The sequence below is a fragment of the Phycodurus eques genome, chromosome 2 (genome assembly GCF_024500275.1).
Source record: "Phycodurus eques isolate BA_2022a chromosome 2, UOR_Pequ_1.1, whole genome shotgun sequence".
Lineage (NCBI taxonomy): Eukaryota > Metazoa > Chordata > Actinopteri > Syngnathiformes > Syngnathidae > Phycodurus > Phycodurus eques.
This window is the reverse complement of record NC_084526.1, coordinates 35,735,756-35,846,171: the sequence shown is the minus strand read 5'-3', so window position 1 is coordinate 35,846,171 and position 110,416 is coordinate 35,735,756. Positions and strand designations below refer to the sequence as shown.

Below are 110,416 nucleotides of genomic sequence, written 5' to 3'. Positions count from 1 at the left end.
CTACATATCGTAAGGCTACTACTAACTTTGGAATGGGTTTGTCAACACTGTCAGTGGCTGAACTTCTCTATACGGTAAGTGCTGGTAGTGGTAAGGCATTCTGTTTGTGTGCACTGCACTATAGCACGTTGGATTTCCAAGCTGGCCATAGGTGAAGTTTTTGGAGGTCGTCTTTCTCTCCTTGGTAAGTCACATCTTTTTCATTTCCACCAGAATCTGAGTGTGGAGACATTGGAACCTCATGCTGTGTTTCTTCAAGTGGTTCATCATGACACTGATTTCCCTCTTCCAACAGCACATCCTCCTGCTGTAGCTGACCTTCATCTGTGTTTGAGCTGAGTCCGGGCCCGTCAGTGTTCAGAGCTCATCTCTCTTGGTTACTGTCCTCTCGTGTGTCATGTTCAGTAGGTTCTGTCTGCAATAGGCACTTGAAGCTCTACTCCTGGCCTGTTGTAGTACACACCATGCTCTTCGTCATTGTGTTCCTCTTGATCTATGTTTTCAGTAGGTGTCGTCGTCTTTTGTTTGGATTTTGTTTTTGGCTGGATCTCCAAAAGTGATCACATGGTTATAGCAAGTTTCAGTGCAAGATTCTTGAGCTTCCTCTGCCCTGTTCAGGTTTAATTTCATAAACTGAGTTGTTCTCTCAAACCTGTCGGATCACAATATGGATATCTTCTTCCCAGTGATTTCAGAGCTTTCCAGTGCGTCCTTGAGGTGTCAAATTTCGAACACGGACACGATCGCCAGGATACAAAACAGATGTCCTCACTTTGCTATCATAGTGTACTTACTTCTCTCTGTTTACTTTTTCACATTCTCTTGTACTGTCATTTGGTTCCTGCATTTCACTTTTCCATCTCTCCATGTATGTTCGGTGGTCTGTTTTTCCCACCACAGTCATGTAACCAAATAAGAGTTCGATAGGTAGTCTTGGGGATCTTCCAAATAACACGTAGAAAGGAGAGAAACGTGTGACCTCACAACATGTGCAGTGATATGCATAGATCAATTTATTGTCGGTGAGTGTTCTTAGCATTTGAAGCAATGTCCAGTTAAAGCGTTTTCCTTGTGGATGATATGGTGTTGTTCACGAACCAAGTACACCACAGTTTCTTTTTAACTGGGTAAAGAGCTGATTCTCAAATTTGCCACCTTGATCATGATGCATCTGTCCTGGTAGTCTGAACTTGAGGGCAAAATCATTAAATATCCAATCACCTACTTTTTTGGCAGACTTGGAGGTAGTTGCATAAGCCTGTGCAAAACGGGTGATCGATGATTACCAGTATATATTTGTATCGACCTTTACATTTGTCCAGGTGGGGAAAATCAATTGACACAAGTTCAAAGGGCTGTGATGATACTAGTAAGTGGTGCCCGTGATTCTTTGCATGGTGTCTTTTGTTTCAAGCAGGTACAAGTCCTCGCCACATAATGTTTAATTTCTTTTTGCATGTAAGGCCAAAAGAATCGATCTCTGATCAGTGATGTTGTCCGATCAATGCCTTGATGGCCAATCTCATCATGCAACTCTTTCAGTACTGTGGCGTTATGCTGCTCAGGTAATACAAGTTGGGTTTTGTTTGTTGTTCTTTTTCTGAGAATGCCATTTTCATCAATATGAAGTCTTCCCCACTCACGTAGCAAACATTTGCTGTGCAAACTTAGGGCTTTAAACTCTTGTCCTGATGGTTTCTTGTTTTCTAGTTTGAACTACAATACTGGAGCAATGTCTTTGTCATTGAGCTTGTTTGATCGCAGCCATTGAGAGAGGGGTTTGTGTTTCTTCATTAACTTCTGAGCGAAGTGAATACAGGACAAATCCAGGTTGAACTGGAGTCTTGAGTCTCAACAACTTGGGTTGACTTTGGGTTGACATTAACTTGGGTTGACTTTGGGTTGCCATTAACTTCTGAGCGAAGTGAATACAGGACAAATCCAGGTTGAACTGGAGTCTTGAGTCTCAACAACTTGGGTTGTCGCTGCCACGCAATCTGACGGAAGCTCTTCTATGCACTCTTCTATCAGCTCGTCAATATTGATAGGCATTCTTGACAGTGTGGGCATCCACATTTTCTTTACCTGGACAATACCGAATAGTAAAATGGAAATCGGCTAGTTCTGCTACCCATTTACATCCAGTTGCATTGAGTTTAGCACTTGACAGGGCATAAGTAAGTGGATTATTGTCAGTAAAGACAGTAAAGGTTGGACATAGGACAGATAGTCTCAGAATTTTTCTTTAATAGGCTCATTTTAATGCAAGAAATTCCAACTTTCCAGAGTGGAGATGATATTTTCGCTCAGCAGTAGCTAATGTGCGGGAACCATATGCAATCACGTTGAGTTTGCCACCTTGTCGCTTCGCTGGTATAAGACTACTCTGAGGCCTTGATCTGAGGCATCTGTGTTAAGGATAAATGGTTGTGAAAAGTCTGGGAATCCAAGGACTGGAGGCTCAACCAGAAGGTCTATCAATCGCTCCAAGATGCGCTGATGATCCTTAGTTCATTCAATCGGTTTCTGTGATTATACTCCTTTTCCTGTAAAATGTCTTGTTTGTGTCCTGTTTTGTGGCACATTGTTGTCCTCTGTCGTCCCTAATTATCCATTCTTTTATGAACTATCATATATGACAGTCATCTATCACACGTTCAGTCATTCGTATGGATTACGTGCACTATTGGCAACAGGTATACAGGTATGTAAAACTAAACAGCTGATATGAGACAATAGTTAATAGTTGAAACAGACAGTCAATTGACAGAATACTTTTGAGACATAAAGACATAAACACAGTCACTAAGCAATAAAAGGTTACCAGTAATGTGGTAATGCCGGTACAATTATTATTTTTTATTTTTGACAATTGTGCAAAAAGATGCAGAGTCCTCTAGCAATTAGAGCAGTTTGAAATGACTATGAGAACAATACTCCGGTGCAATGACCATTGTGCAAAGGGCGCAGAGACGTCAAGAAATTGATGCAGTTTAAAGTGACTAGTAGTGCGATGTGCAAATGTTGCAGATGCTACTCAAGCACATGAGTGGCCGGTATTGGTCAACAACAGTAAGCAAATAGTGGAGAGTACAGACTACTACAGTGGGTGCATCACTAATGTATAAATGACCCGACAGAGATGGTAGAAGGTATTCAAGTCGTTGGCTAGTGTGCTATTGTTCTCAGCTTGGGGGGATCGTCGCTTGTAATTGGTCAGAGATTGAAATGCATGCCAGACTGATTTAGAGTCGTTAGCGCTAAATTGTTTTTCCAAATTTGCTGCATAGTTCCTCTTTGCAATGTTAATTTCTTTAGTCAGCTGGTTTCTAGCTCGATTATACAGGGCCCTGTCCCCGCTTTGGCATGAGTCCTCCTTAGCTTGGCGAAGTTGCTTAAGTTTGGCAGTGAACCACGGCTTGTTGTTGTTGAATGTGCAAAATGACTTTGTTGGTATACACGCATCTTCACAGAAACTGATATAGGATGTGACAGTGTCCGTATATTCATCCCGGCTGCCAGCTGAATTTTCAAAGACACTCCAGTCTGTGCAGTCTAAACAGCTTTTAAGTTCCATCTTTGCTTCTTTGGTCCACTTTTTCACCGTAGACTTTGCGCATTTAAGTTTTTGTCTGTATGTTGGTATTCAGTGAATTTAGCAGTGATCAGACAAGCCCAGAGCTGCACGAGGTATAGCACGTTATTTAGCGTAGTATAACAGTGGTCTAAAATGTTATTTTCCCTGGTCGGACAGTCGATGTGTTGCTTTTATTTAGAGAGTTCGTGGTTGAGTTTAGCTTTGTTAAAAGTCCCCAAGAATAATGAGGGGTGAGTCTGGGTGGGTTTTTTTAAAATTGTGTTTACTTGTTCAGCGAGCATTAGCAGTGCGGCATTCGTGTTAGCTCGAGGACGAATGCAAACGGGAGGGAATGAAAAATGCAAACTCGCGTGGCGTGTAAAATGGCTTACAGTTCAAAAACAGCGACTCCAAATCCGGCTGCAGTGTTCCTTTTTGCACGGACAAAGCTTTAGTAAATCATTAATAAGTGTTTTATCAAGTATTCTGCTGCACTGGAACACATCAAGATCAATTGCTTGCTAACCATGTGATTTCAAATTCTAACATAGCGCTAAAGTAGCTAAAATTAGCTTTAAAAAAAGGAGCTAAAATTGCTTTCAACATTGGATAATGTTACTTAAACTGTGTTTTCCAGATGGTGGCCTCAGATGGCTCTTTGCATATGTCTGAGCATTTTTTCTAACTGGAGAAGCAAAACTTAACTCAAGTTAAATGAATAAACTGAGCTGTGGAAAACATTAGTGCTCTTTGCTATGTCATATGATAAGGTCAACAAATGAATGTTATGAAATAATACTCAAAATAATAGTGATTATGCGTAACGTCAATCTTTAGCATTACATGCTTGCTGATGAATTTTGACTAAATAATGTAAACACACTGGTCAAAAGAACGGATGTATTAATTTTTCACTTTCTCCATGATTATGCCAGCCATTTGATGCAAAATACCCTGAGAGTGTTTTTACATATTTGGCCAATATGACTAATGCCAGTGTCAGTTTTACGAAGACCAGAAATTGTTACTTAGAGCCCTTGAAAAACACGGTTTACCTTCAGTACCAGTGTTACACACTGGGAGTCAAAGCTGGACAATGAAGGTGATGATTTATGAAGATGAAATGAAGGGACATTGTGGCATACTGCCAAGAGAGGAAGGAGTGGTGCTACGGGCAGAGTAGTATAAAAGAGATGCCGGAGGAGTGTGCTGAAGCACACTGACGAGGAGGAGAGACGTGAGAAGAAGAGAGGAACAAGAAAAGGAGATATCAAGCATAGGCCCAAGGACCAGTCCGCAAACAGGTAATACATATATTCACGTCCCTGTTGTATTTCTCTTGGAGAGGTTTTATATAATACAAAGTCAGAAATTTCTTACGCGAATGAGAACTCATCCAAGGATTTAAAGTTTCCAATTGTTGTCTGTTTAATAACAATGTAAATTTGAGTCACCTTTGTTCAATTTTATTTGAATATAAAAACATTTATACACTGTATATCTGCAACTAATTTATTGTAATAGTAGACTTGATAACATCTGAATTGAGAGTATATGATAAATTGGACAAACTACCAGTGTTTCTGACAGTTAATTACACAAATGCAATCGTTTGTGTGCGAGTGCTTCGTAAGTAGATAGATGCAAAAAATGCCTGTGAGCCCCCCTGACAAATGGTGATGGCTAACACAGATGTGAAATCTGAGTGGGGGTTTCAGCAACGTCTTTCTTGTGGGTTGTTTTCTTTGCCCCAGCCCTCCCCATACGAAGATGTCCGAGATCATGTTTGAAGGCATGTTCCTGTTGTAAAAGTCAACGTGTTTGTATGATAACTCAAAGTGAACAAATGTCTTACAAATACGATAGCGATGATCAACTGTTTGAAAGGCATTTGCTTTCACTGTGGTTCAATAAGTGACTGATGATGGAGTAGTGGTTCACTTGCCTGACTTCCATGCAGGCAGTGCGGGTTGAGTTCACACTCAGTGACGGTGTGATTGTGAATGGTTGTCTGTTTGTTCCCTGTAGCAGAATGTTTTCTATTCTATTTGTATTTTTATTTTATTTTTTCAGAGGTGAATTTGTGCTGCTGATCTCTATCCTTTTCTGAGTTCCCTGGTATAAAACATGCACTACCAGAGGTGAAAGTTTGACGGTCATATACAAAGGCAGAAGGTGACAATGCTACTAAGGATACTCCTTTTCATTGTGGGAATCAGCCAAGCTACAGTTTTTTCAGCTCAAGGTGAGTCTCTCACAAAGTTCACTTGACATTAGCAAAAACTGTCTGTACTGTACGAATTTAAACGCCCTTCTTTATCGCTGAATAAAATATTTCAGGACACTTGCAATAAATACTATTCCCCATCAAATGGAATTCCAACTTTTTTTCACAATTTAAAAGTTTCCCTCGTGTCTTGATAAAAGGTCTTTATGGCTTTTCTGTCAAAATACACAAAGGATAAAGAATATCTGGCACCCTTAACATCCGCTGGTATATATATCATTCGGTTTTGACTGGGCATTTCTTTTTCATGCAAATGAGTCACTGCTAGGCATAGGCATTGCAACAAGGCGGCCAAGTACTTGTTCTAAAACAATCCCAGAGTCTGAGCGTGCCTCCATAAAGATTCATTTAAAGCATCATTTTCATTCATTTTGGCAGCACTTCATCACCGAGGAGCTAAATTGCACTTGTCGGTTAGTGTGCGTATACATGTCGCCAAACACAAATACCTCCGCGCCCCCAAATCAACAACTATGTCAAATATTCAAGGATGTGCCAGTTTTCAGAAGCTAACGCTAATAACACTGTTAGCTAATGCTAATCTGTGCTAACATTGTGGCTCTCCTCAACATTTGGCTTTGACATGACAGCGCTAACGTGTAGTTCAGTGGCCATACTCTGGCTCCTTCTTGAAAATGGCAGATCTTCTCCAACCCAAGCTTCCAAGTTATAGGCAGAGAAACTTTGGCTTGGGCGCGTTATTTTGTGAATTAAAATTGAGAATGGCTTGCTTGCAGTCACAGAAACAGGCAGCTATAGGCAGCCAACATTTACTTGGCTGTTCAATTTTACACTATGTAGGTGGGCAGGGCCTCCAAAAATCCTACTTTTTGTATACAAGCAACTAAAAGTGAATTTTCCATATATACCATTTAACATTGTAGAAGTCAAAGAAATTAACTATATTGGTTAATTGCATCACTTCTCCTACACACAAACAGGTGTGTGTCGCAGGCTGTTTTCGAAATCCCTTTCACATAATACAGTCTGCCCAGAGAGCTCTCACCAAATTTATGAAGCCTTTGGGAGCAGTCACTGGAAAGATTAAAAGTTCACGAGGCTAGTAATTATTTCTACTCGTCTCATATCATTCTCTAAATGTACTTGTATGCAAACATTGAATTTTGGAGGTGTAAAACTATTTTTGTTTGTTATTTGTTATTACAAGACATCAATTTAACAAACATCCATAGCTGATGTGAGGAGATGCAATGACCTAATCAAATCAAATCAACGGTCTCTTACAGGACTATGGAGAAGCGAAGATTCCAGCACTTCTGTAACCCACTCTCACGGTACAGTCTCTTCTCTGATTTTACACCCTATAAGTTTGTATAAGTTGAACTCGATCATTCTCCTAAATGTGATTTCCATGTTTGGTTCTGAACTACCTAGACAACTACGAATGGACCACATGGTTCAATGTGGACCATCCCGGAGGCCGTGGAGACTACGAGCAGCTGGATGCCATTCGCTATTACTATCGGGCCAAAGTGTGTGAGACTCCACGGGCGCTGGAGGCCAGAACCACTGATTGGGTCCCAGCCCGTGAAACTGGAGAGAAGGTGCATGCAGACCCAACTGTGGGCTTCTGGTGCCTCAATGAAGAGCAAGGTTCAGAACGGAACTGTTCCAACTATGCTGTCCGATTTCTTTGTCCTAAAGGTTTGTTCTCATTTTCAGGATGCTTTAAAATTCCAGATCTTGATGTTTAACCAATGCCTTTTCCAAGTCTGCATATCCCACTTGCTTTGTGCTAAACACGATTGCAGAATAGGCGATATGTTGATTTATATTTTTACTAGATCATTGCTATAATTGTCACTTTGTGGTTTATTATGACTAAAGCTCTATTTCTTATCAGGTAACAGCCTAAACTTTCAGAATACATGGAGTCCGTGGTCAGACTGGGGTCCATGTCCTGCCCTCTGTGGTCAAGTGGGCTTCCAAATACGCTCCAGAAGCTGTAGTTCTCGCTCAATGCTTTGCAATGGACCAAAGGTAGAAAGGAAAGAATGTCATGGACCAGAGTGTCTGACAGGTAAACTGACAATGGTTGGTTTAAACACTTACAGCTTGTTTTCTTAACCATACTAGCATGCAGGGCCAACTCACCTATGAGGCAAGATGGGCAGATGCTAAGGGCAACGAGGCCTCTAGGGGGTGCCAAATAATCGGGTAAAGAAAATTCTACTTCAATATAATTATATTAAATACACATTTTTACTTTTAACTTTACATTTCAAGTCAAAATATTTCAACTATAACAAAATGAAAAAGGAGTCCATTGAAATCAATATAAACAATCAAATAAGCAAATAGGATCAACGTGAACTACTTTGAAATCAACACTCCTGTCCGGAACATAAAAAGTGACATTCCCAGCCACAGCTGACAGCAAACTGGACGTAGAACTACACAGCTATCGCTGGCTGAGTTTGAGCAGGCAGCGCAGTGGCTTACGCACTAGGCTTCACCTGCGTTTAATCAACTCTTGAGTGCCCGGGTTAATTGCCGTATACTGTACTTCTAAATTTATGATGGTAGTTGCACTTTAAATGGTATATGAAAATCTAATTATCATGAGTAATACATTTAAAAGAATCTGACATTTAGTTAAAGATTTCATAATAAATAAATATATAATAATACAAGAAATAATAACAAATACAAAAATTATGTAATGTTAAACGAAAACGTTAAGTCCAGATGAAACCTGTGGATGAAAGAATCTCTTTCAAGTGGGGAAGCTTCCCATTAACAATAAATTGACAACAAACTCTCAACATTGAAAAGTTAATGTAGATTCTAATTTAAAACAATGCCAATTATTATTACAAATGACAAAACCAAATAAATACTACCTCCTCCGGCTGATTCGTACCCGCTCGCTCAGTGAGGGGACGGGGGAATTTATTGATGTGACTCCAGAGAACTTTGTAATGGACCTAAACTGTCCGGGTAAGAAAAAGAGACGAGGGAAAATGGGAGAAAGAGAGGTACAGTCGTTGCGACTTTTGGTTTGTCCCATTAGGTGTCACAACAGCAATGATCACTTGTATGATTTCTTTGGCAGTTACGATAAAGTAATTCAATGAAGAAAATCTTGTATTTCATATTTAAAATAGTGTGACATGTTATCTTTTCAATTAAAGACAATAGTAAAAACAATCCTATTCGACTGAGTTTGTAAGCATTATGTAAATCGCCATTGGAGGGGGCACCATATACAAAGGTAAACTCTCACCTAGGGTGCCCCTTAGCATCCACTGCAATATGGCAAATACTGCCTGTTGGGTGGTCCTCAACCTTGGTCTGGACTCTGGAGAGTATCAACTACTTATGATACATATCACTGATGTTTATACCCACAAGATGAATCCTGAAGTTTGCTTTGTTTCTATACCATCAGCAGCTTAAAAAAAAAAACCTTAGAATACCTTTATATTAATAACCGGGCACAACTTTATGTTCTGATTAATGCAGATGCCCATCTTGCACCATTGAAGGAGCACTGTCATTGTCAGTGAGATTTTTGTAATCCCGCCTGGTTCATCAGAATTTGAATATGGCGCCTAACGTCAGATTATATTATCAATGAATACTAGAGTTATTTTCTCCATCTTTTAGATTGCTCCCTACATTGTGTAATGGGGAAGGTAAATGCAGAGTGTGACACATGCATGTGTGACGAGCACATCCTGTTGGGCTCTGTTCGCGGTTCTGGCGGTCTCATTGCTGAGGGGGCTGCAATACTTGGCTCGAACAAACTCCTCACCCTCACAGACCACAATGGACACTTTCGTATTCCTGGGCTCTGCCCTGATGGCAACACTACATTGACAATCAGACTGCAAGGCCATGCCACCCTTAGTGTCATTGTTCCCAAGAGCTCTGACCGTACCACAGTCCTCAGTGTACAGCTCAAAAGAACCGGTACAGTAAAAATCCTTTTAAGTAATGAGTGAAATGGTTCAAAATTAATATATTTTTTATTTTTGACACTTTTCAGAGAAGCTTCATGTGCTGAGCAACCCTGATAGCAAGGCCAGGAGAGAGGGTCAAACTACTGCCTTCTGCTGTAATGTGGCTGGAACACCACAACCAGACAAGTACCAATGGTCGGACTTAATATTTTATTTATAATATAAAGTACATATACTATAACTATGTTTTCATTACATTATAATATTTTATTTATAATATAAAGTACATATACTATAACTATGTTTTCATTACATTATCATACTGTTTATAGCAGGTTGTTTGTTTTTCTAATCAGTGTCTGTGGTTTTCTCAACAAAGGTTCCATAACAACACCCTCTTAGAGACAAAATCTGAGAGTACCTTGGTTCTTAAAGATCTGCATCCTGAGCAAGCTGGAGAGTACTATTGCAAAGCAAGTGGTCAGTCTGGGGCCATTAAGACCAAAGCAGCCATGCTCAAAATCATTGGTTTGTTTTAGTTTGCTGGTAATAAAAATAATGATAATAATAAAATGCATACATACAAAAGCCATCAAAACTAATTTAAAATTGAAATGTCCTTTCTCCTTCAGACAAAAATAGCTATTCATGCAATCCCAAGCCTGAATCCCATTTCATACGACTTCCACATGACTGCTACCAAAACAGCACAAACTCAATCTACTACGATGTGGGCAAATGCCCTTCCAGCACATGCGTTGGGCAATTGGACAATGGTATCAGATGCAAAGACAAAGTGACTTACTGCTGCAGTGTGGCAAAGATGGAGGAAATGCACCTGACATGCCAGGGCTACCAACTACCCGCAAAGGTAGTTACTGAATGCGGCTGTCAGAAATGTGTCGACACCAAGGCTATTGTGCATGGTAGAGCTGTGGCTGCAGACAATGGTGAGCCAATGAGATTTGGCCACATCTTTATGAATGGTGTAAGAATTAGCCGAACAGGCTACAAAGGTACCTTCACCATCCACGTTCCTCCTGAAACAGAGAGGTTCGTCCTGACGTTTGTGGACAACATGAATAATTTCATCAACACAACAAAGGTACTTCCATTCAATGCCAAAGGAGGTGCTGTTTACCATGAAATTAAACTTCTAGCGAAAGAAAGTTCCTGTGACTATAAGTTCCTTAGAAACCAACACTCTTGAACTTGGGGAAGTAGAGGGCCAGGAGCCAGTGGCTCACATTCAGATTCCCCCCAATTCCTTCTATAAGGAGAATGGAGAAGTGTTTGTGGGTGACGTAAATGCTAGTGTAACATTTCTTGATCCCAGAGATGTTTCCACAGCAGCTGCAGCCCAAAGTGATCTCAACTTTGTAGGGAATGAAGGAGATACCTTGCCACTGAGAACCTATGGGATGTTCTCGGTTGACTTCAGAGGTGGAGAAACCAATGAGCCCTTGAATGCAGGTGAGGTGAAGGTGTTCCTAGATTCTGCCCAGGTGACTATGCCTGAACACCTTGGAACCATGAAGCTGTGGTCACTCAACCCCGATACAGGCCTGTGGGAGGAGGAGGGAAGTCTGAAGGTTGAAAAGAAATCAAGAGGAAAAAGGGAAGAGAGAACTTTTCTGATTGGGAACATGGATATCAGAGAGCGGCGACTTTTTAACCTGGACGTCCCAGAGAACCGTAGGTGTTATGTGAAAGTAAGGGCCTTCCGCGGTGAACGTTTCATGCCCAGTGAACAGGTTGAGGGTGTTGTAATGAGTCTCATAAACATGGAGCCCACAGCTGGCTATTCCTCTAACCCTCGTGCTTGGGGACGTTTTGACAGTGTCATCACTGGCCCTAATGGTGCATGTCTTCCTGCCTTCTGCGATGAGCAAAAGGCAGATGCCTACTCTGCATATGTCATGGCCAACCTTGGAGGCGAGGAACTCGAGGCTGTCCCTTCTACTCCCAAACTCAGTCCAAACCTCATTGGAGTGGCTCAGCCATACTTGGGCAGGCTGAACTACAAGCGCACTGACCATGAAAACCCCAGACTGAAGAAGACAGCATTTAGCATCAATTTGGCAAAACCAAGTCCGAACACAGCTGAAGAGGCCAACGGACCAGTGTACGCATTTGAAAAACTGAAAGAATGTGAAGAGGCACCATTCAGTGCTGCACATTTCCGCTTCTCACGAGTGGAAGGAGATCGTTACGATTACAACACGGTGCCATTCAATGAGGATGACCCCATGAGCTGGACAGAGGATTACCTCAGTTGGTGGCCGAAGCCGATGGAATACCGTGCCTGCTACATCAAAGTCAAAACCAACAGCCCACATGAGATTAATGTGCGGTCCCATAACATGGGGGGCACTCACCCAAAGACAGTGGGCCAGCTGTATGGTCTCCGAGATATCCGAAGTATACGTGACATGGAACAGACGGGAGTGTCAGCCGTGTGCCTGGAGTTCAAGTGCAGTGGGATGCTGTATGATCAGGAACGCGTTGATCGCACATTGGTGAAGGTGATCCCACAGGGTAGCTGTAAAAGGGATCATGTCAACCCATTACTCCAGGAGTACCTGGTGAACCACTTGCCACTAGCCGTCAACAATGACACAAATGAGTTCACTATGCTGGCACCTCTTGACCCTCTCGGCCATAACTACGGAATCTATACAGTAACAGATCAGGATCCACGCACAGCCAAAGAAATTGCTCTCGGACGCTGCTTTGATGGCACCTCAGACGGCACTTCTCGTGTCATGAAGAGCAAGGAGGGTGTCGCGCTGACATTTACTTGTGGAGCTCGCGAGGTTACACATCAAAGTGTCTTCCAGGCCCTGCAGAGCTCTCAAGGCCAGATAGCCACTAGTGTGGGGAGAAGTGAAGGGAGACAAAACCGGCGTCGGCAAAGGGCCAATACTTCGCGCAACAGTCAAAGACACAGCACCAGAGATCCTAAAGGAAGAGGCACAAAAACCAGAAGTTAAACATACCACTTAAGAGTCAAGTACTGCGCAAGACTCCAAGAGTGTCCAACATGAATCTTGATTTGGTGCAAATATTTTATGTTTTACAACTTCACTAAATATGTAACTACAAGAGCTAGCCTATTTCTTTTTGTCATTCAGATTGTTTTCAATGTCATTTATAAATGTTCTACTTGAAACTGTAAATAGGATATTTATTACAATGAAAATATTGCAAGATGATTCTTATAGTTATTTTATCAAATCAAACAAGATCTTTGTTTTGACCAGTGATTTATTAAATTGCGTTTATAAAACTGCAGCAATCTTAATGTCATCAACATAGCCAATTCCCCATGTAACATTGAAACTGGTCAAGTTCTAGAAAAAGGAGAAATAAATTGCTTTCAAATGACTGTAGCCCATAGGAAGACATGGTAGGGGGAGGCCAATAAATCCATTCCTCATCACACTTGATACAAGCTTGCGGAACATATGATTAGACCATTTAACAAGTGTTTCCCAATTTCTCGAACCCCTCGTTTTCAAGCACTAGTATAAATCAATTTGGGATAGCACATTTTATTTGTAATGTACCAACAAATTCAACTTAATACGCTTGTCTTCAATTGTTTGAAGAAATCCCAGACAATAGAATGGCGGTCGTGTTTTCAAGCCAAAATGAACATACTTATTTTTCCCTTTAATCTTTCAGCTAACATAGTGTGCTTTCTGTAAATAAACATCCTCCACTCACGTCAGTTTCAGTCACCCGAATAAAACCTCTGCAGTTAACATGAATAACGGGGTGAATTATTTGTATTTGGCAACCAGTTATAGATACTATATACTCATCTGTAAGAGAACCATCCTCAAGTGAGACCTGAACTATATACATGACATTCTGGTTCAAGAGTTTGCATAGAACCTTCTGTTTCTATGTCACTACATGTATAACTGCAATACAGTCTGCTATTGGGACAGTAGCAACATTTCATTGAAAATGAGCTCTGAAAACAGACAACGGCAGTAACAAGTATACTCTCTTTAAGCAGGGTTATCCAACAGATAAATAATTCAGGTACGTGAATGTGAGTCCAGGCTGCATGAAGAGAGAAAAGGCAATTCCATACGGATGAACATAAAGAGAAGGTGAGACTGGATGCTTCCAGTACAGTCCCTGAAGTCACTGAAGCAAGATGAAGGGGGCAACACACAGTTCTGATCTTCCAGGATGGAACTGGACAGCAAAAGGTAGAGCTGCAAAAATCAGGATTGGAAGAGGAACAGGACCATTGCCATGGAGCCTGTGTCACATGAAGTCCTCGTAGTCTTGAGCGTAGCCACCGTCAAAACCTGCATATTCCAGGTCATCTCGCATCTGTGCTTTTAAACCACCACCTGGTATGACACCTTTCTTCTTTTTTTTCCCTTTGTTTTGCTGGAAAGAAAATAAGTTGAGGTCAAATATTGTCTCCCGACATAAACCAGATCTGTAGACCTCATAAATCACTCAATCAAAGGCCTTTCTAATCATCTTCATGTTACAGTGGAACCTTCAAATTAGAATGTCATGGAAGTCAAGACATTTACCAACCAAACATTTAAAGAAAAACAAAAAAGGCAAAGAAAACACTTTGTACCACTATCATGCAAGACATCGGACGATACCTAGGTTGTTTTTTTCGTGCAATTTTATGATTAGGACAATTGGATGGTGGAACCGAATTTTCTCCTATGGGAAAAAAAACAGTTTATAAATAGCAGTTAGGGTCATTTTTTTTATTTTGGTCATTTTTTCCAGGAATATAAATAAACTTTTTCACTAATGGTCATAAATTACGTTCATTTATTTATTATCAAACAACTGTGTATTCTCTCTATAAATCATAATTACAAAAATGCTATCCAAACGATGCTGATCAAAAGTTTACATCGCAGGAAGGTTTTGGCCTGATAACCTACAAGTTGACGCAAACACGTTTAAATGGACACTAAGGATAAACATCCTCACCTGTGATCTGTTTGCCTGTAATTGGTGTGCATGTATAAAAAGTGAGTGAGTAACTATTGGGTCGTTTGATCAGGGTCATTTAGGTGGTTGCTGTTGTCATTATGATTGAAAATAGCAAACTATTTTATAATAAAGATTCACCCAACCACTAAACTTATAAGAACAAGTTAAATATCGCTGAATGTTCCAGTGGTTGAGGTTCTACTGTAATACACATATACGGCATTGATTTAGTTGGAACATCACCTACTTATGCCAATATTTGGAAAGATAAAATTAACACATGAGCTTGTTTAAGATGTGACACAAATTACATGTTCATGAGCGTGCTTAAAGTCACTGAACTGGGTAAATAGTGCACCCTAGCGATCACAAATAATCTGAGAAACAAGACGCAGTGTACAGTCAGTCTCTTCTTACCTTTTCTTGTTTCTGTTTTTCACTAAGTAGAACTGAAAGGGAATTACTGACTTTCTTCAAGTCATCAACTTCCACTAGGGGGAAAAAAGCAACTTGTTAAATAGTCAGACACACAGGATCATCAACATACTTGCACTTGAAACCAGCGCTTACATGAAACACAGAGTTCCCGAAACAATGAATCCAAGAAACTTGAATAATGCACAGATTTCTCAAACTGGGATATCTTTTCTTTCAGCAATTTTTCAAACTCTGTGAATTCTTCTTTGGAAGATGGACACATTGCATCAATTCCAGCTACTGAAGAGCCGCCAACTCCTAGAAACGGAACAAAACAATGTATTGCAAATATGCTTAGAGATACACTTATGTTCAAAAGGAATAATACAATGGCCAATTTTTTTTTTGATTTTTCTGCTGAATGAATGTTTAGCTTTTGGCAGGTAATGACAAATGCAAAAGTTGTGTCAGCGATATCTAGGAATTGGAGATTGGAATGAAGGTTTCACGTCCGTTTTGATAAAGAGTGTGGCTAATTTTATCCAAAAGAAAAAATGTCTTAACACAGTTCTCGAGAGAAGAGAGCCATGCAACAAGTACAATTCCCCCTCACACTTTGGCCAAGGTATTAGTAACTTGGGCTTAGCTATATTTTAGGGAACAGTGATGGTGGAGGCTCAACTAAAAATACTGAGGTCTGACCAAAGGCATCCTTTGCCAACTCCAAGTCTGCATCTTCCTGAAGCTTCTGCACTCTTAACTTTTGTGTAAGTTGTTCTTCGGGAGTAAACTCTTGCTAGAAAGACATGGCACAAAGTATAACATAACATAGCTCTTCATTGTTGTCTATAACAGTCAAACACAAAAGCAAACGATAAAAACGAAAGCACTCACTTCCAATTCTTTTTCTTTTAACTCCTGTTGTTTTTTCTTTAAGTGGTTTTCTCTCTCTTTAATCTTCTCACTCAACTTTTTCTTTTCAGAAACTTTTGCCCCTGAAAATAAAGTTGTTTTTTATTTTTTTTTTAAAGTGCAGAAAACCAGCTCGTGTCAAAACTGATATTTAAATACCCGTTTTGTTCACTTCTTTTTTCTCATCTTCCTCATCATCCCAGTTGTCCTGTGAAGAGAATAAAGCGGGTCAGTTTCCATCTTAAAAATTAGCAGGCGACAAACTATGATATCAGTTACATTTAAACCAACTTAGCAGTTTCAGTATCAAGCCCCAGCGAAGTTGCGAGGTCGTCAAAATATTTCTCAACTTGATTCTAAAATTATGACCCACTACATTAAGTACCCTTACACAATCTAATTATGTCTACTGAAAAGTATAATGGCAGCAACAGCTGGTGGTATACATTAATTTTATAATTTTTTTTTTTTACTAACACAACCAATGAATGTTATTACATATAATTCAAACATCTATAGACAAAAGTAAGAGTAGATAGAGCAAGCGCACAGATCTGGTCAAATACGTCAACTACATACAAATCTATCCTGCTGACAACATTAAGATCTCCTCAAACCTCAAATTACATGTAGATTCTGAGCTTTACGGTCTTCACAGTACAGTACACCACAAGACAATGTATAAATTACACTTTACACCAATCTGATCGGCTTCATCGGTATCGGTCGATAATTAGCATTTTATGCTGATCGGCTTTGTCATAATTTGCCGATCCGATCAATGATATCATCGTCACCATCGTGTACAGCATATTTGAATCCAAAAGCAAGTTTATTTTTAGTTTAGTCCCGTGTCTTTTGATGCAGTACTGTAAATATCTAACCGCCAATAATGTTATTTAAAAAAAAAAAAAAACTTAATGCCTGGATTAGACTACAAGACAAATTTGGTCTTTCACGATTGCACTGTCAGACTACTGCAATAAAATTTTGTATTCCGATACCACCGCATCCCGTCTTTTATGATCACTGGGCTTTATCTTCTCAACTCAAACGCGACCTGATACACGTTACCATGGCGACTACAACAACAAGCAAACGTGTGCTGGTGGTCACCGGTGCTCGGGAGAGGATTTTTAATTCAAGGATTGCTTGAGGTATGTTCACGTACTTCTAATATGATACCGCTCTCAAGCAGGCAACAAAACGTTATTTAGCCTCGCAAGCTAGTACTAGCACTGATGGTTGTACGTAAACATGCCGGCGTTGTGTCAAATTATGTTCTAATGTTTTGGTGCGTGTGGAGTAATTTAATTACAATAAAGTAATTTGTAGGCTTTACACAATCAGGATTTATGGGGCCGATCACCGATCAGCAAGTTTAAAAAAAAAAAAAAAAAAAAAAAAAAAAACGATAACCGATCACAAGATGGAGCAATGTGTCCATTTACATGAGTCTAGCATTTTAGACAAATTAAAACACCAATGACCTCTAGGGGGCATTCAAGGATTGGCCACTGACATAACTTTAGGTGAAACCAACATGACAGAAATAATGGGTGCTAACTTACTGTAATTAAATTACTTTAATAAACACTGTTAATGACATGCTTACTCTAACATTCTCACTGTCCCAGCTATATGGACGGGTGTTGTCCAGAGTTTGAGTCAGTTTGACACTTAATTTTTTTCCCCACCACGCTGCGTTGCTTGAACGCAGCATGCTCCTCGTGTACATTCTTCAGGTGCTCGATCAAATTTGTTGTGTTGAAGCATTTAGATGACGTTCCCCACGACGTACTTCAGTTGTGCACAGACTGCAAATAACTTGCGTGTTTGTCTGATACACCGCAAAATAGTGTTTTTTTTCACCGACAAGATTGAAAAAAACTTTATTGGCGTCAGATAGTTACAGTACTGCGCAACAAGACACGTGACAAGGCTAAAAATAAACTAGCTTTTGGATTCATACGCGACTAAGACGCAGTTTAATGAAGTCATTGATCGGATCGGCGACTTATGACATGAAAGCCGATCAGCATAAAATGCTAATTAGCGGCCGATACAGATAAGACCGATCAGATCGGCGTAAAGTCTAGTAATTTAAATACAGTAAATTAGCACCCATTATTTCTGTCATGTTGTAATGTTGGTTTGACCTGACTGATTAGAATACATGACCTGAATAGAGAATACCTTTGAAGATACTCAGTATACAGTACACAAGTATGTACAGTAAATGAACAAGTCATTTAAATAGACACATTGCTCCATTTTGTGATCGTTTTTTTAAACTCTCTGATCAGGCCCAAAAATCCTGCTCTTGTCAAGCCTAATATAAATGCATGACATAACAAGACAAGTCTTCATCACATTATCATCAACTTCTCCGAGGATATTACAAAAAGCCTGACAGTAACAAGTATCGGGCCCCAGCAATTTTACTCTACTTGGGGAACAAGTCCAGTGTTTGGAATTTAACGCGAAATCATCAGTTTCTCTCTTCAGGCAAACATATGCGACAGAAACAATAGGAGGCGGCCCCTCCAACTAGCAGGTTCTCTGACAACATTCAGGTAAAAACACTGTCGCAGCAACTGAAGCCCAACTCCCTAAAAATAAACGGAAAGTTCGAGAGCTAACGTAAGATGTTGGATGAGTCATCAGCCCAAATGATTTAATGGGACCGTGTGCCGCTCACATTTAGCGAACGAGCTCTGCTTCGAAATGAAGTGATACTGCTTTCGGCAGTCATACAAAAGCTAATTGCACACAGTCGTTAATGACAACCGATTTGGGGCATTTCTATGTTCTTCCTTAAAACGACACATTCCATTACACGCCAATAGCGTCGAAGTTATCGTATTAAGAAGCAAGGGGAAGCGAGGCTAGCCAGTGTGAGGCCCAGCAACAGATTGGCTTAGAGCTAAATTCATTTTAGCCCAAAAGACCCACGGCTTTATCGATAACTACGACCGACTGGAAACGCCCAGATATCACAATTCAAAACGCCTAGAGAGGTTGACATTGCTAAGTGTTACAATTAGTACGGGTAGCCGAATACAGAAGCACACATTTAGCTGCACTTGGGTTAGCAGCGCAGATACCACATGAGGTAGCAGTCAGCTAACTTTAGCTTAAGTCACCGAAGCCGCCGATATAGCATTGTACTCAGGCGCCACCACATTCACAAATCACCAAGCGCTCGTTACGCGTAAACTGGCATATGTCTCCAAACGTGTTCTTGTGTGTTGTGTTCACCCACTTTAACGTCGTCATCTTCGTCTTCGCCTTCCCACTTGTCCTGTGGCGCCTTTTGAGTCGGCTCCTCCGGCTCGAAGTTGTCAGCGTCTGTAAAAACGACAGCATAAAATGTGTAAGAGGCAGCCTCATACGAGCCGTGAGTTCAAGAACAAGCGAAGGACTCGTGTATCAAAGCCGGTGACGAATGTGAACCACAAAAAATGGAAGGTTGCCGCTATCCGCTCCAAGTTGCTTTCTTACCCCAGTCGGCCATGTTGGCTGTGATGCTAAATGTTTGACAGGCAGGCTGCTCACTGCTGCAGCCCGCTGGCTCCACGTTCACTCCGCTCCCACCTCCTCCACGTCACTGATATGAGCTCATGTATTGTCTCTCCTTTATTTTATTTCCGCCGCTCGTTTTCTGTCCTGTCCTCGCGACAACGATAGCAGGTGACAGTTTCGCATTAACCAAAAAAAAAAAAAAACACACCATACAAACTTGATGGCGTCAGAATGATATCATACATCGGTCGAGAACACTTTTACCCGTTTGAAGTTACCCGTTAATTTGTTACGAGAAGACGTCTTTTGTTTGTATCGTTTTTTTGTTTTTGTTTTTTTAAACGTGTTTATTGCTCTTAGCTTCCAGACCTGATACATAATATTAGTTTAGATATATTTTCTGCACAGACTTAACTGAATAAACTAAATAAACGCCCAAAGGTTCCTCGTAATGTTTTTTTTTTTTTTTTTTTAAATCAACTTCGCGTTTTTTTTTTGAGACTCACATTTCCTTTTATTCCTCCTCAATGCAATTTTTTTATTTGTTTTACTTTGTTGGTTGAGATATATATATATATATATATATATATATATATATATATATATATATATATATATATATATATATATATATATACACACACACACACACACACACACACACACACACACACACACACTGAACAAAAACATAAATGCAACACTTGTTTTTGCGCCCATTTTCCATGAGCTGGACTCAAAGGTCTAAAACTTTTTCTACATACACAAAAGTGTATGTAGAAAAAGGCTGGCCACAATAAAGCTTTAGGCTGGCCACAATAAAAGGCCACTCTGAAATGTGCGGTTTTATCCGACAGCACAATGCCACAGATGTCGCGAGCTCTGAGGGAGCGTGCAATTGGCAGGCTGACTTCTGGAATGTCCACCAGAGCTGTTGCCCAACAATTCAATTTTCATTTCTCTACCATAAGCCGTCTCCAAAGGCGTTTCAGACAATTTGGCAGTACATCCCAGCGGCCTCACAACCGCAGACTGGTGTGCTTACACTGGTAAGCCCCTCAGAACGTGCGACATCTGTGGCATTGTGCTGTGTGATAAAACCGCACATTTCAGAGTGGCCTTTCATTGTGACCAGCCTAAGGCACACCTGTGCAGTAATCATGCTGTCTAATCAGCATCTTGATATGCCGCACCTGTGAGGTGGGATGGATTATCTCGACAATGGAGAACTGCTCACTAACACAGATTTAGACAGATTTGTGAACAATATTTGAAAGAAATGGCCTTTTGTGTAGGCGGCATGGTGGACGACTGGTTAGAGCGTCAGCCTCACAGTTCTGAGGACCGGGGTTCAATCCCCGGCCCCGCCTGTGTGGAGTTTGCATGTTCTCCCTGTGCCTGCGTGGGTTTTCTCCGGGCACTCCGGTTTCCTCCCACATCCCAAAAACATGCATGCTAGGTTAATTGATGACTTTAAATTGCCCGTAGGTGTGAATGTGAGTGCAAATGGTTGTTTGTTTGTATGTGCCCTGCGATTGGCTGGCAAACAGTTCAGGGTGTACCCCGCCTCCTGCCCGATGTTAGCTGGGATAGGCTCCAGCACGCCCGCGACCCTAGTGAGGAGAAGCGGCTCAGAAAATGGATGGATGGATGGGCCTTTTGTGTATGTAGAAAAAGTTTTGATCGTTGAGTCAAGCTCACGAAAAATGGGAGCAAAAACTAAAGTGTTGCGTTTATATTTTTGTTCAGTATTACACACGCGCACACACACACGAGCATATATATCTGAATAATGATGCTGTGGCAATTATTTTTTCCCCATAGGATGAATTATTAATAATTACTATCTCTTACCCACCCACTCATCCATCCATCAATAAAAAAAAATCTACTGGCAAGATTTAGGCCAAAACTAAAGATAATTAAACCTACTCTGTAGGAACTCATTTCATTTCGATGATTTCACTATAGTGGCCATTTAATTGTGGGATTGTACAATGAAAAGGAGAATAATAAAAAAAAAAAAAAACCAAGAGGGAAATACTACAAAACAAATTTTGCGGAGTAAAGGAATGAGCTGAACAGTTTACTTCTGGTTCACTTTGGGACACTTTCTGTTCATTTTGGGGCACTTCCATCTCACTTCCTGTTCATTTTGGGGTACTTCTGGTGCACTTGTTAATTTTGGAGCACTTCCGTGTCACTTCCTGTTCATTTTGGGGTACTTCCTGTTCATTTTGGGGATCAGAATTGTTCACGGGATGGCTTGAATGAGCTGAACGCGAAGGTTGAATGCTTTGTATCGGTTGAGAAGTAAGGAAACTGGAGGTGATTACTGTATGTAAACATTTTGAACATTTTCATATTTTCAAAATCTAAGGAATTTTAGCTTCTTGGAATAGTTTATGGGATGACTTAAATTAGCTGAACATGAAGTTGGAATGGTTTGAATTGGTCAAGAAATAAGGAACCTGGAGGAAATAATGTAAAATATGTCTTAATGTGGGTATTTTAATGTGGAAACGTGTAGAATTTGGGTAATATGAGAATTTGGGGAATGTTGAAAATATTTTGTAGTTGGAATGGTTTTAATCGGTCAAGAAATGTGGAAGTAGGAGCGAATAATGTAGAATTTGTCTCAATGTGAGTATTTTTAATGTGGACAAGTGTTGAATTTGGAAGCAATAGGAATAATGTAGAATTTATGTTAAAGTGGAGGAAATGTGGCTATTTTAATGTGGAAAAGTGTAGATTTTAACAAATGTGGGAATTTGGGGAATATGGAAAATATTTTGTAGTTGGAATGGTTTTAATTATGTCAACATTTTTTGGAGGGGGGGGTGTAGAATTCATCTTAATGTGGGAAAAGTGTGGGTATTTTAACGTGGGAAAATGTGAAATTTGGGTAAGAAATGTGGAATGTGGGAATTTTGGGAGTGTAAGAATGTATTTTCAAGAAGTTCTGAATGAGCTAAAGAGCGGTTTTGAATGTGGAATGGGAATTATGTGGAACTGTTTTGTTGAGTGTTTCATTGGGAATGAATGGGGAATTGTTGGGTGTAAAATTGTGGGTAATTTTGGAATACAATGAAAAGACCCCCGAGAGGCATGAATTTTTGGAATATGTTGAAGTTGGAATGGTGTGAATGGGATGAAAAATATGGAAGTAGTAGAACGTCCAAAAAGTGAGGAGCACTTTTAGCATTCACAGAATTATAACAAAGAATAGACATACTGTAACATCAACTATCAGATGTGCAACTGTTTTGTTACATTATACAGTAGATTGTTTTATAAAATATAATTTTGTTTACGGTCACTGATGGTGCAGTGGTACATTCTCCTGACTTCGATGCGGGCAGCGTGGGTTCAGTTCCCACTCAGTGACGGTGTGAATTTCAATGTGAGTGCGAGTGGTTGTCCGCGTCTATATGTGCCCTGCGACTGATTGGCGACCAGTTCAGGGTGTAGTCCACCTTTCGCCCGAAGTTGGGTGGGATAGGCTCCAGCGCCCCGTGACCTTGAACAGGATAAGCGATATTGAGAATAGATTGATTGACTGATGGATGGAATTTTGCTTACCTTGCATTCTGACTCGTTTGCACCCTTCACTTTGTTCAGTTGCAATCAGGTGCAACAAGGTTGTCCTGAAATTGGGCATTGGTAGGTGTGAAGCCTATGTACTAACCTGTCGCCAAAAATAAAACACAATACATTGATTTCAAGAGCAAATTTTATTCAGCGTCACCACAACATTGTAGGAGTTGTGATATTGCTTTAATCTTTGATGTACTATAAACATTGCATTTCGTAAACTTCCAAAATTAAAGTAAAATTGTCTTTGAAAAAACAATTGTACATAATATTGTAATGCCCTGGTATGTGGTCAAGGCTGTCTCTGATGCACTTCAGTCGCTTTATCACCTCGAGCTCGGCTCCAACTCACGCCCAAGCACTCTACACACAGACTCCCTGACTTGAGCTAATGGTCAAGCTTAAAATGCCCCTTAAATGACTCTTTCATCTTTCCAGACGTCACAACAGCCAGGCCCACCCTTAATGCTCACACTCAAGAGTTAGCGGTAATACATTACCATGGAAGTCTTTGGTAATAAGACACCCAGGTAGACATCAACAAATAAAAGTGCCTGTAATTCATTTTATTAACAAATCCAATTAAATATGACCGATAAGAAACATGTCTCACACAATTTTTTATTTGGTAAACTACTACGGTACCAATGATTTGATCTTGAGTACACATACATGTACTGTATTTCCAAAATACTTCAATTGTATAACAAACCTAATCATTACTAATATTGATTATCTTAGAACATACTTGTGTTATGTCAGCAGGAGTATTTATAACTGTTACAACATTGGAAAGGTACAGATTGTGACATGATTGAGTTGCATCTTATGCAAAGTAGATGATTTCAAATGATCAGTATGACACAATGTTACATGAAGATATTGAAAGATATTTCTAATGCAATTCACTATAAGAGGAAACCCCACAAATAAACATTACACAAAGCAGCATCATTACATTTAAGTAACTAAAAAGCATATACAGCCGAGATGATTCTGTTTAAGTTTTTTCTTGATTAAACGGGTCTGGAGGTAATCAGGCTTAGGTGTGATCAGTGGAAATTAACCAGAAATTGCGATTAGCCAGAATTAATACATGACTTAACAAGGTGGGGGGTGGGGATAATTACGTTTTCACACAGGGCTAGGTAACTTTGAATAGTTTTTTTTTTTTTTCCTTAATAAATTAAATCACCATTTAAAAACAGCATTTTAAGGTCACTTGACCTAATATTTGTCTGATATTTACAATTGTTTGATGATCTTAAAGTGGGGAAAGTATAGATAAATATTGATATAGATATACAGTATATTTGTGTGTGTGCGCGTGTGTGTTATTTATTTGTCCATTTTTTTTGGGTGGAGTTTATTATTCATTTTAATACTTCAGCTCACCTGCGATCCTAATGATGACAGATGGTATAGAACAATGTAAGAATGGATGAGCATTAATTCAATACTGTATCCTAAAGTGATTGTTTGAAAGGGGTATGCTATTGCACAGATAAATGGGATATCTTTGATTGTGTGGGTGAGTTGATGCCTCTTGATCCAGCAAGGGCTAGTCGTGTCATGTAGCAGGGCATTTCAAGTCAGGCTGGACCATCAGCATCATCAGCAGGCCCAGGATCAGGTATAGAGAACTGGGGCTCAGCGTCAGTCCCTGTGACCTCCCTAAAGGAGAACATTCAAATCAATGCAAACATCCAACTTTCAAATATATTTCCATATTATTGCTGGAACACTGAACAGCCAGTTTAATAGAGTACTTAAACATGATCAACTTGTTCTGTTATTAGTCCAGTGATATGCCAGGATTTAAATTGAAGACGTGCCAGAAAGTGTTTTCGACATGGTTTGCCTAAACACCTAAAATAAATTTAAAACAAAGTTTAAATTTTTAAAAATGTTTAATTAAGTTCTTCTCATTATAATCCCTCAAGAGGAAATTCAATTCAGACACTGTTGTATATTTGTGTTGCACACCACACAACGAACCAGCTCTCACACCTGCAGGGATGCAAGGAAATACACTACATTGCCAAAGGTATTCGCTCACATGCCTTAACTCACATCTGATTTTAAGGGATATCCGTAAATCCATATGGTTTACTATGATGTTGGTCTACCCTTTGCAGCTGTGTCAAAGGTTTAGAAGTGAGTTCATGGGAATTTTTGCCCGTTCTTCCAGGAGCATATTTGTGAGGTCACGCACTGAAGTTGGACGAGAAGATCTGGCTCACTCTTCACTCGAAATCAACCCAAACGTGTTCTATTGGGTTGAAGGCTGGACTTCATGCAGGCCAGTCAAGTTCATCCATACCAAACTCTCTCATCCATGTCTTTATGGGCCTTGATTTATGTACTGGTGCACAGACATGTTGGAACAGGAAAGAGTAATCCCCAAATTGTTTGCCTGTCCAAAATCTCTTGCTATGCTGAAGCATTCAGAGTTCCTTTCAATGGAGCTCAGTGGCTAATATTCTGGACATTTCCAACTTTGTGAGAACAGTTTGGAGACGGCTTCTTCTGGTTCCAACATGACTGTGTATGAGTGCACAAATCAGGGTTCATAATGACACGGATGAGAGAGTTTGATGTGGATGAACTTGAGCCTATAGAACAGTTTTGGATGAATTAGAGCGGAAACTGTGAGCCAGGCCTTCTCATCCAACATCAGTGCGTAACCTCACAAAAGCGCTTCTGGAAAACTGGTTATAAATTCCCATAAACACATTCCTAAACCTCACAGAAAGCCTTGACAGAAGAAGACTTTAAAATGTTATAATTGCAGAGGGGGGACCAATGTCATATTAAACCCTATGAAGAACCCTAGAATGGTAGGTCACTTAAAGAGGCTCTAAGCAGATATCCATGTTTTGTTTCTAAATACATTAAATATGTTTCAAGATAAGTACTGAAAACATATGCAAAGACTTATAACAATATAGTCCTGAATTGTTGAGATATACAGTAGCTTCAGCATCTTTTACACCGTTTGAATTATTCCTGATTTTGTGGATGGAGCTAAAACACAGCCCCATGACATCATGGGGCTGGGGCGTATACTTTCTAGCGCGAGTTCCCTCCCCCACTATATAAGGACAAAGTGCCATCGTTTCGTTTGGCTGTGTCTTTGCTGGATGCCTCAATTTACAGAACCGGAAGTTTTTTAAGGTCCCAAAAAATGAAGAAATAAAAAGAGCGATTGATTGACTTTTTGAAGACACACGAAGAGTGAATTTTATTCAGCGTCACTGAACATCAACACTACAACCACTCGACTCTGCACTGCGCATTTTACCACGGATAGTTTTGTAAACTTTCATCAGCGACAACATGGCTTGATACGAGTGAACGAGGCAGTGCCGACTCTCTAAATACCAAGGCTTCCTCCTACTGTCCCGCTGTCGTCAGGTGCCGTGTTCGGCTGTGACATTATGTCACCAAAAACGAGGGTAAGTTGTTTTGTCAGAGAGAACGCAAACTGTTGAGCTGGGGGCTGGGGTCAGTGCCTTACTCAAAGGCACCTCAATAGTAGATATCATACCATTGCTTTTGACTTCCTTCACCAAGTTTTTATGAGAACCTGCAAAGTTTTGGGGGATGGATGTCAAGTAGTGGTGGGTGGATCAATCCAAATATCGATACATAGTCAATATCGGTATCGAATAGATATTAGCGTGATGAGATCGATACTGTGTTTCAGTGTTGCTTTTGTATGCACTGCTGCGGTTTTGTCCAACAGGCGACAGCCAGGACGCTGGAGCTCGTTTCTGTCTCGGTGCGGAGCAGGCACATTTTGCTCCTCCTCCCTCTTCTTGTGTTTCAGTGTTGTGCCGTCACATGACTTACCAGCAGTGCAAAACCAGCAGTGCCGTCACATGACTTACCAGCAGTGCAAAGCAAAACTCCCAGCTCGGGTTCGCCCGGCCACCAGCACAGAGATGCCAAGCAAAAGAATGGCAAAGAGGAAGAGGAGTGCAGATTGGCTATATTTTCAGGCTGAAAATGACAACGGCAAGCTGTACAATTTGTCGAAAGGCTGTAAGATACAGTGATGAATTTATATTACATACGTATTTAGATACAAATTTATATAAGCACATGAAAAATAAGGCAAAAGAAAACACCTGCAAATGAAAAATATTTTCTGTTAACCAATAAACTTTGTCTTAATTCTGTCCTGGGTTTTAAATATATAGTAATAAAAAAAGGAAACGTCACTAAACACTTAAAGGTCATGAACATTAACTGGGATTTAGTAAATTGGTGATGCATCTACCTTAATTATTTAAAACCAGAGGTGGGTAGAGTAGCCAAATATTGTACTCAAGTAAGAGTACTGTTACTTCACAATAATATGACTCAAGTAAAAGTAAAAAGTAGTCATTCAAGTATTTACTTGCGTAAGAGTAAGAAAGTACTCAGTGTAAAAACTACTCAAAGAGTAACTTTCACCCCCAAATCAGACCATGAACATCATTCATTCATTCATTTATCTTCCGATCCACTTATCCTCACTAGGGTCGCGGGCGTGCAGGAGCCTATCCCAGCAATCTCCGGGCGAGAGGCGGGGTACACCTTGAACTGGTCGCCAGCCAATCGCAGGGCACATAGATACAAACAACCATTCGCGCACACATTAACACCTAAGGGTAATTTAGAGTCTTCAATCAACCTACCACGCATGTTTTTGGGATGTAGGAGGAAACTGGAGTGCCAGGAGAAAACCCACGCAAGCACGGGGAGAACATGCTAACTCCACACCGGCGGGGCCGCGATTTGAACCCCGGTCCTCAGAACTGTGAGGCAGATGTGCTAACCAGTTGTCCACTGTACTGCCCCATGAACATCAAATAAAATAAAATATGGGAGTTGACACACACCTGCTACCATTTAAATTTTTACCGGCCCAAAAACCAACAACACATGCATTGGGCCCTACAGAAATATTTGCTTTATTCACATAAATGACTTCATGAAGAAATTGTTTGCTGAACAGACGTATTGATTGTGTGTGCGTGTACGACACCATAGGATAGGGGTAATTTATCCATATCGACTGCCAAAACAACAAGAGAAACATCTGCAATTTACCGCAAGGTGTTTTCTCAAGTTAGAGGTGGGCTGAAATATCCAAGTTTGGGCAGTCACAATTTAAGAGCTGCATCACAAAGCTGTTGTTTTTTGGAGTCTGTAAAGTAAACACAGTCCCGCCGGCTGTACTCCCCACACCCAATCAAAAATGAGTAATTTTGATTGTGTTGCAAAGGCTACGGTGCCTGGTCTTGTGACTGCCTTGTGTTGTCTGATTGGTGAATACGAGTCAAATGACATTAGTGATGACAAACGGGTGCCCTATGCAGAAGTCAAGCAAGAATAGATAGATAATAGTAGCAAACGGCATGTCGATCATTGTAATGGAGTAAAAGTATCGATCCTTCACATAAATACTCAAGTAAAAAGGATGGTGCTTTTCAAGTACTCTGACAAGTACAGTTTATTGAAAATGTTACTTGAGTGAATGTAACGGAGTAAATGTAGCATGTTACTACCCACCTCTGTTTAAAAGTATCGTTATAGGTATCAGCATCGGCCATACTAGCCCAGTATTTACTTAGTATCGAATCGATACCAAAATATGCAGTATCGGCAACAATAATGGTCAAGTCAAAATGAAGTTGAAGAGATAAACCTCACAAAGGACGACAAAAAATGGTGGATTAACTACAATAAAGAAAGGACAAATCACCACACAGCTGCTGCCTGAACTCTAAAAAGATGGCACGTCGCTGGAGGAACTAATTAAAATCAAGCATCAGACAGCGATGGGCAGAAAGATGATTCCCTCATTGTCTGAATACTGAAACCCGGTTTGCTTGTTACGCGTGGGTTGTTAATGTGTGCTAATTGTATGTTAATGTCCCTGATTTATTGAAATGTAGTGAAATTGTTATATGTAAAATATGTGGGGTTTTAATTTTGATCTTGTCTTTTGAGAAACTATGAAATGAACATTCATTGTGTAATCACAGGGTAAATTAAGCAATTCAGAATACAATGCAAACATTAAGAATTTTTCTCATGTTCGAACTTCATAATTTGTGTATACATTTCACTTTACTAAAATCTTGCCAATAAAAAGTTAACATTAAAAAGTAATTAATATTAAATAGTTAGTGGTAGAATACAGTTAAAAATTCAAGACAATTTATGTTGAAAGGCATTAAAAATGGACCAATAAGAAGGTGAGATTCATACATACTTGACAAACAGGCTGAAAGAATTGACAGCAGAGGGTCTTCAGAGTTGCACTTAATTTTCAATTTAATGGAACAGATCGGGTGTCATGGGTTTTCTCAGGTGTTTGTCTTGTATTTTGCATATAGCCATTGGAAATATGAATGACATTATGTACAGAATTCAAATACATTGTTGTATGTTTCTTTGATTTGAAGACTAATGGGTTGTTGAGATGTCCTAAAACCGAAAAAAATAAATAAATCACGTTACCCACTAGTTACTCAGTACTTGTAGTTTTTTTCACTGAGTACCTTCTTACTCTTACTCAAGTAATTATTTATAGGATGGCTTTTTACTTTTACTTGTGTCATATTATTCAAAAGTAACAGTACTCTTTACTTGAGCACAATATTTGGCTACGCTACCCACCTTTGTTGGGGCATGTTTATATTAAATAGAAAAACCTTAAAAAAAAAAAAAAAAACAGACAAATAAACATGTGAGAGTGTTATCACCTCTAAAGTCCACATGCTTGTCCTCCCAGGGCATCAGCACCATAAAGAGAGCAGTCCTCTGAACATCTGACAGAGCTGACATTTGCTCCGCTGTCACTGCAGCAGCCTGCTCGTGAGAGAACATGCTGATCTGTCGCTGATGGAACGCAACCTTTACATGGTGTGACACGAGGACAAGAAAGTACAGGTCTAAATTATTAGCTGAATGCAATCACATAGATGAAGTAAAGGAATACTTTTGCAAAAAACAGTTCAACTTACAGCAAATTTATCAGGAGGTATCATTGAGATAGCCGTAGGTGTTATTCCATCTATTTGCTCTTTTACCAGGGCTGACATGACTATATCTGGGAGACCAGCTGCAAGAAGTTAAGAAGAAGTTAAGGCTGCTGTCAGCCTTAAGAACACAGAGAAATATAATGATATATACAGTGGTTGAGACAATGCAGACCAATTGCAAGGGTGACAACAAATCCAAACGCCACAACACAACGACATGAACACACAATGGAAATGCAAATGCCACAACATAATGACATTAAGCCACGACATAGCGACATTAACACACAATGGAAATGCAAATGCAACAACATAACAACATTAAGCCACAACATAGCGACATTTAGGCACACCGGAAGTGGGCGCTAGGACTACCTCCGACTGTATAATTTGTCCGGGTTACCAGGGACGAAGGACCGACAGACCAGCAGGCTTCCCTTTATATAAGGAAACGGCTATTAAAATATTATCCTAATGGAAGTTGGGATTAGATCTAAATACCCCACTCTACCAATAATAACCAAAGGCTAAAGAAACAAATTTCAAAACCTTAAATGGCAAATTGTAATGACTTTGATTAATAAAGATCAGGGAAAAAATGTGACTGAGGCGGGAAGTCTTAATGAAGTTGGAAAAGTAAGTGCAATTAAGCCATGTCTGAGCTATTTTGGAAAGTAAGCACTTTTGGGCTGTTATAAATCATCAACATTCCAACTTTGTTCATTAAAACTTGTGCAATTTCCCAATTTAGTCAGTTTGTCAGTTGGCAATTTGAGTCCCCGATAACCTGGATGAATTATGCAGTCGGAGGGAACGAAACTCACACCTTACCCAACCAACAATCAGTAAAGAAATGTAATGATAATAATGTAACATTTTGAATTAAATATAATTCACGAATGACTGGCAACCAGTCCACGGTGTAACCCTCCTCTCGCCTATAGTGAGCTGAGATAGGATTTCCTTCACCCATGAACCAATGAGGACAAGCGCAATAGGAAATAGATATACGTACAGAAAAATATATCATACTTGTCATTATAACCATTATTATAAAACAGCATCATGATGATTCATTTGAAGTTAATAAAGTAGAGCAGCCAGATAGTGGTAAAAAAATGTGGGGTTCAAATTTGGAATTTTCCTGTTTTCTAATGGCGTAGCGTTCAAGAGCCAGAGACACCTGCAAAGGTGACTGCGTACCTGCAAGAACTCCAATCTCAACGAAGACCTCCATTCCCCATGAACTGATGGGTCCAAAAGCCAGACTGTGGGTAAGCAGGCCAACAAGCGCTGACAACTGTTCTTCTGAGCAGGAAAGCCTGAGCTGACCCAGCCAGAGCACTGCCTTGCTGTAACCACAAGGGGAAGACACAGTAAATCAGTAAGCTTAAATAATTAGGGTCAGCCACTTGGGTGATGAATTTGTGCTTTGTATTTAAAATCAAATATTAATTTGCTCACCTGAACTCAACAGCATTGAAAGAGCTCATTTCTGTAGCTTTGGCTCCACACACCATGTATCCGATTGCAACCAGTGTGCTGGAGTCAAGTTGGCTCGGGTTCAGCTTGGTGGAATTCAACATTGTTGTGAACAGTGCAACCAGCTAGGAAGAAAGCAAGACTCGTGACCTGCCTAACCCTTTAAAATACAAATGTGAAGGATTTGCATTGAGCAGACCACTGCAAACCAAAAACAAGAAAGTCCAAAAAACACACAAACAAAGTACCTGTAGGTACAGTGCAGTGAAATAGGGGCAGCTTGACATGAATAGTAAAATTGGATTTTAGGTTTGATCCAACCTCTGTTCTCATGACATTTCAGAAGTGGCAAAAGTACTCACATCCTCTACTTGTAGAAGTACAGATAGTGTATTTGTGAAATTCCTGTACTTAAGTAAAAAACATTTTTTTTTTTTTTACTGTTGATCTTGGTACAACAACAACAAAAGTTTCCCTCTTTTATGAACTTACATAGTACTTGCACTAAGAACAAAAAAAAAAAATCAATTGACATATTTCACAAGCCAGCATTGGCTCAAATTTCCAGATATCAAAATGTGTTCCAATTGCTTTGCTAAAGTGATGTGAGTAACTACAAATGTTAAACTGGATAAGGATAACAACTGAAAAAAATACACCTAACTTGTGTTTTTTTTCTTAGAGAATCAGGACAGGACAACACATCTATCCATTTTCAACACCACTTATTCTGTTCAGCGTCGCGGGAGCCTAACCAGGCAAACTTCGGGCGAAAGGCGGACTACACCCTGAACCAGGCACCAGTCAGTCGCAGGGCACATAAACACACGGACAACCATTCGCACTCACATTCACACCGTCACTGAGTGGAAACTGAATCCACGCTGCCCGCACCAAAGTCTGACGAGTGTATCAGTACACCATCAGTAACTCCAGGACAACGCATTAGCAGCAAATCATTCGTGGAGCCAACAAGATCAAATATAATGATGCCATGGATGGAGAATATCTTGCTTCTCCAAATCTGTTTCCATTGTTGTTGTTATCTTTATTGCTACTTGATTTGTGATCCTCCATGTCACTGCTCTCCCTGTTTTTTCCCCACCTTGCAAGACCCCAACATTTTAATCGACTGAAGATCTCATCCTCGGTTGACTTCACTTCTATCTTTTTTTTCCATCATCATCTTATCATCCATTGACAAAGGAGTAGAAAGTACAGATAGAGTGCCACGGAAAAGTATTTCCCACCACTTCTCAAAAGTCTTAATTGTTTTCCCCCACTTTATCTTTAAGATCATAAAATAAACCAAGATAAACCAAGTAAACAAAATGCAGTTTTTAAATTGCGATTTTATTTATTAAGTAAAAAATTATTTAAAGCTAACTGATACTGTGTGAAAAAGTAACGGCCCCGGAAACCTAATAACTGGTTGGGCCATCCTCAGCAGCAACAACTGAAATGAAGCGTTTTCTATAATTGACAATGAATCTTTCACATCTCTGCGAGATATTTTGGCCCACTCCTTCCTTACAGAATTGTTTTAATTCAGCAACACTGGAGGGTTTTCAAGCATTAACGACCTTTGTAAGGTCATGCCACAGCATTTCAATTGGATTCAAGTCCAGATTTTGACTAAGCCACTCCAAAACCAATTTCTTTTTTTTTTTTTTAGCCATTCAGAAGTTGACTTGCTGGTGTGTTTTGGATCATTGTCCTGCTGCAGAACACAAGTGCACTTCAGCTTAAGGTCACGAACTGATGGCCAAGCATTCTCAATCAGGATTTTCTGTTCAAGAGCAGAATTCATGGTTCCATCAATCACAGCAAGTTGTCCAGGTCCTGAAGGAGAAAAGCAGTCCCAAACCATCAGACTACCACCACCATGTTTGACAGTGGCATGATGTTCTCTTTCTGAAACGCAGTGTTACATTTATCCCAGATGTCAGTGACACACACCTTCCAAAAATTTTAACTTTTGGCTTGTCAGTCCATATAATATTCTCCCAAATGTCTTGGGAACCATTCAGTTGTTTTTTTGTTTTTCCCAAAAGTAAGACGAGCCATTGTTTTGTTTTGTTTTATTTGGTCAGCAGTGGTTTTTGCCTTGGAACTCTGCCATTGATGCCATTTTTGCCCAGTCTCTTCCTTATTGTTGAGTCATGAACACTGACTTTAACTGAGGCAACGGAGGCCTGCAGATCTTTTGATGTTGTCCTGGGTTCCTTTGTGACCTCCTGGATGAGTCGTCGCTGTGCTCTTGGGGTAATTTTTGTATGCTGGCCACTCCTGGGAAGGACAGTTCCATGTTTTCTCCATTTGAGGATAATGGCTCTCACTGTGGTTCACTGGAATTCTAAAGCTTTAAAAATGACTAAGAATTTCCATACTGATAGATGTCTATTACTTTATTTCTCATCTCTTCTTGAATTTTTTTGGATCATGGCATTTTGTTGCAACGTTTAGACCAGTGAAATCATAACATCTCTTTTACAATGGTGACGTGGTCAAGAATGAAACAAGTTAAATACGAGTGCAAGTCAATCACAATTGAGTTTATTTACGTTGTTTATTTTCACCTGCCCTCTCAAAAAGATTAAAAAAATAAATTAGTTGAGTTGTAGAAATTCTAGGTCACAATGGTGGAAAAAGTTTTAAAATTATTTATCTTGGTCAAAATTATTTTACAACACAAAAACCTGGCATTTGAACAGGGGTGTGTACACCTTTTATATTCACTGCAGCCTTGTTCCTGTTTTTGTAATCTGCCTGGTGAGTCCACAGTATTGTGCTATTTAACAATTAGAAACAATATAGTATAAGACCATTTCTCGGAGCTGAATTTGCCTTAATTTCTTACTTTACGAAGATTTTGTTTTTATAAAGTTTATTTATTTATTCTGTTTTAGATTAAGTGATATTGTTCAGCAATATCTTAATTTGCACATTCATATTTTATTTAGTTATTTTTATCTCATTTTACATTCATAGTCTGATTTACAAAAAAAATCAGAAGTTACTCACGAATTACTAAGTACAGCTCTTACTTGAGTATAATATTTGGCTACTCTACCAACTGGTTAGCACATCTGCCTCACAGCTCTGAGGACCCGATTTCAAATCCAGCCTTGCCTATGTGGAGTTTGCATGTTCTCCCCGTGCCTGCGTGGGTTTCATCCGGGTACTCTGGTTTCCTCCCTTATGACAAAAACAGGTTAACTGAAGACTCTAAATTGCCCGTAGGTGTGAATGTGAGTGCGAATGGTTGTTTGTCTATTTGTGCCCTGCAATTGGCATTTTCACAACACTGTATCTTAACATAGGGAGTAAAAGTGAAAATTCCTCAGAAAAATTTATACTTAGGTACAGATACCTGAAAAACTTAAAGTATGTGTACTGTTACTTCCTATCACCGCATTTGTAATATTACATATGCGTATTTCTCCCATAGTCCTTGGTTCTCATCATTGTGCCTGTGTGTGTTTTATGCATTTTTTTATTTTTTTGTTTTGCTGAAGTGAATTTTTTGGTAAGTGTCCCTTGTGGATGGAAAAAAGTAGACCATCCATCTAGAGCACAGGTGTCAAACTCAAGACCCAGGGGCCAGATCCGGCCTGCCACATCGTTTTATGTGGCCCGCAAAAGCAAATCATGTGCGTCGAATTTTTTGTAACCCTTTTTGCTGAATTACAAAAATTTAAATTTAAAATGTCTCAACATTTAATAATATTGAGATACTGCAAGCATTTTTGTTACCAAGCAACTAATTAATCAATTAATTATATTTTTAAAAAAATATTTTTTACTGGCTTCTAATTTCAAAACTAGTTATCCATCAGTTTGTTGTGTATATGTAATAATACGAGACAATCTTATTTTTGTATGGGTTCACAGTCGTACCGCTCAGAGGGGAACCATAACTATGATGTGGCCCATCGCAAAAATGAGTTTGACAGCCCTGACAGTGTCTGTCTGTCTGCCCATCTATCTATAACAGTAAAGTATATATACCCAAGCAATTACCTGTTTGTTGCTCCATTCACTGATGGTGCCCATAGCAGCGATGCTACTTATCTCAGTCAGTCGCAGCATGCTGATTTCCTCTGGTGACATTTCCAGTGACAGTCGGGCCATCTGACTGATGGTGGACTGGGAGAAGGAAGAAACTGGGCCGAACATCTTCATTTCCCAAAAATTGGCCAGCAAAGAAAGGACAAATCCAGACCAACAGTATTACTTAGATGCTGCTCACTGTAGTGTTACAGATGTATCGAGAGTAGACCATGTGAGTCTTACTTGTTTGATTTTTCTGAAGACTTGGCTGCGTTGGTAAGATGCAAGAAAGGGGTCATGGCCAATCAGCTCCAGACAATTTGTGAACGCGGATGACGACATGCTTGTCAGGCTGTTAGAGGTCCAAGTAAATGGAGCTGTTGTATGCAGAATCTCACAGGTAGGAACCATTGGAGCCGCTGAGGAACGATAACTAGATTCAGTGGATAAAAATGCCATATTTATTTCCACAATCCACAATGTATAGAACATTTAACTTATTTAAGTGTAGTTTCGTGCTTTGCTTTAAATAAGACATTTATAAAGATTGGAGAACCAAACTGATGCTTACGTGACAGAGGATTTATCTTTAGGAAACCTAGAAAGAACTGAAGAACAAACTGCTGCTTTTGGGCAAACCGCCACTTCTCAGTCTCATCTAAACAGTGAAGACCCACAACCCTGCGTTCCCATCGACGTTGGCTCATGAACAGCTTCTCTATACGGTCAACAGTCATCAAACCCTGTCGTAACACACATCAACATGGTGACACACTGATGCTTTAGAGGATACCACCTGATCCTGATACCTCCTGGACTTTAAGGATACCATTACAGGTTCTTGTTGCCAAATGGGTTATATCAGGTGACAATCTAAACACCTCGCTGTGGCTTTTTGGACCCGATAGAAGAATTGTGCTTTAATACAAATGCAAATGAATTGTGCTTTAATACAAATGCAACAAAGCCGAAAGAGCAGCTTAATATCTCAAATATTCTCAAAGCAAAACTGCAATATGTGACTTAAATTTTATTTTCTATTTCTAATACAAGGCACATTTACAGCATTGAACTCACCAAGGAAATCTCCTGCAGTCGGTCCTGAGGAAGGAAAAATACAAACCGGTCTATCTGACTCAGTGTAGTCTGGTTCCAGTTCTCCACTGCAGGGCTGTAGAAGAGGGAGAATATATATATATATATATATATATATATATATATATATATATATATATATATCACACAATAGCAATAACATCTTATCTTTCTAATTTGTAAAAAAAAAAAAAAAAAAAAAGAAAAAAAAAAAAAGAAATCTGTTCATAACATTACAGAGATTCACTCCTACTGGAATGTCTTGCTGTAATGTTGTGCTTTATACCCGAAGCCAGCAACTTCCAGCAGCATACGAGCCACAATGTCCATTTTGCTGCTGCTGCTGTAGCAGAGGGTCTGGAGAAAATCCAGATTGTCCATGAAGAACGTGCGATCCAGCTGGATCAGAATCTCATCCGAAACAAACGTGGCCATAATGTCCAGAGAGCGGAACTCCTCTTCAGTATACACTCCAGTGTACATGCTCTGTTGACACATGCAAACGACAACAAACACATCAGCAGTTGAAAGTGAGAGACTTTGAGTCTCCCATAGTTTGAACAAATTCTGCATGGGAATCTCCCGACCAGCCTCTGCACCATCTTGTCCACAAGGAGCTGCTGTTCTGTTTTTGACATCGTGAAAAAGGGAACAGGGTCCTCAATAATCATTTTCCGCAAAGTGTCCATTAGACCGGAAGGGAACTTTTTAATGGTGCTCACCCTGCAGATAAAAACACAATAGCCAAAACTAATGAAAAATGAAAGATGACATGACTTGAATTATATATTTTTTGTCCCTATCTTGATCCATCAATGAATCCATCTATCCATTTTCTATAGCACTTGTATTTGGGTCATGGGTAAATGGGGCATATCTCACCTGACTTTGAGTAAGAGGCTGGGTACAACCTGGACTGGTCGCCAGCGAATTACAGGTCACATATAGATAAACAACCCTTCACACTCACATTCAAACCTATGGTCAATTAAGAATCTTCAATAACCCGAACATGAATGTTTTTTTGAATGTGGGAAGATGCCAGGGTACCTGCAGAAAACCCATGCAAGCACAGGGAGAACATGCAAACTGCACAAATGAAGACCGGACCTGAGATTTGAACCCTGAACCCCAGAACTGTAAGGCAGGTATGCTAAATGAGATAAATGGTTCTGTAATGACTTTTCTTGATGTTCATTAGCTATAGCTGCACAATGCAATCTAATCCAGTATGAAAATACCTTTTGCAATAATAGGGCTCAGATTTTACTGACCAAGTCAAATGGGAGTAATATTTTGACTCTGTTAAGTAGCTTAACAAGGTAACTTAAATACAGAAACTGCGATTTATGTGATTCAGTGCAGTTTGGCAGTCTGTCAACCATGCACAAAATAATAAACTAAAATAAAATTAAATTAAAATAGTTTTTATTTAGATCATTATACGGTCAGTTATGCAGGTGGACCTTATGTTATATTGTTGGGTTCACACTTACGGCATATACAGAGCGATCTCAACTCCTAAATCTTCAAGCAGTTCAGAGAAGAACTCAAATTGAGAGAGCTCCTCGATCACACACTTTTTCTGCATTGGGGAGCAAACAGTCATGAAAGTGCAATCTCTATCACATGACTTCAGACAACAAGGGAGCCAATTTTCTTGTCAATATCTAGCCACATTTTACCAATGAGGTGTGCAGAGGACTGGGCTGCTGCCTAAGAAGGGCCAAGATTTTCCTCAAGGCTGCAGGTGAGGTATCAGCCCTAAAGTGCTGCTGTAAGACTTGGCAGCTCAAGCCCTGCCCCAGCATCCCAAGATTCCTGAACATGTAAAGATCAAAAACACACAAATATATGGTCTGTGAGTCTGCAAAATATTAGCAAACTGGTCGACACAACACATAAATGAGCTATTATGCATTAGCATTGTACACCGTACACAGACTGCCACAGTTGGTGTGGAAATGCAATTATATTTTAAAACATACTTACAGGAAATCTTTGATAAGGTTTGATTTTGTATTCCGCACAGTTTTTAATATTGCTTTAGCCTAGGGAAGAATATGAAAAACAGTTGATGGTGTTACAGTAATTGTGGCATGTAGCGTTATACAGCTTGTGTGAAGTTTCCATCATCACTTATTGTGATGAAAAATAATAGAACTCTTATGCAGAGACACTTGGTGTCTTTGTTGTGTCCAAGCATGTCTATTTACAGTAACAGTGATATCACCTATGCTTTACAATTTAATAATTTCGTAACTATTGGAGACACATACCATTTCATCTTGACAAATCTCCTAAGGGCGTTAAGAATGTGGCCACATTTGAGTCAAGAAATGCTGAAAGAAGGTGAGCTGTGTGAAACCTGCTGTGTGTTCCACTGTTTAGTGGCTGCACTGGAGATGTTGTTCATTAGCAGGTGAGCTCTGGGCAGGATACTAAGCAGGGGAGTGCAACACAGCAGGGGATCAACATGATCCAACCAGAAGATCACCTCTGGAAAGCCCTGGTTAGAAAAAAAGGTAAAGCATAAAGTGATGGATCCTGGTACCCTATGATGCAAAGCCCTTCTATGGCACAGAAAAAAAAACTGCAGCAGTAGCTCGTCATAAGGACTTGGGCTTTGAAACTAGAGGGTCACGGATCCAGACTCGCTACAGGCATTAGAAATTGCAACTAATTGCTAGTCTGCATCCATACTGTCAGACACTGACTCTCAACTCAGGGGCGCAGTCACTGTCTGCAGGCAACATCCCTCTGACGCCTCTTTTTGTATGCCGGATGTGTGTGTCTCCTCTCTGTGTTCTAAACAATTCTAGCAAAGCTCAATTGAATTTCCACTTGAGGGTTCATAACGAGTATAAACAAAACTAAATCACAATGTGCTTCTGGTAATACTCTCACTCTTGAGAATGCATATAGAATTTCCATCAGATCAAGATCAATATAGCAAATAAAAAGAATAAATGTAGATTAAATTAGAATGTACTTCCCCCTGTTTTGTTTATTTTTATTCATTCATGTACCCATAGTTTGGTGGCAATGGCATTTGTTTGTGCTGGAAGGAGGCCCGCTGTGTGTTGGGCCATGTCAGGTAGCGATGACAGCAGCCTGTCAGATGTGAGCATCAATAACGTCTCCGTCTTTACTCCTACAATGATAGAACCGAGCTCCTGCAGGCGGCCTGGAGCGCTCAGCTAGACACAGGGAAGAGGACATGGAGGTCAGGACAAACAAAACCACTACAGAACAAATTGTTTTGAAAAAAAAAGCTTACTGTGTGGATAGATGACAACTTGTCAACAATTATGGAGGCCTGCAAAGCATACAGAGTAAAAGATCAATAAGAAGAGCATTTCAAGAGCACCAACAGGTCTGCATCCATACTGTCAGGCACACCAGTCATCACACAAAATCTTCAATAACTCTCTGGAACTATATGAAGTATCATCCTGTTTCAAACGCTCCACCTTCATCCAAGTCCCAAAGAAACCTGCAATCTCGGGTCTGAAAACAGGCCTGTCACCCTGACATCTGTGGTCATGAAGTCCTTTGAACGCCTCGTATTATAAAACCATTAAAATAAACCATTTTCATCTACTCCCTCCGCTCAGTCCGCTTTTGGGTCCAGTCCAATTTGGTACAATTTCATATGACAAAAACAGCATCTGTGAGGCTGAGGCAAAAGAGAAAGGCCCCTTGAGATAATTGCTGTTAGGAAGTAATGCTCATGTCTTCCCTTCAGGAGCTGTCTGACATGTGCCTGCCTGTCAGCTGTTTCTCAGGGGGTCAAGCCTTACCCCCCAGCTGCTAACAGGGCTCTTGCATGGACTTTGAACGACTGAAAACCCACATTGGCTTCCTGAATTACAAACTGCTTCACCATAAAGCAGAAACTATTTTGCATAGAGTTTGTCTGTATCGCCACTTCCAGCATCCTGTGAAATCCCTACATTGTGTACACTTCTCTACCTGTGCAGGACTGAAAGACACAGCTTTGAGGGCTGGAAGCGCTGCAAGAAGCTGCGAGGGAGAGAGGTCCAGCAGGAAAGTTGCACCCAGGGAGGGCAGAAGGTTTGCCATGTCTGCCAGTCTATCTGGACTGAGGGAGGACGGAGTCTTTAACTCAGTGATGTTCAGTAACAGACTGGAGGTCTGGAAAGAAACAGCAGGCAAAAAAGCATGACATACAGAAACACATCCTCATTCAGTATGATGAGAAAGTGTGTCAAAATGTTTGAATGCACTGCAAGGAGGACAACTGAATACAGTTTATAAAAAACAAAAACAAAAAAACGCATTAACAACACAGATTAGTGAGGGCAGCCCAAATCCACTGGCTCTCTGGCTTGTGCTTACCAAGTGACTCGGTAGGGTGAGTCTGTTGTGACTACAGTTCATGATGACTTCCCAGATTACCCTAAAGGCCTCGCTGCCTTTGTAGGCCAGGAGGTCACTTGGCTCTGCCAGGCACGAGAGACTCCCCAGCCTAAATTCACAGACACAGTCAACAGCCTAATCCTGATAGAAAATGATAATGGTTATAACATTTGGAAGAATTCATTTACCAATAACAATAATAATATTTTGTAAACTCTCGAGCCACAACATGAGGTACACTAGCACAATCTAATGACATCTGATGCAAAAGCTAGAGCAAAAATTCATCTACAGTGAAAGATGTATCAATTTAATAATATGGTTATTATTTAGTTGTATTGTATTATTGTAAAATTGTAAACACATATATTGCTTTATCTACACCATCACAGTGGGCAAAGCACTTTACAAAGCCTCACATTCACCCACTCACGCACACATTAGGGTTCAGTGTCTTGCCCAAGGACACTTCAACATGCGGACAGTCAAAGTCAGGATTTGAACCAGGGAGGTTACTGGTAACTGGACGACCCGCTCTACCTACTGAGCCACAGCTTCCCATTGTATGAGTGTGTTTCTAATGTTGCACACCTCTCATTAAGCTAATGTAAGCAAAAACCTCATGATACACTGCAGGTCTACACCAAGTAAGACTACAACCACAAGAATAAATAAATTGTTAAATTAATACCTTTCTGACAGTGTCAATCAAAACTGACATTGTAATCTCTAAAAGGGCAGAGTTTTGGATGAATCTGTTGTGGTACCCCATTAATTGTCTGGTGAGTGTAAAGCACACCACATGCAACATTTGAACTAAAGATAAATACAATGAGCCATGTCAAGAAGTCATGCGTTGATAGAAAGTGTTGCAGTTGTCTCTGCAGTTACCTGACCTGATGAAGTCGTGAGCAGTCAAGTTTTTGTAGGTGCCAATGATGCTCTGTGCCACAAATTCCTGCTTCAAGGAAGTCAGGTTGTTTTGTTGCAATACATCCAGTCCATCTAATAGCTAAGGAAAAACATAATTATTGTAAACTAGAGTGGCACACAGGAGAGAACAGGCCTCCACCAAGACCCAACAATCCGAATATGCATTTATTGTATGGTTTCATAGATACCCACCGCCAACAAGTGGTGGGCATGCATTTTGTCCCTAGGTTTCATGTATTATTCATGAAAAATTGTGGGTTTATTTTGGTAATGTTAACAATGGCTATCGGCAGTGGTGTCTTTAGACCTATTTTAGGGGGGCTTCAATAAAGACTTCAGCCCTCCTAAAAGGAGTACCTCGCCAATTGGCATTTCATGGCTTGCACAAGCCCCAGGGTTGGGGGCTTGTGCGTATGGGCCAGTCCCGGGTGGCTGCATTGGCAGCGCTGTATTTTACTTTTGGCTGAGACATCAATGGGTGGGTGTTGGGTTGATTGGGTTATTTCCGCACGCATTGCCTTTTGGTTTGTGAGTTTGATATTGGTGCTGGTTGTGGGGGGCCCCAGGTTGGGTGTTCATTTGGGTCTGTGCCGCGGGCTGCTGGGAGGGTACGTGGTTTTGTCGCCCCCTTATTTGAGCCATGAGGGTTTCTTTGGCTCGGCTCCCCCAGGGGGGTCGGGGGTCGTTTGGGGCCGGGGCTGGTGTCGCTCTGATTCGGGCGATGTCCAGCCCTTCTCCGTGGTCTGACGATCGGTCGGACCGGACTCCCAGGAGTTCTCACACTGTACATACTGCGCACTTGGGCACACTCATACCTCATTCAGGGTCACCTGGAAGACTGGCAACAGGTATGGGGCGGGCACCAGGTTGGGTGTTGGCAGTTCTGTGCTGAGCGGTGTGTGTGGGGGTGGGCCGGTTGACTTGGTACTCATTCGTTGGTGTTTCGACTGGGGATTGGATGTAGCATTGTTGAGGTGGTTATTTGGGGCTGTTTCATCGCGTCGGGTGTGTGGGTTTTGCCTTGGCTTCCCGTTTTGGGCTTGTGGCCTTTTTTTGGGGGGGCATATTGGCGCAGGGGGTGGCTTCGCACAGGCGCAGATGATTATTATTATTTATTATTTGTAACTTTTATTGTATTTATTTATTTTTAATGTATTTATTTAGTTTATATTTTTCTTTGGATGGAGCCGGGCGCTCTGGGGCGTTGCCTCCTTTCCCGATTTTCACCGTTGGGGCGTGGGGTTGTAATTTGGTGTGCTGTGGGACGTCGTCTGTGTGGGCTTTGTCCCGGTTCATTGTGGTGTGGGGTTGCTGCGTTGGGGTTTTGGCTCTGTGTTGAGATTTTCCTCTTTCTGTCGTCGGCGCTTGCGTTAGTTTGGGGACTGGAGTGGGCGCTTGGGCACCGTCAGTGTGGGGGTGGAGCCGGCTGTTTGCCCTGTAGGCTGTCTTGGTGTTGGCATGGACGTGTTCTGCGGTTTCGGCCACCTGGTTAACTGGGAGTTGGCTTCGCTGGGGCTCCGTGCGGTGTGGGCTGGGGCTCGGTGCGCCTTGGGGGCCGCGTGTTGTGGAGGACTCCTTTGCGCGGTATGATTGTGTTCCGTGTATTGTGCTGTGCGAGTGGTCATTGATTTTGACAGGGTTGTGGTGCGGTTTTGTTTGCATCCGCCACCGTTGGGCACGTCTTCTAATGCGCTTTTTCTTCATTGCCGCTTCTTCTTCTTCGGGGTGAGCGGGCTCTGGATGTCGGGGCTGGGGCTGGAGTTTTTGGGTTTGGTCGTTTCCGGGGTGGCCAGGGCGTCAGTCCCGGTTGCGGTCGTTTCTCGATGCCCAGCCCTACTCATGAAAAGGCACTGAGCTATGAACGTTTTTTTTTTTTTTTTTTTTTTGGCTGGTGGCCGGCTCCTGCGCTGGGCCCTGTTGGTGTCTGGGGTCCCCATGCTGTCCGTAGGTGTGGGGGTGGTGGGTTCGCTGGGTTGGGGGGTGGTGGGTCGGGCGTGGGGGGGCGGTGGCCCTGTGCCCTTGCCCCTCCCCATTGGGACTGGTCGGGGCGCTTCAATCGGGCTTGGGACCTCCCTGGGTCCTGGATGGTCGGTGTTGTCCCCTCGGTTGGGTCTCCTGGTGGACGGGTTCCCTGACTCGCTATTAATGGCAACTGTTTGAACTCGTTATAAGTATAAAAGACACTTGTCCACAACCTCAAACAGTCACATTCCAAACTTTACCATGGCCAAGACCAAAGAGCTGTCAAAGGACACCAGAAACTAAATTGTAGACCTGCATCAATCAGGCTGGCAAGATTGAATCTGTAATAGGTAAGCATCTTAGTGTGAAGAAATCAACTGGGGGAGAAATTATGAGAAAATGGAAGACATACAAGACCACTGATGATCTCCCTTGATCTGGGGCTACACGCAAGATCTCAACCCGTGGGGTCAAAGTGATCACAAGAACGGTGAGCAAAAATCCCAGAACCACACGGGGGACCTAGTGAAAGACGTGCAGAGAGCTGGGACTAAAGTAACAAAGGCTACCAGCAGTAACACACTATGCCGCCAGGGACTCAAATCCTGCAGTGCCAGATGTGTCTCCCTGCTTAAGCCAGTATATGTCGAGACCTGTCTGAAAAAAAACTCAACTTGTCGTGTTAAGAGGAGAAAGAATGCTGAGTTGCAAACAACGAACACCATATCCACTGTGAAGCATGTGGGTGGAAACATCATGTTTTGGGGCTGTTTTTCTGCAAAGAGACCAAGACGACTGGATCCGTGTAAAGGAAATAATGAATGGGGCCATGTATCGTGAGATTTTGAGTGAAAACCTCCTTCCATCAGCAACGGCATTGAAGATGAAACGTGGCTGGGTCTTTCAGCATGACAATGAACCCAAACACACTGCCCGGGCAACAAAGGAGTGGCTTCGTAAGAATCATTTCAAGGTCCTGGAGTGGCCTAGCCAGTCTCCAGCTCTCAACCCCACAGAAAATGTTTTGAGGGAGTTGAAAATCTGTGTTGCCCAGCGACAGCCCCAAAACATCACTGCTCTAGAGGAGATCTGCATGGAGGAATCGGCCAAAATACCAGCAACAGTGTGTGAAAGAAAACCTTGTGAAGACTTACAGAAAACAGTTTGTATTGGCTTATTATTACAATAATAAGCCAACGCTTGTATTAGAAATAGATAATTTTACATTTTCTTCCACTTATCCGAGGTCAGGTCGTGGGGGCAGTAGCTTTAGCAGGGAAGTCAAGACTTCCCTCTCCCCAGCCACTTCATCCAGCTCCTCCAGGGGGATCCAGAGGCGTTCCCAGGCCAGTCACTATACACAATTTTGATGGTGGACTGCTTCCCCCTCCTGAGACACCAGATGTTGGACCAGAATTTCCTCAAAGCTGTCCGGAAGTAATCTCCATGGCCTCATCGAACTCCTCCCACGGCCGGGTTTTTGCCTCAGGCAACTTCCCCCATCATCAGTCAACTCACCGCCAGGTGGTGCTCAGTTGACAGCTCTGCCCCTCTCTTCACCAGAGTGTCCAAGTCATATGGCCGCAAGTCCGATGACACGACCACAAAGTCGATCATCGAACTGCGATTGGGGGGTGGGGGGGGGCATTCCTCCCAATCACGCCCTTCCAGGGCTCACTGTCATTGCCCACGTGAGCACTGAAGTCCCCCAGCAGAACAATGGAGTCCCCAGCGGGAGCGCTCTCCAGCACCCCCTCCAAGGACTCCAAACTGCTATCTGGTGCATAGGCACAAATAACAGTCAAGACCCGTCCCCCTCACCCGAAGGTGGAGGGAGGCTACCCTCTCGTCCACCATTGTGAACCCCAATGTACAGGCGCTGGGCCAGGGAGTGGGCGCAATAGGTATACCCACACCTGCTTGGTGCCTCTCACCGTGGGTAACTCCAGAGTGGAAGAGAGTCCAACCCCTCTCAAGGAGGACTGGTACCAGAGCCCAAGCCGTGTGTGGAGGCGAGCCCGACTATATCTAGTTGGAAATTCTCAACCTCACACATCAGCTCAGGCTCCTTTCCTGCCAGAGAGGTGACATTCCACATCCCTAGAGCCAGCTTCTGTAGCCGGGGATCGGATCGCCAAGGGGATCGGATCGCTTTTGGCCACCGCCCAGCTCACACTGCACTCGACCCCTAAGGCCCCTCCCACAGGTGGTGAGCCCATGGGAAGGGGGACCCACGTTACCCTTCCGGGCCGTGCCGGCCGGGCCCCATGGGTGCAGGCCAAGCCACCAGGCGCTCGCGTTCGAGCCCCACCTCCAGGCCTTCCTCCAGAGAGAAGCCCCGGTGGCCAGCGTCCGGGCAAGGGAAAACACGATACAATAATTTTTCTCATCATTTTTGGAGCCGTGCTTTGTTTGGTCCCTCACCTCGGACCTGTTTGCCATGGATGACCCTGTCAGGGGCATAAAGCCCCAGGCAACTTAGCTCCTAGGATCATTGGGAGACACAAACCCCTCCACCACAATAAGGTGACGGCTCAAAGGACTAATAATAATAATAAGCCGGCACGGTGGATGACTGGTTAGCACATCTGCCTCACAGTGCTGAGGACTGGGGTTCAAATTCCGGCCTCGCCTGTGTGGAGTGTGCATGTTCTCCCCGTGCCTGTGTGGGTTTTCTCCGGGTACTCCGCTTTCCTCCCACATCCCAAAAACATGTGTGGTAGGTTGATTGACGACTCTAAATTACTGTGAATGGTTGTTCGTTTATATGTGCCCTGCGATTGGCTGGTGATCAGTTCAGGGTGTACCCCGCCTCTCGGATGGAATAATAATAATGTTAATAATCACTCCTCCACCCATATTGAACTATAGATATTGGGACGGTTGATTACAGAGAGTAACAAGGGAGTGACATCTACTGGAAATTAGTCTATAGGATGTTACAAAATAAAGCCATTGGTGATTCAGTCCAGGAAACAACATGGATACGAAATATGAAACAATTCAGTCAATGTAGATCGTAAAAGGCTTCTTTACCTTGACATTTTATTTAGGAGCGGAATGTTTAGAAAGTGTAGAGCCAAGGCAAATTAACCTGTCCCAGATATTTACAAAACAACTTTAATATTACTTTATTGTTTAATTTAAAATGAATTGAGTACTATTTATCTCCAACCATTTTCATCACATACACATTCAAAATATAAATCTGCGACTTCAAAAGTATCTAGGAGCAAACGTCATGTCAGTAGCCTCTATATTGCTCGGTTATTAATTATTTCAATGCATCTTGAAGGGGAATGATTCACAGTCTTACACTCATGTCACTCGAGAAAGACACTCCTCAGTGTCTGAGTCACAACCGAGTGACAGACAGATTTGTCACCCTTAAAAGCAGACAGCATTTATTGATGCTTCCACCCACCAAGTGAATAGCAATTGCAGCTGTTCATTTGATTTTGATTTCATTGTTTACTCCTCAATGGGAAATTATTCTCGGTAATTTTTTTATCATTGACGGGCTTGGCTGACTTTGTGACAACACAGTGACCTTTTTTGCATAGAGTTTTGCATACAATGTAACAATGTGTGCATATGTTTTTCTTTTTTGTGGTTAATGTAAACATACTTACTGTGTTTGTGTACTGTATTAAAAAACAGACTGAAATAACTAAAAATCTAACGGTGACTTTGAACTTTGACTCAGTATTGTATTGCTTTAAAATCTGTCCAAAAACTTTAAAAAAAAAAACATTTCTGAGTCTTCGTTCGCTGTTTGTGAAATTTTGTGCTTGCACGCTACATTCACTCATATCCTGTGCATCTCATGGGGGCTAACCCCCCCACGCCCATTCGTAAAACCTGATCACAACCCTGGCGATCAGCATCATCAGTTAAGGGGTTATCTTTCTACACCTGGTCCATCACTCACTGATTCAAAACGTTTAGAGGAAGTCTGTTTTTTTTTTTTTTTTTACTCTGTACATCTATCCAAACCAACCAACAAATAAACAAACAGTGATTAAAAAATAACCTCCTTGCTGGAGGTAATCACAGTCATGTCTAAAAATTGTTTGTTCCACTGACTTGACACCATAGAATTTGAGTCCCTGAAAAAACTTCATTAAAAAAAAATAAAATAAATAAATAAATAAAATCATACTTTTTTCATCCGTCCATCCATTTTCTATACCGCTTATCGACTCGGATTGCTGCTATTTTTTCAAAATATGTAAGTATTTGAGACAAACTGTATATATACTGAATACATGTGTCGATTTCTTTCACAATGAACCGCAAACTCAATCCTGGGGATCACAAAGGTTGTCCCTCCTGCGACAGGTATAGCACTTCTGACAAGTGTCATGTTTCCCAGTGTGGTGTTGCAGATCAGAAGACTGTTACCTGAGCAGGGGAGAGGTGTTGGAAGTTGTGAAAGGGCAGGTGAGCGATCACATTTCCATTGTCCCTGATGAGTGACTGACGAGCTTCAATTATGTTAGAAGGGGGTAAAACCTTGCTGTACCACAATCCAAAGGCTCGCTGCTGATTCACAGACATATGGCCCAAGTTGCTGTTTATGGTTTTTCTCCTGGAAAACATAACATATGTATTTTAATTTTTACAACTATGAGACATTAATTGATAGAGCACATTTTTAATGCATTGATTTCAAAATTGGAAATTCTGAAAATCAGCACCAGATAATCCCCAAAAGTGGAAACTGATCATGACAATAAAGCAGGTAAGTATAAATAGATTGTGGTTTGCAGTACTGTATAATTTTACTGAATGATACTGAGAGGTGTTATTGTTACTTTATTTACCTACATGGGGCAACGTGACCATTTATTAATTTAGAACATAGAAACAGCTCTCACTATGCTGCAGTGATGTTCCTACAGTCACATTAATAAAAAACAGCAGTTCAGGGTGTACCCTGTCTCTCGCCCAGAGTGTGCTGGGATTGGCTCCAGCATGTCCTTGTTTTCCTATGAAGAAGGATTTTTGTTGCATTCATACGTTTTACATTTGGTGCTGATCCAAAAACCATTGTTTATTGTTGTGTTGACATAGGTCTGCACGCTATTCTTATTTGCGTGCTTGGTTCATCTGAATATAGGTTGAATAGAAATGTCACAAATGATATCAATATGTCAGTGTGCAGCTTAGTGGTAAGTAAACATGGCTTCTCATACACATCAAGGTTGTTTTGCAGGGAAGGCAAAGTGATGATATCAACGGGACTGGCCACCTCCAAAAGGGGAGCCAGCTCTGAAAAGAGACTTCCATCCTTTGCAAGATGGCTCTGGAACAGCACGGATGTCAAGGTGGAAAGGTACTTGTCCGTCAGCTGGCAAAACACAAGCAACATCGATTGTAAATCAACACGAGTGGGACATCTTACACCATGACAATATTAGCACTATAATATAAAATAAATACATGTAACCAAAACAATGCTGAACAAGGTTACGGCGTATGGGTGACAATATAATCACCTTCAGTGTATGCTTGTTTGTTGTATAGTATTGGAGGATCAGCCTGACAGTTGTGATGTGAGCAGCACTCAGCACTGACTTTAGGCTGGCCAATGGTATGCTGAAGTATTCCTACAAACACAAAAAGGAAGAAATTGAGTCAAAACTACCCTTAAACATATGGCCAGAAAGAAGGAATGCATAATTCAACCTGTAGCTAATATGTGTACCTTAATAATGAGAGATTCATTACTGGTTCCAACTCGGGATGTCTGCATCAAGCTGGTTAGTACTGTCTGCAAAGGAGAACATCACAGTCCACCACACAGTGAGGCAGTTGAGATCACGGCAACGTTATACTGCACCAACCTGCCAGATTTTGTGTAGCAACATGAAATGTTAGCGTGTAAGCCTGATAACGTAAACCTAAAAGATGAGGTATCAATCCGCCTCAGTTGCCAATGCCTATACGAGACACCAGTCGAAATAATTATTGGAACCAACATTTTGAAACACATTATTGGCAGAATGGTGCCATGGCATCAGCAGAAATGCTAAACCAATGAGGTTAGTTGGACATCCCAATACTGTTCACAGCCTGTAGCAGTGTAGCGGGTACAGTATACTGTATTTGCATGGTATCTGGGGATTGACTTGCTGTAAGATTAATCAGCAAAATAGTGCTTAATTAATTTCTGTGTTCAGCATTTCAGCTTAGTGACAACAGTCAAACTGTCCACTATAAAAGGTTCTTGGGGGGATATTGTGATAGCTGTTCATACACAGAAAAATGATAAAGCAACTAGATTATTAAATAGAAGTGCATAGCACTTACTAAGCACCCAATCGGATTTCTCTGTTGTCATCCTCTATGCTGTTCAAGCATATACTGTATATGCTGTGATGTATACAGTATTAACCATCAGTAGTACTTAATTGATTTGGTTTTTGTTTGTTGCATTTTTGCTCTCTGACAGACTCAGCATTCACACACTTTGTAAAAACAACAAGTGTAATTTCTCTTTTACGCATGGATTTATTTTTCATACTATCCACAATTGAAAAATATAGCGACTGCAAACTCACAAAATCTGAAAGTACCAACCAATTCAACTTCTGTTTGTTGGTAAAAGGCAATGTTGGTTCTGAATAACTTCAGCAATATACGTAAATTATGAAACAGTGACAGTCTTACCCCAAAACACTGCAGCAAGACCCTCTTTTTGTCAAAGTTTTTCTCCCTCTCGAGATAACGAACTACAGACTCTAGGACATTAATCCGTATGTTTTTGGTGACATGCAGTGAAGTGTTCTGGATCTCCTCTATTGCTAGCAAGACCACAACAGAAGTGGTGACTGCTTGCTCCAACACCGCAGCTGTAGATGGAGTCACCAGATGCCCCACCCTGGACCTCAGATTGTCTGCCCAGCAGTGTATAATCATGTGCATGACCATGTCCTGGCTTGCCCCAGGATGGCAGGCTGCTGTGAAGTCAACGGGACAGGTCCAGTTGAAGTGCCTGACCAATTGTTTGGCCAAGCAAAGGTCCTCAGAGGTTTTGTTACTTGTGGTAGTGCGGTTGGTGTAGGTTGCACACACAGTGCTCACCCACATGCTAGAGGGCTCATGTTCAAACACGTAGAGAAGGCCAGGATTGGCGCAGATAGATGTGACAAAGTTGAAATGATCATGCTCCCAGCAGAGAGTCAAGAGCACTGTATTCGGAACGGATATACTCCAGGTGGAATACTGGCACTGCTCTGCAGGGTTGAATCCTATCCCATCTCCTTCATTCTCTTCATCTTCACCCAGATTTGAATGGTTGGCACAGTACTTAATCAACCAAGTGTTGTCTCGGTTAGCCACCAGGTTCTGCAGGACTGTCTCATTGGAGCAGATTTTGGAGGTGAAATTTTTTGGGTCCCTTTCAGCACAAAGAGATAACTCAGTCATGTCAACAGCGATGGGGCGAGTCCATTCGGAATACTTGCACACCTAAAGAAAAGAAAGACATGATGAAACTCATTCTAGTCATACTATATGGTTGAATGGATTGCTACAGATCAAATACACACCTGTGGTATACCCTCTATTTCCTCAATTTCTTTGTCTGCGCACACAGCTTTTAGCCATTTGTTTTGAGGGTTCTGGAAGAGCTTTTTCAACAAAGCTGTCTCACGGCAGACATTCTTCTGAAAAGTAAGCTGGTCATGCTGCCAACATAGTCCGACCACTGAATCGTCCACCAGCCGATTGATCCAGGAGTGGTAGTCGCACCAGTCCAAAATACGAAAAGGTTCTGGAGCCGGAGTGGATGGAAAAATAAAAGCAGTGCTGCAGTGATCCTCAAGCCAGACATTGTCCTTATTATGTAAGAGCCTATTAAGAAAGGTTCTGTTGGCGCAAACCTTCTCTGCGAAATCTGTGGGATCATTGCGAATGCACTGTGCCAAAACATCTCTTGTAATCTGGATCACATCTTGCCACTCTGAGAAGTGACAAGATTGTGACAAAGGTGGAGCCGACCCAGGAAATGGTGGTGGAATTGGCACAATGGTGCAGTTTGGCATGAACCTCACATTTTCTGGATTGGAGAATAACAATATGAAAAAGCCAGTGTGCTCACAGATAAGTTTTGTAAGTCTTGGACTGTCCAGGCTCATACAGAACCCCAGAAGGTGTGGCTCTACTGAAATTGTAGGTTGATCAATCCACTGTTGGTAGACACAGAACTGACCTACCAGGTAGCTGTGGTCTGCTGTGGAATTTGCACAGTATCCATACAACCAACTGTTCATCTGGTCTGAAACCAACTTCTTCATCAGTAAAGCATTATTACACACATGCCTCACAAACTCCTCCCGTTCGTTGTCGCTACACAGAGAGACAAGGATACCATCCACCACCTGGTTTTCTAACCAGCTGTTGTAGTTGCAGACAAGCTGTTGGAGGTTGGGGGCTTCTCTGGCTTTTCGGTGAGGTGCCGGGGAGGTATGTGGGATGCTAACAGGAAAGGTACGCGTGTCTCCAACACTGCAGTCTGATGACTTTCTGAGAAGTGGGGACACCAGTGCTTGAATAACATAGCACATATTGCTCCATACCAGCTCGACCTGCCGGACACTGAGCGAGCTGAGCGCCTGACACAAGACAAGCACGGATGTGGACATTCGTGTTCTCGAACCATAAAGAATTTCAGCACAAAGTGTATCATTGAGCTCAGACAGATTTTGGCAATCACATCGGAGCAGCATATCAATGTCTGCCTGTTGAAGAATGTGTCTGAAGTTGGGAGGATTCTGGCATTCTGGACCTAGATATGTGCACACAGACTGTTCTGGAGTCATGAGGATGTCCAAAAGGATGTCAATGAATGAGTTGGTGAAGGACCAGCTGACATTATGGTTCATTCCCCTAAACAAGAGAGATGCAACAGATTCACTATATAGTGGTATAAAAAGTAAAAAGAGCATACAATGTTCGTGAATTGCACCCAAAATAGTTGTCTAAAATGCTCCCTTTAATTAATTTGATGTGTTTATTATTGTGGCTGCAGTTTGTTGCTGTAGTGAGCAAGGGAATCATGCGATAGGTGTTTGAAAAATTAATTACCTTTAGCTACATTACATGAAATAGTTGTATCATGTAGTGCAGTTTGTATATTTAAACTCAACCAACGAAGGAAGTTATATTTGTCTCTGTTTGTAGATATATTACTGGTGTGTTACTAGCAGAAGTGAAAAACTATTGAAACTATTCCAACAAAATTTGTGGAAGTACCCATAATATTTTGGTGTAAATCAAGTACTTGTTTTTATTTACATAAAGGCATAATCTTTGATAGATTTGATTTCAGAATACTGTATAGATCAAGTGTCAGGTGAATGCATATTTTAGGGAAATGTACTCATCACTCACCATATTATGAGTTGCTTGAGGTTTCCTGAAGTGATGGGGGGAAAAAAAGGTATCATCAAGAATGAGTTACACGTTAGTGAAAATATTGCCCAAATCATACTGATAGATTTGTTTACCTTGCTCACAGCTCTCTCTTTCATTTAGAGATGGAATTTTTATTCCAAACTGCAATGCGACTTTGACATAGTCCATTGGTACTTGGATTAATGTCGCCATGATGTTGGAGACATAAGTAACAGCTGCATTCCCCAAAGTCCCAGATCGAGGCAAACTTTTAAAAATGGTTAAAAAGGTCTGCTGTAAAATGGTCAATATTGTAGCTGCTGATTCTCCCACCCTGAGGTAAGCGCTCACCAATCTGCTATGATCTGCCTCTGCTGCATCGTTCAGGGGAGCACACGTCTGGGATCTCAGGGATGATAAGAACATCAGCAGCGGTTGGCGCAATTCCAGAGAAACTGTCTTTGTGAGCTCTGCTTCCACTCCACAATCATGCCTCTCAGATAAAATGCAAACTAAAGTTTTTAGGTCATCCATGAACCCCTCTCTTAGCAGTGGTTGGAAGACAGAGTAGATGTCTCTCAAAACACCATAATAAGCATTCAAACCCATGGAGGAAGTGTCAGGGCTGAGAGTATTTTTATTTTCACCAGATAAGTAATGAATCTGATTGATAACTCTCCGGATGTCTGCTTCTAAACTGGTGGTCCGGCTCAACTTTCGTTGTATTAGTCTGGGTTGTAAACTCACTTGATTGGCATCACTTAAGATCCCTGGGAAAAGATAAGGAAACATTTGTCTACAAAATTGGTAATGACTCGCTAATCTGGACAGATGATAGGTCACCACAAATGTTTTAAATATATATCTTGTACGGGGAGCATAATTTACACACAGCGACACCTAGCGCAGCACAGAATCGGGCAAAGTGTTTCTAATCTTTGGTTAGGCTTTGATCATTTATTGTTCACTTGTTCCATATTTGTCTTTTTTGAGTTGTTGGTTGCAATTTTGCATGTGGAGAGCCATATCTTCAGCACTGTATATTTTGTGTGATGTCAGCGTCAATGTTTTATTTGGAGTGTTCCTGTGCCATTAAACAAGGGAAAGTGTACCTATATGCTGTGGCTGGCGAGGGCATGCACGATATCCAATCGAGGCCGCTATCAAAATGTGTACACTTTACAAGTTAAATGGCTTAAATAACAGTTCAACTGAGACGCAACCCTTTGTCTATCTAGAATACACTGAAATCTTGGCTGTACTCACCTAATATGACGTAGACTGTGAAAGCAGCCCGCATTGTTCAGAAGTGAGCACCAACAAAAGAAAAGAAAAAAAAAAAAAAAAAAAACACACTGAAAACTTTGCTTTATCCTCTAGAATGAGCGTTCAAACTGCAAAAATAGGAACTTTAACGGTAAACTCATGCGACAAAGTCCGGTTGAGATGTTTGACTTCCATTAATGTGGGGGCTCCTCTCCTGATGCGGACCGAGCTGCAACTCTACACCTGCCCCAAAAAGCTGTGGAATTAAAGAGGACACTCGCGCACGGCAAACTGGTTGAAAAAGAAGACTGGTGCGAATTGAGGACCACCGTGAAACACAAGCGGGATTTGGGCAGTAAGACATGATGAAATATTAACGCGTAATGTTGACTGAAGTCGTGACATGGGAAACCCGAGTCCTGCCAAGGGACACCAACCAGCCTGGCTGCAGGACTGACATGACATCTGCCTCAAGCCCTTCATGATGAGAGGAAGGCTGAGGCGATGCACGTTCGTCAGCAAGTACATTGTCACTAGAATGCCGGGGGTGGTGCTGCTGTTTGATTCACTCTCCAAAAGTTAGAGATTCGGCTTCTGGGTGAAATTTCAGAATGAACACCGAGGAGGTCCATCCTTTCTGTGTCTCTTCGTATTTCTGTTGCATCCTGCCAATGACACTGTGACACTACAAGCTCAGCAGCCACCCCCTGAGAACAATTCTGTTTATAGCCTTACAATGGAAAGGATGATGAAGAGGACTGTTTAAATACAACCAATCAAACCATGAAAAGTATTGGCACATTAATGGACCAAATGCCTGTTGTGAAATATGCTGTTCGGGTCTTAAAGAACCAAAAGTTGTGGGGGGGGGGGGGGGGGGGGGGAATGACTGAAACGTACAACAGTTGAAGATTTGCATTCAAAAGCCTAGAGGTCAAACTGTTTACCAGTAAAGGTAATTGTGCATTTTACGTTCATCCTGAACAACATTCACCCAAAAGGCCAGTATTCTTCTCTTTTCATTAGTGAACATGTCTGTTATATCTATCTACCTCAATCTTTTTAAACTGCAACTAAATACACATTTCCTTAAATGAATTGTGAAGTTGCATATCTCAAGCATCAGTCAAGGGGAAACAAAAACAGGAGCAAGGAAGAAGTTTTCACTTTAAAACTTTGTTTCAGAATTCAGAAAGTCATTGTAACAGTATTTACACTTTACAATAGTACATAGCCTAGCGGCGAACAAAGATGTATTAAAACATTTTAAATACATCTTTTGCACAATTCATTCTTACAAGTATAACAGATACTGAGAGTTGCGAGGGTAAAAAATAAAATCAACACGATTACTCTTCAGAAAGACTACTTGGCAGAAAAAGTGCGTTGATTAAAACTTAACTCGGGACTTTTTCCACAAAACAAACTGTATCCTCTACATGCTAAGTTTAACAATTTGTGACATTGTGCTAAACTACAAATATTTATGAAAAGAAATCTGAAGTTAATCATGAATACATTTTAAAAGTAGATATGACATGCCTTTTTAAAATCAAAGATACAAAAGGTTTCCTTATTTTAAGGATTTTTAAAAAAGGCTGCATGTATTGTACCACACTTAGTGTACAATAAACTGGTAATGCACATAAAAAGGAGCTGGATGAAATGCATCAAATGCCTCTCACAGATCCTCCAGAAACCACTGTGACACATTCAAACAACTGTCACACAAACTGAAACTCTTAGTGAGGCTTGCATACTAGAAGTTGGCGCAAAAGAAAAAAAAAAAAAAAAAAACATGGGGATATCAGAGCACCATGGTGGGGTCTCAAGGTTCATCTTTATCTCCAACAGTTCAAACCTTCACTTGCCTCTGAATATTTGTTCTAAAGTATGAGGAAGAAACACCTGCGACTTCCACCCATGCACAATTTACATTCATCGCGTGGACGTGGACACTCAACAGTAAAAGTAAATCTCCTTGCGCCCTGGAACATTTGTAGGAGAAACACAAGCTCAATCTAATTCCTGGAGCGCTACAAACATGTGATGCAAAAGGCAAAAAGGGGCAGGTGCCTAACAGATGGTAACCATCTCTGATAATTTCCAGCCTTCAACAGCAGAGATTGTTTGGCCAAAACAAGCAGAGCAAGATTCATCTGGCAAATCTAACACACTGGACACAAATGAATGCAAGTACACAACCCATACTGCACATAACGTGCAGAAATTAATGGTGCTCTGCAGAACTCTGGGGTCTGATTGTCTTTTTCTATCTAACCACAAAGGGGGACAACACAAGAATGCTACAAGCAGAGAAAATCACATGGCACAGTATAAGCAACGCAGACCAAGAGCCATATTTGTGCCAATATATATATTTAAAAAAAAAAAGGGGAGGGAACGCTTTGATACAAACTTACAGCAAAATATTAACCAACCAGTTATCGGGAGACTATAGTAAGCGGTTGGGTCAACCCAACGCAGCTTGCCAAGTGTGTCAAGCACCTCTACCCTGCACAACTGTCCTGTCTCACTGGTGAAAATGTTCAGCAGAAACAGTGTCCATGTACTGTACAGGCATACAGGGTGGTCAGCGAGGCTGACAGAGAAAAGCATGTTGCTGGTGCCATATGTGGCTGGTTGAGGTTGTGACTGGATGTCAGGAGACACTGGCCGTGCTACATTGTCATTATGCTATTGATAGCCATCAAATTGCAGTTTACAACTGAAAGACTGGCTGTGATTGAGTCAGAAAACTAGTAAAAGACAATACTGATTGACAAATCAAATACTGTAATGTTGACACATATCACTTAAAACACAAATGCCCTCAAGCCTTACAGTATGTCAGATTTACATGTCTTATACCCATTCTAAAAAGAGCCTCAGTCCAAAGTGAGGTCAAGCCTTTGATTTATGTCTCTGAGAACATACTGTGCTGTTTTATTTGCCAACTTGACCGTTAATTTTTTTTTTTTAATACCGCTTTCAAAACACTTCAATGATAAAACACCTGGAAAAACTCATTTAAAACAAAAACAAAAATTGGTTTACCTAAACAAAAGGAACAATACAACCTTGATTCACCTACAGCGGAATGCATAAGATTGAAAAGGCTACAAAGTTTGCCAACCACTAAATTACCGAGTTTGTGTGAGTGGCAAAGAGTAAACACAAATGGAGATTGATTTACAAGCCAGTCTTTCCTGCGGAAACTGAAGTGTCAACAGCTTCAGCACCTGGGGTGGGTTTGGGTTCAACGCCTCAGGTTAGAGTTCTTAACAGGTGGTGTTTTAGAGCCACTAAGCAAGCACCAAAAACGCTGATTTAGTGTGGAGACAACAGCCCACTCCACAGCTGGAGAGTCCAACAAAAAGTGGACTTCTAAGTGTATCTTTACATGTGTACATATATAAAATTTCACCTAGTTATTTCAAAACAATTTTCTTCTGAACAGTATTTTTTTCCCCCAAAGCAACAGTGGGGTTTAAAAAACAAAAACAATTAAGCAATGGTAATGTTGTTTTAAGCGGCTTTTTACAAATATGGTTTTCAGTCCTTCCTTGCTAAACCCATCGGAGACAATGGAGTTCAGTCAGGAGGCAACATGTCATGAAGACGAAACCTCTCCCGAACATGCGGCCGCACATCCTCATCCTGTTGAAAAAGTAGCAACGTGAAAAAAGGCAGAATAGACTCACAAAAACTCAAATATAAGATTACTGGCAGATTAAACAACAATGCAAGACATCATACCATCTCAACCAGCTTCTCAAGGAAGGGCACCAACTTCAGCAGCTCATTGTCATTCCTGTCCATGAACCAGCTCTCGATGGGAATTCCATTGGACAACTGTGAGTGTAAAAATGGTTTAAAATAAAAATCTTCACTGTGCTTGTGCCATGTCATGTGTAATGCTGTGAGAAACTAATGGGAGCCCAAGGAATAGTTGTATATTGTGTAAAAGGTGGATAATCTAGTTAAAATCTGTCACAATGCATCTGATTTAGTCTGCCTGCCGTATGATGGCATAAGAATTGCAACTTGACAAAGAACACCACATCTGCAATCCTCTTAGTAGTGATGGAACAAACACTGGTGCGTCAGCACTGTGCCGAGCACAAGAGTAAAACCCCGTATTGGTAAGTGTATCGCTTTAAGAAAAAAAAAAAGTCATGTGACCGACACAGGAAGTGTGTCATTTGGATGTGCCGCGGCAAATTGTGTTTATAAGGACACAAACTGTCGACATGCGCATTTGTTGGATGGAGTTTTGCTGTTGGATTTTTGCTTGCTTTTTTTTTTTTTTTTTTTTTTTTACACCCTGTTCCACTGACTTCATGGATCGTTCCAAGAAGTTTTTCCCAGTCTGGAATAATTTTGATGCCAAATAAGGTCAATCTTTTTCTCCTTCGGGTATTGTTTACTGTTGTTTTTTTTAATTAAATATGTTTGTGCTTTTTTCTGGTAAGAGGTTTGAATTGTTTTCAGAAAAAAATACTTTTTATTTTATTGTAGATGACGTGTCGGCTCTGCTCCACAGAGCTATCCTACGTCAACAAGAGCACTTCAATGGCTGAGGCATTATTGAGCTCGGATGGCAATGAAGAATTGGCAGATACTCATGTGAGTACCCCAGGTATGTTGACATTCTCCCCCCCAAAAAAAATTCTAATTTTCAAAAATATTTTATTACACACAAAAGGCTTCGTGTGACTAATATTGTTTGTAAAAATTAGTCCTTTAATAAGCTTTTAACAAAATATTTCCTTTTGGCTTGCAGCCTTGCAGTTCCTAACAAGCAAACAATGGATGAGGCTGTGGTCAACATGATCAAAACTCGCACTTAAATTTCTATGCTCACCATCTTCATCTGTACCCAGGGGAACTGGTGTCTAAGAGGAGAAATCACCTTGGAGCAAAGGCACTTAAAAAAAAAAAAAAACTTTTGTTCTCAATAAAAATGCATAAATGAATAAATGTTTAGTCTTATTTTGTATGATTGAACACTTAAGTTAAAATTCCATAAGTTAAAAATTTTAACAGAATTTTATTAGACAAATTTGCTATATTTTACATACCAACTCATTTTAGCATTTACACAAACAAGGTTGTGTCGGTCCATTGTGGTAAAGAAGGCGCTAAGCCGAAAGGCGAAGCGCTCAATTTACCAGTCGATCCATGTTCCTACCCTCACCTATGGTCACGAGCTGTGGGTCGTGACCGAAAGAACAAGATCCCGGGCACAAGCGGCCGAAATTAGTTTCCTCCAATAGGGTGAGAAGCTCGATCATCCGGGAGGATCTCAGAGTAGAGCCGCTGCTCCTCCACATCGAGAGAAGCCAGATTAGGTGGCTGGGGCATCTGATTCGGATGCCTCCCGGACGCCTCCCTGATGAGGTGTTCCGGGCACCCAGGACACGCTCGTTCCGACCCAGGACACGCTGGAGAGACTACGTCTTTCAGCTGGCCTGGGAACGCCTCGGGATCCCCCCGGAAGAGCGAAGTCTGGGCGTCCCTGCTAAAGCTACTGCCCCCGCGACCCGACCTCGGATAAGTGGTAGAAAATGGATGGATGGAGGTTTTAAGCAAATTTTAAACTCTTCTCATAAACAACTCAGCAAACAAATTGAGTAAATGAAATTATACGATGAGATCATATTTGAAGTAAAGGACAAGCGATTACATATTTCACACGCTAATGTTGGGTTTGCAGCATGTAAGCATGTCTTCTTTTCATTTTGTTTACCTGCAATGATTTTAGAACTACTGCAGGGGTCACTATTGAGTGACCAACAGTGTCATTACAGTACCAACACAGTTTGTGTAGTGTGTCAATACACTCCGTGAGGTATCATCCCATCACTACCTCTTAGTTCTAAAGTCATGCTATTTCAAATCTGTGCAAAACAGGGGCAATTGGACCATCTTCTAACAGTTCCTTTTTGGATGATGTCAAACAAATGTAGTAATATTTGACAAAGTAAAATCATCACTTTGGGAACGCTGGATTTAGATCCAATTAAATGACTTCTGTGACTATCAAAACTAAATTAGTCACAGACAGGGGAATGCAGGGATGTGTCTGACAGCCAGGATGGAGACTTGGAGCCATTACTGCAGTTTGAGGGCGTTTATTGGACTCTTGCAATAAAACATACATTTTATGAAGATGTATTTGCAGTAATGGGACCGAGTATGATGTTAACAAGCCTAAAAATTTGTTTCTCTGGTCACCTGGTATGCAAAGGCTTGTGGTGAATTGTCAATGATGATGGTCTTTGACAGATCTCTGCCGAGAATGTTGAGATCCTTGATGTAGTTTCCTTGGACACAGACACAATGCTCCCGAAACAACCTGTGTCTACAGTTACAGTTAGGAATGAGGAAGAGGGATATTTACATGGTCAGACAATAAATAATTCCAAAAAAATGCAACCACACTGCCACACGCCAGCAATGGGACTACAATCATGAAAACGTATAGAAACAGCATACCTCACTAACTGCTTCTTAGGGTCTAAGATGTTGAGCAGTTTGTCCGCATACACCTTTTTAGAGGCTGTAAAAAGGATGATCTAGAAGAAGGCAGTGGGGGGGAACCAATGTATCAAATCCAATAAAGGTAGGACAACATAAGTGTAATAGCCAAGCTATATTTACCTCATAGATTTGAGACATGCGTTCCAAAAACTCCCTAAAAAAGGGTCTCAAGCGCACATATACCTGCAAATGACGAGAAATACTTCAAACCATCACGTGTGCAACATTGTGACAATTAACTACACAGTTAAGCTTGTAGGTGAGGATTAATCTCCCATGATATGCTTCCTTTGTATTTGGAGGCACAGTATACATATCTAGGTGAGTGACAAACAAAAGAAGCCTATCTGAAGAAATCTTTCCAAATGTGGATTCATCCCCCCCCACCCCCCAGAGGCCTGAATAGTTACCTGGTAAATGACATCCTGAAAGAGTACAGGGAAGGTAAGGGCTGCATCCTCCAGCTCATTTAAACTGCAGTGAACCAGTGTTTCATCCTTGAAGACATCAAATAAGAATAATAATAATAAAAAACTTTTAAAAAAACAACTACCTACATACATTGTTGAATAATCCTGTCTTGCATTTTGTAACTGACCAAATCAAGGACCAGAGAGAATTCAGGTGTGCTACGAGTCTTCAGTGGAAGAGCTGGTTTCCGAGTGAGCTGCTCTTCTGTTAATGGAGGGACATGCTTGATGAAGAAATACCTGACGAGAAAGACATGAAACATGTCACACACAAAAAACTAGTTCAAGTTCAACCACAACAAGAGCAGAAGAAATGATAAATGAATTTAGTCTCACTGATTGCCAAATAAAGGGAACTCTTGACACCTATGAAAACCTGCTCAAGTCAAATGGAAATCAAAGGGACTACAATAGTAAAAGGTGTCAAATAATTATGAAGTTAACATTTTTATTATTTGGTTTTCTCCGGGCTCTCCGGTTTCCTCCCACATCCCAAAAACATGCATGAATTGGAGACTCTAAATTGAGTGCGAATGGTTGTTTGTTCCTATGTGCCCTGCGATTGGCTGGCAACCAGTTCAGGGTGTACCCCGCCTCCTGCCCGATGACTGCTGGGATAGGCTCCAGCACCCCCGCGACCCTAGTGAGGAGAAGCGGCTCAGAAAATAAATGGATGGATGCATTAAGAGGCATTTACATTTTTTTACGTTTTACTTCCATCACCAGACATGCCAACACCAGGGGGATCCCTGGGCTCCCGCAGAGAATGTTTTTGATTTTAACATAAATTACCTAATCTAGAAGACTCTGAAGAGTAAAATAAGGCAAAATAAATTTCCTTCATGCAGAAAAACATCGCTCAAGTACATGTTGATGTACAAATTTAGGATTAAAATTAAATTTGCCTCATTGCTTATTGTATTGTGGCCCCCAGTTTGAGCTAGGCCCATCTTCAACTGCACCTGATGCCTGCTTCAAGCTGTGCCACATGAATAGCATTCTCCTCTTTAAGCACTCTCATTCTGGAAAAGAATTGACTACAATCAGTCTGTTTCCCTTCATTTTTCACGATTACCAACTTCAAAGGATAATCCCAAATGCATCATCCAGGAAAATATTAAATACAATATTTTTCTGTTTTTATTGGCCATTGCTAAATTTGAAGTTAGTTCATTCTGCCTTGTGATATAATCCCTAACATCGCTCTGTCGCTTAATACATTTAACTTTAACATCCGTAAACTAATGGGATAAATGTAGGCGTGTTTCCTAATTAATACAAGATGTACGAGCTGATCAACTCTTGTCGCCGAAGTTACATGTGCGTCGCTGTTCTACTGGCACCACAACCAGGGTCACGACCCACAGCACCTCAACGCAAAAATACAAGAGACCAGTGCAACAAATACGACACTGGCTGATCTGATGAGCAAACATTTTGCTTAAATGTAAGAGTAGCAAGAGAGGATGTCCGCTCCAGAGGTCGGTGGAGTAGCCAAATATTGTACTCAAGTAAGAATACCGTTACTTGACAACAATGTGACTCAAGTAGAAGTAATCCTCCAAAAAATTACTAGTAGAAAGTACAGTGAAATAATTACTTTAGTACTGAGCAAATAGTGAGTAACGTCTGATTTTTTAATCACAGCATCAACATCAAAAAAAATTTTGTTTTTAAATTACAAACTAAAATGCAAATTCTGATTGTGTGTGTGGACGTGTGTGTGTGCACAGTCAAAACATCTGCAATTTACTGCACTGTGTTTTCTCAAGTTATAAGTGAGCTGAACTATCAGCGCCAGACAAATACTACAATACATTCAAGCTGTTGTTTTTGTTCGTCGAAATGGAAACACGACGAGTTGCGCACCGTTGCCTTCATGGTAACGACGACCTTCACAACACAGGCCGGCACATAGGCACGACAATCAGCCGGGCTGGCTGACCAAGTTTTAATACCTACTAGGGGGTTAGGTGCCCTCCGGGCGCCCTCCCCTAGTTCCTGCGGAAAGCCAAATACTCCAAACCTCATGAATAGTTCACATGCAATAATATTGTACACATCAATTGCAAGATGGCGCCAACCAGTGTGGTCGCCTCCGTAACGCGCTCTCTAGTATTGTTTTTGTGTTTTTCGTTCGTCTTTGGAGACATTACACGACTCATTTACATAAGGGGAGACCTGCTAACCATCAAGGAAGCTGCGCCGGACTTTCTTTCACCAACTTTCGCAAATCCGCTCAGTTTTTTCCCCGGGTTACTCACCGGAGCAGCGTCCGCGGTCTTCGGCGCATGGAGGCGGAGGCGACGCCACAGAGGGAAGCGAGCCGGCATCCAGGTGAAACTCCGCAAGAGAGGATACAGATTGGCGTTCCCGTCGATCCACCTCGCGAATGTACGCTCCCTACCCAACAAAATGGACGAGCTTCATCTTCTGATAAAGACCAGTAAAGACTTCGGACGTTCCGCCGCCATGTGCTTTACGGAGACCTGGCTTTGTGACGCTGTACCCGATGGCGCCGTCATGCTTCCCGGCTTCCATCTTCACCGAGCAGACCGCAACATGGAATCATCGAGGAAAACAAAAGGCAGCTGGATATGCTTCTATATCAACGTAAAATGGTGTACGGACGTCACGGAGCTCAGCACACACTGCAGCCCGCATTTGGAGTCGCTGTTTTTGAACTGTAAGGCATTCTTCTCGCCGCGTGAGTTCGCATCATTCATTCTCGCAGGTGCCTATATTCCCAAGCTAACACGAACACTGCACTGCTAACGCTCGCCGAACAAGTCAACGAAATTGAAAAAAAAAAACACCCGGACTCACCCCTCATTATTCTCGGGACTTTAACAAAGTTAACTCAACCACTAACTACTTAAATACTAACAGCACATCGACTGTCCTACCAGGGAAAATAAAATTTTAGACCACTGCTATACTACGCTAAAAACCACACACCGTGCCAAACTTTGTGCACCACTGGGGTCGTCTGATCACTGCTTAATTCACTTAATACCGACGTACAGGCAAGAACTTAAATGCGAAGCCTACAGTGAAAACAGTGAAAAAGTGGACCAATGAAGCAAAGATGGAACTTCAGAGCTGTTTAGACTGCACAGACTGGAGTGTCTTTGAAAATTCAGCTGGCAGCCTGGATGATTATACAGACACTGTCACATCCTATATCAGTTTCTGTGAAGATGTGTGTGTACCAACAAAGTCATTTCGCACATTGAACAACAACAACAACTGACAAACTTAAGCAGCTTCGCCAAGCTAAGGAGGACGCATAACAAAGCGGGGACAAGGCCCTGTATAATCGAGCTAGAAACCAGCTGACTAAAGAAATTCAAATTGCAAAGAGGAACTATGCAGCAATATTGGAAAAACAGTATAGCGTTAACGACTCTAAATCAGTTTGGCATGCATTGCAATCGCTGACAAATTACAAGCGACGATCCCCCCAAACTGAGAATAGCACACAAGCCAACGACTTGTGTGCTATTTGAAAAGGACACTTTCACACCCTACACCACTATCAGACCACAGACGTCTGCGTTAACCATCCGCGACAGGATGTGAGACGCATCTTTAAACAACAAAAGATTAATAAAGCAGCAGGCCCAGACCATGTGTCCCCAACCTGCCTCAAAGTCTCCGCAGACCAGCTCGCTCCAGTCTTCACTCAGATCTTCAATAGAGCTCTGGAACAGTGCGAAGTACCATCCTGTTTCAAATGCTCCACCATCATTCCAGTCCCCAAGAAACCTGCAATCTCAGGTCTAAATGACTACAGGCCTGTCGCCTTGACATCTGTGGTCATGAAGTGCTTTGAACGTCTCGTGGTGGACCACCTCAAGAGCGTCACAGGCCCCCTGCAGTTTACCTATCGTGCAAACAGATCTGCGGATAATGCAGTCAACAAGGGACTGCACTTCATCCTAGAACACCTCGACAGTGCAGGGACCTACGCGAGGATCCTGTTCGTGGACTTCAGCTCAGCGTTCAACACCATCCCAGAACTCCTTTCCTCCAAGCTTCTCCAGCTCAGCGTCTCACCTGCCATCTGCCAGTAGATTTACAGCTTCCTGACGAGCAGGACACAGCAGGTGAGGCTGGGGGTGGCCACCTCATCCACACGCAGCATCAGCACTGGGGTGGCCCAAGGTTGTGTCCACTCTCCGCTGCTTTTCTCTCTCTCTACACGAACGACTGCACCTCAACGCACCCGGCTGTCAAACTCCTGAAATTTGCAGATTACACCGTCATCGGCCTCATAAAGGACAGTGACGAGTCTGCATATCAACAGGAAGTGGAGCGGTTGGAGCTGTGGTGCGGCAGACACAACCTGAAGCTGAACACGCTCAAGACTGTAGAGATGATCGTGGACTTCAGGAGGCATCCTTCGCCACAGCTACCCCTCACGCTGTCCAGCTGCCTTGTGTCAACCATTGAGACCTTCAGGTTCCTGGGAATTACAGTCTCTCAGGACCTGAAGTGGATGATCAACATCAACTCCGTCCTGAAAAAGGCCCAGCAGAGGATGTACCTCCCTGCGGCTTGTGAGAAAGTATGGCCTGCCACAGGAACTGCTGAGGCAGTTCTACACAGCTGTCATCGAATCAGTACTGTGTTCTTCCATCACAGTCTGGTTTGGTGCTGCTACAAAAAAGGACAAACTCCGACTGCAACGGACAATCAAAACTGCTGAAAGGATTGTCGGTACCCCCCCCTTGAGGATTTGCACGCTGCCAGAACTAAGACAAGAGCGTGCAAAATCCTCTCGGACCCTCAGCATCCCGTTCACCACCTCTTCCAGCTTCTTCCTTCAGGTGGGTGCTACCGATCAATGCAAACTAGCAGACATTCCAACAGCTTCTTCCCTCTTGCAATCGACTTCTTAAACACCTAACCTAAAATTCTATTACAACATGCTGGCAATTTTTTGTCATGCGTTTGTTGTCACATTTCTGTTGGGCCAATTATATATTGCTCGTGCACTCACTGTAGTCGTCTCACCACGCTGCACTATTTGCAGATCTGTTGTTGACCAATACTGGTCACTCATACCAGAGTAGGATCTGCCTCATTTGCACACTGACTGAGGAGTATCTGCAACATTTGCACAATCAACATTGTCCCAGACTATCGTACTACTCGCTTGAAGTCTCGCCGCCCTTTGCACAATGGTCATTGCACCTGACTGTTGTAATATTAGTCATTCGAACTGCTCTAAGTGCTAGAGGACTCTGCATCTTTTGCACAATTGTCCCTCCCAAAAACGTACTGGCATTACCAGATAACTAGCAACTCTTTATTGCTCAGTGACTGTTTTTGTCAATGTCTTTATGTTCTCTGTCAATTGACTGTCTTTTGTCATACTAGAGCGGCTCCAATTACCGGAGACAAATTCCTTGTGTTTTTTGGACATACTTGGCAAATAATGATTCTGATCAAACAGTTCAAGATTTTATTGCAATGCTTCGGGATAGACAATATTTTTTGTCATCTTATTCTCTGCCAGTATACACAAATCGTTAGATCTGCCAACCCTTGAGCAACCAACATAAAACTGACCATGGGAAAAACATCGGAGAACGCAAGTCCAATCCAGCAACTTTCAGACACTGACCTTGTGACTTCTTGATACTCATTGCAAAATAAATTGATATTGGAAACTGAAGCCTTCTGAATTGAACTGGTAAATCATTACAAAATCGTATTCGGGGTAGAAATGCTGTCTCACCTTTAGAAGCACCTGTGATTCAAACACGTTAGGCAACATCTATATACTTAAAGCTCAGACTTTGTGTGTCCATTTTTAGGGAACTTTCTGGAGTGGGAACGTTTCCTTGGACGTTTTTGAACGTTTTGCAATAAGCCTCTACTTAAAGCCTCTTTATACTCCCATGGTCGACAACGCCGCATTGCATCACGTGACCGACGAATTGGTCCGCGTGGCCCCCTCTGTGTCGTTTGACGCGCGCACGGCAAAAATTGTTTCTGCGCGTAGAATGCAGCAGAGATCATCTCTCGTTATAGGCTCGTTTTAGTCGCATCCTGTGAAATAATCAGCGTTCCTCCCGGTTCCACATAGCACCTACGGCGCCGCCTTCTTGATCGATTTTGCAGCAGAATTAAACGTGTCATCTAGGTCCATTTGTTCTAACAGACTCTGTTCCACGGTTGCCATTGTTGTTGCTTTGTTCCTTGTTATGAAAAGGAAAGTAAAAATAGCTACCGGAAATGGCCCAAAAAATACAGAGAAAACTCCACCCTGTGGCGTCCAAGCAAATACCAGCTGTAGCGACACCCCTGACTTGGAGGAGAACTGCAGCACGCTTTCAAAACATCGCGCGTGGGTTGCGCTCGAGTGTAAAGGTAATCTGCGTGCGGGATAGCCACAGTGACGTCAGCGCGGTCGCTGTCCGCGCGAGTATAAAGAAGCCTCTATATAGTATGTTTCTGCATGTTTTTACATGTCCTTGGTCGCATGTAATAGTAATAATTATGTGTCATATGTATTATTACTATACTTTGAGCTTTCAGTATATACATGGAAGACCAATAGAGGACGTTGCTTGAGGTCATGTGACTTTCTTGAGTCGTCTGATTGGTGAGCAAAGAGCGCCAATGCGGACGTCTAAGTCGTAGTCTTGCTCATGAAATAGTTGATAAATAAGCAATAATTGATAAAAGTAGCGACTGACATTTAGACCGGTGTAATGGAGTAAAAGTATTTACTTCTTAACAGCAGAAGCGGCGGAAGTGTTTTTTCTGGTCTCGTCAACTCCTGTGATTTATCCAAAGCCGGTCTCGAGCGTACAAGCGGAACCTCAGGCCGATGCGCCAGCATATTAGTCCGCCACGGAGTAATATTCACAATTAGATCTGTGTGTGGATGGTGGAATGGATCTAGCCGCCAGCGCTGGAGTAGTACGAAACAGTCTTTGATGACAGCGACCCCCCCAACAGAAAAAACTCAGTGGATCTGTACGATTCACGGAAATGGCCTATTTTGAGTTCAAAACGGCGAATTTCGCCGAAAAGCAACTGATTTGCATTCATGCATCACAAGTATTGGAAGGGTTCTTCGACATTTCCTTAACAGATAAGGGAATGGCCTCTTATGCTCGTGGCTTTGTTATCTCTAGTAAAGATTTGAATATTGAAGAAAATATAATATGTTCAAATATGTTGGAGTGTAGCGCATCTGTAAAAACGAGCCTGGAACACAGGAGTCATGGTTGGAATCCCACTGCAAAATAAAATAAATTGCAACTACCGTCAATGTGCCCTTGAGAAAGGCACTTAAACCCCCTACAGCACCTCAACTGACTTCTCTGCTTGCAAGCCTGCATGTTTGGTCTGGTTCTGTGTGGTGTGTAATGTAACATACAGCTGAGTGTAAACTGAATTGTCCTAGAGGGACTGAAAAATATATTAAAATGGTCCCTGAAACACTGCAGTCGTTTGCAGAAACTGAACCAACTTCAAACCCGATTTGTACTGACATTCTGGCCAGAGACCGCTGGAAGTCCATTAACAAATATTGACGACTAGAACTTTCACTCACGGGTCAAAGACTTCCCAGTCTTCTTCATAGGATGCTTCTGGTGGTACTGCAGTATGAGAAGGATTGATGTATGTCATATCTGGACTGGAGCCTGGAGCTGGAACAATAACAAAAGTCATAAATCATTTAATTTAATTGAAAGGAGATCTCAGCACACAAAAACAGCCACTGAATAATTATCAGATTTCTGTCTGTAAAGCTATACCAGTGAGGGGTGGAAGGTCTGCATCAGTCTCTCCCTGCTCTGCTATAGGGTATGCATTAGGGATGTGAGGAGGTCGCAGAGGCGGTAGCTGGGATACACTCGAGTAGAAGTTAGTGGTGGTACATAGTTCCTGTGTAAATGTGGCTGTGCTGGTGGGTGTTTCTACAGTTTGTTCAATTTCCAGCTGTTTGACTATTTCCTCAGCCGCCAATGCCGGGTCTGGAGAGTCCGATCCAGACGAGGCTGTGCAGATGAAGGAAAAGCATTTTAATGACTTCTGTATTCTGGGACAAAGAAAATAGTTTTCATTTGAGTTCTGATCTACAATCATCCATGAATTGATTTCAACAACAATTTGAATGATGGCTGTGACCATAAAGGCCTACCATTTTTAGTTGGTGAGAAGAAGTTAAAAACAGGAGAGAAGATGGTCCCAAGAAGAGTTGTCCTAGGAGGGCTTGTGGGCACCTCAGCAGCTGTTGTCTCCCCCAGACTCCCATTGGGCTTTTCCTTACTCCTGTTATGATTGGTTGCCACTGCAGAGCAATATGATTCAGACATCATTTAACAAAGTACAAGAGTACTAGTAGTTGTAGTAAAAACACATTTTAAGTATAACTTTTTTTTGTTCCACTCACATCCATTGACGGAGCCTTTTCTGCCAACCCTATGGGCAGGGTTGCTGTCTGGAGTTGAGGTGATCAGGTTGTTGTCCACATCACAGTGAAGACGCGCCTTCTTGGCTGGGCTTTCCTGCTGCACCTTAACACATTAAGAAAGTCAGGTGGACAGAGCTACCAACCTAGAAAATTCACAATTTGTCCAAATTTGTCAATTTCCATATTTTCAGAATTTTGTCGAACATTTTCGTGCAATAGTCAATCATAATCATTAATAAATTATGCAAACACCAAAGGCATGAAAGAGGTGACAAAAAACATTGTGTGTGGGGGGGGGGGTGATCCCCCATTCCCCTGCAGAGAATTGTTTTGAACATAACTTAAGAAAACTGATGACTACAATAAGGCAAAATAAAATTTTCTTCACAGAGAAAAACATTTATTTACACCGCTCATGTTGATGTACAAATTTAAGATTATAAGCTTTTTGGTTTTGGCCTCCAACTTGAGCCAGGCTCATCTCCACCTGCACCTGATGCCTGCTTCAAGCTGTGCTCCATGAATAGCATCCTCCTCTATATGCACTCTCATTCTGGAAAATAATTGACTAAAATCATTGTCTGTTTTACTTATTTTGTCACTATTTCTAACTTCAGAGGTTAATCCCATATGCATCTAGGCACGTTTCCTAATTAATATGAAATGTACTAGCGGATCAACTCGTCGCCGATGTTACGCGTGCTTCGTGGTTCCGCTGGGACCACAACCAGGGCCAAGACCCGCAGCACCTCAACGCGAAAATACAAAAGACCACTGCAACAAATATGACACGAGCTGATCTGAGGAGCAAAAATGTTGCTTAAACGTAAGAGAAGCAACAGAGGATGTCTGCTCCAGAGGTGGGTAGAGTAGCCAAATATAGTACTTTTATTTGACAATGTAATAATGTGAGTAAAAAGTAGTCCTCCAAAAAATTACTTGAGTAAATAATGTTTTTAAATTTTTTTAACCACTGCTTGAACATTTAAAAAAATAAATAAATAAAAAAACAAAAAAAATAATAATTTTAAAAAAAATGTATATTCCCGTATTTTCACGACCATAAGGCGCACTTAAAAGTCTTAAATTTTCCCCAAAATGGACGGGGCACCTTATAATGCGGCTCGCCTTGTGTGCACAGAGTTCCAACATCTATAAATGTTGTGTGATGAGCGCTCTGCTTGACTGGGAGCATTTCCTGCCGACACACTGCTTATACAGAGGAAAAGCGGACGTGGCTGAGGACAGCCTGCGGACATAAAGGGGGAAGGGTGCGCGTGAAGGAGGACGCTAAAGCCATGCCACCAGTAGGTATATAGCGCCGGGGTGTGCATTGTGCAAAATAACATCGGTTTGGCTAAGAACCCCTGAAAACGGCACCTATGAAGAGACACGCTTACGGAGCACAGTTTAAGCTGTCAGTTACGTGGAGGGACATGGGAATCGAGCAGCCGCGAGAGAATTCAAGATAAACGAGTACATGGTTCGCAAGTGGAGGAAGCAGGAAAACGAGCTTCGCCAAGTCAAGAAGACGAAGCAGAGTTTCCGCGGAAACAAGGCGAGGTGGCCTGAGTTGGAAGGCCAACTCGAGCAATGGATTAATGAGCAAAGAACAGCCGGGAGAAGCGTCTCTACAGTCACCATTCGACTGAGGGCAATGACGCTTGCAGAAGAAATAAAAATCTAACATTTTCAAGGAGGTCCGTCTTGGTGCTTTTGTTTTATGAAACGGCGGCATTTATCCATCCGGGCAAGGACGACCATGGCGCAGCAACTTCCGGCGGATTACAAGGAAAAGCTGGCCATCTTCCGCTCCGACTGCAGTAAAAAGATTGCCGAAAAACAAATCCAGCCCAACCACATCACCAACATGGGCGAGGTGCCGCTCACTTTCGACATCACAGTGAACCACACTGTTGAGAAGAAGGGAACCAGCACGGTAGCGATACGCACAATAGGGCACGAGAAGTCGGCTTTTACTGTTGTGCTTGGTTGCCATGGTAATGGACAGAAACTGCCACCTATGGTGATTTTTAAGAGGAAGACGCTGCCGAAAGAAAAGTTTCCAGCCGAAGTCATCGTTAAGGCCAATCAAAAGGGCTGGATGGACGAGGAGAAAATGAGAGTGGCTGAGTGAGGTGTACGTAAAGACACCAGATGGTTTTTTCCACGTCACCGTCCCTGTTGATCTGTGACTCCATTACGCGTCCATCTCACAGCCAGTGTGAAAAAACAAGTGCAGCCAATGAACTCAGAGCTTGCCATCATTCCTGGAGGCTTGACTAAGGAACTCCAACTGCTGGACATCGGTGTAAACAGGGCGTTTAAAGTAAAGTTGCGAGTGGCGAGGGAGTGATGGATGACAGATGGCGAACACAGCTTTACTAAGACTGGGAGGCAACGCCAGGCGAGTTACGCCACCATATGGGAATGGATTGCGGATGCTTGGGCTAAGGTATCTGCTTAGACTGTTGTCCAAGCTTTCGTGAAAGCCGGCATCATTGCTGAACAGCCCCCCGGCAACGAGACTGACTGACAATGACGAGAGGGAACCCGGCGCGTTTGTTGGGGAACTTGGCCAGCTGGTCATTTCGGATACTGAAGATGAGGACTGTGATGGATTTGTGGATGAGGATTGACAAAAAAATAACGAGTACATTGTTAAATACTTCAATAAAGTACAACCGAACTCAGTTTTGCTCCCGCTGCCTTTTTAAAACATTGTTTTAGTGTGCATGCATGCTACCGTATGTTTTACGCTAGCATATGTTTTACCATGCCTGCACCCAATAATACGGTGCGCCTTATGTAGGTGTTAAATACAGAAATAGACCCCGTAACTGAGACTGCGCCTTTTAATACGGTGCGCCCTATGGTCGTGAAAATACGCTACTTGGAAACAGAAAACATCAAATGCATTAGGGGCGCACGATAACAGTTTTTTCCACGGATAACATAACATGTCGCTTCTCCAAACGGATACCGGATATACATATATATTTTTAATGGTTTATATCAGAAGTCATCAACAATCTCAAGGCCGAGGATCCCCAAACCGATGGAAAGCTGGAGCTGGGACCCCCTACTTATGTACAATGTATATAATTGTATTATATATTCAACTCATCCTATATTACGTTGCCTTTTTATTGTCAGAAAAACAAGTACCATGAGACTGAGATGAAATGTCATGTATAAATGTATTTCATTATTCTGTAATCAACAACATTCATATAATACAGGTTAGAATATTTTATTTTGAAATGCCATGTATAAATTGGGCTTTACATGATCATGATTTATGGGGCCGATCACCGATCAGTTGAATTTAAAAAAAATAAAATAAAAAAAAAATAAAAAAAATAAAAAACGATAACCGATCAACGACCCGATCAGAAGATGGAGGAATACATCTATTTAAATGACCTGCTCATTTACTGTATATACTTGTGTACTTAATTACTCCAAAAATTATATTTACAATAAATGTATCTTTGTTCCTCTATGCCAGTGAGGCATAGTGACAGACAGAACAAATGAATGGTATTCTATTAGATGGCAGGAAGTAAATACAGTAATTAAAGTATCCACTTTTTGTGACATTTGTTTGTTGGTGTGCCATGAGATTTTTCAATTGTAAACTATGTTCCTTGACTCCATAAAGGTTGGAAATCACTGCTCCAGTCAGAGCGTGCATACTTATCAGTCAGGTCAAACCAACATTACATGACAGAAATAATGGGTGCTAACTTACTGTAATTAAATTACTTTATTTTTAATTAGAATGACTTCACCCACACCGAAACTTTAGAACATGATTTGACAGAATGGCGGCATGTTTACGTACAACCGTTCGTGCTACCACTCACTTGCTGGGCTACATATCATTTTTGTTGCCTGCTTGCGAGCCATATAGTATTAAAAGTACGGGAACATACCTCAAGCAAGCCTTAAACGAACGTCCTCTCCTGTCCTGAGCACCAGTGACCACCAACACACGTTTTTTCCCCATTTTGTCCTCATAATATAGTCGGCACGATTCACTCTTGTTGCCGTCGCCACGGTAATGAGTGTATCCGGTCACATTTGAGTTGACAAGTTGCAGTAGTCGGACATAGTGCAAGCCTGAAAGAGCAAATTTGTCTTGTCGTCTGATCCGGGCATTACGTGTTGTCTGTGCCACACCGCAGATGTTTTTTTTGCGGTTGTCATCTTTTTTTTTTTTTTTTTTTTTTTTTTTTAAATAACTATTGGCTGTCAGATATTTACAGGACTACGCCAAAACACACGCGACACGGCTAAAAATAAACTAGCTTTTGGATTCAAATATACTGTGCACGATGGCGATGCGGAGTAAACGTATTTTGCGGAGCCGATCGATGACGTCATTGACTGGATCGGCAAATTATGACAAAGTCGATCAGCCGATCATCATAAAATGCTAATTATCGGCCGATACCAACAAGGCCGATAAAAATCGGTGTAAAGTCTAGTATAAATGTACTTCGCTATTGTGTAATCAATAACATTCATGTAATATACAGGTTAAAATGTTTAATTTTAAACAACAGAATAACTGGCGATCGTTAATGTGCATTTAAAGACATTTGTGGTTGGGCGAAAAGTCCAGGGGGCTGGAGCTGAGCAATAAGCCGCCCGAACAAAGAAAGGATGTTATGTTGCTCCATTTGTACATCTAATTTTTTGTCTGATAAGCAAACGCTGGAGAGGAAGCTGGATAGGGGCGGCGCTCTATAGGGATTAGCTTAGTTGTTAGTCGAACCAGGCTACAGCATTTCTGCGTCTGATAAAGCTGCCTCCGCTTGCTTCTCTGTTGGCTTAGGCTTCTACAAGAGTCCGCTGCTTCGGGTCTTGTCAACGAACAAAGTCACTGGATGAACGCAATTTCAGCAAGTTTTGGCGATCATATGCTAATTTGATTTGGAAACTGGACCACAAAAATTGGTCAATGCAAACATTTCTGCCTCGAGGCAAAAAAAAATAAAAAAGCACATTTGCGCGGTCAAGAACCAATTTGTGCTGCCCGGAACCATTTGGCCACTGTTCATGTTTGCCGCACGGACATTTGTTGCAGATGGACGCACTGCTGGGCCTGTGAAAAACATTGCTATTATCAGTGGAGCGTCGGTAAGTGATTTTTAAGACACTATTAGATGTTTCATGTACACATTACATGTATTTATAATTGAGCTGAATGGTAAAGTATTTTTATTTATTTATTTTTAAACTAAAATGGTAATCGTGCCAATGCTAATTGTGAATGTTAACCGTTTACCAAAGGCTAATTTTGTTGTCTTAAATTCTGTACAGTTTGTACCATACACTCAGTATCAACATATGCGGTTTAAGGACAGAGGTCCAGCCCTCATAAATGAGAATGAATGAATTCATGTTAGTCGTAAAAGTATTTTTTGGGGGGTGGGTTCTCAAGCACTCGACGTAATATCTATAGGATAATGATTCTAAAAAGATTTGATCGTGACAACCCTATTCCCAATAGTTAATGCATCCCTGAAACGCATCACAAATAAGTGTATTTTCAATAACAAATATTCTCCATCTGAACCAGATCCATTTGTTTTCTTCCATTAAGTTCATTATTTTACAGTTAAGAATTTGTGCATCCTAATGTAATAGATAAACTCATTGCACACAGTGAAGCTCTGAAACTACTGTCGAGCACAGCTCACAAATTAAAAACCACTTTGACTCAACATAGATACATGAATAATTGGGGGAAACTCTACAAAGCCAATGTGGTGCCATCTTGTAACATAAGCATGGACGGACGGACCATCTTAAATATACTGCTTGCTTTGTGCTGCTGCAATCTGGCATGGGTTTCAAGAGAAACATTACACTCTACCGAGTCAGCATGCCTTTGACTCGTGCCAATGATGAAAACCATGCTTCATAGAGTTTTACAAAGAAATACAATCATGCCACAATGTTAAAACTAAATATAACATTGAAAGGAGAGGACTAACTTGGGCTACTTGAAGGCTCTTACACTTATCATCAAGAACATATATCCTATTCACCTTAACAGTATTTCCTCTGATGAACTTTTTGATTGTTGACAACAAGCCCCTCCCACCACTGGTAGGAGTGTCCTCTTCTACTTCTGAATGCCTTCTCTTGGTCCGAGATGGGCGCGTGGCCAGACTGGGGATCGGCTGCTGAGACGCCTTTCGCATTCTCAGCCTCATCGTTGTAGCAGTCACATGTAAAGCTGTTTCAGAAATAAGATGACCTCATAAGTCAAACAGGAAATGTGAACATAAGAGTGGGAATTAGCAAAACTATAAAACTGTAGAGAGACTTGCTGCTTTAGCTGTTGTATATTTTTTTATGCTGTGTACTATGGGGCTCTTCAGTGTACTCTTTTTTTTAAAAATATGCCGCGAAACAGAGGGCGGCCAAACTGTGTTTCAATGTTTCTATTACATTTTAAAAAATTAAAAAATAAATAAAATAAAATTAAAAAAAATGGCATAGGCAAACAGTAACTTTTAAGTTAGACCAACTCTTCTTAGACTTAAAATAACCAAGAATAGGAGGGCGTATCTGTGTGTACTTTTGTAGGTCTGCTTCAGCTTACTCCAAACATCTGGATGTATTCAACATCCCATTTCACTTACATCACAGCAGCCGCAGCTGGCTTAGCTTTCAGTGGTACACTAAAAACAAATCACATTACAGGTTTCACTGTACACATTCATGATGATTTTGTACGGATTGGAACATTATTTTAATTTAAACAGTGCTGTACATTGAATTTGTGATTTCAGTCTTATCTGGGAAATAGACACTTCTTGCTCACTATAACAGAGGCTCAAATTTCTTAGGCTCGTGAACATGAAAAACTTGTGACGGCGAACACAAATTGTAAGAAAAGCCCAGCCTCTTGCTTGCATAACAGCTGCAGATTGAAAATGTGTCTGGACATATCCAAAGGAAGTAGACCTAGCAATTCATAGAGAACAAATACTAAACGGTTAAAAAAATATATATATATTTAAAGAAATTCATCTACCATATCAACTTTTCATTTACATAAATGGCAAAAGCTGACTCCCAACTGTGATTATTAGGATTCTGTCTATCCCTATGATTGACATTCCCATTATGTAAAGGTTTTTACCTACACGTTCCAATGCATAAACTTTATAAAGTAATTAGATATGAACTACTTGTCACAACGATAGTTATTCTTCAATACGTTGTATCTTTTATGTGCAGAAGCTGTTTAGTGGGCTGCTTTTGCAAAATCAAGTACATCTACCATTGCTCGATATAATGAGTAAATAATATGTATGGCTGCAGCCATCACCAATCTCGGCGATTCTGACGCGCAAGGATCATCATGCACATAGCTGTTGCTGGGGGCAAGCAAGCGAGCGGGAAATAGGAAAATGCATGCTTCAAACAGAGCTGGCTAGTTAGCCATGGTAACACCGACAGAGACGTTAAGGTCGTCTTAAATATACTCGACTTAGGCATGATACAGCTCTAGCGTGTATCTAACAATTCCAAAAATAAAAATAAAAATAAAAAAAACCGCAGACAAACCACCGAATCCCCACCATCGTCCTTTTTCATTTCAATTTCGATTGTCCAGCGAACCTCAGCGACTTGACAAACTACAGTCCAGCAAATCAGGTACATTTAGCATCAAAAGCACTAATTAGATTACGCACGTCCGCGTTCTTCAGAGCAACATCCTACTCCTGTCATGCGGAGACAAACTTATTCAGTATACATATTGGACGAGGTCATGACTAAAGGAAAACCCAAGGCTAATGTTAACCAGCTATAAGCGCTAGCAAGCCAATGCGGCATCGCGAGCTCATCTAACACATACTTGGATATTAAAACATGCTTCAGCCAGTGACAACCTTTTTTCATTTTATTTACAAGTGTGACAATTGCGGTTGAGGCTGTCAAACACCTAAACCCGTTGCTCCTGGCGACACCAGCTTTTTTTTTTTTTTAATCATCTCTAAACGCTACTGTTGCGTGTTTCAATAATGCAAACGACTGCATGGTCTTTTAATTAACGATGGAATAAGATAGTGTTATTGTAGTGACCGAAAAACATGAATGGTAAATATGCCTGTTAGCTGGCTAATAAACCAGCGAAGTTCAGCCGCGGAATGCATCTGCTCGCTCTCTCCACAAGTTATGAAACATAACTGCAGGTCGTGACAACTATTCGCCTTTTCCACAACAACGTATTTACGTTATGTAAATGTCTAACTATATGTACATTTGTGTGTAAACGTTTGGAATTTTATCACGGTAGCCAGAAAAGAGCCGTATCCATCGAAGGCCGTCGTTAGCTTCCAGAAGCTATGGTACTTAGCTTAGCACAACTAGCATAGAACCAGGTTGGCTTCCTTGGGAGGGGGGGGGATGCTTCAGGCTAGCAGATGTGCACAGGCAGGAAGGGAAAATACTGAAGCTTGTCGTCAGGCAACATCACATTCGACACAAGGCAAACGTGGGCAATATGCCGAGAACGGCTACTTACTTGACGGTGATCCGCGGTTGTTCCTAATAAGCGCTCACGACCCGAGAGTCATCACAACAGAGCCAGCGCTTGTATTCGACATCTTATCTCCTCAATGGCCGTCTCCGAAATGACACACCGTTGTTAACGAGCGCCATTTCCCGCCTCTGCTCAGGCTCTGCGAGGTAAATACCCGTATGGACACAGACACGCCCCCTTACCTCTCAGACACCAGCTGCCAGTCGGCAGTGCAGCCAGGCAAGAGAGTCCTTGCATTATCATTGCCTATACAGTAGCTACTCTATTTTTACTCAATACAAAAGCAACACTATAAAGAGCAACAATTCCAAGATTAGATCGTTCCATAAGATGAATGCATTTTGATATTTTTTTTTTCAACATTTACTGTCAAATCAACACCTGCATGTTTTGACTAAAACATATCCCCAAATTCACAAATTACATGAAACATACTACCTGTACAGAAAAAAAGGTATCAGTTCATATGCACTGTGCTACCACTGTACATTAGAGGTGCACATGACACTTTATTCAGGACGCTAAGGCCACATAATAGGACTGTTTTTGTCCAAATTTTGCCCCTTCCCGACCAAGGATGACAAATGTCACACAGTTTTTTTTTTTTTACACGATTATCCTATAAAATTATCCTGTGGTCTGAGGAGTGAATTTGTAGCTAATCAAGAAGCGAGCCGAGTGTGGAACAAGGAAACGGCCATAAATAAAATGTCCTACCCGATGTTGTATTTTGTGTAAGTGGGTTCACCAAACGGCAAGACGCATTTTCAAGTGTTATTAGCATCACCACCATTCGACAACACAAGCCTTTGGTCCCTTCGGCAACAATCAAGAAACATCGGCACAATATATCCGGTTTTGTTTCTTCCTTGTTTTGTTAGATCATGTTTAATCACGCAAGATTTCTGTCTTGGGAGACTAGATTTGAGATTGGTGGTGGAAGAGAATCTTTATGTGTGTGGTGGTGTGTTTTAAGATTATCTGAGCAGACCACACACACACACACACACACACACACACAAACACACACACGCACAGACAATACAACCAAAACTTAAATGCCTGATTTTTGGTCTGCATGTGCGTGTGTGTGTGTGTGCCTGCAATCGATGAAAAGGCATGATTATCATCATGAATCTAACATTCATGAATACTATCATTTAGAAGAGGATGATGGCCACTTCTTGTGTTCACAAAAAATGATTTAATAGACCCTAAGCAAAGTCCTTGGCATTTCAAACACTTTCCTACTGTTGTAAACCTAAAACAGAAATGGCATCCTTTGCAAGTGTCCAAAAATTGGGGTGAAGAGTCCAAATGCCCGATTAAACTCTTTGAGAAACATGTCAGCACAGCATCCAGAACAAAACATTTCAGTTGATGTGTCAACTAGGCTATTTTAGACTACTCAGCTATGAACTGAGACACAACAGTAAAAGTTGTCAATGTACAGACCACTTACTGTATATTGTCCTAGCCTAACTGCATTACCAAATAACATAACTGATTATACTGTTCCATGTTTTGGGTTGTATTGTTGGGAAATATTATTCAAATTCTGTAATAATTGTTTGTAGACGTGGTCCATGACACTAAGGATGCAAGCTGTGAATTCTGAATCATACTGATGTCCAAAGAAGGTCAGTATGTTTTGATGAGATTTCACTGTACAAAATTCACATTCAGAGAATGTCGATAGCTTGATGTCGCTTTCCATAATCCACAGCCCGATCTCCCTGCATGTCTCGATCGTCATCGTCTGGAACAAAAGGGCAAAAGAAAGAGTTGTTTGAGTATGCATTACTGTATACGAAAACACTCCGATATTTTAATTATATTAGATTTCATATACGGCATGGTGGACGACTGGTTAGAGCGTCAGCCTCACAGTTCTGAGGACCAGGGTTCAATCCCCGGTCCCGCCTGTGTGGAGTTTGCATGTTCTCCCCGTGCCTGCGTGGGTTTTCTCCGGGCACTCCTGTTTCCTCCCACATCCCAAAAACATGCATTAATTGTAGACTCTAAATTGCCCGTAGGTGTGAATGTGAGTGTGAATGGTTGTTTGTTTGTATGTGCCTTGCGATTGGCTGGCAACCAGTTCAGGGTGTACCCCGCCTCCTGCCCGATGATAGCTGGGATAGGCTCCAGCACGCCCGCGACCCTAGTGAGGAGAAGCGGCTCAGGAAATGGATGGGTGGATAGATTTCATATGGACGGAACGCTGGACAACTGGTTAGCACATCTGCCTCACAGTTCTGAGGACCGGGGTTCAAATCCCGGCCCCGCCTGTGTGGAGTTTACATCTTCTCCCCGTGGCTGCATGGGTTTTCTCTGGGCACTCCGGTTTCCTCCCATAAGACTCTGAATTGCCCTTTGGTGTAAATGTGTGCGCGAATGGTTGTTTGTTTATATGTGCCCTGCGATTGGCTGGCAACCAGTTCAGGGTGTACCCCGCCTCTCTCGTGAAGATAGCTGGGATAGGCTCCAGCAAGCCCGCGACCCTAGTGAGGATAAAGCGCTATAGAAAATGGATGGATGGATGGATAGATTTCATATGGGGAAAAAATAAATGTCAAATCAGTCAGCATGTAAAGTACAGTATATAAAATCAAATCATAAATCAATCATAACCACAGGCAATGGATCAAATTTGGTTGCATCCAAACAAAACATTCAGTAAGGCAACAAATTAAAACCAAATATGACCCCCAAGAATGAGAATGGGTGTGATATTCAATGTTTCAAGGAGAACACACACATTATCAAACACAAGTGAGCTATTTTTATCTAGATGTGGGTCAGCTCAGACAGGTGTGTTAGCTAAAAATGAAGCACAGGCAGGAGATGGCGATTGAATCACATTCACAGAACCCCGAGTTCCTTGGTCTGGTTTCCTCAGTCGAAGAGAATGTGTGTGTTTATATGATTACTGTGCCTTTCATTTTACTCATTTAGAAATGCATACATTGCAGGTCTTCTTTGAGCCCAGAAATATGATGTTATACACATCTGCTTGATGATGGATTCAAGGACCAAACTCATGGCAATGTGAGCTATTCTACTCACAAACTGCTGGGGAAAATGCTGGAGGGAGGGTTGGCAGCAAAGAGGAGGGGAGTGAGGGCGGCAAGTGAGGAATGGTGAATACACATCTGGACAAGCAGTCCAGCCCCCCGGCCTGGCTCACCTTGAACGTCTTCCTCCCCACCATCACCATCCTCTTCCTCATTGTAGGCCAGCTCAGCCTGCTTGTCAGCTTCATACTCACCCACATTGCCATCGTCCCCATTGTAGTCCGCTAGCTTAGAGCCATGTTGCGGATCTACTGGGGACTCGATCTCGTCAAAGAATCGGCCTGCAGGAGGCAGAGAAGGGGGCCTCATCAGGAAGGGAGAAATGAAGGCAACCGAAGGGATAGTAGGAGTGGTTGAAATACTGTACAGTAAATGCTTGAAGGCTTGAGGGATGAAGTGGAAAGAGGAGGAGAATGAACAAATAGTGGTTGATGAAAGAAGTGTTATAAAGCATTACAGTGACCGGTTTGTCTAACTTGAGATCTGCATTTGTTCAATGCAGCCCCACTGAATTAAATACGGCATTATGTATGTTTACTTGACTTTTGTGTTTGCAGCTATTCAGTGAAGGCTGGTGCAGAACAGAATGCTGCTTTGATTGTATCGGCTGTAAAATGGGGTGCAATTCTTTATTTGAAATTATATTACCGTAATTTCTCGTGTATAATGGGCATCACCCCCGCCCCCCCAAAAAATTGCCAAAAGTCAATAGTGTGTATTATACATAGGTATAGGTGCAAATCGGAAAAAACGTTCACATTTTATAAATGTATGCTGCCATCGAGTGGTTATGAAAAAGCTGTACACTTTCATTACAATATGACAGGGGTACGTATGACTGCATATATGTACAGTTCTGCTCATAAGTTTACATACGCTGGCAGAAATATTGTTTTTTCAAAATATGACTGACTGAACAACAACCATCACTAACAAAAAAAAACCTAACAAAATACAGATAATTTATATTTTGATCATATGGGTAGAAGCAAAATCATGATTGTAAAAATGCATTATACATAGGTTGAAGGGTTTTCCAGAATTTTGGTCAACTTTGGGGGTGCGTATTATACATGGGTGCGCATTATACACGAGAAATTACGGTAGGTCAGATTGTTAGTATAAGTCCAAGAGGTGCTGAATTAATTCTGATGGATAATTTAATTTACATATATAGACATGTAAGTAGTAGAACGCCATCGTGTTTTACTTGCATGCATTCTAGTGACAGAAAAGTAATGCAGCGCCAAAGGCTTTAAATGGGCCTTTTTTACCCATGGTAGTATAAAACGTGATCATGTACGGCATGTTGTAGTTCTGGATATTGAGGATATAAACATGTCACATGTGAGCTGTAATATATTTTTTAGTTAAATTACTTAATTACATTCAATCAATAACTATCCTTTATTGTCTATGTGAACATGCCAGTGAGGAGTGTAAAACTCAGGAAGTAGCGAGACAGGCAGTATTTGGAGCTACATAAGCTACCTAAACCAAAATTGGAAATTGGATGGAAATATAAAAAGATTAGATGCAGAAGAATGGTGGGAAAAACATCGATGGGATGTGAATACAGGGTTTTAAGCAGAGTTCCAGACGAGATATTGACAGTTGAGGCAGGCAAGTACTATCAAAACAGGAAAGAGGAGGGAACTGGTTGCAGAGCAGAAGCCAGGTAGTAGGAAAGGATCTTCTGGGAAGTGCCATGTGTCTTCTCTTCAAAACCTGTGCCCCCAGTCTGATCCTTAAGGCTGAAGGGCTGGGCAGCAGGGCTAATAATAATCCCCACTATGACTTTGAATCCATGAATCCATCATGATGATGGACAATTCAAAAAAAATAAAAGAAAAAAAGTTTCCTTCATTTTCTTAGATGAATGTCCACCTACATAATATGTAACCCAATTGGAAATAAACTACAGGTTCTAAGCTAGAGTAAGAGTAGATTACTATAGATTCCTTAATGTCATGCTTAAACAAGTGATTTATTAATGTAACCACCACAAAACAGACAATCTGAATACTTGATCAGGACTGTCCAGAAAAATCAGACGACAGTCTTGTACTCGTACTACAGAGGAGTAAAGTATACTCAGATAGCAATGAGCAGTTCTTTTTGTATTTGCACACCTGACACAACATAGCTTTGTTCTCTGCTGCTGCCCGAACAATAATAGCTGTGCCACAATCCAACAATCACGTTGCACTTGCAAGGTTATCTTACAGCTTTGGTTCAAAATTTAATAAATAGGTGTGTCTTTGGCCATACTCACTTTGGTGATGGTGGAGTGCCCCTGCTGGGACTTGGTCTTTGCGGTGTGTTTGGATAGTGTTGGGTGCCTTGGCAGGGTTGGCAGGGAATGGAATCCCCTTTAAGCGTTCATCTGTACCTTTGACATCTGGAGCTGACAAGAAAAATAAATAGATTTTCATCATGTGACAAAGTTGCAGAAACTACTCAAACGTGTAAAAAATGTTTTCCCAATAAGTGCACATGATGACATATACTTTTTTAAGTGACATCTTTAAAGCAGTAGAGAATCTATACCTTAAAAAAACAAATGATAGTAATCATCATCAATCGAATGGTTGAAGAAAGGATTTTACCCTGAAGTTGTCTTTGCTGTTCCCCCAGTTCATCTGCTTTGATATCAGACTTGTTGTCTTCTTCAAATACTACTGGTTTGTCTGCCAGTTTGATGACACCTGGAGCGGCAATCACAGCTGCCTGGCCTTCCCCTCTATCCTGCTGGAGCTGGGGCTGGTCAAGAGATAAGCCCTGTACCCCAGGGCCATCAGCTGCCCCAACACCGGGTCCAGCACCAGCCCCCACAACCACATCAGGGGCTTCATCACGGATCTGAGTGATGGCTGGCTTCTTCAGTTCTGTCGAAAAATGGTGAGGCCAAGTGAGAAATAGCATCTAAGAACATGGTAGGAAGAAATTTTAAAGAGCCTGCATGCCCACACTGTGCAGCAAGAGAGCACCTCTGTGTTCCCATCTATCCATTCAGACCTACTTAAAATGTAGGCTGTGTTCTGTAATTTTAACATTGAGAGAATATCTCCATATGCCACCCAACTAGTGCATTACTTACCAAACTGCACTTCATCAAGTTTCCCCACCTCGCTGTCTTCAATACCAGGCATGCCAGCGTCACTGCCCGGCTTACCCATTACATCTGTCAGACAATAGGGGGGGGGGGGGGGTAAAAAAAAAAAAACAGTTTTGTAAATACAGCCAAAATGAACCGTAAATTTTGGACAACATAATCAAGCGGGACACAGGAGACGATGCTGTGTTAAACCTCAAACAAACCCTCTCTCACAAATCGGCTTTGCTCTGAAAGCCTGGTTATTGTGAAATGCATTCTACAGCACACAAAGGAGTAATGTACAGGCAAAATGTTTGGACACACGTTCCCATTATACACACATGCAAACACCAAAAGTATGAAAAAAAAAAAATATTGTAGGATCTGGGGCGGGATCCCCCTGGTCACCGCAGAGAAGTATGTTTGATTTTAACATAAATTAAGCAATCTGGAAGACTCTGAAGAGTACAATAAGGCAAAAAAAAATTATATTATTATTTACACCGCTCAAGTACATGTTGAATTAAAATTAAATTTGCCTCATTTTTTGCTTTTTTGTTCTGGCTTCCAACTTGAGGCAGGCCCATCTCCACATGCACCTGATGCCTGCTTCAAGATGTGCCACATGAATAGCATCCTCCTCTTTAAAAACTCTCACTCTGTAAAATAATTGACTAAAATCATTGTCTGTTTTACTTCATTTTCACTATTACCAATTTCAAAGTGTAATCCCAAATGCATCCTCCAGGAAAATATTAAGTACAATATTTTTTCTGTTTTTATTGTCCATTTCTGAATTTGAAGTTAGTTCATTCTGTGTTGTGACATAATCCCTAGCATCGCTCCGTCGCATTATATTTTTCATATTAACATCTGTAAACTAATTAGATAATTGTAGGCACGTTTCTTAATTAATACAAAATGTACTAGCGGCTCAACTCTTGTCGCCGATGTAACGTGTGCTTCGCGGTTCCGCTGGGACCACAACCAGGGCCACGACCCGCAGCCCCTCAACGCGAAAATACAAAAGACCAGTGCAAAAAATACGACACTGGCTGATCTGATGAGCAAAAATGTTGCTTAAACGTAAGAGTAACAATAGAGGATGTCCGCTCCAGAGGTGGGTAGAGTAGCCAAATATTGTCCTCAAGTAAGAGTAGTTAGTTAATAATACAATAACAATAACTACAATAATGTGACTCAAGTAAAAGTAGTCCTCCAAAAATTACTTAAGAGCAAAAAATACACAGTGAAATAATTACTCAAGTACTGAGTAAATAGTGAGTAACTTTTTTTTTTTAAGCACAGCATGAACATCAATATAAAAAATAAAATAAACTAAAATGTGAATGTGCAAATTCTGACCTTGCTGTGTGTGGACAGTCAAAACAACATCTGCATTTTACTGCACAGTGTTTTCTAAAGTTACAAGTGAGATGAAATATCCACAATTGGGCAGAGAGTGCCAGACAAATACTACAATACATATGTAAACAAGTGTCATGCGCCGTTGCCTTCAATGGTAAAACCGAGCTTCCCAAAATGGTGGCCACTTAGGCACGACGATTAGCTGGGCTGGCTTATCTAGTGCTAATACCTATGCCCAGGAAGCCCAATAGAAGACGTGTGAGGTCATGAGCGTTTCTTGTGTCGTTTGATTGGTGAGCTAGACTTAAATGTCACTCACGCTTAAATTAGATTGGTGCAAACAGCGCCCAATGCAGAAGTCAAAGTCGTAGTCTTGCGACTAAATTGTCACGGTTAGGGTTTTTGAAGGCAAGACAAAAACGTGGAGGACCCAAGTTCAGGGAAGCAGGGAGGCAAGGCAGGAGTGCAGGAATCTCAAAAATGATATTTCATTTCCGAAAAAAGACAAATAAGGGACATGGAAAAAGCAAACTAAACAAAGTGCCACAAATGATAACCAAAGTAACGAAGAAACACTTGAATAAACCTAAAACTGGAAACAAGACATGACGAGGGAAATAACTGAGCGACAACTGGCGACTATGATGTCGGTGGAACCCACAACCTCCGGGTTGGGAGACGGCCTGAGCCATGCCGCCCCATGAGCCCTGTTGATTTTACGTTTCAATGATCAGCAACTTGTAGTGACTCTATGTAAATTGGGAATTAAGCAAGAGAGAACGGACCTTACCAGGAGGTTAGATTTACTGTATGCAACGGGGATGTTATAGTGCATCACAAATTCATCTTGCTAAGCTTCAAACTATAATAGGATTGTGGATAGTACCCCGAAAAATGATTGGACCAATCAATGTTGTTTGTCGAGACAGAGGCAGCAGCTATGGTAGATGAGAAAGTGACAGCAACCTTTTTTAATAAACAAGGATGCCCACCCTCAAATACATCAGCATTGATGACGCAATTGCAGTAGTTCAGCGAACTCCCCCAAAAATTTTTCCATTAAAAATAAATAAAAATGCCGTTTCACAATATCACCCTACCTCCATCACATTAATAGGGATCTCGTTTGTGTGCGTCCCACGTCTGAGACAAACAAAAATTAGCACGGACGCATGAAGCACATTCATTCTGCATCTGTCGACTCATGGTTTAAGACCCGCCCTACGAATGTCTGTGTGTGTGAGTGCATGTGTATGTGTGTGTGTGTGTTGGTGAAAAGCTTCTACACACAGTGAATCAAAAGTATGAATCCTTGGTGCTAGCCAATCAGAGGCCGAGTGGGAAGGGTTATCATTCCATACAATGGACACGGAAGTTACTGTATTTCTAGACTCGATACATTTTCATTGTTGTGGTAACACCCGCCGCGCCGCTCACAACGCAGCAAGCCGCTGGCAGAACGGCCTTTGCTCCATAGATGCACACAACTGGGACAAAGGGAAAGTTAACTGTATATTACATTCGCTATCCTGCGAGCTAACAAGCTAGCAAGCTAAGGGCTGGAGCTAAAAAGCTCACTCGACCCCAGCAACATCGTTTAAAACGTCAGCACTTGGAGTTGTGTGTGTGTGTTCCCCACATAACACACACACACACACACGTGAAAGTTAACTGTTCATAAACAATAAGCACAGCGGCACACGTTATCAATATTCAGGCTTTAGTTGACTTCAGCCACCTCATTTTCAGCATCATTGGATTGACAGGTGAAGGTCTCACATCACAGTCCAGCAGCTCGAGGGTGGGCCTTACTTTATATTTCATACTTTATTTAACCAGGTAAAAGCTTATTGAGAGATAAAATCTCTTTTTTAAAGCCAAGAGGCAGCAGAAATTATACAGGAAGCAGAAATTATCCAGTACATAATGACAGTCATACAATAAATAAAAATAAAGAGTAAAAAATACTAGTGATATTAAATGTTTGGCATCTGATTTAAAAACAGTGAAAAAGCCCAAATGCTTTCAAGTACATTTTTTTTTTTTAAATCATTCAAATTTGGCAGGCTTGAAGAAATTTCTTTGGGTCTCTTTAGTGGGTTAATGACTCTATACCCATGTGCCAAATGTTGAATAACTGTTTAAGTGCAGTTTTTACAAACAGAGCTGGAGGCTAATTTATTTATATTTTTTTATCTAAGATATTTTATTTATTGCTCTACATTACAATGCCAATGCTCAATGTTCTTTAGAATTGAAAGTTAATTGTTCTTAAAAAAGATGTACTTGGATTATTATGCTCTATATTATCACTATATCAGTGGCATAAATAAACAATACTATCGTTTATCGTGATAGTTTTTGGGAAAATATATCATCCTAAAAGATTTGCTATCGTGGCAGGCTGAAACATAATATATTGAGAAAGAGCAATGGGAAACACAAAAATATTGTACAAATACAAATCTGCAATATAGGAGGACTGCGAAGCAACAACCGTCATATAGCAGAGGATTACTATATCTGTACTCCGTGAGGGTAAGTATCAGGGACTCATTGTTCCAGGGCTGGGGCTCATTGTTTCCAGACGTGCATCCTTGGACTCACATAGTCTCAAGTATAAAATGATCTATGCATATAACAGAGCAGGAATCTAAATATTTTGCCTTGACAGCTTGTTACCTGGGGTACTAACATGCCTACTATGCATCTGAGTTGAGCATAATGTCTCATATTTTGGCGATTTAGACCTCTATTAAGAGACTCTCTAACATGGACATATTATAAAAGTGTCAATTTCATTTTACACCTTTGTTTTGTTATACCGGTGTACAGAAAAGGCCCCTCCGACAGCTACTTCCGTTTGACCAAGTTTTGTATCAGCTTTATCCATATTTGGCTAAGACTGCCCCCTTTTCTCTGATTGGTTGCCTGCGTGTAGACGATCCACTTGTGAGAGCACGCATGCTTGTTATACTGACAGCGTTGGCTCGGGAGCGGAGAAGTATGCGAAAATCTTCGCCAGTGACGCTGATAAACTCGAGAAATTCAAATGATCTGATTTCAGGCCTCTTGGCAGAAAAATGTCTAGAACTCAGGAATGTGTGGACGATTTTAATTACTATTTCACATGTTTGCTGAGGCGCCACAGAGCCAATATAACATCCCAAATACTCGAAAAAGTTAGTGTGATAAAATATAGCACCTTTAATGTTTGTTAAATACCTTTGAGATTTATTTTTTGTTAAATGTCTGCCATTTTCCAAATTGTTCCTATGGGCTCTTTCCTAGATATAAAGTGTACGTGGCATCAGTACCTTTTAAATCTGGACTGTCATGATGGTGAGTTGCCACTGTACGGTGCTCTTCAGCCAGAGTTCCCTCAGCATGTCCTCCAGCCACTGGACCCTTTTGGCCATCAATTGCATTCTAAAAAGTTGCCAAAAAAGTGCACATTATGAATGAAAACACAAGTTTAATAAACAATGAAAGTACAATAAAATCATGTTATACTGTGCAATATACAGTCAAGACAGATGTCAGGGTACAGATTGTTTCATTCACTATGAAATAAAGACAAACAAGATAGTATATGAGCAAATACTAACCAGTCTAAGCTTTACAGCTTTATCTTCTAGATTCTTCTTTGATTCTTCATACTCAATTTTTAACTGTGCAATCTGACGTCCACACTGTAAACTGGTGAATACACAAAACACACAAGTGTCAATCAAAAATGATAAATTACTATAAATAACAGCAATGAATAAAACCTAAAACAGATTAAGTAGGTTATAATTTTTAAAGATGCCATCAAAAATCTGCGATTGGCTGGCAACCAGTTCAGGGTGTACCCCGCCTCCTGCCCGAAGATAGCTGGAATAGGCTCCAGCACGCCCGCGAACCTAGTGAAGCGGCTCAGAAAAGGGATGGATGGATGCCATCAAAAATTGCAATTCTCATAAATTGAGTATTATAGTGGTGACAGTGGAGGGTTAACCCTAACCCGAACACTGCAGCATCATTGCTTTTCACTCTCAAAATGACACAAATAGTGAGGGGGATTCATATACATCCATTCATCCATTTACTTCACTGCTTATCCTCACTAGGGTCACGGGCGTGTTGGAGCCTATCCCAGCTATCTCCGGGCGACAGGCAGGGTACACCCTGAATCGGTTGCCAGCCAATCGCAGGACACATATAAACAAACAATCATTCGCGCTCACATTCATACCTACGGGCAATTTAGAGTTCCCAATTAACCTACCGTGCATGTTTTTGGGATCTGGGAGGAAACCGGAGTGCCCGGAGAAAACCCACCCAGGCATGGGGAGAACATGCAAACTCCACACAGGCGGCGGCCGGGATTTGGTCCACAGAACTGTGAGGCAGATGTGCTAACCAGCCGTCCGCCGTGCCGGGATTCATATAGAGTTAATTCATTGTATATATTAAATTTATCAAACAACGCAGAAAGTATTGCAAAAAATTACCATACCTTTCATATTCCAGCTTTCTCTCCAAGGTGGTTGTATTCTTTTTAACATCTCTCAGATGATCTTCCTGTTTCATAAACTCCTGCTTCAAATCATTCAGTTGCTCTATTTGCCCACACGCACGCACACAAGTTTTATTTATTAATTCATAGTATCTGGTACTAAGCGTTATTTAGGACTTCTGTTAGGTAAGTTTGATTTTAACATTTGTTAGTCAAGCATGTCTTACCTTTCAGCATCTGGATTTCTGTAATTTGGGCTGTGAGGTCACCCTGCAGCTTAACCTAAACACACAGGAACAAAAAGTTAGGTTTATTTTATTCCATATTTTTATTATCATCTACTTATCTTTTTTATTTTATTTTATGTATGTGCTTTACCTAGTACAGCTTGAATGTCACCTCTGGGGATCAAGAAAATATCTTAAGTCTTGACAATCGGTTAATTTACAAGCCGATTATTATTCTTATCAAGTGAAGTTCAAGCCAGAAAACAGGGGCTACAGTTTGTCTTGTTTGTTTTGTGTGCGTCCCCCCCAACCCCCACCCCTCCCCCAACTCACCCAAGGCTATGTGAACCATGTTGGACTTCAGCGGAATTCCCTCTCCCTCTACATTGAAACACTGAATTATATGATACAGTATAATACATTATACAAGCACATCTTTCACCAAGTGTGCTTTTTTTTTGGGGGGGGGGGGGGGGGGGGACTTTCTAGTTATTCTGTTGTATTATGCAAGCTTCCGGTTATCATCAGTAACTGGCAGGTTATTATCACATAACTATAACACCTCTACATTGTGCGCCATTTGCCTGTGCGTGACTGAGTGCCGTTGACTTTTTTGCCTGTGGATTAATTCTAGTCATTCTGTTTATTTCTATGATTCAAAGTGCCAGTTGTGATTTATGGCAAGACGTTTGCGCATTTTAAAAAATATCCTACTAACGCACTAAATTGCACTAGTAGAATGACTGTCGTAATAAAGTTCCCCCCACTATAGTTCTGTGCACTACTTAACTGACTGGACACACTAGTGACTATAAAATTCTACTAGTTAATATCTAGTGCTTCACTAGTAGTACTAATAGTGCACAGAGGTCAACTAGTGCCGTTTTGCCTCACTAGTAACATGTAGGACCGTAATTTCTCGTGTATAATGGGCATTTTCCCCCCAAAAAAATTCTCAAAAGTCAATAATGCACATTATATATAGGTGTAGGGGAAAATGGAAAAAAAACTTTCACATTTTATAAATGTATGCCATCTCGAGGTTATGAAAAAGCTGTACACTTTCATTCCAAAATGTCACCTCCACCTAGAGGTTATGAGAAAGGTGCAGCCTACACTTTCATTCCAATATGATAGGTTACGTATGAATGCATATATGTACAGCTGTGCTCATAAGTTGACCCTGGCAGAATTTGTGATTTTTTATTTTTTTTTATAAATATGACTGACGACTGAAGAACAACCATCATTAATTTCTTCATGGTTATGTTTTTTTTTTTTAATAATAATGCTTTTCTGAAATGCTTGACAGTTTAATTTGAATCCCATTAAAATAAAATGAAATGTGTTTCGCCTGGCCCTTCATGTTTTCTTTAAAGAATTGTACCCATCTTACAAATTCTGCCTGGGTAATCAAACATGTGAGCACAACTGTTTTCTCTCATTTACTAAATAAATGTAGGGCCGTTAATTTCAAAATAAGAACAAGAAAATATAAAGTATTATGTGTTCAAATGAAGTTCTTAACTTCAGAAATTATTCTGAATTCAAGCAGAAAAAAAACTATTCTGAAGTTAAGCAAAAAAACCCTAACAAAATACTAATACTTCATGTTTTGATCATATGGGTAGAAGCAAAATCATGCATTGTAAAAATGCATTATACATAGGTAGAAGGGTTTTCCCAGAATTCTGAGGTCAACTTTGTCAACTAAGGTCAACTCCTTATGCATGAGAAATTACGGTAATTCTTCTAGTGCCCCCTAGTCGTTCTACTAGTGCGCAGAAATGTCATACAGGAGTGGAAAAAAAGTCACTCGTAAGACTCATTCTGTTAGAGGAAAAACACAAACCAATAAAAAATTGTACTTTCTCATAACTGCTTTTCTATAACATCTACTTACTAAAATAAGATTTAAAATAATACATAATTGCACCCAGGTGGCACGGTGGCCGACTGGTTAGAGCGTCAGCCTCACAGTTCTGAGGACCCGGGTTCAATCCCCGGCCCCGCCTGTGTGGAGTTTGCATGTTCTCCCCGTGCCTGCGTGGGTTTTCTCCGGGCACTCCGGTTTCCTCCCACATCCCAAAAACATGCATTAATTGGAGACTCTAAATTGCCCGTAGGCATGACTGTGAGTGTGAATGGTTGTTTGTTTCCATGTGCCCTGCGATTGGCTGGCAACCAGTTCAGGGTGTACCCCGCCTCCTGCCCGATGACAGCTGGGATAGGCTCCAGCACGCCCGCGACCCTAGTGAGGAGAAGCGGCTCAAAAAAAAAAAAAAAAATGGATGGATGGATAATTGCACCCAGACTTATCCAAATCTTCCAGATTCTCTCATACAAGCACCTCAATCTCAATTATTCAATCTGTTTCATTGCATAACAATTAGATCTCCACCTTGTTGTCACCTTAGCAATCCTAATACATTCATGTACTATATGGACAGAAAACTAAGAGGGAAGATGGATTAAAGAAAGCGTACAGACAAGCTTGTGAGCAAAACAGTCTCCTGAGCAAAACTTCATCATGTTACACACTCGCAGGTGGTTAACCACCTTCCTCTGGGCTGAATTGGGCTGTATAACATACCGTAATAAAAGTGTTCCTCAAAGAAAGTTCCAAGGCTGCTAAGGTTTCAAAGAATATAGAAAACTTTTTTTTTTTCATTTGTCAACAGCCCAAGTTTGTGTCAACAGGTTTGGGCTGTAGACAATTATTTTAATTTTCATTTAATATTATTAACATTTCGAAAGATAATTGAGGGAAAGTCCTCATTTTCAAAAATGTCGAGAGGACATACAGTGCCGTGAAAAAGTATTGGCCCCTTCTCAAATTCTGATACTTTTGCATAGTTTCCACTCTGTTTAAGATCAAACAAATACAATACCAGACAAATATATCCCAAGTGAACTTAAAATGATGTTTGTAAATGGTGTAAAATAAAAAAAGTTACCTGGCCCTGTGTGAAAAAGTAATGGCCCCCTAAACCTAATAACTGGTTGGGCCATCCTCAGCAGCAACAACTGAAAACAAGCGTTTTCAATAACTGTCAATGAGTCTTTCACATCGCTGTGGAGATATTTTGGCCCACTCTTGCAGAATTGTTTGAATTCAGCAAAAATGGAGGGTTTTCGAGCATGAATGGCGTTTGTTAAGGTCATGCCACTGCATTTCAATCGGATTCAAGTCTGGAGTTTGACGAGGCCACTCCAAAACCTTCAATTTTTTTTTAAGCTATTCAGAAGTTGACTTTCTGGCATGTTTTGGATCGCGCTTCAGCTTGAGGTCACCAACTGACGGATGAACATTCTTCTTCAGGATTTTCTGTACTCTGCGTCTTTTTGCACAATTCTCCCCAAAAAATAAAATACATTTTTTTTTTTTTATTGTACCGGCATTACCAGATAACTAGCAACCCTTTATTGCTCAGTGCCTTTTTTTCCCTCAATGTCTTTATGCCTCAAAATGTTGTCTGTTGTCGTACAAGAGCGGCTCCAACTACCGGAGACAAATCCGTTGTGTATTTTTGGACATACTTGGCAAATAAAGATTATTCTGATTCTGAAAAGAGCAGAATTCATGGTTCCATCAATCACAGTAAGTTGTCCAAGTCCATAAGGAGAAAAGCAGCCATCACACTAGACCATCACACTATCACTACCATGTTTCTTTGCTCTTTTTGGTCAGCAGTGGTTTTCGCCTTGGAACTCTGCCATGGATGCCATTTTTTCCCCCCAGTCTCTTCCTTATTGTTGTGTCATGAACACTGACCTTAACTGAGGCAAGGGAGGCATGCAGTTCTTTAGAAGTTGTCCTGAGTTCCTTTTTGGCCTCCTCGATGAGTCATTGCTGTTCTCTTGGAGTGATCTTTGTAGGCCGGGCACTCCTGGGAAGGTTCACCACTGTTCCATGTTTTCTCCATGTGAGGATAATGGCTCACCCAATGGTTCGCTGGAATCCTAAAGCTTTAGAAATGGCTTTTGTAACCCTTTCTAAACTGATAGATGTCAATTACTTAATTTCTCAGCTTGTTTTAGATATTTTGTCTGACTTGATTTTGATGGGACAGATTCTGTTGAGCTGATTTCTTGATTGAACAGGTCTGGAGGTAATCAGGCTTGGGTGTGAGCAGTGAAAATTAACCAAAAATTGTGATGAGCCACAATTAATTCATGATTTAACAAGGGGGATAATTACTTTATCACACAAGAGACAGGTTTTTTCCCCCTTTCCTTAATAAATTAAATCACCATTTAAAAACCTTCGAAAACCCCACGTGACAGAATGAACCGACCTAAACAGGACCTAGTGGGAAGAACATGGCGTCACCCTGCACGCCACCAGTCTGCCTCCCAGCCCCCTCAGCCTGCCAACCATAACTACCCTGCTCCACTAAGCCCTATCTTACTCTAGCCCTGTCTTCTCCGTCCTTCTCACCTGTGTCCCCCACTATTCTTAGTTATTCCCCATGCCCTACAATTTTACCTTCACATTGTTTTTTTAGAGTCTGTTTTTTTCTGATTCTGACACAGATTTAGATTTTTCCGATTCCTTCCCTAGTTTTTCCCGTCCTAGTCAGTTTTGGTCACGTCTCCCCATTTCCAACCCCGGCGAGTCCAAGCCCGAGTCCTTTTCCTCTGAGCTTTACTTGGGCACCCGTTTAGCCATTTATCCGGGACCGCCGTGTGGTGGCCAACGGAGGCACCCAAGTAGAGGTCATATTTCGTCGTCCTGATTTTTGTCCCCCTGTTCCCAAATTGGTGACAACCAGTTCAGCAGCAGAGTGTGAAGCGGCTGGGATGAGAATCAGCACCTTCAAATGTGAGACCATGGTCCTCAGTCAGAAAAGGGTGGCGTGCCCTCTCCAGGTCGGGGATGAGATCCTGCCCCAAGTGGAGGAGTTCAAGTATCTTGGGGTCTTGTTCATGAGTGAGGGAAGAATGGAACGAAAGATCGACAGGCGGATCGGTGCAGCAGCGTCTGCAGTGGATGCGGACTTTGTATTGGTCTGTTGTGGTAAAGAAGGAGCTAAGCCGAAAGGCGAAGCTCTCAATTTACCGGTCGATCTACGTTCTTACCCTCACCTATGGTCACGAGCTGTGGGTCGTGACCGAAAGAACGAGATCCCGGATACAAGCGGCCGAAATGAGTTTCCTCCGCAGGGTGTCCGGGCTCTCCCTTAGAGATAGGGTGAGAAGCTCGGTCATCCGGGAGGATCTCAGAGTAGAGTCACTGCTCCTCCACATCGAGAGCAGCCAGATGAGGTGGCTGGGGCATCTGATTCGGATGCCTCACTGGTGAGGTGTTCCGGGCATGTCCCAATGGGAGGAGACCCAGGACACGCTGGAGAGACTACGTCCTTCGGCTGGCCTGGGAACGCCTCGGGATCCCCCCGGAAGAGCTGGATGAAGTGGCTGGGGAGAGGGACGTCTGGGCGTCCCTGCTAAAGCTACTGCCCCGTGACCCGACCCGGATAAGCGGTAGAAAATGGATGAATGGATAGATGGATGGATGTTCCCAAATCACTTAAATGTTCACCAGTTCCCACACCTTGTTCCACGCCTCCAAGTAAGTCACGTCCATCCAAACGTGCCCCCAAACCACCTCGTTACGTACCACACGTTTTTTCTCGTTTACCTTCCAGAGTCCCTGTCCACTCTGCCCCTCTCGTACACTCTACTCCCAAATCACAATGGCGGCAGGCTGAGGAAGCAACTGCAGAACCCGCCCCGGCTCCTCGGCAGCTGCGCCAGGCTCCCGACCCAGCTCCTTGGCAGCTGCGCCAGGCTCCCGTTCCGGCTCCGCCGGTGATCGTCCAGTGACCGCCTCCCGTTCCGGCGGCCTCCTCCCGTTCCGGTGCCGCTCGTCCAGCGGCCGCCTCCTGTTCCGGCGCCGCTCATCCAGCGGCCGCCGCCCGACCCTGCTCCGGCGGCGCTCGTACAGCGGCCGCCTCCCGACCTGGCTCCGGCGGCGCTCGTCCAGAGGGGCGCTCGTCCAGCGGCTGCCTCCCGACCCAGCTCCGGCGGCGCTCGTCCAGCGGCCGCCTCCCAACCCGGCTGCGGCGGAGATCGTCCAGCGGCCGCCTCCCGACCCGGCTCCGGCGGAGCTCGTCCAGCGGCTGCCGCCCGACCCAGCCCCGGCGGCGGTCCTCCAGCAGTCGCCGCCCGACCCTGCCCCAACGGCGCTCCTCCAGCGGCCGCAACAAGACCCTATTGCCTGGCCCTTGCATTACCATTGGGTTTGGCACCATGGCCGTCCGCCTGAATGGCCCTGTAAAGACCCTGGTGCTTGACGTCCTGGACGACGACCTGAACCGCTCAGCCAAGCACCTCACCTCGGGTGGCCTGTACAGCCACCAAACTGACCTGAGGGGTGGACTCTGAACCCTCCTCCAGGCACCCTTGCACCCACCCTGGATTGGTGACTTTTTAGTTGTAACTTTTGGGGAACGTCTGGGATCCGTTCCTTCAGAGGGGGGTACTGTCATGGTGTGTGTTTTGGTTTGGGTTGTGTTTAGTTTTGTTCCATGTTTTCCTGTGTTCCATGTTTGTTGTGTGCTCATTCAGTTATTGTGTCCACCTGTTGTCATCAACCTTCTGCCAGCTCTCTCCAGCCACTTGTGTCTTGTCCAGGTGTTCCTCTTTGTCTCGTCAATCTGTTTGTATTTAGTTCCCTGATTTCTTTCAGTTCTGGTCAGTTCATTGTCATTGCAGTATGTCATTGTCAGGTGTCATTGTCCCTGTCTGTTCCACGTCTTTCTCATCAGTCATGTTTTGTTTCCATTTTTGGTTTATTCAAGTGTTTCTTTGGTTATCTGTTGTGGGACTTTGTTTAATTTGCTTTATCCATGTTCCCACACTCCTGCTTACAGACTCTTGGTTTTCATTTCAACTCAAACTATGTGAAAAGAAATTGGACCTTAGGCAAGGTAACTCATTAAGCATCTTGATGGAAAGGTCAAATGACATAAGTTTCCGCTATAAATATGTTACAAGCCAGTAATGCATGTTCTGAGTGGAAAAAAAAGCTCTGTCATTAAATGTGTCATAACCTAGGGTCGTTTATATTCAATAGCTCTGTGCAATTATTTGTTGTGTTTGAAATGGCATCAAAGTTTTTACTTTTAAAAGATGAGATCGCTTGTCAACACAGTTTTGACTCTGAACACATTTCCAATGTTGTAACTGTGTACACATGCCGACTGGAACTTAACATGCCACCATACACATTACCTTGAAGCCAAATTATAATAACAGAAAATTTGAAAGTATGGGACTCTCATATATATATATATATATATATAGATATAGATAGTACGTTCATCTTCCATATTGTGTGACTGCAACATGATACGTGTTTGACAGGTGAAATTGAAACAAACGGAAGAAAACAAGGAAATAAATGGTGAATTCAATAAGAGAAAAGGAAAGGAGAAAGGCATCGTTTAGGCACGGCGTAAATATGGCGGCTCCTGACGGAGCTCATATGCGACGGAGATCTTGTTTTTAACTACTTATACTGTGAGTTGTTTAATATGACAGGAAAAGCTCAGGAGTTGGTTGACATGATGATTAGGAGAAAGGTTGATACATTGTGTGTCCAGGAGAGCAGGTGGAAAGGCAGTCAGGCTAGGTGTAGATGGGAAGCGAAATGGAGCAGGGGTTATTTTCAAGGAAGAGTTACCCGAGAATGTCATGGAGTTGAAAAGAGTATCAGATCGAGTGATGAGGCTGAAACCTGAAATTGAGGGTGTTATATTAAGCCATGCAAACACCAAAGGCACGAAAAACGTGACCCACAAAAAAAAACATTTTAACCGGGGTCTGGGGGAATCCCCCGAGCATATAACATAAATTATGCAATCTGGAAGGCTCTGAAGAGTACAATAAGGCAAAATAAACACATTTTCTTCACGCAAAAAACATTTATTTACACCGCTCAAGTATCGTTATTTCTCGTGTATAATGCGCATTTGAAGAATTGACTAAAATCAGTCTGTTTCACTTCACTTTTCACTAATACCAACTTCAAACGCTAATAACAAATGCATCCTCCAAGAAAATATTAAGTACAATATTTTTCTGTTTTTATTGGCCATTTCTGAATTTAAAGTTAGTTCATTCTGTGTTGTGACAGTCCTTAACAGCGCTCTGTCGCTTAATACATTTAACATTAACATCAGTAAACTAATTAGATAATTAAAGCCGCGTTTCCTAATCAATACAAAATGTACTAGCGAATCAGCTCTTGTCTCCGATGTTACGTGTGCTTCGCAGTTCCACTTGGGACCACAACCACGGCCGGGACCGGCACCACCGCAACGCAAAAATACAAAAGACCAGCGCAACAAATACGACACTGGCTGATCTGATGAGCAAAAATGGTGCTTAAACGTAAGAGTAGCAAGAGAGGATGTCCGCTCCAGAGGTGGCTGGCGTAGCCAAACATTGTCCTCAAGTAAGAGTACTGTTACTTGACAATAATGTGACTCAAGTAAATAGTAGTTCTCCCAAAAATGACTTGAGTAAGAGTAAAAAAAGTATGCAGTGAAATTATTACTCAAGTACTGAGTAAATGGTGAGTAACTTCTGATATATATATATTTTTTTTAATCACAGCATGAACATCAATTAAAAAAAAAATTAAAAAATGTGAATGTACAAAATCTGATGTTGCTCTGAGTGTGTATATTCACTGTCAAAACTACAACAACACATCTGCAATTTATTGCACGGTGTTTTCTAAAGTTCTAAGTGAGATGAAATATCCACGTTTGAGCAGACAGTGCCAGACAAATACTACAATACATGAAAGCTGTTGTTTTTGTTCGTTTAAATGTAAACAGGACAAGTTGCGCGCCGTTGCCATCATGGTAACGACGACCTTCACAACATGGGCGCCACGTACGCACGACGATCAGCGGGGCAGGGTTATCTAGTGTGAATATCTATGTCCGGGAACCCAATGGAAGCCGTGTGAAGTCATGTGACTTTCTTGTGTCATTTCATTGGTGAACTAGATTTAAACGTCACTCGCGCTTAAATTGAATGACGCAAAGAGCGCCCGATGCGGAAGTAAGTCGTGGGCACAGTCCACAGGCGGAACCTCAGGCTGCATATTAGTCCGCTGTGGCGTAATATTCACTATTACATCTGTGTGTTGATGATGGATGTGTGGAATGGCTCTAGCTGCCAGCGTTCAAAGAGTACAAAACAGCCTATGACATCAGCGATGGCGACCCCCCCCAGGAAAAACTCCTCGGATCTATACGATTTACGTAAATGGCCTAGTTTGAGTTCAAAACTGCGAATTTCGCCGAAAGGCGACTGATTTGCAGGTATGTATATTAGCTTGCGAGCTAGCGGGCTAGTGAACACGGCAAGCAGGTTTCCCTTTTTCCCCTGAAGTGTCTCTGTTGTGTGGTCTACGCGCTGCACAAGGCTGTGGAGTATTGGATGGAGCCAACGGCTAGTGCACAAGAAAATGATTTTCTAAAAGTAACATTTAACTACAAGTGTAAGTGGTTTGTCGTCTAAAATGGTTACCAATCACAGTAAAGTTGTTTTTCATATTAAAATTAAGGAGGACAGAGATCCAATCACAGCAAAGCTTATTTACATATCGACTATTAGGGATAAATCCAGACATTTTATCTGCCAGATGTTTTGGACCAACTAGAATAGCTTGAAAAAGAGCATCCAAGGCATTTCCAACCAAAATTATCTCGCAAACCCGATAAAAGAACATCAAAAAAATTTTTTTTTTTTTTTTAAATGGGTGTGGCACAGGGGCCTTAGTCCATAAAAAAGCCAAACAGATTAACTCTCTGAGCAGCACAAGTGTGAATAAAGTTTAGTTTGTTATAGTCATTTTGGAAATGTGACCAAATTTTGCAAAAAAATAATTTGTCATGAGACATTGCAAGGTACGTGGTACTTGAAACAACTGAGCTCATGGCTCAGTGAAAGGTGCCCCAACCTTTAACAAACTTATTACGACACCAACTAGGATGTCCATGTCTTTGTTTGTCCATCCGCCTGTATTTGTGAGTGAGGAATATTTACATGGATTTGGCATAGGTCTACCTAAGAATAGTAAATTTGTGATTACTTGCATATTGTCAAAAGTTGGAGTTATGTACTCCATAAGGCTAATCATTTGACTTTAAGGTGCCAACAAGTTTGCATGTTTCCAGAGTAAAAATAATATGTACAATAGCAGTACAGTTTTGATACACGCACACAATTGTACTCCTAAGGGTACAGTGAGTTACTCCACTGTCCACCCACAATATTTGATTTGTTATAAAAACGGTACACAAAATCATGTTACCTGGGAAATACCCCTACATAAACATCATATGATAAATACTTTATTCATACTGTGAAGGAAATAAAATATTAGAGTCATGACTATTGTAAAATTTAACATTATTACACTTTAGAAATTGTAGAAAAGGCCTAATATTATGCTGGGTTGATTGATTATATTTAAAAACAAGTCCATAAATATATAAAGAACAATAAGTTTAAGTTGATTCTTCATAAAATCAGTAAATACAGTGCATGAAAAAGTATTGTGCCCCTTCTCAAATTCTTGCTGCTGACCAGTTATTAGGTTTGGGGGGGCCATTACTTTTTCCACAGAGGGCCAGGTAACTTTGAATAGTTTTTTTTTTTCTTTTTCCCCTTAATAAATGAAATCACCATTTAAAAACTGCATTTTTAGTTCACTTGGGTTACATTTGTTTGATGATCTTAAACATTAAAGTGGGGAAACTACGCAAACATGTAAGAATTTGAGAAGGGGGCGAATACTTTTTCACAGCACTGTAGGTGCAATTATTTGTTGTTTTTTTTTTTTTTTTACACAATCCGCAATAAATTGGACTGGGTGGTCCAAAAACGTCAGTGTAAACACTCACAAACAGGCCTTCTGTGGAAATGGAAATTTGGACGAGGATAATGTTGAAATCAAGACTTTGGTGTAGAGTACTACTTGTACTACAGTGCTGAATGAAAAGGAGCACATGGCTCCAAGGGCCACAGTACCTTTTCGTCGGTGCACTTTTTGCCGAGCGCGTCTCGGGCCTGCAGTTTGCCCTCCATGACGCTGTAGTCTCCATCCTTCTTGTCCAGTTGCTTCCTGTGCGTGTCCACCTGCGCCATGAGCTCAGTGTTGCGCTTCTCTAGCCGGCTCCTCGCCGCGTCCGTGCGCTTCACCCGCGACTGCACCTCCAACAACTCATCCAGCAAGCGGCCGTGCTTGTTGGCTACGGTCCAGTAGTTGAACGCCAGTATGGCGATGACCGCCATGAGGAAGATGAGGATGAAGGACGGGAGGCGGCCTCCTCGTCGGTTTGCGCCGAAGCCGATCATGTCCGAACAAATTGAAACTGTCACTTCAGCTTTTAACCTTGCGGCTCAAAGAGACTATTGCCCCGCTGTGCGGCGCATCCGTGTACGTGACATGACGTGCGTATGCGGCAGCCGCTCAGAAACACAAACCACTCACGGTCAAGACTTCTCCCATCTCTCGCGCTTCACTCCCCGTCGTCTTCCTTCCGCATACTGGGCATCTTCCCCCACAGTCCGCCCAATGTCAGCCCAAGAAGGACGTGGCCTAGCCCAGCTGGCAGACTGCAATACTGCACAGCAGCCGAGACGTGGAAGCGGATCTCTGCACGGCTCCGTGGCAGGGGCGCGATGACGCGCAAACCCTACAGCGAGCTCGAACTCGATAGTCTTACCCTACCGTGAGTTCTTTTCCCCCAAATGCTCGACACCTTCCCGTCGGCCGACTCATTTACCGCGATTATCTTCGATTGACAATTAACGTTAGCTCCCCAAACGCTACTGCAGTCCGACTCCAGACAGCTTCTTCCTGAAGCTACAAACAATGAGTGGAAATGCGAATACAGTCGCCACCGAGTCCCCACCCCCCTACCGCTAAGCGCGAAGTTAATTTTCAACCCGAGCTAATACAAATCGTAAACAAACCTTCAGAATACGCGCTTTGTTTCCCCACCGCTGTCTTCTAACGTCGGATTTCTGGGCTGAGTCGAGTTAGCCGTAATCACCACAGCGCTCCCGCTAGTCAAAGCGGATATTGCTTTCAAAATAAAGGTCGAGGTTTCCGCAAGCCTGAGTTAGTTAGATGTTTCCTCTTTCTCGGTCATGGAAAGAAAATACGAACTTTCTCAAAAAATAGATTTTTTTTCCCTCAGGAAGTCACAAGGGGGGGGGGTCTACTCGTGTGTAAATATGTGCCAAAGCACATAAACCAGTACAAACCTTCTGTAAGAATGAACTCATTTGATGACAAAACTCATTATCAAATATTTCCTATTATGCTTTGAAAACCATTGCGGCATTTACACATTTTAACATTGTAAGACTCTGTTGTTTTATGGAATCAGATTTGTGCCAAAAACATTGACACGCAATGTTTTTAAATCGCAAACGCGTTGACGACTTTTGCGTTTGGGTTTATGTTTTTTTTTCACTTACGTTTTTTTTTGTTTTTTCCCCCCAACAATTTAGCAACTAAATACCGTTAGCTACACTGCTAATGTTAGCTACCATACTTACTCGTCTCTACTGTTTGCTATATGGCCACTGGCCACATTTCTTCATCAACTTATGATGATTACATTACTAAATAAAATTCAACACTTACAACCACTGCGGCTTAAATACGGAATTAGCATAAAAGGGAAGCACAAATCCTTAATAACTTGCTTGATTATATACAATATCTATTTTTAAAGTTAGCCAGGTTTTCCGTTTAAAAAAAGAAAATAATTACAGATAAAGACTGTTTTCCTTTCTATAACCTTAGGGTTTATTTGCATATTAAGTTTGTATTTAGATCAATTGTTTTCCCCTCTGGAAATAATTTAGTTTTGAAGGAACACAAGCATTAGGGTATATACAACCCCAATTCCAATGAACTTGGGACATTGTGTTAAACATAAATAAAAACAGAATACAATGATTTGCAAATCATGTTCAACCTATATTTAATTGAATACACTACAAAGACAAGATATTTATTGTTCAAACTGATAAACGTGATTGTTTTTAGCAAATAATCATTAACTTAGAATTTTATGGCTGCAACAACATTCCAAAAAAGCTGGGACAGGGTCATGTTTACCACTGTGTTACATCACGTTTTCTTTTAACAACATTCAATAAACGTTTGGGAACTGAGGACGGTGGAATTCTTTCCCATTCTTGCTTGATGTACAGCTTCAGCTGTCCAACAGTCCGGGGTCTCCGTTGTCGTATTTTACGCTTGATAATGCGCCACACATTTTCAATGGGAGACAGGTCTAGACTGGAGGCAGGCCAGTCTAGTACCCGCACTCTTTTTCGTAGTAAAAGAGCCACACTGTTGTAACACGTGCAGAATGTGGTTTGGCATTGTCATAAGCAGGGGCGTCCATGAAAAATACGTTGCTTGGATGGCAGCATATGTTTCTCCAAAATCTGTATGTACCTTTCAGCATGAATGGTGCCTTCACAGATGTGTAAGTTACCCATGCCATTGGCACTAACACAGCCCCATACCATCACAGATGCTGGCTTTTGAACTTTGCATCCATAACAGTCCGGATGGTTCTTTTCCTCTTTGGCCGGGAGGACGCGACGTCCACAATTTCCAAAAACAATTTGATGTGGACTCGTCGCACCACAGAACAGTTTTCCACTTTGCATCAGTCCATCTTAGATGAGCTCGGCCCAGAGAAGCCGGCGGCATTTCTGGGTGTTGTTGATAAATGGATTTTGCTTTGCAAAGTAGAGTTTCATGTTGCACTTACGGATGTAGTGCAGAACTGTATTTACTGACATTGGTTTTCTGAAGTGTTCCTGAGTCCACGTGATGATATCCTTTACACATTGATGTCAGTTTTTGATACAGTGCCGCCTGAAGGATCGAAGGTCACAGGCATTCAATGTTGGTTTTCGGCCTTGCTGCTTACATGCAGTGATTTCTCCAGATTCTCTGAACCTTTTGATGATATTATGGACCGTAGATGATGAAATCCCTAAATGCCTTGCAATTGTACGTTGAGGAGCATTGTGCTTAAACTGTTCGACTCAGAAGCCGAGAAAGTACATCCTCTGCAGAGCCTTATTGAAGATTTAGTTGCTGTTCGTCTCTCACTTCAGCTCCTGAGAGACTGTAATTCCCAGGAACCTGGAGGTCTGGGAAGCTGGACAGCGTGATGGGCAGCTGTGGCGAAGGATGCCTCCTGACGTCCACCATGATTTCTACAGTCTTGAACGTGTTCAGCTCCAGGTTGTGTCAGCCGCCCCACGGCTCCAGCCACTCCACTTACTGGCGATACGCAGACTCGTCAGTGTTTTTGATGAGGCCGATGACTGTGGTGTCGTCTGCAAACTTCAGGAGTTTGACTGCCTGGTGCGTTGAGGTGCAGTCGTTCCTTGGGGCGCCCCAGTCCTGGTGGTGCGTGTAGATGAGATGGTGTCCCCCAGCCTCACCTGCTGCGACCTGCCCGCCAGGAAGCTGTAAATCCACTGGCAGATAGCAGGGAATATGCTGAGCTGGACAAGCTTCAGGAGGAGGAGTTCAGGGATGATGGTGTTGAACACGGAGCTGAAGTCTACGAACAGGATCCTCGCGTAGGTCCCTGGGCTGTCGAGGTGTTCTAGGATGAAGTGCAGTCCGATGTTGACTGCGTCATCCGCAGACCAGTAGGCAGACTGCAGGGGGGCTAGCAGAGCACCTGTGATGCTCTTGAGGTGGTCCAGCACGAGGCGTTCAAAGGACTTCATGACCACAGATGTCAGGTGACAGGCCTGTAGTCTAGAGGTTTGAGTCCCCTACAATTAGAAGTTCAGGACATCATAAGTGGCTCTGATGATGAAGCTTATCTTATTGAACTCCATGTTCCATAGCGCACTCCACGTGATCTTCCTCCTCTACGCCGTCCCATTTCATCCAGTGGCCTTATATGGCGTGTAGACATGGGGCGGTATCAGATTCTGATGGTATGATAACCTTGAGCAAAAATATCGCAGTATCATGGAACTGTTATTAAATTACAGCTCTAAAAAAGCTGTTATTTTGGGAAATAAAAACATTTTTGTTCATTTAAACAAAATATATATTTGGTACATTAATAAACATGTCCCATGTTAAGTTTAAATGAATACATCTTAACACTTAGTGAATCAAAATGTCTGATTAGTGGTGACCTATTTTTAGAACAGACCCTTGGGGTACCCATGTGGTCCTTGGGCGTTACCTGGTGCTTGCAGGCACCATGTTGGTGAGCCTCCTACATAGTGCTACAAGAAAAATATAAAATACATAAATATATTAACAATTAACCTGAAACTATTTTGGACTGAATTTTGCTGCTATACCACAGTCATTGTAAAAAAAACAAAAACATTTGACTTTTTTTTGTTTTTTTTTCAAAATTTGTCAATAAAATTGAAATCTGTCCAGATGTTTCTCCTTTTCCTGCTGTTGTTACACGTTCCCTTATCAGCGTGTTCGTCTCACGTCTTTACCTCCCGTGTGTGTGTATGTGTATTGCCGCCCCGCCCCCCTCTACTCAGTCAAGAAGGAGTTTACAAAAAAGGCTGTTTGCTCTCCTTCGTAACATCAAAGAGGCTGATTGTTTTGCACGTGACAGTCTTTTGAAAGCAGCCAATCATATTGCTGCGCCCCCAATCCTCCCCACAAAAAAAGCTAATTATCGGTAACGGACAGTGAAGCAGTTGTTGACTTTTCAAAACCGCGGTTTACCGTCAACACAGTAATTGGCCCATGCCGAATGGCTTGGGATACAGCTCTGCAACACAAAATTGCAAAAGATAGAAGATGGATAATATCCATCCATTTTCTTTACCGCTTATCCTCACTAGGGTCGCGGGCTGCTGGAGCCTATCCCAGCTCTCTTCGGGCGAGAGTCGGGGTACACCCTGAACCGGTCGCCAGCCAATCGCAGGGCACATAGAAACAAACAACCATTTGCACTCACATTCACACCTACGGGCAATTTAGAGTCTCCAATCAACCTACCACCTATGTGAGGCAGATGTGCCTAATACTATAACAATAATAAAAAACAAATTAAGATAATAGGGGTCCCTGGTAAATGTTATTCAATTCTAATTTACAGTGGGTACAGAAGATTTTCAGACCCCTTAAATTTTACACTCTTTGTTATATTGCAGCCATTTGTTAAAATGATTTAAGTTCTCCCCCCCCCCCCCCCCCCCTCATTAATGTACATGCCATATTCACAGAAATAATGTGATTGTTGAAATATTTTCTCATTTATTAAAAAAGAAAAACTGAAATATCACACAGCTATAAGCATTCAGACCCTTTTGCTGTTAACACGGGTGCTGTACATTTCTTCTGATCATCCTTAAAATGGTTCTACAGCTTCATTGGAGTCCAGCTGCGTTTGGTTATACTGATTGGACTTGAGTAGGAAAGCCACATACCTGTCTGTATAAGACCTTACAGCTCAGAGTTCATGTCAGAGCAAATGAGAATCATGAGGTCAAAAGAACTGCCGAAGAGCTCAGAGACAGAATTGTGGAAAGGCACAGATCTGGCCAAGGTTACAAAAAAATGTCTGTTGCACTTAAGGTTCCTAAGAGCACAGTGGCCTCCATAATCTTTAAATGGAAGACGTTTGGGACAATCAGAACCCTTCCTAGAGCTGGCTCTGCGGCCAAACTGAGCAATCGGGTGAGAAGAGCCTTGGTGAGAGAGGTAAAGAAGAACCCAAAGATCACTGTGGCTGAGCTCCAGAGATGCAGTCGGAAGATGGGAGAAAGTTCTAGAAAGTCAACCATCACTACAGCCCTCCACCAGTCGGGGTGGCAGAGTGGTCCAACGGAAGCCTCTCTTCAGGGCAGGACACATGAAAGCCCGCATGGAGTTTCCATTCATCCATCCATTTTCTGAGCCGCTTATCCTCACTAGGGTCGCGGGAGTGCTGGAGTCTATCCCAGCTATCTTCGGGCAGGAGGCGGGGTACACCCTGAACCGGTTATCAGCCAATCGCAGGGCACACACAAACAAACAACCATTCAAACTCACATTCACACATACGGGCAATTTAGAGATGTCAATTAACCTACCATGCATGTTTTTGGGATGTGGGAGGAAACCGGAGTGCCCGGAGAAAACCCACGCAGGAATGGGGAGAACATGCAAACTCCACACAAGCGGGGCTGGGGATTGAACCCCGGTCCACAGAACTGTGAGGCAGACGTTTGCTTAAAAAAAACAAACAAAAAAAAAAAAACACCTGAAGGACTCCCAGATGGTGAGAAATAAGATTCTCTGGTCTGATGAGACCAAGATAGAAATTGATGTCCTTAATTCTAAGTGGCATGTGTGGAGAAAACCAGGCACTGCTCATCCCCTGCCCAGTAAAGTCCCAACAGTGAAGGATGGTGTTGGCAACATCATGTTGTGGGTGCGTTTTTCAGCTGCAGGGACAGGGGGACTGGTTCCAATCGAAGAAAAGATGAATGCGGCCAAGTACAGGGATATAGTGGACGAAAACCTTCTCTAGAGTGCTCAGAACCTCAGACTGGGCCGAAGGTTCTCCTTAAAAAAAGACAATAACCCTAAGCACACAGCTAAAATGCAGAAGGAGTGGCTTTAGAACATCTCCGTGACAGTTTTTGAATGGCCCAGCCAGAGCCCTGACTTTAACCCAATTGAGCATCTCTGGAAAGACCTGAAAATGGCTGCCAACCAACATTCACCATCCAACCTGACAGAACTGGAGAGGATCTGCAAGTTTGAATGGCAGAGGATCCCAAAATCCAGGTGTGAAAACCTTGTTGCATCATTCCCAAAAAGACTCATGGCTGTATTAGCTCAAAAGAGTGCTTCTACTAAATACTGAGCAAAGGGTTTGACTACTTACGGCTGTGTGATATTTCAGTTTTTATTTTTTAATAAATCTGCAAAAATTTCAACAATTCAGTTTTTTCCCCCTGTCAATATGGGGTGCTGTGTGTACATTAATGTGGAAAAATTTAACTAAAACGATTTTAGCAAATAGCTGCAATATATATAAAAAAAAAGAGTGAAACATTTAAGGGGGTCTGAAAACTTTCCGCACCTGTATATTTTCCCTTGATTTATTCTACCACTGAGTGGTTCTTTTGGTCATTGATGGTTTGATGTTTGTTAGGCTATGGACAATAGTGTATTTGCTTGTTGTCTAAAAAGGAAGTTGATGATTAGTTTTATGTTGCTTGGATTAATGGTACAGTACGTGTACGTGCACTGTACATACACGCTGGGTACGTCCAAATGAATGGAGTCAGTGAAATGGCTTTAAAATATCCACACTCTCGCTTTTCTTCTCACATCCTCTCTTTAGCAACCCCCTTCTTCCATAACTATTAATCTATATTTTTAATGGTTTAAGTACAATACAAGTACAATATACTGTAAATACAGCATCAAATGCCTACAGGCTCGCTCAGGGCGCCAAGGCATACAATCGCTCAATGTTTGGGGGGGGGTGCGTCAATCGGCAACTCTTATTTTTTTGCGATGGGCCGGTCCAATTGGGTTCAACTGCATCGCGTGGTGTGCGGCAGGCTTAACCTAAAATTAAGTTCAAAACGGCTTGCGAAGGCGGGTTCACCTCTATGTTGTCGGTTGCTCCATTACGGCATTGTTCTTTTCCCTTCCAGCAGTCATCAAGAATCAGTGCGAGAAAACAGAGCAACTGTCAACTTACCGTTCTTGGCTGGCTAGGACATATACAAGTTATCTTCTGTTGTTGTTGTTTTAATGTATTATGTTTTTTGGGGCATGGTTTATTCTTGTTATGCTGGTAGTGGATATTTTGTGATGTGTAAGGCCTTGTGTCGATCATAGCACACTTATCATCTTGCTGCTTTCCTGAAATAAGATCTAATCCTCTCTGATAACTTCCCGAAGACTTATTAGCAATAATTTGTCACTGTCAAGTTGTACTTGTGGGTGCAATGCGAAAACAGCACCAATCCACAATGGCTGCCGTCGTAACCAGTGGCCGGATATATGTCACGTGATCGAGAAGAGTCAATTGAGGGGCCGTGGCAGGGGATACTGCGGGGGAACACTGAAATGGAAAATTCATTAAAAAAATCATTATCTACATACTAACTGTATCTATTTGTAATATTTTATCCAAAACCTAATATAATTGGTCCACAAGATCTACCAATTCTATTGTAATAAGGAAATCAAAAAAATACAAACTC

At 41.8% G+C, this 110,416-nt stretch overlaps 5 protein-coding genes across 7 annotated transcripts; 1 reads left to right on the top strand and 4 right to left on the bottom strand.

Moving 5' to 3' along the window:
• The first annotated feature begins 4,802 nt into the window (after positions 1-4,802).
• cilp (cartilage intermediate layer protein, nucleotide pyrophosphohydrolase) lies at positions 4,803-12,917 on the top strand. Its single transcript, XM_061670509.1, is given in 10 exon segments — positions 4,803-4,881; positions 5,651-5,822; positions 7,112-7,159; positions 7,260-7,529; positions 7,729-7,905; positions 9,495-9,800; positions 9,877-9,985; positions 10,170-10,318; positions 10,423-10,949; positions 10,951-12,917. Coding segments are annotated over 9 exon segments (3,483 nt in total). The 5' UTR covers positions 4,803-4,881; positions 5,651-5,758; the 3' UTR covers positions 12,784-12,917.
• A 122-nt stretch (positions 12,918-13,039) lies between these two features.
• On the bottom strand, positions 13,040-19,735 carry eif3jb (eukaryotic translation initiation factor 3, subunit Jb). Its single transcript, XM_061670510.1, has 8 exons — positions 19,613-19,735; positions 19,374-19,459; positions 16,268-16,316; positions 16,091-16,191; positions 15,899-15,992; positions 15,350-15,514; positions 15,197-15,270; positions 13,040-14,203 (listed from the first exon to the last, which is right to left on the bottom strand). Exons 1-8 carry the CDS (start codon positions 19,623-19,625, stop codon positions 14,075-14,077), a joined length of 711 nt encoding a protein of 236 aa, XP_061526494.1. The 5' UTR covers positions 19,626-19,735; the 3' UTR covers positions 13,040-14,074.
• A 3,667-nt stretch (positions 19,736-23,402) lies between these two features.
• strc1 (stereocilin 1) lies at positions 23,403-54,892 on the bottom strand. Its single transcript, XM_061670507.1, has 28 exons — positions 53,691-54,892; positions 53,575-53,599; positions 51,732-53,070; positions 50,851-51,651; positions 49,886-49,951; positions 49,677-49,787; positions 49,374-49,528; positions 48,580-48,766; positions 42,177-42,292; positions 41,260-41,389; positions 40,873-41,055; positions 40,178-40,216; positions 39,927-40,097; positions 39,266-39,406; positions 38,890-38,948; positions 38,583-38,718; positions 38,394-38,482; positions 37,485-37,620; positions 37,184-37,383; positions 36,880-36,973; positions 36,374-36,545; positions 36,046-36,221; positions 35,773-35,928; positions 31,732-31,874; positions 31,471-31,619; positions 30,250-30,347; positions 29,989-30,139; positions 23,403-24,901 (listed from the first exon to the last, which is right to left on the bottom strand). The coding sequence occupies exons 1-28, from the start codon at positions 54,367-54,369 to the stop codon at positions 24,798-24,800; spliced, it is 6,006 nt and encodes a 2,001-aa protein (XP_061526491.1). The 5' UTR covers positions 54,370-54,892; the 3' UTR covers positions 23,403-24,797.
• Positions 54,893-56,000: 1,108 nt separating this feature from the next.
• On the bottom strand, positions 56,001-79,090 carry ctdspl2b (CTD (carboxy-terminal domain, RNA polymerase II, polypeptide A) small phosphatase like 2b). Of its 2 annotated transcripts, none has more exons than XM_061670506.1 (13): positions 78,854-79,090; positions 76,362-76,552; positions 70,279-70,396; positions 70,027-70,176; positions 69,641-69,883; positions 69,436-69,532; positions 61,988-62,099; positions 61,800-61,886; positions 61,510-61,572; positions 61,345-61,424; positions 61,084-61,210; positions 58,603-58,698; positions 56,001-58,503 (listed from the first exon to the last, which is right to left on the bottom strand). In XM_061670506.1, the coding sequence occupies exons 2-13, from the start codon at positions 76,527-76,529 to the stop codon at positions 58,438-58,440; spliced, it is 1,407 nt and encodes a 468-aa protein (XP_061526490.1). In that variant the 5' UTR covers positions 76,530-76,552; positions 78,854-79,090; the 3' UTR covers positions 56,001-58,437. The 2 variants fall into 2 exon arrangements, with proteins under 2 accessions (XP_061526490.1, XP_061526489.1); XM_061670505.1 differs by having other exon boundaries at positions 70,279-70,402; positions 78,854-79,084.
• Positions 79,091-79,237: 147 nt separating this feature from the next.
• golm2 (golgi membrane protein 2) lies at positions 79,238-103,230 on the bottom strand. 2 transcript variants are annotated; one of them, XM_061670503.1, is made up of 10 exons: positions 102,194-103,230; positions 91,139-91,193; positions 90,912-91,014; positions 90,019-90,109; positions 89,728-89,839; positions 85,046-85,129; positions 84,555-84,833; positions 84,221-84,352; positions 82,059-82,226; positions 79,238-80,630 (listed from the first exon to the last, which is right to left on the bottom strand). In XM_061670503.1, the coding sequence occupies exons 1-10, from the start codon at positions 102,518-102,520 to the stop codon at positions 80,554-80,556; spliced, it is 1,428 nt and encodes a 475-aa protein (XP_061526487.1). In that variant the 5' UTR covers positions 102,521-103,230; the 3' UTR covers positions 79,238-80,553. The 2 variants fall into 2 exon arrangements, with proteins under 2 accessions (XP_061526487.1, XP_061526488.1); XM_061670504.1 differs by lacking the exon at positions 82,059-82,226 and having other exon boundaries at positions 79,253-80,630.
• Between the last annotated feature and the right edge of the window lie 7,186 nt (positions 103,231-110,416).

Coding starts and splice junctions, on each gene's coding strand:
- strc1 (XM_061670507.1), bottom strand. CDS start 54,369: ATGTTTCCTTATCTTTTCCCAGGGATCTTAAGTGATGCCAATCAAGTG. Junction 53,600..53,690: donor AAGAGAGAGCTGTGAGCAAG/GTAAACAAATCT, acceptor CCATCACTTCAG/GAAACCTCAAGCAACTCATA. Junction 42,293..48,579: donor AACACCTCTCCCCTGCTCAG/GTAACAGTCTTC, acceptor GTTTTTCCTTAG/CTATTAGATGGACTGGATGT.
- eif3jb (XM_061670510.1), bottom strand. Junction 16,192..16,267: donor AAAAGAAGTGAACAAAACGG/GTATTTAAATAT, acceptor CTTTATTTTCAG/GGGCAAAAGTTTCTGAAAAG. Junction 15,515..15,898: donor GTTGGCAAAGGATGCCTTTG/GTCAGACCTCAG, acceptor TTCCGTTTCTAG/GAGTTGGCGGCTCTTCAGTA.
- golm2 (XM_061670503.1), bottom strand. CDS start 102,520: ATGATCGGCTTCGGCGCAAACCGACGAGGAGGCCGCCTCCCGTCCTTC. Junction 90,110..90,911: donor AGAAAGCTGGAATATGAAAG/GTATGGTAATTT, acceptor TGTATTCACCAG/TTTACAGTGTGGACGTCAGA. Junction 82,227..84,220: donor GGCACTCCACCATCACCAAA/GTGAGTATGGCC, acceptor TGCCTCCTGCAG/GCCGATTCTTTGACGAGATC.
- ctdspl2b (XM_061670505.1), bottom strand. CDS start 76,529: ATGAGGCTGAGAATGCGAAAGGCGTCTCAGCAGCCGATCCCCAGTCTG. Junction 62,100..69,435: donor GACTGGGAAGTCTTTGACCC/GTGAGTGAAAGT, acceptor CTTTCTCGTCAG/GTATTTCTTCATCAAGCATG. Junction 61,573..61,799: donor TTCAGGATGTCATTTACCAG/GTAACTATTCAG, acceptor CGTCATTTGCAG/GTATATGTGCGCTTGAGACC.